The 140,691-nt window shown below is 47.9% G+C and overlaps 1 protein-coding gene across 2 annotated transcripts; it reads left to right on the top strand.

The window, feature by feature from the left end:
- The first annotated feature begins 19,666 nt into the window (after positions 1–19,666).
- Positions 19,667–132,923, top strand: KCNB1 (potassium voltage-gated channel subfamily B member 1). 2 transcript variants are annotated; one of them, XM_045363099.3, is made up of 3 exons: positions 19,667–20,000; positions 21,276–22,008; positions 129,079–132,923. In XM_045363099.3, exons 2-3 carry the CDS (start codon positions 21,442–21,444, stop codon positions 131,086–131,088), a joined length of 2,577 nt encoding a protein of 858 aa, XP_045219034.1. In that variant the 5' UTR covers positions 19,667–20,000; positions 21,276–21,441; the 3' UTR covers positions 131,089–132,923. The 2 variants fall into 2 exon arrangements, with proteins under 2 accessions (XP_045219034.1, XP_045219035.1); XM_045363100.3 differs by lacking the exon at positions 19,667–20,000 and adding an exon at positions 20,498–20,662.
- Positions 132,924–140,691: the final 7,768 nt, after the last annotated feature.

The following is a 140,691-nucleotide window of genomic DNA, read 5'->3' as shown; positions in this document are numbered from 1 at the left end:
TGTTCTCCATCCTTCCCCAGAATGCATGCATTCATTTTAATATAAAAAGAAGGGGTGACATGGATTAAATAAGCCTTGGGATAAATAAAAAGAGAAATTTGTTTTTTTCTCTCAAATCTTTGTATAGAAATAATATCCCAGGGCAGATGTGCCTCATGTCAGTTTCCTCATCTGTGAGGAGGTCATGGAGGCGCATCAGGTGGGATGGGATTTGGCAGTGAGTGACAGACTTCTCAAAGTAACATAGCAACATGTTATACATTAACATGCTTTCATTCAAGACCGCAGGCTTTTTTTTTTTTTTTTTTGAGATGGAGTCTTGCTCTGTCTCCCAGGCTGGAGTGCAGTGGTGTGATCGCAGCTCACTGCAACCTCTGCCTCCCAGGTTCAAGCGATTCTGCTACCTCAGCCTCCTGAGTAGCTGGGATTATGGGCATGTGCCATCACACCCAGCTAATTTTTGTATTTTTAGTAGACACGGGGTTTCACCATGTTGGCCAGGTTGGTCTCAAATTCCTGACCTCAGGTGATCTGCCCACCTCAGCCTCCCAAAGTGCTGGGATTACAGGCATGAGCCACCATGCCCAGCTACATTTTTTTTTTTTCTCTCAAGCAGACACAGGAGGCTAGAGGTGGTGTGGCATCTCCATAATCATGAGGTCCCTCCTTTCTGGACCCTCTAGCATCTGTAACCAGTGGTTTCCACCTCAGGGGCTGATATGGCTGCTTGAGCTCCAGCCATTTTGTCCACATTCCACCCAGCAGGAAGGAGGGTGAAGCAAAGAAGAGAAAAATCTCCTGCATTCATCCCATTGGTCAGAACTCAATCACATGACCACATCTTGCTGGACAGACAGGAGGCTGGGAAATGTAGTCTTTCTCTTCAGGACATCAGTATGTGCCCTCAGCGGGATACCATACCCCATTTTGAGATGTGCTGCATTATGCTCTCTTGTTTACCAGTCATGGTCTGAGTCATGGCAGGGCCAGAGGGACAGGGCTTGGCTTCCCTGAGCCACTAACCCAGCCTTTGTTATAGCCTGAGTCCTAGTGATCTGCAGCTCCAAGACTTTGGCCTTTTGTGCCCTTGTACCATTAAAGTCAACAGAGAGACCCAGGGTTTTATTTTGCCAGGTAAGGGCATTAAGAAATACATTTACTCCTACTGTCAGCTTACAAAAGGGTATTTTAATACCCCTAAAGCAGAAAGGTAGGTTTCATATTGGAAGTAACACAACCACTCACTCAAAAGTCTATATTGAATAGTGCAAAAGGTGGAAACAACCCAGATGTCCACCAACTGATAAATGGATACACAAAATGTGATGTATCCCCCATTCCAGTGGAATAATATTTGTCAATAAAAAGGAATCCAGTACTGACATATGCTACAACACAAATGAGCCTTGAAAACATTATGCTAAGTGAAAGAAGCCAGTCATGAAAGGCCACTTATTATAGGACTGAATGTATACGAAATGTCCAGAATAGGCAAATCCATAGAGACATGAAGCGGGCTAGTGGTTTCTAGGGATGGGGAAATAGGGAGAAATAGGGAGTAACCACTAATGAAACCTCCTAAAATGGATCACCGTGATGGTTGTGAAACTCTGTGAATGTACTAATAAATGGGCATTTTTTTTTTTTTTTGAGACAGGGGTCACACTCTGCCACCCAGGCTGGAGTGCAGTGGTGTGATTTCAGCTCACTGCAATCTCTGCCTCCCAGGCTCCAGCTATCCTCCCATCTCAGCCTCCTGAGTAGCTGGGACTACAGGCGGGACTACAGGCCTGAGCCACCACACGTGCCTGGCTAATTTTTGTTTTTGTTTTGTATATTTTTGTAGAGAGGGTGTTTTGCCATGTTGCCCAGGCTGATCTCAAACTCCTGGGCTCAAGTGATCCTCCCTCCTTTGCCTCACAAAGTGCTGGGATTATAGGTGTGAGCCACCATCCCTGGCCATGGGGACAAATTTTATGATATCTGAATTATACCTCAAGAAAGCTGTTATACACTTGTCAAGTAAATATTTTGAGCACCTCTTGTTGTACCAGGCACTGTTCTAGACAACAAGACCTGGCAGTAAGTAACACAGACCAAAAAAATGATACATCTCTGTCTTCATGGTGCTGACATTCTCATGGGAGAAACCATAAGAAATGAGGCAAATAAGTAAAATATAAAGCAGTTCAAATGGAGACAAGTGCTTTGGAGAAGAATAAAGGAGTCAGTAGATGGGAAGTGAAATTTTAAAGAGAGTGGGCAGGAATGGCCTCCCTGGGGGAGCTTTGAACAGAAACTCAATGGAAATGAGAGGAGCAAACCATTGGGGCATCTGAGGAAAGAATGTTCTGGAGAGATGCAATGGCAAATGTGAAGATGGGAAGCTCTGGGGTGGGTTCTAGGAGCAGGAGGGAGGCAGCGTGGCCAGCAACCATGCAAGGGTCTGGGTAGAGAAGGGCCATGATTTAACTTATATTCTAGCAGGATCCATCTCACCGTCCATGCCAAGGGCTGGGAAGCTGGAGACCAGGGAGGAAGGGACTGCGCTAGTCTGGGCAAGGTCTCCGCCTTAATAGATTTCACATGTGGGCAGCAGAGACCATCCAGTGAAGAAACAAATCAGCATAAATACAGTGTCAGGTGCTGAGGAGGACTCCGAAGACAAGCAAACAGCAGGAGGTGATGGATGCTGACATAGAGGTGGATGTGCCCATGGCCTTGGAGGCAGTCAGGAAAAGTCTCCAGGCAGGTGGCGAGATGAGTTGAGGTCAAGATGAGAGATAGCAACTTTGTAAAGAACTAGGGGAAGAACATTCCAGGAGAAAGAGACTACAAATCCAAAGAACCCTAGAGAGGCAAGGGGTTCAGTGTGCTGGAGAAAGAGAGCATCCCAGGGAGGCTGAGGCTGAGTGAGGCGGTGGCAGGAGCTGCTCTGGGAGCAGACCTTGTCAGGAAGAGGAGGCTGGGCTTTATGCTAAATGCCCTGGGAAGCCAAGAGAGAGTTTAAGTAGGAAAGTAAACCACCGTCATCCTTTAAATGGAATCAATTTAGCTTTATACAAATCTCATCCCATTGTCCCTATTTTTCTCATTCATTCCATGATGGACCAGTGAAAATGCAACCACATTATTGGTCTGGCATTTGGGAGTCATGGCCGTTTGAGACATGGTTCAGAGGTGTGTGTCTGCAAGGACGGGAGGGCGATGAGTTGGGGAAGAACTGGCAGTGTGCTATCTTATTGCCCCAGGACCTTCCATGGAGCTTCACAGTGGCCTGGGAGAGACAAGGCAGGTGCACCCATGCTATAGTTAGGATGTTTGACCTTTGCAAACCTCATGTTGAAATTTGATTCCCAATGTTGGAGGTGTGGTCTAATGGAGGGGTTTGGTTCATGGGAGTTGATCCCTCATGAAAGGCCTGGTGCCCTCCCCATGGTAATAAGTGAGTTCTCACTCTAGTAGTTCCTGCAAGAGCTGATTGTTGAAAAGAGCCGGTGCCTCCCTTGTCTCTTTTTTGCTTCCTCTCTTGCCATGAGATCTCTGCACACATGGGCTGCCCTTCCCCTTTCGCCATGAGTGGAAGCAGCCTGAGGCCCCCACCAGAAGCAGATGCCAGTGCCACATCTTGTACAGCCTGCAGAACATGGAGCCAAATAAGCCTCTTTTCTTTATAAATTACGCAGCCTTAGGTATTCCTTTATAGCAACACAAATGGACTAAGACAACTGACATTATGCAAACCTGGGAGAGTGACCTTTGGGGCATCTAGATCCTTGGAATGAACAGAGTCTGTACATGACTTTATTTCGGGTGTTCTGAGAGCTGACCACTGCAGAAGAGACACTAATTGATTGGCCAACTTCCTCACTAGAAGAAACCCTGGCTTTCTTCAGATATTAGGCAGCCTTGTGCTCAAAGAAAATGGGCCCAACCTCCAAATCAAGACAGGGCCAAGCCAAACATGGATATCAGGTTCCCCTTGCCAGTAACTGGGCTAGTAGTGGTCATGTAATCCAGTACTGACCAATGAGATGGCTGGGAAAATCACTGGGGAGCTTCAGAAATATGGGAGATGTTCCTTCTTCCTCCCTCTCTGGGAGTTGTCATGTGAGAGGCTGAGCATGGCAGCCATTTTGTGATTATGTGGACAAGAGAACCTCACAAAAATCAAACAAGGGCCCTGAGACAGCTAGGCTGCTGCTGGGACAGGTCCTGGCATCACACCTCCTTCTGGATTTTGTGTTAAATTAGACCAATAAATGTCATACCTTTTTTATACTTTACTTAGAAGCCACAGTGGACAAGAACTTGGGCTCGGTGTGGGCTTAAATCTCTGCTGAACCACTTAATACCAGGGTGATTTGGCGGCATTTCTCTGTGCCCCAGCTTCTTCACCTGTAAAATAGGATAATGGATAATAATATCATCTCCCTCATAGGGTTCTTGTGAGCATTACATGAGTAAATATTGTCATTCATAGTCAGTGGAGGAGACGGAAAAATGAGTATTGTAGGTTAGTCTCAATGTTTCCCAGAGGAAAGAGATGTTAACTCAGCCTATGGGAGGCAGGGACAGTGATGCTGAATATGGGCTCTGAAAGGTGAATAGGAGTTCACCATGTGGGGTAAAGAAGATGGCTGGGGTTGGAGAAACATTCTAAGCTGTGGAAATAGCAGGAGCAAGGCCCCTGTATCAGATATCTGGTGCTGTGTAACAAACAACTCCAAGATGTAGTGACTTAACACAAAACTATTTTATTATTTCTCATGGCTTTGTGGATTGGCGCTTTTGGTTTGCTTGTTTTTTGAGATGGAGTCTCACTCTGTTGCCCAGGCTGGAGTGCAGCAGTATGATCTTGGCTCACTGCAACCTCTGCCTCCTGGGTTCAAGCAATTCTCCTGCCTCAGCCTCCTGAGTAGCTGGGATTACAGGTGCCCGCCACCATGCTCGGTTAATTGTTGTAATTTTTTTAGTAGAGACAGGGTTTCACCACGTTGGTCAAGCTGGTCTCAAACTCCTGACCTCAGGTGATCAACCCATCTTAGCCTCCAAAAGTGCTGGGATTACAGGCGTAAGCCACAGCGCCCAGCCAAGTTGGCGCTTTCATTAGTTCTCATAAGAACTAATAGAACAAACAGAAAGAGAATGGGGCTTATAGCTGGATGGTTCTGCTGCTGCTCTCACTTGGGGGTCTCTCCTGCAACTGCAGTCAGATGTTGGGTGAGGCTGGGACGTCCAGATGACTTCATTCATATGTCTGGTGCCTTGGTTGGGATGGCTGGAAGGCTTCATTCAGCTGTAACATTGGGAGGGCTGAGCCTCTGTCTCTTTCCATGTAATTGCAGGGCTTCTCACTTTCCATGTGGTTTTTCCACACAGTCCCTTCCAGCAGGGTAGCCTGGCTGCCTACACAGTGGTTCAGAGCTCCCAAGAGCACAAAAGCAGAAGCTTCCCAAGCCTTTCAAGGCTTAGGCGTGGAACTGGCATTACTGCCACCACATTCCACTGGTAAATGCAAGTCACAAGGCCAAGCCCAGAGTCCATGTGGAAGTGAGCTGAGCAAAGCATGGATACTAAGGGCAGGTTCCCTGGGGACTGGCTCTCACTAAGCCAGAGGTTGGAAAGTTTTTGCTGAAATGCAGGAATGTGGAAAGGAGTGGTGGGTAAGGAAACTGGAGAAACAGGGCAAGGGTCAGAAACTCATTTCTGTGCCCTACCATCCCCAAGCTTGTGAGAGAGGAGAAGCACCGAGGAAATCTGTGTTAAATGAATGAACGGCTTTTGCCTTACCTTGGGAGTTTGCCCTTTGTCTCGGGCAATGAATCGTAAAGGCTTATAAATAGGGAGTGACATGGTCAGACTTGTGCCTTTAAAAGTCTACACTAGTAGCTGGGGGAGGTTGAATTGGAGGAGGGATAAGACTTGGGGAAAGATCAGAGCGGAAGCAGATGAGATGAGGAATGGGTGGAAAAGGGCAATGGAGAGGCGGTAGGGGAGATATCAGTCCCCACAGGGCAGAAGAACTGGATTTTAATGAAACATTATCTTAGGAGGATCAGTTAATTAGCTCTTGATCTCTGTGGCTTTGATTTCCTCATTTTGCTGACTCGCCTCCTTTCCATCGCATCTTGGAGTTCCCAGTCTCCTCTGTGGGAAAGAGATATTAGTTTCCCTCTAATTGCTCTGCTGGAAGCATGTGCCTCCATCCATCTCCACCCTATGGTGGAGTGACTTGGTAGGGATGGCTGGAAGGCTGCATTCAGCTGTAACATTGGGAAGGCTGAGCCTCTGTCTCTTTCCATATAATTGCAGGGCTTCTCACTTTCCATGTGCATTTCATCATTGTTTGGCCACAGACCCTGGAAGTCAGTGGCTTTGAAGGTCCAGGCCACACAGAGGCTCACTGGACTCCACGCAGGCTTATCTGTCTTCCTCTGTGGGGACCCTCTGATAGCAGCCACCTTTCCTCCCAGGAAGGGAGCCCAAAACAGCAAGCTAGGGATTAGCACAGAGCATTACTGCAAATGTTAGGTGGTAGATGGGTGGAGATGGCTGGGTGGGCAGGTAGATACATGGATAGATTAGAAGGATGGATGGATGGATGAGTGGGGAGTGAGTAGTGGATAGACGCATGACTATTTGGGGTGGATGAGGGAGTAGATGTGTGGTTGGGTGAATGGGCAGATAGATGAATGGGTGGAAAGACAGATGTGTATGGATGGGTGGATAGATGAATAAATGGATAGGTAGGTGGATGAGGAGGTAGAAAGATGGATAGTGGATAGAATATATGAATGAATTGAAAGAAAGATGGATGAGTAAATGGGTGAATGAGTGAACAGATGAGTGATGGGTAGATGGATGGGTGGGTATGTAGCTGAATAATTTGGTTGCTGAGTATATGGATGGATGAGAGGATGATTAGGTTGATGGATAGGTGATAGGCAAAAGAAAGCAAGGAGAGATGGGTAAGTGTTTGGGTTGGTCAGAAAACTAGGCTCAGTCAGGCACACTGGGTACATGCCTATAATTACAGATACTTGAGAGGCAGAGGTGGGAGGATCATTTGAACCCAAGAGTGCAAGGCCAGCCTGGGCAACATAGACTCCATCTCTAGAACAAATTTTATTTAATTTAGAAAATGAAAATGAAGAAAGAAAAGAAAACCAAGTTCATCCACTTACCAGGAACTTGGGCCAGGAAACCCAGGGCTTAATAAAGACAATCAGGCTAGTGGAAAATAGAACAGGCACTAGAATCAGACATCTGTTCACTCAAGTATCATCTAACACCTAATAGGTCTCGTTTATATCAGAATATTCAGCCTGAGAGTGAAAGAGCTAGAAAGAATCTTAAATGAGATCAGACACATGCAAAGCATTTAGAACAGGGCCTGGTATACGGGAAGCACTCAATCAATGTTAGCTGATATTGTCGTTGTTAGCATTGCTACTACTCTTCCCTTAATGAGTACTTACTACTTTTAGGCAAGGTGCGAAACTCTTTACATGCATTATCTTTTTACTTCTTTCAGCAACCCTGAGAGGAAGATTCCATCATTATCCCGTTTTACTCGTGATTATGATTATTATTTTGGGGTGTGACAAAAGAGAGGTGGGTGAGAAGACTGGAGTCCAAGCTGATGGAAAAATCCCTCAGGCTGCTGGTGCTTTGTCTGGCAGGGCCACGGCAAAGACCGGTTGTCCTGAGTGACATCCACTCAGAGATGTAATGATTTTCCTTGAGGTTTCGGGTACCCCTATAACCACCCTCATAAAGCAATTATTCTTACCCAGGAATTCATGGGGGAAGGGGGATTAATTACCCTTGCTTAGTGCCCAGATGTGCCAAAAAACCTGAGTAGGATACTCAGTGGGATTATAAATAAATGATGACAGGTATTATGGAGTCCAAGAGAAAAAAACTTGACTTCAAGTGAACACGTCTCTTGCCAGCACCTTTTAAAGGTGATATTGCTTGTATTTACCTGGACGAATTGGGTTGACTTGACCTCACTCAGCCTCTAAGAAAAATCTCAACACTTCTCAGCAGAGGATGCCTGCAGAGAGGATTGAGCAGAAAACATTTTGAGAGGGCATTGGCCTGGGAGTCAGGTGCTCGGGTTTTGGTACTTGCCTGCCCACTCACTGGCTGACCACTGGGATCCTGTTCTCCTAAATCAGCTTTTTATTTCCCTATCTTTAAATGAGATGGCTGTACTTGAGATATTTTATTTTATTCTTATTTTTTTGAGATAGAGTCTTGTTCTGTTGCCCAGGCAGGGCTACAGTGGTGCAATCTCCACTCACTACAATCTCAGCCTCCTAGGCTCAAGCAATCCTCCCACCTCAGCCTTCCAAGTAGCTGGGACTACAGGCACATACCACCACACCTGACTAATTTCTGATTTTTTGTAGAGATGGTGTTTCACCATATTGCCCAGGGCTTCATAAAAAGTGGGCTCAGCCATCTGCCCACTTTGGCCTCCCGAAGTGTTGGGATTACAGATGTGTGCCACCACAACCGGCCTGTACTTGAGATATCACTGGGATGGGGTGTCCCTTCTCTATAGAATATTCTGCTTTTTATTACTCTTTTTGCCTCGTTTCCTATAAATAAATAAATAAATGTGTGTGTGTGTGTGTGTGTGTGTGTGTGTGTGTGTGTGTGTGTGTGTGTACATATATACAGATTAGATTACAACTGGATGAGTGCAGTGGCTCATGCCTGCAATCCCAGCACTTTGGGAGGCTGAGGTGAGCAGATTTCTTGAGCCCAGGAGTTTAAGACCAGCCTGGGCAATATGGTGAAACTGTATCTCTATTATTATAAAAATACAAAAATTTTCCAGGCATGGTGGTGTATGCCTGTGATCCCAGCTACTCAGGAGGCTGAGATGGCAGGATTGCTTGAGCCCAGGAGGTCAAGGCTGCAGTGAGCCATGATGGTGTCACTGTACTCCAGCCTGGGTGACAGAGTGAAACCCTATATCAGGGAAAAAAAAAAAAGTAGATTATAACCTTCTGGTAAGTGGAAAGAGGATTATATCAGTTGGGATCTTGTGGATATAGATGACACAATGACAACTCAACTCTGCTTAGGTAAAAAGAATTTACGAGCTCACATAACTGGAAAATCCAGGGGTGCCCAACTTTCCCCTATAATGGCTTTATTTCTAGGTAGTCTCTCCTCTTATGATGGCAGAAAATTGTTAGAAATGAAGGCTATGTGCCTTCAAATAACTTACAGTCTTTTCGTTCAGAAAATGGAAATTCTAAATCAGGCACTGTGCAGCATCTGGGGAAACAGAGAGAGGTGAGACTACCTCTTTGGAGTCCCTTGGCCTTTGCATGCAAGAAGCACGGACTCAAATTTACACCAGGACCAGGCAGGTAACATAAATAAGAAGAGTGAGGCCGGGTGCAGTGGCTCATGCCTGTAATCCCAGCACTTTGGGAGAACAAGGAGGGTGGATCAATTGAGGTCAGGAGTTCGAGAACAGCCTGGCCAACATGGTAAAACCCTGTCTCTACTAAAAATACAAAAGTAGCCAGGCTTGGGGGCATGTGCCTGTAATCCCAGATACTTGGGAGGATAAGACAGGAGAAGCACTTGAGCCCGGGAGGTGGAGGTTGCAGTGAACTGAGATCACACCACTGCACTCCAGCCTGGGTGACAGAATAAGACTCCATCTCAAAAAAAAAAAAAAAAAAAAATGGAAAAAAGAAAAAAAAATAGAAAAAAAAGAAAAGTGACTTGAGTGAGGGGCTTTAGGGAGAGGTGGAGACTGTAGCAAACAGGAGAGCATGTCTTGCTTTAAAGGAGCAGCTGTGACTCAAGGGCAGCCACTACTCTGTGCCAGCATAATTGCCATGCTATGCAAGAATGTGGTTCCAGTGTTAATCAGATCCTTTAATTTTTCAAGTGACATTGTATATCCATATTTTATGTAAACTCTTTTTTTTTTTTTTTTTTGAGATGGAGTTTCGTTCTTTTTTTTTTTTTTTTTTTTTTTTTTGAGACAGAGTCTCGCTCTGTGGCCCAGGCTGGAGTGCAGTGGCCGGATCTCAGCTCACTGCAAGCTCTGCCTCCCGGGTTTACGCCATTCTCCTGCCTCAGCCTCCCGAGTAGCTGGGACTACAGGCGCCCGCCACCTCGCCCAGCTAGTTTTTTGTACTTTTTAGTAGAGACGGGGTTTCACTGTGTTAGCCAGGATGGTCTCGATCTCCTGACCTCGTGATCCGCCCGTCTCGGCCTCCCAAAGTGCTGGGATTACAGGCTTGAGCCACCGCGCCCGGCCGAGTTTCGCTCTTTTTGCCCAGGCTGCAGTGCAATGGTGCGATCTCGGCTCACCACAACCTCCGCCTCCCGGGTTCAAGCGATTCTTCTGCCTCAGCCTCCCGACTAGCTGGGATTACAGGCAGGCGCCACCATGCCTGGCTAATTTTGTATTTTTAGTAGAGATGGGGTTTCTCCATGTTGGTCAGGCTGGTCTTGAACTCCCGACCTCAGGAGATCCACCCACCTCGGCCTCCTAAAGTGCTGGGATTACAGGTGTGAGCCACCGCGCCCAGCATATTTTATGTAAATTCTTCTGATGTTTCACTGTAGATTACAATTTTAAAAAATACTCTCATAGCCAAACAACACAAGTCCACAGTCCACCAGCTCATGCCCTCTGCTATTTGGAATAGGGATTGCCTAGAGGGCTGGAACACTGCTTACGTACCAGCCATTTCTGTTTTTTGTGTTTGTTTTTTCCCCAGTAACTTTTGGAGAATAGCCATTCTTTTTTTCTTTTTTTTAAAGATATATACAAATGTCAGTTGAGATACTGAGATTTTAAATTATCTCAGGGGGTCTCCTCATCAAAGCCTTAGAGATGGGGAGGGGCCAATAAGAGAAATCATTGTCAAATTTATTTCTGTATACCTTACCCCAACTAATAGAATTGGATACCCTTGAGGTTAGAGATGTGTCTTACTCATAAGCTTCTTTATTTATTTTATTTTTAATTTTTGTGGGTACATAGTAGGTGTATATATTTATGTAGTACATGAGACGTCTTGATAGAGGCATGCAAAGTTAAATGAGCACATTATGGAGGATAGGGTACCCATCCCCTCAAGCATTTAGCTTTTGAGTTACAAACAATCCAACTACACTGTTTATTTTAAAATGTTCACTTAAGTTATTATTGACTATAGTCACCCTCTTGTGCTATCAAATAGTAGGTCTTATTCATTCTTTCTATATTTTTATCCATTAACCATCCCCACCTCCCCCTCCCCAAGCCCTCACTACCCTTCCCAGCCTCTGGCAACCATCCTTCTACTCTCCGTCCATGAGTTCAATTGTTTTGATGTTTAAATCCCACCAATAAGTGAGAGCATGTGATGTTTGCCTTTCTGTACCTGGCTTATTTCACTTGACATAATGCTTTCCAGTTCCACCCATGTCGTTGCAAATGACAGGATATCATTCTTTTTTTATGGCTGAATAGTACTCCATTGTATATATGTACCACATTGTCTTTATTCATTCATCTGTTGATGGACGCTTAGGTTACTTCCAAATCTTAGCTATTTTAAACAGTGCTGCAATAAATATGAGTGTGTATTTCTTTAATATACTAATTTCCCTTTTTGGGAAGTATATACCTAGCAATGATATTGCTAGATCATATGGTAGCTCAACTTTTAGTTATTTTGAGAAACCTCCAAATTGTTCCATAAGCTTCTTACATGCCCTTAAATAAGAGGGTTTATTTATTCGTTCAAAAATATTTGTTAAACAGTTACTTTGTAATAGGGATTACAAAGTAATCCTGGGCACAATGGCGGTGAACAGTATGGCAGACACTGTTGGCTGTCCACCCAATTTCTGTCTTTACTTCTTCCTTATTAAAGGAACTTGAGTTGTGTTAATACAGGAATAATCTCACCCTATGGGGTGAATCCTGTTCCCTTTGCTAGTGATCATCCTAGGGGTGGCTATAGGACCCAGTTCCGGCCAATGAGATGGTAGGGAAGTTGGCAGTGGGTGGCAGGATTACAACAAGAGAGAGAGAGTGAGAGAAGTGAGAGTTATTTTGGTCATCCTTGTCACCTCCTCCTTCCTGCCTTTGAAAATGATTTGATGAAGATTGATGCCTGACATGATAGCAGCCATTCTGTAGCGATGAGGCAACAAGCCTGGGCATGAAAAGCCCACATATATAGGGTGGTAGAACAAAAGGGTGGAAGAAACCTGGGTCCTTAATAACATAGTTGAGCTGCTGAATCAACTTTCATGCCACCCTCCTCTTAACTTTTTGTGTGAGATAAGTAAATATCTGTATTCTTTAAGTCTCTATTAGTTAAGCATTCTGTTACGTGAGATGTGCAACACAGACCAGCTCCTGCCCTTAGGTAACCTACAGTTACCAGACAATGAGAGCTAGTGATGATTAAGTGCTTTCTACAAATTCCTCATAATAACCCTATAAAGCAAGTGCTCTTTTTATTACCGCCCTATATTTCAGATGAGAAAATTGAGGCTCGGAGAGGTTAGGGCACTTGTCCAAGGTCACTCTGCAAGTAAGTAATAGCACCATTCTGACTCCAGAATCCTCCTCTGAGCCACAGGTCGCACTGCCATCTGAGTCATTTTGCCCTGAATCCCTGTTGAGTGAATGAATGGACAAGTAGTCACAACAGGGCTGTTAGCTGAAAAGTGACAGAGCCATTTCCACTGCCTGCACTTGCAAGCTCCAGGCGTACCCAGATGTTCTTTATCTGAATCTGGAGCCACACTTTGTAAATATCGGGCTACTGGTGGGGAAGAATCTGAGAGATGTGGAACATGTAGCACTCGCTTTGGGCTTGGGGACCTTTGTCTTCCATTTAATTAACCTAAGGTTTCTCAATCTTGCCACTATTGACATTTGGGCTGGATTTTTTATTATTATTTATTTATTTATTTGACAGAGTCTTGCTCTGTCGCCCAGGCTGGAGTGCAGTGGCACAATCTTGGCTCACTATAGCTTCCGCTTCCCAGGTTCAAACAATTCTCCTGCCTCAGCCTCCTGAATATCTGGGACTACAGGCATGCACCACCACACCTGGCTATTTGTATTTTTAGTAGAGATGGGGTTTCACCATGTTGGCCAGGTTAGTCTCCAACTCCTGACCTCGGATGATTTGCCTGCCTCAGCCTCCCAAAGCACTGGGATTACAGGCATGAGCCACCACGCCTGGCCGAAAATTCTTTATAGTGGGGGGCTGTGCTGAGCATTGCATGGTATTTAGCAGCATCCCTGGCCCCCACCCACTAGATACCAGTCTCCCATCAGAGACTTGTGGTTGTGAAATTGTCCAGCCATCGTTACCACTATCATCATAGTCCAAATATCATTACCTTTGCCCTGGACAATTGGAGAAATCTTATCATGGGTTTTCCTGCCACCGTCTTTTATCCTCAAATACTTCATAGTGCACACCAGCAGCTGGAGCCATCGCCTCAAAACGTATCAGTGCATGGAACTTCTTTGCTTAAAACACTACCGTGGCTTCCCATCACAATTAGAAAAAACTCAAACTCCTCCCTTAACCTTGAGAATAAAATCTCAACCAGGCATTGCATGGCTTGGTCCCAGCATTCATCTGTTCTTAGAACACACCAAGCTCATTCCCACCTTAGGGCCCTTGCTTGTGCTGTTCCCTTGCCTGTACCTCCTTCCTCAGAAGTTCACATGGGTGGCTTTTCCTACCTACAGGTTCTCAGCTCAGACATATTGCCTCCTCCAGGAAGCCTTCCCTGACCACTCTATCTAAAGTTGCTGATGTCTCTCTCAGGCTCTATCACTTCCTCCTGTTTACTTTTTTTCACTGCATTTATCACAAGCAGAATGACTTATTTACTTGATTATTAACTGTATCTCCCACCAGAATATAAGTCCATGAGCGCAGGACTGTCTATTTTATTTACACTGTAGCTCCAGTGTCAAGAGTAATGCTTGGCACATAGTAGGTGCTCATTAATGATTGAAGAACGTTGAAGAACGGCATTTCCAGACTGGGAAACACCTTTGCCTTCCATCTAACTCATGTAGGGTTTCACAATCTTGCCACTATTGAGATTTTGGGCAGGAGAATTCTTTATAGTTGGGGCTGTCCTGGGCCATGCATGGTGCTTAGCACTATCCCTGGCCTTTACCCACTAGATCCCAGGACAACCACTCTTCCTCTCCCTTGCAGTTATGACAATCAAAAATATCTCCAGACATGGTAACGTATCCCGTTTGTTTAACAAACAAACAAACAAACATAATAACATCAAAATATCTGTCTCACTCGTTTTTGTGGGGAAATTGCTTTCCTCGGCTTTCCAGCTGATTGGAAGATTGGCCCCAGGTTTCTTTCCAGGGACCTGGACCTGTCTGTCCACATTTGTATTAGTCAGGGTTCCACAGAGGGACAAAACTAATAGGATACATGTATATATGAAGGGGAGTTTATTAAGGAGAATTGACTCACACAATCACAAGGTGAAGTCCTGCAACAGGCTGTCTGCAAGTTGAGGAGCAAGGAAGCCAGTAGTGGCTCAGTCCAAGTCCCCAAACCTCAAAAGTAGGGTAGCTTACAGTGCAGCCTTCAGTCAGTGGCCAAAGACCTGAGAGCCACTGGTGTAAGTCCAAGAGTCCAAAAGCCAAAGAACTTGGAGTCTGATGTTCGAGGGCAGGAAGCATCCAGCATGGAAGAAAGATGGAGGCCAGAAGACTTAGCAAGTCAGCTTCTCCCACCTTCTTCTGCCTGCTCTTCTCTAACCATGCCGGTGGTTGATCGGATGGTGCCCACCCATACTGAGGGTGGGTCTTCTTCTCCCAGTCCACTGACTCAACTGTTAACCTCCTTTGGCAAGACCCTCACAGACACACCCTGGAGCAATACTTTGCATCCTTCAGTCCAATCAAGTTGACACTTAGTATTAACCATGGCAACATTCCTTAGGGGTTTCAGTGGGCAGAGGAGCTGTGGGTAGGCTTCAGTGGCAGGTTGGTGATCAGGATTAGGAAATGAGTGCAAGGGAAGAGAAACTGTCCCATAATAAACTCACTAAAAAGTTTGTAGAGAGGATTAAAGGTTCACAAATAGCCAAGTCTGCCCTAAAAAAGAACAAAGAAGAGACAAGGGCTACAGGCACTAAAGCACACTATAAAACCATACTAATAAAAACAGGACCACAGTGACATAAGCACAAGTAGCCCAGTGGAGCAGAGTCGGGAGTGCAGGAGGCTTCATATGACAAAGGTGGCCCACAGATCGGCTGGGGAAAGGACAAGTTATTTCACAGGTTCACAGGGGGTTTTCAGAAAACCAGTCAACTATAGGGAATGAATGAAGTTGGCTGCCTACTAAATAACACACACAGACACACACACAATTGATTAAAGACCTAAAGTAAAAAATAAAAATATAAAATGAATAAACACAACTGTTTGCAACTTAGGGGTGGGGCAGGACTCAAATAAAAACTTTAAAAGCACAAACTATACAGCCAAAAATAGATGATCTTGATCACATTAAAAAGATTTCTGTTTAATAAAGGACACTGTGGACAAAGTTAACAGGTAGGTGACAAAGCAGAAGAAGATATTTGCAATGTCTAAAATCCACAAGGGACTTAAAATCTGCATTATACAAAAAAATCCTGCAAATCATCAAGAATAAAACAGGAATCCTGATAGCAAAATGGGCCGCTATGTGCACAGGTGATTTATACTAGAGAACAACAAGCATACGAAGAGAGTCTCAGACTCATTAGTAATCAGAGAAATGCAAATTTAAATATACTGAGATGTTACTTTGTACGTGTTAGACTGTCAAAACCTAGATATCTGGATAATACCAAATGCTGGCTGGGGTGTGGAGCTGTAGGAGCTCCCAAGCACTGCTGGTGAGATGCAGCCTGGAACAGACATCTGCAGGGAGACTTGGTATGCTTAGTTAAATGAAGTGCATATGTACTCCGTGATGTGTCAAATCCAAACCTGCAGGAAATGTTTTTTTAAAAAATCATCATACTGGCTCATAAGCAGACATGTGGGAGGATGCTCGTGGATGCATTCATTGTGGTGGTGGGAGTTGGAGGTCATCTGGGTGACCACATAGCGGGTGGACAGTGGAGAGGGGACATGTGTCATCAGGAACAACTATGCAGCTATTATGAGCTGCAGGCTGGGTGTACCCACAGCAACATGGATAGATCTTAGAGAAAAATAAATAGAATGTGATGTATAACACAAACCATATATGTAAGTTTTAAAGTGCACACAAAACATCAAACAGTTTTCAAGAACTCATACAGACGAAGCAATATACAGGCTGGGCGCAGTGGCTCACACCTGTAATCCCAACACTTTGGGAGGCCGAGGCAGGAAGTTCACTTGAGCCCAGGAGTTTTAGGTTGCAGTGAGCCATGATCATGCCACTGCACTCCAACCTGGATGACAGAGTGAGTCCCTATCTCTAAAAGCAAAAACAAAAACAAACCCAAACAAAACAATATACGGTTGACACATGACAACCATTTCCTATGGGTTAGAAGGGGTAGTGGGAGGGGAATGCAGATAAAAGGGAATTAAGAAATGAATAAAACAATAAAGAAGAAAAATAAGTATCGGGTTTTCTGTCTGTTCCTGGCCTTGGCAAGAGAGGTGTGTAGCTCCACGAGGACAGGGACCATGTAAGTGATTCGCCCTCAATTCCCAGCACCAACACCCATGCTGAGGCACATAGTAGATGCTCAGTAAACATCTGGAATGATTCCATTAATCAACAAATGAATTGATAGAGAAAGGACTTTGCAGAGAGGCTGCTCTGGTATTTGGATAGCCTGTTGATTCTGGAGTCAAACAAGAGATTCCCATATCTGGTTGTGCCAGCCGCCAGCAAGATATTGGGCAAGACACCTTCTCTCGGAGCTTCAGCTTCCACAGCTATAAAAAACCTCATCTCTTTTTCCAGATGTGGAAGCTGATGGATGTTATACCTTCAGAGGACTATTCGTAGTAGGTGCCTAACAAACATTCATCCCCACTCCTTGGTTACATGGAGTGGAGAAGAACCGCACTTTCTAGGCGTTATTTTAGCTGTACCTGGAAGGCACAGTCATGCCTGCAGTAATGCCTGGAAATTTCACCATTATAGAGTCATTTTTTCCCTCTCATCAGGAAGGATTTATTGTTTTCTGCAGCCTCCTGTGGGAATGCCCAGATCTCTGGGGAAAAGTTGCCTTCAACAGATTAGGCTTACAGAGGGGCCAGCTGAGAACCTTTCTGACCCTAGGAACACCAGCTTGAAGCAGGATGATGGTTCACTGTCTCTCACACCCCACATCAAACCATCAGAAAATCCTTACAGCATTACCCTTGATATAGATCCTGCGTGACCACTTCTTTCCACTACCACCATCCTGGACCAAGCCACCATCATCTCTCGCCTGGACAACTACAACAGCCTCCTTGCTGGTCTCCCCACTCCTACCCCTGCTCCCCACTGTCTGTTCTTCAGAGTCCTGAGTCTAACCTAAGTCACTCTGCTCAAAACTTCCAGTAACTTCCCCATATTTCACTAGGAATAAAAGCCAAAGCTCTTGCCATGGCCCATATGAGCCTGCATGGTCCCTGCCCCCCGATCATGGTCCCTCCTGCCTCCTCTGCTCCGATCTCTCTGGTTGTCTTGCTGTCCCTTAAACATAGTTCATTTCCCCTTTCCAGCCCAGGGCATTAGCACTTGCTATTTCCTCCACCTGGAATGCCCTTCCCTCATTCTCCCCATGGCTAGTCCCTTCATTATCTTTCAAGTCTCTATTCATCTCCTCTGAGACACGCTTCCTGACCACCCTGTCTAAAGCTAGCAGCTTGGTCTCTTTCCACCCCATCATGATGTTTCATTTCCTTTATAACACTCACCGTAGCCTGAAACTCTCTCTTTAAAAATTCACTTTTTTAGTTACCTGTCTTCCTCCACTGGTCTACAAGCTCAGAGAGGGAGGCAGGGCTGAATTACGGCAATAGGTCAGAAGTTTAGGTTTTAGTCTAAAGCAAGGGAAAGTCTTGGGAAGGTTTTAAGCAGATGAGAAACATAGTCCAATTTATGAAATGTAGCAGTTGTTTTGGTGGCCATGGGGAGAATGAACTGTAGGAGGCCACGGTGGGAGCCAGGGATGCCAAGTTGCAGGGAGGTTGCACGGAGACAAGACAATGGTACACTGGACAAGAGTCATGATGATGGAGACGATAAGTGGACAGGTAAAAAATATATAATAATACTATGTGCAACTCTATGGAAAGGAACCCCTTAATTTTAGAAATGAAGAAAAGGGCCAGAGAGGAACCCGTGTTGGAACCCTGCGTCTTGTTCAGTTTTCATTCTCCAGGGCAGGGGCGCTCACTGCTATACCCGTCCCTGGCACTTTTTTTTTTTCAACAGGGTCTCACTCTGTTATCCAGGCTGAAATGCAGAGGTGCAGTCACAGCTTATTGCAGTTTTGACCTCCTGGGCTCCAGTGATCCTCCTGCCTCAGCCTCCTGAGCAGCTGAGACCACAGGTACGCACCACCATAGCCAGCTAATTTTTTTATTTTTTTGGCAGAGACGGAGTCTCACTATGTTGCCCAGGCTGGTCTCCAACTCCTGGGCTCAAGCCATTCTCCTGCCTCAGTCTCCCAAAGTGCTGAGATTACAGGCATGAGCCACTGTGCCGGCCCCCAGCACCTATTTACTTATCATGCAGTAAATTTGAAAGAATAAACGAGTAAACACAAGGCCCATCTGTGGCATCCTTAGAGAACCCTTGCCTGCCTCTCCAGGTACCTCCTCCAGTTTTCATTTCTGGGATTATCTGATGGGTTTTGCCTGGATGGGGAGCTCCAGGAGGAAGACTTTTCCTTCACGGAGCCTGGCATTCTGCTTGCACATAGGAAGCTGTCAATAACCAGATGTCCAACTTAACATGAATAAATGAATGAATGAATGAATCACCAGACTATATAAACCAGCTCACTCCTCACCCTCTCTTCCCCCCACCTCGCTTTATTTTTCTTCTTGGCGGTTATCACCACCTGCCACATTGCATATGTACTGATGTTTTCATTGTCCGCCTCCACACTCCCCCCGACCCCCCGCTAAAATCTAGAATGGAAACTCATGAAAGCAAGGGCTATTTACAGTTCCGATCTGCCCCCTCCCACCCTCTGACCCTCCCTGCTGCTTCATTATTTCCCCCAGCGCTTGTCACCGCCTCATATATCCTTTCTCTTTTTTGTTTATGATCTGTTTCCAACCAGCTCCACGAGGGCCGGATGTTTGTGTTTGATTCACAGCTGTATCTCAGACGCCTATCACCCTGCCCTGCACCGCGGCTCGCGCACAGGAGGCGTTCAACCCACGTTGTTGACGGGACGAAGGAAGGCGGGATCGCGAGGCCGGCTGTGCAGGTGGCCCGAGTGGAGAGGGATGAACCGCCACGCGCGTCTCCTTGGCCCAAACCCGGAGCCCGCCCCCGGCCTCCCCGGCAGGCTGGGCCGGGCAGGCAGGAGTTAAGCCGCGCGCGCGCTTCCGACCCGCAGGTGGCGCCGTCCCGCCTCGTTACCCGGCTCTGGGCGCTCCGAAGTGCGGGACAGAATAGCAGCGAGCGCGGAGCCGAAGCTCAGCCCCGACTTGTTGATCTCGCCCAGGCAGCCGCCGCTGCCGCCGCGGGAGCAGAAGGAGGAGGAGGTGGAGGAGGCTCCGCGCGGCCGCGGTCCTGCCCCCGCGCCCCCGGCGCCCGCCCGCGTCCCCAGCTTCGGAGAGCGCGCCCCGGCCCCGCGGCGCCTGCAGCCCGGGCGCGTTGCCTGCCCGGCCGGGGTAGGCCCGGCCCAGCCCGGCCCCGGGACCGCCGCTGCCCACGGGCGGGGGCGCCCGGGCGGCCGGGACGATGCGCGGTCCCTGGCCCCAGGAGGCGGCCGCCCTGGGGGTGAGTGTTGGGGAGTACGGCCTTCCTTGGGGGTGCATGGGGACACGGGCAGGGGGCTTGCCTGCCGCAGCTCGGCCTGTTGGTCTGCTCGGGCTCCGCAGCTCCAGGCTGGAGGGGAGCGGGGTGGGAGGCAGGCAAGGGCTGGGGCCTGGGGGGGCGCGCGATCCCCTTTCTGGGGCTAAGGCGTGAGCCCTACATGCAGGGGGTGCTCACGGAAACCCCCCGAAATCACCAGTGCGCGGTAGGAGGATGGCACGTTTTGAAAAGGCCAGAAAATTTAGCTCATTTCCCCGCCTCCCACCTCCCCCACCCCTTCCCTTCCAAACCCGGGGAAAGGCGCAGAACCCGGAGTTATAAAAAGCCATCGCAGGAGAGGAACGAGGAGGAGGAGGAGGAGGAGGAGGAGGAGGAGGAGGAGGAGGAGGAGAAGGGGGCGGGGAAGGAGCGAGGGGCGGACGGAGCAGGCGGATCCTGAGGACTCTGCCCGCCCCTCCTGCGGTAGGGTTGGGGGCGCAGAGGGAGAGGCGAGAGTGGGCTTTTCCTCCTCGCGGCTCACCTCGTCGCTGGAGCGACCTCAGGAGATGCTCCGATGTTTGGGAAGAGGGGTCGCTCCAGGACAGAGGGGCTGTTGTGCACACTCCGTCTGTTGTGACCTCGGACAGGTGGGCACCTGGAACCCCCGGAATTCCCCCAAATCTTTTAAGATTTAGAAAAAAGCCCGCTGCCATTCCCCACCCCCAAAATCTTGATTATCTCGAGCAGGGGAAGGAAAAGAAGAGAACTCGTTAAAAAAAAAAAAAAAAAAAAAAAAAAAAAAAAAAAGAAAGAAAAAAGAAAGAAAGAAGAAGAAAGAAAGAAAGAAAGAAAGTTTTCATGCAGCTCCCCCTCTCTCCCCATGGTGGGGCCAGGTTCGGGACTCGATCGGGAGACCCATAAAGAATCGAGTTTCAGCACTCTAAGGGGCGGACAGCGCCCCGGGCGGCTGGGTCGCGCCTGGGCCGCAGAAGCCCGGGGTGGGGCCTCCCGGGCTCCAGGGGCATCTCTTGGGGCTCTCTCCCCGCCCCGAGGGGCAGCCCCTCCCTCCGTCCATGGGGTGGGGCGGACTTCAGCACCGGCTGGAGGGACAGCGCCCATCCGTCCTACCCCACTGAGCTGCTTAAGCGCGGGGAAGGTCAAGGCCGGCTGGGAGCCTAGTGGAGAGGTGGGGGGCGGGGGGACAGCATGCCTAGCTCCCCGTTTGCTGACCCGCGTCCGCTTTCGCTTTCTGCCTCGCAGCCGTCGGGATGGAGGTGAGAAGACGGCCGTGACGCGCGCCCGCGCGGCCCCCTGCACCCCCAGCAGCCCACAGCGCTCCCTGCCCCCCTCCCCCGCAGCAGCGGGCCTTGCCGTCGACTGACAGCGGCCTGGGGGGGCAGGGGGGGCGGGGGCGGCCGGATCAGCGATGCCGGCGGGCATGACGAAGCATGGCTCCCGCTCCACCAGCTCGCTGCCGCCCGAGCCCATGGAGATCGTGCGCAGCAAGGCGTGCTCTCGGCGGGTCCGCCTCAACGTCGGGGGGCTGGCGCACGAGGTGCTCTGGCGTACCCTGGACCGCCTGCCTCGCACGCGGCTGGGCAAGCTCCGCGACTGCAACACGCACGACTCGCTGCTCGAGGTGTGCGACGACTACAGCCTCGACGACAACGAGTACTTCTTTGACCGCCACCCGGGCGCCTTCACCTCCATCCTCAACTTCTACCGCACTGGGCGACTGCACATGATGGAGGAGATGTGCGCGCTCAGCTTCAGCCAAGAGCTCGACTACTGGGGCATCGACGAGATCTACCTGGAGTCCTGCTGCCAGGCCCGCTACCACCAGAAGAAAGAGCAGATGAACGAGGAGCTCAAGCGTGAGGCCGAGACCCTACGGGAGCGGGAAGGCGAGGAGTTCGATAACACGTGCTGTGCAGAGAAGAGGAAAAAACTCTGGGATCTACTGGAGAAGCCGAATTCCTCCGTGGCTGCCAAGGTGAGTCAGGGATCTGGGGGCTGCTGGGCTGGGGGGGATCTGCCTGCATCCCCATATTGAGGACCACTGCTGAAGGACTCTGGCTTCGTTCCCAAAGATGAATATTAGTGATGGGGAGGGGCTAGGATGAGTCCCCAGAGATGAGGACCAACCCCCTCAGACTTTTCCCATGTGGCACTGGTCACTCCATCTTTTTATTATCCAAGACGTTATACCCCTACTTTGTTGGAGAGAAGGTTTTACAGGGACCCATAAAAAGCCACAGCAAGAAGATGGACACTAATGAATAAGAGAGAGAGCACAGAGAGACAACACAGGCTTGCTGGGGTGGAGTAGGGTTTGGTTCCCTGTGAAGTCCCAGACCTAGGCTGGATTGGGTCACCCTGTGATTTTAATATCTCCATATTTATAACCTCACTCTGTGCCAGGAAGGGAATAAAAGCAGCTTACAGACATGCTTACAGGACATTGAGATACTGTCAGGTAGTTTAAACATAAGAAGGGACCCAGAGGGGTGGGTGTGAACCCACATGAGACATGCAGTTGGTTGTGGATGCTTGTGGGTGAGGGGTCACCCCCTGGTTATTTATTTGGTGAGTTTATTTCAAGAATGGTTGGTGCAGCTTGTAAAGATGCTTCGGCTCTTGGAACAAGATGTAAATTTCAAAATAGGAGAGAAAAATGAGGCAATGTGAAAAATAAAGGAGGAGGAGGAGGAGGCAGGAATGAGTTTGAACACAAAGAGTGGGCCAGAGAGTCTTTGGTGCTGCTGGGTAATGGCAGGGGCTGGAGGGGACTGAGGAAGGCTTGGGGTGGGAGCCAAGGCAGGGCTGGAGGGCATTGGTTGATTAGCAACTTCTCCATGTCAGGCTGGGATTCCAGGTTGCCTGGGAGAGATGGGGCCTGTCTTCATGTGCCCGAAGTGCTGGGTGTTGGGAACAAATGATGCAACAGTGTGTCCAAGCCTGTAAAAGAGGTTGTGTGAGGTTCATGGAGAACCCAGAAAAGATAGATGATGTTGAAATCCAGCAAGACCAAGTTGGGAAACATGGAGAGAATGTAACTGAGTGTGGGGCCTAAAAAAGGGGCTCAGGTGTATAGATTTGTGGCAAAAGAAAGAGGAGAGGAGGAAGCCTAAACATCCAGCCATATCTTACTAGCTAGGGCTGGCTCCTGTCCAGCCCAGCCTTTCATTGTGGGGTGTCTGGCTCAGTTCTCACTGAAGGCCCACCTGCAGGTCCCAGTCTGAAGGGAGACTCCGTGGGGTCCTTCCTCCAGATCTGGCCACCCAAGGAGAGACCCCTGAGAGTGGATGGAGAAGGGGTTGCTGGTAAGAGGGTAGAGGGAGCCCCCACATGTTTTTTTCATTTCCCTGTTGGCCCTAACAAGGATGTAGAGGTTCCTGGGCCTGGATTCCTCCTCTGAGGCTGTGGGCTGTCTCTCTCCATAATCCCACCCCCGATTTTGTGTCCAAAATGCCTCCTCCTAAGACAGAGTCACTCACCCTTAATCAGCTTAGGATCAACAGACTTATTTTGCTATTTCCAGGCATGACACAGGTTCTCCCACTCCACATCCCATTTAGGCCCAAACATGACTCTCCCTCCCTGTCCTGTCCCTAAGACATGAGAACAAGGTACAGGGAACTGGATGATTTGCCCTCCCAGAGAAGAAGCAGGCACAGGGCCATGTTTTGGTCTGGCAGCAAGACCCAAGCACTGAGGCATGCAAGAGGTGCTGTTTGGGAATAAAGAACCTCTCCTCTCCCTTGGGTTAATCTGCTAGCAGGGACAGCCTCGTGACCTCTCCATGATCCCAGTCTGGGGCTGCCGGCTCACATTCCTGGCAGATGGACCATCTAGGATTTTCTGCAGCCAGAGCTGAAATCGGGAGGCAGGCAGGCTCACTGGCCCTCAGAATAGAAATCCTGGCTGCCAATGATCAAACACCTACTGTGTATGGAGTGTAACAACACAGCTCTGTTATTATCCCACCTTTCACAAACAGTGAGGCTGAAAGAGGTTAAGTAACTTGCCTAAGGTCACATCACAGGCAGACAGGAGTAGCCAGAAATCCAAACCGAGTGTTCTTTCCATAATGATCAAGTGCCGCAGCCTCCTCCCCAGTCTCCCGGCTTCCACTTTTGCCCCTGCAATCCATTCCCCACATAGCAGCCAAAGTGAGCTTTTCAAAATGTAAATTGGATCACATTATTCATCTGCTTAAAATCCTCCAGAAGTTTCCCATCGCACTCAAAATAAAATCCAGACTTTTCATCCTGGCATATAAGGCCTGGGCAGAATCTGCCCCCCATGACCTCTCTGAGCTCATCTCTTTTGATCTCCTCTGGTTCACTCGGCTCCAGCCCCACTGGCCTTGCTGTGTCATAAACAGTCCAGGGTTTATCTGACCTCAGGACCATTGCACTTGCTGTTTCGGCTGCCTGGAATGCTCTTCCCCAGATTCCCCCTCAGCCAGCCCCTTCTCCCCCTTCCTCATTTGAGCAGGTCTCTGCTCACATTTCCCTCCTTAGATAGACCTTCCTTGACCGCTGTTATAAACAGTTTCCCTCCCCTCACTCTCTGTTGCATCATACAACGTCTTTCCTGCAGAGGCCTTAAACGCCATCTGAAATTATGTTTGCTTCTCTGTGTTTCTCTGTTTCACACCCACAAGAATGGGAGTATCATGAATTGATTCACTGCTTGATTCCCAGCACCGATGATGGTGCCTGGCACTGAGAAGCATGTGGAATGAATGAATGAATGAATGAATGAATGAATGAATGAATCAAACAAGCAAGCAAGCAGTCAGTCACTGTGTCTCAGGGTTTAGGAACCTGTCACCTCTTCTCACTGCCCACCTGCAACCCAGGTCCCTGCACCTCTGGCCTCCTTTCAGTCACCTGCACCTTGCCCACTCATCCCCACCCATTCCCCCCAGCTTGGATGCCTTGCTTGTCAAAACAAGCAAAGCCTGTGGAAATTTCTTAGAACTCACAGAGTGACAGGACCAAATGGAGGATCATTTCTAGGTGATTTTAAGATACAAAAGTGGCCGTATCTCATATGCTGAAGAGCAAGGATGTATCTGGTTCTGTGCTGCCCCCACTTCCATAGTTTTTAGCTTTAGGTAATTTCTCCAACTTTCCAAGTCCCAACCTTCCACCTATAAAATGGAGATAAAAGGCTTACCTTACAGGGTCTTCATTAAATCACATTTGTCAAAATTTTGCTCATAGCCTAGCACATAGTAGGTGGGGATTGTTGTTATAAATGATAAGGAAAAGAGTCTTTTTTCTAGGGCTGGGTGGGCCGAGTTGCTGCAAACCCTTTCCTTCTGATAGCAGCAGTGCCAGGGAGACTGAGCTGACGCTGTTAATAATTGATGGGATGTTCTGGCAACTCGGAGACAAACCAAAGCACAGGCCCTAGGCTTTGCCATCATGGGAGTGAAAATCAAAACCCATTAGGCAAAAGGCAGTGTGATTGATTCTTGTTTAGAAGATGGAGTCAGCACCATTGGTGTGACAGGGTTGCGGTGCTGGGGCTACCACGGGGCTTTGGCTTTCTCGGAAAACTTGACAGGCTTTTCTCAGCAGGACAGACAGGGAACCGATTTGCCATCTCAGGCATGTCTGTGATCCCTGGGATAGTCTCAGTGTTAAAGCCCTGAGATAACTTCCTAATTTCCAAAGTAGCTGATGTTTGTTGTGCCCAGCACTGATTAGTGGTGCTCTATATCTGCTATCTCATTGAAATTCCTCCAACAATACAACCAGTAGTATGCCAGTTAGGGATGCTTTGGGCTGCAAGTAGCAGAATAGAAAACTCAAAGCAGCTTCAATAAGGAGGAAGATGTATCATTGAATACAATATGAAGTTCCAAGGCATTTGGTTTTAGGTTGAGTAAATGGCTCAATGATGCCACCAGCATTCTAGATTCTTTTCATCTCTCTGCTCCTCTGCTCCCCAACCCCTTCAAGTGGATTGGTCCTCATGTTTGATGCTTCATATCACAAGATGGCTGCCCAGTTCCAACCCTCAGACATAGATTCAGTGATGTTTAACCCATGAAGACAGACATTTTCTCCTATGCTCCACTTTCTTTCTTTCTTTTTTTTTTTGAAATGGAGTCTTGCTCTGTCGCCCAGGCTGGAGTGCAGTGGTGTGATCGTGGCTCACTGCAACCTCCGCCTCCTGGGTTCAAGCAATTCATCTGCCTCAGCCTCCTGCCAAGTAACTGGGATTACAGGCATGTACCACCATGCCCAGCTAATTTTTCGATTTTTAGTAGAGACAGAGTTTCACCATGTTGGCCAGGCTGGTCTCAAATGTCTGACCTCAGGTGATCTGCCCGCCTCGGCCTCCCATAGAGCTGGGATTACAGGTGTCAGCCACAGCGCCTGGCTCATTTTCTTTTTTTTTCTGAGAGAAAACCCTTTCCCAGGAGCACCCTAGCAGACTTCTTTTAAAATCCCGTTGGCCAGGACAGGTCACATGCTCATGCTTTAGCTATGGGGGGACCTGAGAAAGCAAGTGTCTGGTATTTTCAGATGAGAGAGGGAATGGATTTGATGAGTGGTATGAAGACTTTTACAGAAGAGGAAATGGAGACTCTGAGAGGTGAAGTTACTTGCCTGAGCCCACACAGCTACGTTCTCAGTAAATATTTGTCAAAGGAATGAAAATGGCAGAGTCAAGGTTTGAACCCAAGTTCATCTGGTTCCCAAGCCTGTGTTTCTAAATCCTGGGACCTTGGGTGGATCATTTTAGCTCTCTGAGGTTCAGTGAATTCATCTGCCCCATGGTGATAATAGTCATAGCTCCTTTTCAGGGCTCTTTTGATGATTCAATGAGATTTCAGATGTGAATGTAATTTGTAAATGGAAAGTACTTTATAAGCGTGAAGTATTATTGTATTCAAAAGTGGGAGTGGCCTTTATTTATTTATTTTTAATTTTTAAACTTTTTTCAGAGACAGGCTCTCACTCTGTCACCCAGGCTGGAGTGCAGTGGTGCAGTCAGAGCTCACTGTAACCTCAAACTCCTGGGCTCAAGTGATCCTCCTGCCTTAGCCTCCTGAGTAGCTGGGACTACAGGTGCACACCATCACTCCTGGCTACATTAAAATTTTTTGTGTGTGGAGACAGGGTTTTGCCACATTGTCCTGGCTGGTCTCAAACTCCTGGGCTCAAGCGATCCTCCCATCTAAGCCTCCCAAAGCACTGGGATTAAAGGTGAGAGCTATCATGCCCAGTTTAGAGTGGCCTTTATTTAGGAACAGTGGTCAATATTTTTCCCATCACAGACTTGATTAAGAATCAGCTCTGAAGTCCAACAGATAAGGTTGATTTCTTGTTTCCTTTGCTTACCATGAATATGACCTTAGGCAAGCCCCTTTCCTGCTCTGAGTGTCATTTTACTTACCTAGGAAATGAGAATTATAACAGAGGCAACCATGAAGGGCTGTTAGGAGATGCCCCTAATGCAAAGAGCCCAGCCCAACACCCGACTCATGGGAAGCATTCAGTAAGTGGCAGCAACGATGATTAGTGTTATCACGGAATTCCTCTGCTCCAGCTACATGTCTCTAGTGTAATGAGGTTCCAGCTTCCTTGACCTGAGCCACAAGGATCTGTGTATTATCATCAAAAGCAATGCGGGAACCAACTCAGAATCCATGGGGCCCCTTCAGTGTGATGAGTCATCGGCTTAGGCTCCCGCTGGCCCCAGCTTGGTCAACCCAGATGCCTGTTTTTATCCTGGCAGATAATATGCCAGCAATTCTGAATCCCGATTGTGGGATTGTGGCTTTGAATCCCAGCCCAGCCTTGTCCTAGCTGTGGACTTTGGCCAATTGCTTCACCTCTCATCACTTCCATTCCCTAATCTGTAAGTGAGGGTGATAATAAAACCTACCCCACAGGGTTGCCTGAAGGATGAAGGATGATAGTGCATGATTAGTGTTGAAGCTGTGCCTGAGAAATCCCACATCCCCACAGGATAAAGAAACCCAGAGACCCAGGATGCTCCAGTGACCTGCTGAGGATCACACAGCCCATCATAGCCTTTCAAACCCCCTGAGAGACCAGCTGCTAAGAGATGATCCTGGTCAAACATCCTGGAGTAACAGAAAGATCCCTGAGCCTCAGTGGGTACTGGTGGCAGGGCCAGAAAGGCCTGGGCATGGCCCCTGATCTTTCACCGACTTGCTGTGTGAATGTGAAATGCTAGAAATAAAAAGGCCTGGTCAGATGAGCAGGTTGGCCAAAGCTTAACTAACTGCAAGAGAAGAAGCATGCATTAGGCACCAACTCCACACCCAGGACTTTGTGTACTTCCCGTACTTGATAACATCATCAGGATGGGAAGCGCTTGACCTTAGCGCTGGATTGCCCCAGTTCAGAGTTTGGCTCCTCTACTCACTAACCATGTGATTTGGGGTCAACTATTGCAGCCCTCTGTGCCCTAGTTCCTTCAGCCAACCGCAATTTTGGGGCAATCACTGTACCTGCCTCATTGGATTGAGTTACATGTGTTAATGTATGCAAAGCACTTAGACTAGGGCCTGGTATGTAGAAAGCCCTCAATAACTGTTGGGATTTTTTTTTTTTTAACTGTCCTCTCATGTAATCCTCCTGACAATCCTGCAAGATGAATAAGCTCCTTTTCAAAAAATTGCTCTTATAAAATGATACCTGCTCATTGTAAAGTTAGAGGCTTTCTCTGGCCACTGGAGTCCAGGAAAGGCAGGGCACTAACACCCCAGCAGGAACTAGTGGGATACTCACCTGCCGGCTGATGGGGAAGGTGTGTATGTGCTTCTCCCCTGGCTGGGGGTAGAACTCAGAGGTGTGTGTTCTACACCGGTCCCCAGAGCGGCTCCAGTTGCTCACAGCAATTACTTGCTTGATAACAGACCCTATTTGACCTCTTTCCTGTCCCTGTCTCAGGTTCCCTCTCCCTTTCCAGAGTTTTCTGGGATCACTTATCACATAAGCCACTTGTATTCAGAATCTTGTCTTAGGATCTGGTTCTGTGGAAACCAACCAAAGCTCTGTGGGACACATTATTTATTCAGAATGACCTGGTGCTGTATTATAGACAACCCACCCCCGATAGAGACAGCCTCCTTTGGGGGTTGTCGTAAAAGAAGAAATTCAAGGTCTGGCAGAGCACAGTCAGCCTCATCTCCGTCACTTAGATAAAATGAAAACCACAGCAGTGGCAGCAACAGCTAACACTGAGTGCTTACAATGTGCTTCCCTGGCACGGTGCAAAGGGCATTAAATGCCCCATCACATCTGATTTTCACAGCCCCCCCGTAAGGGAGAGATAGCTATCCTCATCTTACAGCCGTGGAAACTGAGGCTCAGAGAGGGGAAGTATCTGGCCCACGGTCACACAGTGAATGGAAGGTTGGGACAGATCCCACCCAGGACTCTCTGACTGCCCAGCCCACGACTTTGATCTCTGTGTTGTATGACTGACCTTCAGAAAGTGAGAAGCAAGATCCCAGCGTTCCCTTCTCACACTGGGGCAGTGTTGAGAGGTGAGAGATTTGTCCAGAATTGCCCTATGACTTGAGAGTGTTCCTAGCTCTGGATCTAGGATGACTTTACCCCCAAAGGCTCCTGGATGGAACTACGGGAAACACAGATTTAGCATTAAGCATTATTTTAATAGATAAACTAAATGCATAAGGTCCTCCTACTTTCTCCCAGAGGTGAAATCATCTTGATTTTGGTGTCTCCTGCAGGAGTGAGCATGACTAGCTGGGGCCAGAGACAGGAGGAATCTCTCAGCCCCAGTATTGGGAGTGGGCGGGGTAGCAGCTAGAATTCTTATGTTAATATCCAGGGCGCCAATGCTCCTTAAATGTTTTCTCTGATGACATAAATAACAAATAAGACATAATGTTGCCATGTGAGACACACTTCTGTGGACCCGGGTACAGGCCTGGGTTCAAATTCCACCTCCTTTGCTACCTGGCTGTATGAGCCCCCAAAGCGCCCTCTCTGATACTGGGAGGTGGGGATAATACCTGGGGCACACCTCACAGAGTAGCGCTTCTCCACGCTGGCTGCACATGAGGATCACCTGGGCTTTGCAAAATACTCATGCCTAGGCCCCACAATTGAAACTCACCCCCAAATGGTTTCATTTTAGTTCTGGTAAAATACACGTAATATGAAATTTGCCATCTTAACCATTTTTAAATGTATAGTTCAGAAAATATATTCACATTGTTGTCCGAACAATCTCCAGAACTTTTTCATTTTGCAAAACTGAAACTCTGTGCCCATTAAATGCTGTCTCCTGGGCCCACCTCCTAGGCCCTGGCAACCCCCCTTCTGCTTTCTGTCCCTTTGAACTCAGCTGTTCTAGGTACCTCATATAAGTGGAATCATACAGTATTTGTCCTTTTGTGACGGGCTTATTTCACTTATCATAATGTTGTCCAGCTTCGTCCATGTTGTAATTTGTCAGAATTTCCTTCCTTTTAAAGACTGAATCATTTTCCATTTATGTATACACTAGATATTGTTTCTCCGTTCATCCATCGACAGACACGTGGTTGTTGCTTCAACCTCTTGGTTATTGTGAATAAAGCTGCTATTCACATGGGGTACAGGTATCTCTTAGAGTTCATACTTTCAATTCTTCTGGGTATGGATAAGCAGAGACTGACTAGAATTTTTAAAACTTCTTTTGGGTATATACCCAGAAGTGAAATTGCTGAATCATATGGTAATTCTATTTTGAAGTTTTTGAAGAACTGCTGCACTGTTTTTCATAGTGGCTGTACCATTTTACATTCCCACCAATGGTGTACAAGGGTTCCAATTTCTTCCTGTCCGTATTAGTCCATTTTGCATTGCTATAGAGAAAAACCTGAAGCTGGGTAATTTATAAAGAAGAGAGTTTTATTTTGTCTCACAGTTCTGCAGACTGTACCAGAAGCATAGTGCTGGCATCTGCTTCTGATGGGGCCTCAAGAAGCTTACAGTCATGCAGAAGGCAAATGCGGAGCCCGCGTGTCACACGAAGAGAGAGGGAGCAAGAGAGAAGCCAGGCCTTTTTAAACAAGCGGATCTCACATGAACTCATTACCGCAGGGAGGGCATTAAGCCATCCGTGAGGGATCCGCCCCCATGACCCAAAGGCCTCCCACTAGGCAGGCCCTTCTTCCAACATTGGGGATCACATTTCAGTATGAGATTTGGAGGGGACAAATAGCCACTATATCAACATCCTTGTCAATGCTTGCTTTTTTGTTGTTTACTTTTTTTTTAAGTAGCTATCCAAATGGGCATGAGGTGGTATCTCACTGCAGTCTTGGTTTGCATTTCCCTGATGATTAGTGATGCTGAGCATCTTTTCATGTGTTTTTTGGCCATTTGTATACACTAGCACCCCCTTATCAGGATGTCTAAACCTCAGATAGTACCAAACCCTATATATTCTCTGTTTTTTCCTACACATACATACCTATGGAAAAGTTTAGTTTATAAATTAGGCACGGCAAGAGATCAACAAGAAAAACTAATAATAAAATAGAATAATTACAACAAAATACTATAATAAAAGTTATGTGAAAGTGGTCTCTCTTTCTCAAAATATCTTATTGTATGTAATATTTTTGGACCACAGCTGACTGCAGGTAACTGAAACCTTGGAAAGTGATATTGCTGATAAGGGGGATTACTGTATTTCCTTTGGAGAAATGTCTACTCAAGCACTTTGCCTCTTTTAAAATTGGGTTTTGTTGTTGTTGTTATTGAGTTGTAAGGATTCTTTGTATATTCTGGATATTAATCCCTAAAAAGATACACAATTTGCATATATTTTCTCCCACTCCATAGGTTGTCTTTGCACCCTATTGATTGTGTGCTTCAATACACAGACGTTTTTTTGTTTTGTTGAAGACCGAGTTGTCTGGTTTTTTTTCATTGCCTGTGTTTTGGTATTATATTCAAGGAATCTTTGGCAATAGGGGGAAATCATAAAGCTTTTCCCCTAAGTTCTTCTGAGAGTTTGATAGTTGCAGGTCTTACTTTTAGGTCTTTGCATGTGATGTGTAAGATAAGGAACCAACTTCATTCAATTGCCTGGGACATCCCCAACTTCCCCACACCGTTTGTTGCCCTGGGTGATTCTGCACATGGCCAGGAAGCCCAGCCACAAAAGACAACATGGGATGGCAGGGATCAGAGGTGCTACGCTGTGGAGCACCATGTGCAGTGCTGGGAACAGAGGGAGTCGCCATCTGGGGCAGCTGCTGTTATCATTGTTGCTGGGATAAGGGGCAATCTGTGACACAGGCAGCATGGCTCATCCCTTCCTCTTCCACTCAGGACAGCTTGGCAGAATGCAAGTGAGAGAGTGAGATCCAAGTGTGAGTGACATGTGTCCAGGTTGTGGTCACTTCTTGCCACTCCACTGCTGCCTTCCTGATCCTATCCTCTCCCTCCTGGACCACTGCAGGAACCTCCAGTCCCATCTGCTGCCTCCAGCCTCCCATCCCCAGTCTCGTTTCCACACACAGCAATGCACGCCCCTGCTCAAAACCCTTCTATGGCTCCTGCCTCACTCAGAGAAAAAGCCCAACTCCTCAGTCCCACTTACAAGGCCCATGATCTGGAACCTTTCCCCTTTTCCCAGCACCCTTACAGCCTCCTTCCCTACCACTCTCCCTCTCCATCACTCTGTTGCACCCAAAGTGGCCTCCTTGCTGTTCTAGGCACCCTCCCACCTCAGGGCCTTTGCACTTACTGTCCATCCCTTCTGCCTGGTACGGTCTTCCTGCCAATGCCACAAGACTCACCCCTCACATTGTTCAAGTCTCAGCTGAAATGTCATCTCAGCAAGGCCATCCTTGACCACCACATATAAAATAGCACTGTTCATTCCCCATGGCTGCTTTATTTGTCTCAACCTGACATGTAATTACCTAATTACATGATTCCTTTCTCTCTCTCCCACTTTGATATAAGCTTCAAAGGGCAGGGATTTTGTGTGCTTTGTCCAGTGTTGTGTCTTCAGTGCCTGCCATAGATCAGGCATGAAATACATGCGTTGAATAAATGAATGAATGATGTTATCCCAGAGATAACTGAAAATAATAATTGGTGAAAAAGGAATTTGTTTACAAACTTTGGGACTTTCACTCTTATTACTAACACATCACTAGAAGTCTGACTCTCAGCTGCTTCTGCCAGGCTCTGGATGAAGAATGTGTCTGGTTTTTCAACCACAGCCCAGTTTCTCAACCTTAGTGTCTCATCCCCTTTGGGGATGGAGAATTCTTTGCTGTAGGGCTGTCTTGTGCATTGGAGGATGTTTAGCAGTGGAGAATGGGCATTAGAAAAGAAGGGATGAGCCGCTGTCAGGAGGATATTGCATTATTCCAGGCAAGAGAAGAAAGATGACAGCCCAGAAGAGGGTGGTGGCTGGAAAGTTCGGTGAAAAGTGGCTGGACTCTGGATATAAGACGTGGAGACAGCTCCTGGGAAGCCACAATGCCCCTGCCTCCACCAGTGGTCACAGACCCTCAGGCTGTGCAATGGGTCTTAAGCCCTAGCCTTTTTTTTAGCTGTGAGTCCTTGGGTCACGTGGCTGTTTCCTCATCTGTAAAATGGACCTAATCACAGCACGTACCTCATAAGGAGATTGTAAGGATTCGATAATTATGGCAAATAACAATAACAGATACATAATGCCCAACAGGTCAATAACAAGCTTTTATTATCATGATTGGTTGTGTATATTCATTCAGTGGAATTTATTGAGCATCTACTATGTGCCAAACACTGTGCTGGGTGCTGGGAAACACAGTAGAGATCAAAACAAAGATCCCAGCTCTCGTGACACTGATATTCCAGTAGGAGAAGGAGCAAGACCATTAAAAAATAAACATAGATACTCATTGGACCAAAACAATCATGAAAAAGAAATCATGAGACTGTAAGACCATCAGGGAAAGAAAGATGAACGCTAACTGAATATTTGATGTTACTGAGGAATGAATGCTGTGTTTTGAGATGTGATAAAGCTATTAGGGCTATGTTTTAAAATCTTTATCTTTTAGATACACATACTGAAGTGTTTATGGATGAAATGACAAGATCAAATAATTATGTAATTTTTATTTTATTTTATTTATTTTTTTTTTGAGACAGAGTCTTGCTCTGTCACCCAGGCTGGAGTGCAGTGGCTCAATCTCGGCTCACTGCAACCTCTGCCTCCCAGGTTCAAGCAATTCCCCTGCATCAGCCTCCCAGGTAGCTGGGAGTACAGTCACCTGCCACCACACCCAGCTAATTTTTTGTATTTTTAATAGAAATGGGGTTTCACCATGTTGGCCAGGCTGGTCTCAAACTCCTGACCTCAAGTGATCCACCCACCTCGGCCTCCCAAAATGCTGGGATTACAGGCGTGAGCCACCGTGCCCGGCCTGATATAATATTTTGGATGGCACTGTGGAGAAGGTTCTGCAGGGAAGGAGGGGAGTACTGGGGCTTAACCAGGCTGGTCAGGAAAGGAGAAGGTGCCAAGTAAGCAAAGACCTGCAGAAACGGAGGGAGACAAGCATGTGGGCATGTGGGGGAAGAGTGCTCTGGGTGGAGAGAAAAGCAGTGCTAAGGCCCTGGGACAGGCACATGCCTGGGGCACTCAAGGAACATTCAGGTGTCAATGTGGTTGGAGCAGAGTGTGCCGCACGCAGGAAAGTAGAAGGAGGTGAGATCAGACGTGCGACCTTGTGGGTCACTGCTGAACTCTGACCCTTCCTGGGAGCCTCTAAGTCCCGAAATGGGCTCTCTGCTTCCAGCCTTTCCCATCCAGTTCAACCTCTGCAGAGCAGCCAGAGCCATCTTTCTCAAATGCAGTCTGCTCAACTTCATCATCCCCTTCCCAAAACTTCCATAGTTCCCACTGCCCCAGGATAGTCCACGCTCCTTAGCCTGGCTTTCAGCATCCCAGCCCAACTCTCCACCTTCATCTCCTCCCTGTCCCTTCTTCAGACACCCTCTGTGTTCACCACACTAACCTTTCTGCATTCCCCAAATACTCCAGTCTTCCTCAGTGCTGGTCACCCTCTTGCCCAAGCTGTTCCTCTGCTTGCACCCATTTCTTCCACTTCTCTGCCTGCAGCCTCTTTCTTTCCACCTTCAAGGCCCAGCTTCCCCACCACCTCCTCTGTGAAGCCTTCTTTAACCATCCCCCGCCCCCCTACCACCACCTACACTTCCCTTCAGGCAGCACTGACTGCTCCCTCCTCTGTGCACCGGAAACCTGACGTTCATACCTTCCTCGCACAAAACATTGTGAAGATTCACTTGTGGGTTGTTCTGTGGATGCCAGGCCTGGCCCACAGAGAGACAGGGAAGCTTAAGCGTGCAGCCTATGCAGGCTGACTGCCTGGGTTCAAATCCCAGCTCAGCCACTTTTGAGCTGCGTGCCCTTTGGGAAATTATATAACTTCTCTAGGTTTCAATGTCCTGATCCGTAATTTGGAAAGCCTCATAACAACCAGGGTTGTTGGGCAAATTCTGTATGAAACACTTGAGCCATGCCTGGCACTCAGCAGATGTTCGGTATATTTCACTATTACTATTGTTATCGCGGGTAGGTGTTAGTAAACGTTTGTTTACTAACAAATGTGCATGATCTTGTGAAGACTGATCAGAGGGGTCTTCCTTAAAAGGTAAGGGTCTCCCAGGTACACCCCGCTCCTTCCACCTTTCTTGTCTCTACCTGCCTGCAGAAAAAAGTGGCCTTTTGCCTTCCATTTACAGAGAGGAGACACACAATTAAGTTAGACACTTGAGGTGTTCCCTCAAGTTCCCTGGCTGTTTTTGAGACAAGGTCTCGCTCTATTGCCCAGGCTGGAATGCAGTGGCACGATCATGGCTCACTGTAACCTTGGCCTCCTGGCCTCAAATGATTCTCCCACCTCAGCCCCTTGAGTAGCTGGGACTACAAGTGTGCACCACCACCACACCCAGCTAATTTTTGTACTTTTTTTTGTGGAGACAGGGTCTTCCTATGTTACCCAGGCCATTCTCAAACTCTTGGCTCAAGCGATCCTCCCACCTTGGCCTCCCAAAGTGTTGGGATTACAGGTATGAGCCACTGCACCTGGCAGCTCCTCCATTTTTGCTCTGAAATGAGACTGGTTTCTACCACAGCTGCCCACCACGGGCTGGCAGGCAGACACTGTCTTTGAGAGAATAATGTTGCATTTGCCAATTCCACACCATCACTTACATCCACCAGGTAATGGGCCTAGAACCAAACAGTTTCTAAAAACAGATCATCAATTGTCACTAATCACTCCTTACAGGCCATCCCTGAGTCTTTCTAAGGCTTTGTGTGATCCTTGGAGCCTGTGAGCTTGGCCAGCCCCACCTCTAGAGTCTTTGTAGACTCAGTTGTACCAAAGAGGCATTCGATGATTGCCCTGTCAGGGGCATATGTGAGGTAAAAGGAAAGATGGAGACAAGATAAGGTTGAACCAGACTTTCATTTGCGTATCACTTGTCTGGAATTCCCACTGTATCTGTGAATGGATAGAGTTTCTTTTATCTCTTTTCAGTGAATACATTTGCACATCCTTTATTGTTCCTTGAAATAGTGACTGTAATTTGACTCAGCCATTCCTCCTGTTTCTAGATCTTTCTTTCGGTTTCAAGGTGGCTTCCTTTCTAGGCTTCTCTGGTTCTTTTAAGTTTAGGTGGCAGTATGTGCATGCTTTGAGGACCTGTTTCAATCCTACCCGTGGTTTGTCTGATAAACATTTAGTGCATGTTACTGTGGGCCAGGCAACCTGCTGGGTGCTTGAGAAGCACGTGTGTATCTATTTGTTAAGATTCTTCTAGTTGCAGGTGACAGGCAGCTCCAATGGACTTAAGCAAAATGTTTAAAAAAAAAAAAAAGTCTTGGGTTGGGTGAGGTTTCTAGCAAGGTTGGATCCATGGGCTTAAATATGTCATCAGGACTTGGTATCCTACATCTCTAAGCTCTATTCTTCTTTGTCATGGCTTCTCAGCAGGCTGCACCAACAGGGCTGGAAAGATGGCTCCCTCAAATCCAGGCTTTCTTCCTGGGGCAAAGCAAGTCTCTTTTCCAATAGGCCCAGCAAAATCCCAGGGCTGATTTTCATTGGCCCAGCCCTGAGCCAATCACATAGCTGTGTCTGGGTCACATGTCAATGGCTGGAGCTGGGATGGGATTGAGAATGGGAAAGAGGTGATTTCCCAAAAAGAAATTGAAGTCCTCTTACCATGAGTGGGGAGAATAAATATAAACCGGCAGAAACAGTCCATGGCCATCATAGAGTTTATAACCTACTAGAGGGAGATACGCATTAAACAAATTAAAAATTAAATGAAAGAATAATCACACTAAGTGTAATATGTATGTTGGAAGGAGAGAAACAAGGTGTTTTAACAGAGACTAACGGGGCAAGGTCAAAAAGGACTTTTCAGTGTATGTGAATTTTTCTGGGAGGCTGAACTTGATGTCTGTCTTGCTGAGCTACAGGAGTGATCCTTCTTCTATAAGATCTTCATTCCGCCTATCTTGCACTGTTCAGTATGCGCTGTCTCTCGTATTCTATTTTCTTCTTAACTTGTTTCATCTCTCCAGGTAAAACAGGATGTTCTCAAAGTCTAAGACTGTATCTCATTCACTTCTGTGTTCTAAAGCAGGGTGGGTGGGCTGCCTGTTTTGTAAATAAAGTTTTAATGGAACACAGACAAGCCCATTCATTCACCTGTCATGTACAGCTGCTTTTGGATGTATGGCCATAAAACCTAAAATGCACTTATTATCTAAACCTTTATAGAAAAAGTTTGCTGACCTGTGTTCTGAAGTTGCATCAGGGCCTGGTGCAGAGGAGGGGCTTATTGGGTGTTTGTGGGTGGGTGGGTGGGAAGATGCAAGCTAGCTGTGTGACCTTGAGTGAATCACTTAACTTCTCTGGGCCTCTGGCTTCATATCTTGCAGTGCCAGCCAGCCTCTTCTTCTTCAGATCTCAGCTCGTAGGTCACCTCTTCAGAGAGGCCCTCCCTGACCTTGAATGGCCAGTTTGGACTTGGTCATGTTTACAGTCTTCCCATCGTAACATGTTTCTCTGGTTTATTTTGAGATTATGCCCACTTGGAGCAGGCATCTTTCCCTTTCTCTGCACCAATGTTTTTCCTCCTCTCATGTGCCATCTCCCTGGTAGGGTAGGTGGAAAGAGCTCTGGTTTGGAACTCTGGAAGTCTGGGTTCACAGTCCCCACATATGAGCAATGAATCCCTGGGCAGGCCCTTTTTCTCTCTGAGTTTCCGTTTCCTTGGCTGGAAAATGGGCGTGGTGACTTTACCAAGCAAGGCTACTGGAAAGACAGGTGTACTCATCTGTGCCAGAGAGCCCAGCATGGTGCTGTACTGAGCACAGGTACTTCATTCATGTCAAGTTGTTTTTCCTTCTCTCCTTCCTCTCCTCAAGAGAGTCAACCCCTAACCTCGCTTTAGTCCAGCCCCTGATGATACCCTTGCCTGCTCAAACCCTTCATGCAATGACTGTGCCAAGGAATGGTTGGGGAGGAAGTGTTAGATTCTTCCTCCACCTCCCCACCCGCAGGCCCCATCACACTCCCCCATTCTTTGATGGAACGTCCTCCATGTTACATAAAGCTCTATGCAAATGCAACCCAAGGAAAGTCCCCTTGTTCCCCTCCCCATCCCAGGTTACTGTCCCCAAGCACCTCTTGTATAAAAATTTGGGACCCTTGCTGGCCTCATGCCTGGGAGAATTGACCAATCCAAAGAGGTGGTTTTCCAGATAGATGAGAGCAGTCCTTGGGGGGCAGGGTGTATGGGGGACTGGGTGTCCCTAATTACCAAGTGACCTACCGGCAGGGCTAGCTACAGAATTCGTGGGGTGCAGTACAATATAAAAATGCAGTCCCCTTGTTCAAAAGTAAGAAAGAATTTTGAGATGGTGGTAGCAGAGTAGCAAACCAAGCATGGAGCCCTTGTGAGCACAGGGCCCTGTGCAACTGTGCAGGTTGCACATCCATGAAGCCGGCCCTGCCCGTGGGGCAGAATGACTCAGAGGTCTTTATGGGTTGGGAGGAGAAGGCCTTAACCTCCCTGCAGAGGCAAGAGCTGGGGCCTCAGACTCTGATGGTTACCGGAACTAGGTAGCCCTTGTCACCCAGTGAAGCAGTTTCTGGAAGAACTGCAGGAGGGCAAGTTCAATGAGGACACCGGTCAGCACCCAGCCTAATGTGCCTATTCCATGGCCAGCCGCTTCTCAGGCAGGGAGTGGAGGGGGCTAGTGGTGAACTGGAGCAGAAGCCTGCCTGAGAAGGCAGCAGCCATTCAGCTCCAGGCTGGGTCTGGGCTTAGCCAGAAATTTTAATTTTCATGGGAAGTATCCCAGTTTTTCAATGTTGGCAAATCATTTTTAAAAATTAAAAACATGCCTAAGAGCAGTGTCTTACACCTGTAATCCCAGCACTTGCGGAAGCCAACGTGGGAGGATCCCTTGAGCCCAGTTTGAGACCAGCCTGGGCAACTTAGTGAGACACCCCATCTCTACAAAAAGTAGCCAGGTGTGGTGGCATGTGCCTGTGGTCCCAGCTACTCAGGAGACTGAGGTGGGGGTATTGCTTGAGCCCAAGGGGTCAAGGCTGCAGTGAGCCATGATTATACCATGGCAATCCAGCCTGGGTGACAGAGCAAGACCCTCTCTCAAAACAACAACAAAATCTCCAATACTGTGGTGACTGTCTTTGCACTTAACATCTTTGTGTGTGTGTGTGTGTGTGTGTGTGTGTGTGTGTGTGTCTGTGAGTATATCTGTGGGAGAAATCTCTGGAAGTCAGATTTTATAACAGATTTGTGCATTTTACATTTTGATCCATGTGACCAAACTGTACTTTGTAGAGGTTGTATCAATTTATTCTCCCACCACCACCGTGTGAGGGTGACTGTTTCCCTGCAACTTCATCAGCACCATGTGTTGTGAATTTTCTGATTTTTTTTTTGTCACTCTAATAGATAGAAGCAGGTATCTTGGTATGGTCTCAATTTCTATTTTAAAATGAAGAGTGAAGCAGAGTACCTTTTGCTTGTTGAGTGAAGCATAGCATCATTGTCACATGTCAGGAAGCTCCATTGTTTTCTTGTCTCAAAAAAAAAACTAAAAACACTTTGAGTGGGCCAAACAGAATATGTTTGGAGCCATATGCAGCCCTTAGGGCTCTAATTTTTGACCTCTGGAACATACAGCCTTCATGTGGCTAGAAATGTTGGGGAGGGGGCATTTCTTGCCTCTGAGGCCCCCACCTGGAAGGGAGGAAAAGAACAGAGCTTGGATGACAGAAGCAATAGGTCCCCCGTATTAATTAAGGTTCTCCAGAGAAAGAGAATCACTAAGAGATTTGTTTATTCATTTATTTGAGAGACAGGGTCTCGCTCTGTCATCCAGGCTGGAATGCTGTGGCACAATTATAGCTCACTGCAGCCTCGAACTCCTGACCTCAAGCAATCCTTCCGTCTTGACCTCCAGAATAGCTGGGTTACAGGCGTGAGCCCCCATGCTCAGCTCCCCAGTAAGACATTTATTCTGAGGAGTCGGCTCACACGAGTAAGGAGGCTGAGAAGTTCCACAATCTGAACATTCAGGAGAAAGCTGATGATGTAATTTGGTCTGAGTCCCACTGCCTGAGAACCAGAGAAGCCGATGGTATAAATCCCAGTGGAAGGGCAGGAGAAGACCCATGTCCCAGCTCAGAAGGCAGGCAGGAAGCAAAAGGGGCAAATTCCTCTGCCTCTGCCTCCTTTTGTTCTATTCAGGCCCTCAGAGGCTTGGATGATGCCCATTCACATTGGGGAGGGCCACATACTTTTCTCAGTCCACCGACTGAAATGCTAATCTCATCCAGAAACATCTGCACAGACACACAAATGAATGTTTCATCTGGCCACCCCATGACGCAGTCAGATTCACACATAAAATTAACCATCATATCCCCCCTTCCTTCTTTTTATTTCTGGCATCAAGCACAACCTAGGGTGGCACATCTTTGTTGAATGAATGACTATCCCCCCACGGCGGGACTTGGCTCCAAAAATCAAGGCAGTTCATGCTTGATCGATGCCAACACAAGTCAGGGAAATTCTCGGGCAAATCGTAAATTGATTAGCTAATGAGTTACAACTTCCCACACCCAATCTCCAACCAGGGCAGGGAGAAAACGCTACTGCAGAGGCTAGAAAAAGCTCTCGATATCAAGTCAGCAAACTGAACTGGCTCTAGGCCTCAGGTTCCCAATCTGTAAAATGGGAATAATAAGATCCCTAGGGTGACCCAGAGGATGGATAAGATGAAACATGTAAAGTGCACAGCAAAGTGCCTGATGTGTAACAGATGCAAGCCAGTATTATTTGTGTTGTTATTTTCATCATCATCATCATCATCATCATCATCATCATCATCATCATCAACATCATCCTCGAAGCATTTGGCTTATTTCTAGGGGCTGTGGGCCTATGGGAAAGCTTATTGTGTAGAATTAAACTCTGTATCCTGTGGAGTAATGTCAGCTCTACTATTTTACGCTGGAAAGCTTGGGCATTGAGAGATTCAGTAGAGATTAGGGGGCCCAGGATTGGGGTTCTGGTGCTCAAGATTGCTGCTGTTGTGTCCAGTATTGTAGCAACATCATTCAAGGTCACAACTGTGAAGTTCAAGGTCAGACGACTGCCATCCGAGGTCAGAATCCTCTAATCCATCATTGGAGCCAAGGAGTCCATGGCCAGAGAGTTGCTCTTCATGATGAAAACTCTAGCGGGCAAGGTCAGAATGCTGATGTCCCAGGTTGGAACTCATGTACGGAGTTGGAATTCTGAGGTTCAAGGTCAGAACACTTCAGCAGCGTTCATGATCAGAATTCTGGCAGGCACGTTCCGAAGACTGGTGTTTGGAGTCTGATGTTTGGAGTCGGAAGTCTTATTCCCTGCTTGTTATATTGGGAGTCTCATCCCTTCTGTGTGTCCTTAACCCTTCATCATCCATCTTCCTGGCAGCAGTTATTGAAGAAATGCAAACCTCAGAAGATCCCCAACCCCCCATTTATCCAGTGGGGTCCTGATACTTAGGCCTCTCTCTCTTACTGTGTCTGATGCCCATCCACTCAGGTCGTGCTGATAAAGGTGACAGGATCCTCAGGAAGGCGACCAAAGTGTGGCCCCCCTGCCCCACTCCTGCCAAAGACCCTGGAACCTGTCGTCAACCCTGTTTAAATCCACCCTTAAATCCATCTTGTTGGCTGACCTGGAGCAGATCCAAGGAAGCAGCTCTGCCAAGCCCCTGGGGGGCACCTGGATGATCTCACTGCTCCATCATCCAAAGAAAGGCAAACACTGTCAGGCAAGGGGCAGAACAAAGTGCCAAGGGCTTGTGGCTTTCCAGCCCGGGAGATGGGCTGGCAACAGAACGTGGGGAAGTGGAACAGTTTGTTGGTCACTGTGGTCACCACAAATGTACTGTTGGTGCCAACTGGAGAGGGAGCTTTATTGCTTATGGGGTGTGTTGAGGATGGTGCGAGTAATGAGTGATCAGTGGAACAAGGGTGGGCAGGAAGGATTGGCTGGGTCATGTCCCCAAGGAAACGGTTGTAACACATCTCCCCTCCCTACCTTTATGCTCCATTTCTTGGCCTTCCTTTATTTTTTTATAGCCCTTTTGCCACGTGTTATGTTATAGGTTTATCTGGCTCTTATCTGTCTCATTTCACGACAGTATCAGCTCCATTAGAAAGGAACTTGGTCAAATTTTACTGCTGACTCCCGAGTGCCTAAAACTGTGCCTCACATAGAGCAAGTAATAAATATTTGTTGAGTGGATGAGTGAATGAATGGATGGATGATTATTACCCCTTCAAAGACAGTATTAGAGAGTTTTCTGAGCTCCCAAATCATTCCATGCGTAGCCCACCTCCAAGCCAGTTCACTCTGTCTCCAGATTTTGTGGATGGGGGTGAGGGGAAACGGCAGGAGAGAGAGGGATTGGTCACTCCACGGCTTCTTGTTGCTCTCGGGATAACTTCCAAACTCTTTTTCTGACCACCAAGGCCCTGGAAGGTCTACCACCCTACCTTCATTTCACATGCCTGTTATCTTCCCCCTTTTTTCTCCCAGCTGAACTGGAGAGCTTTCTCAGAGCCTCGGCATGTGGTGCTGGGTCACACCTCAGGGCCTTTGCACATGCTGCCATCTGACTAGGACGATCTTATGGCCCCTACCCTGGCTCCCTTGGCCTCCCTTACTCATGCTTCAGGGCTCTGCCTAAACATCCGACCCCTAACTTCCTGAACGTGATGTCATTCCCTCCATGATAGGCCCTGGTATTTCTTGCAAGAGTTTATCTGTAGACCCCTTTGGTCACTGCTTTTGGCTTCCAGTGTTCATCACTGTGGGGATAAATCTTCCCTAAACTGGAGGTTCTTTATGAGGGAGGTAGCCAGAGCCCTTTCCCTGTCACTAAGAAAAATGCAGAAACTCGCTCCTCCTCCCAGAAATGAGGCATTCTCGCTCTAGCGGGGAGGAGTTTTGGTCTCCCAGGAAGATTTCTTAGCTGCCTCTCCAGAGCCTATCCCATACTAACCCCATCACAATGGGGTTTGCTGTTTCCGCTCACCCTCCAGCTGTCCAGGCTAAGTCTAGGGCTTCCCCGAAGACACCGCAGGAGTTAGAGGGTGCAACGAAGCCTCTGAAGACAACGGCAAAATAGCTAACACTCATATACCACGTTTTACACACATCGCCTCATTTAGCCCTCACGACATCCTATAAGGAAGGTGTTATTATTATCCCTATTTTACAGATGTGGAAACTGAGTCCCAGAGAGGTTAAGTAACACATGCAAGGATGCAGCTAAGAGGTGGCAGGGTAGCATTTGAACCCCAGCGGTTACCCCCAGAGCCTGGGCCCTGAACCACTACACCCCCTCCCCTGTCCACCCCTTTTCCTCCCCACAGCCTTCTCCTCACTTGCTTCTTCCTTTTACTCTTAGTCTTCTTGCCTTTCTCTTTGCTCTTCTTCCTTTTCTCCTTAAGTAACTCAAACTCCCCAAGTTATAAGCAACCCCAATTGTATGGATGCGTTGTTCTATTTTTCAAATTGCAAAAATCATAAGAGCAGTGGAATTTTTTCACATCTTTATGCTATAAGCGAGGGTGGATGGAAAGGTGGGAGTTTTCTGTTTGATTTGCTGCAGAACGGGTTGGGAGGAGAGGGTAAATTTCCTCACACAGGCCTATAAGACTCCATGAGGCCAGAGTCATTTAACACTCTCTGACTTCATCTTCCACTATCATCTCCTGCCTCCCTGTGTCCAGCCACGCTGATCTCATACTTACTATTATAAATTCCTTCCTGCCTTGAGTCTTTGCACGTGCTGTTCCCTCTGCTTCGAATGCTGTTCCTCTCTTCTTCACCCAGTTATTTGCCTCCTCACCCTAAAGCTCCCAGATAGAATGCCACCTCCTCCTGCAAGCCTTTCCTGATCTCTCAATAGGTCAGATTCCCCAGATATGGATTTTCAAAGTTCTCTGTGCCTCTCTTGGGTGGCCTCCATTCCAGTTGTAATTTCACATAGGTTTAAGCAACGATCTGATTAGCACCTGCCTCTCCATCTGGGCTGTGATCTCCCCAATAGTAGGACCTTGTCTGCTGTAGGCATGTCCCTCCTGCATCTAGCACTCTGCCTACCTCCATGCAAATCTTCCATGAAATTTTGCTGGATGAATGGATGGATGAATTCAGAGGTTAGTCAAAGTTGGCAGAAACCACAGTTCACCTTCCTTTGGTTGAGGAGTGTGAGATGGTCTGAAATGTTCAGCTCGAACTCCAGCCAGAAGTTTCTTATCATCCACTGAAAGCACAGGGCACCAAATTCTTTACAAGTGGCCAAATACCTTCTCTGGTGCCCAGAATGTGTTGAATGATCATTACAGTGTCTTCCATCAGCTTTTCAAAGGTACCTATTTGGGTTATATTTTACGGGGTGCCATTACATTTACTTAAGTAAACCCTACATATGAAGACTCAAAACCCAGGAAATAGAAGTTCTGAGGGAGATTTTAAAATGAAGAATCTGGCCGGGCGCGGTGGCTCGTGCCTATAATCCCAGCACTTTGGGAGGCCGAGACGGGCGGATCACGAGGTCAGGAGATCGAGACCATCCCGGCTAACATGGTGAAACCCCATCTCTACTAAAAACACAAAAAATTATCTGGGCGTGCTGGCGGACGCCTGTAATCCCAGCTACTTGGGAGGCTGAGGCAGGAGAAGGTGTGAACCCAGGAGGCGGAGCTTGCAGTGAGCTGAGATTGGGCCACTGTACTCTAGCTTGGGTGACACAGAGAGACTCCATCTTAAAATAATAATAATAATAATAAATAAATAAAATGAAGAATCCCAAGAAATTCAACAGAAATGTGGTTTAGCAGGAAGTTGTACTACCTTTGTGGGCAGGTGGGCCTGGTTCAAATTCCTACTCCACCACTAATGCCAGTGGCCTTAGCAGGTTATTCCCCATCTCTCAGCTGACATTGCCTCCAGATTTCATCCTCCCAGCATGAAGGCCAGCAGAGAAAATGGCCATTTTTTCCTGACTCTTCCCATGAAAGTCCCAAGACTGCCACTGACTGGACAGACTTGAGCCACATGATCATCTCTGAGCCAATCCCTGTGGCTGGAAGGGATCATGAGTGAGGGGACCAGCTTGGGTCAGAGACCACCATTAGGTCCAGGGGAAATACCTGGAATAGAATTTTCTTAATAGTCTTCTTTAGATTAAGTCATTAATTTTACTAAATCAAGTTGTTTTAACAGGAAATTTGATATCATGAAGAACTGGTGCCATTTGCCATAAATCATGTCATAAAATTCCAGCCAGATGCTGAAGCCTGACACCAACTCTCTGGGTTAAAAGGGAAGATGTCTGTTAGAGAGGTGTTAAAATGTCACTGGCTTCATACTGGGACTTTCCCCTTCAGGGTGTCTGGGAGTCTGAAGACAATTGGAAAGGGTAGCTCCTTCTCACTCTGTGAATCGGTGTGATTCTGATGGCTTACCCCTGGGCAGCTAAACCAGTCTTGGCTGCGCATGAGAATCAGCTGAGGATCTTTGAAAAATCCCAATGCCAGACCACCCACCAGACCTGTTAAATCGGGATCTCTGGGGATGGGACCCAGGGATTGGTATTTTTCAAAGCTTGCAAGGTGATTCCACTGTGCAGCCAAGGTTGAGAAATCCAGATTTCAGTGTATCTAATACTGGTGGTGTGTGCCCCACATTGCTACCCACAAGGGGTCAGCACGTCCATTGGGCCGCAGGAAGGGGCTTATTGCAGACTGGGGTGGCCTGGCTGGCCAAAGAGTGTCACAGAGAATGGGCTCCTGTTTCTCCCAAGCATTAGCTGAACAGGAGTCTGGGAGAGTCATTTAACACTCTCAAATGGGAAGAAAACACATGTCTATCTCCCAAGTCCAGAAGGATTTGATTCCCAAAATGAAATTCAACTCTGACCTGAATCCTACCCCCACTGTCTGGATCCAACTGCTTGTTACCTTTCCATCTATCCATCAACCATCCCAGACCCAGCTCTGCTGCCTCCCAGCTGTGTGGCCTCAGGCAAGGCACTCAGCTTCTCTGGTCTTCAGGTTTCTCATTTGCACAATGGGGGCAGGCTGCTGGTTCTCTGTGATCTTTAAAGGTATTTCCACTTGGGAACCTGCAAGTCTTGAGAGGCAGCCACAGGCTCCTTAACTGGACACCCAAGCCCTAGGTCAGGAGTTCTCAAACCCCAGGCAGTTCAGATTCCCGGTCCATCACCCAGAACACAGAATCAAAGCCTCTAGAGGCAGCCCAGGATCTGCATCCCCAAGGATCTCAATTGATTCTGATGCAGGTGATCCTCAAAACACTTTAAAAGCATATGGCCTATGCCTCGGTGTTCACCATAAAAGCCCCTTATCCAGAGATCCAGCCCACATGAAACATGCCCTCCTTTTTGCAGGTGAGGAATCTGAGGCTCAGAGTGTCTAGTCCTTCTTCACCCAAGGTTCTGCAGTGAGTCCACGGCAGAGCTGGGATTCAAACACTGACCCTGCCTAACTCCAAAGCTGGTGTCCTTCCCCTGTCTATGCGACATTCCTGAAACTTAACATCTCCAAAACTAAGCCCCACGTCCTCCCACTGCGAACTCGCTTCTGCCGATTTCCCCCCATCTATCTCTTCCAGTCACAGATGCCAAAAACCTGGGAGCTACTCATGACTCCTCCTTTGTTCACACTCCATGTGGGACCTCTGCATAAATCCCAGGGCCCTGCTTTCAAAGTGTATCAGGCTCCAACCCCTTTTCATCACCCCCATGAACACTCCTGACCAGGAGTCAGCATACTTTTCTTGAAAGGGCCAAATAGTAAATATTTCAGGTTTGCAGGCCAAGAGGCTAAATTGAGGATATTCTGTAGGTACTTACATAATCACTTAAAACGGAACCTTTTAAAAATGTGAAATCTGCTCTCAGCTTGCAGGTTGTACAAGCAGGTGGCAGGCTGCATCTGACCTGTGAGCCATAGTTGGCTGACTCCTGCTCCAGACCAGAAGTTCTCAGCTGGGGGTGCTTTTTGCCTCTCAGAGGACATTTGGCATTGTCTGGAGACATTTTTGGTTATCGTACCAGGTGGGATGGTACTATTGGCACCTAGTGGGTAGATGCCAGGGATGCTGCTAAACATCCTACAGTGCACAGGACAACCCCACAGCAAAGATTTATTCAGCCCAGATGATGACAGCGCTGAAGCTGGGAAACTCTCCTTTAGGACCAGGCACGGTGGCTTGTGCCTGTAATCCCAGTACTTTGGGAAGCTGAGGCAGGAGGATCACTTGAGCCCAGGGGTTCAAGACCAGCCTGGGTAACATAGTGAGACCCCATCTCCACAAAAAAAAAAAAAAAAATTCAAAAAATTAACTGGGCATGGTGGCACATGCCTGTGGTCCCAGCTACTTGAGAGGCTAAAATGGGAGGATCACTTGGGCCCAGGAGGTTGAGGCTGCAGTAATCCATGATTGCACCACTGCACTCCAGCCTGGGTGAAAGAGTAAGACCTTGTCTCAAAAAAAAAAAATTCTACTTTAGAGCAAGCCACTGTCATTTCTCACCTGGACTATTACAGTCACTTTCTCACTGGTCACCTGCATCCACACTCACCCCCGCTGTCCCTTTTCCCTGCAAGCCAGAGGGATCCTGCGAGAACCCAAGTCAGGTCACCTCACCTCTCACTCAAAGCCTTCCAGTGGCTCCCACATCACTCAGTGTAACAGCAGAGTCCTCACAGCCCTGCAGGACCTGCCCCCCATGACGGCTCTGACCTCATCTCTCCGCCTCCCATCACAAATCTACCTGGGGGAGCTTAGCATTGGCTGTTCCCACTGTTCCCTGCACAACTTCTCTCACCTCCACGTTCTTATTCAAACATCATCTTTTTAGGAAGTGACACCTTCCCTGACCCTCTATTTTCAAATGGCAGTTTCCACCCCCACCTTCCTTTTTTTGTTTGTTTGGTTTTTTTTTGAAACAGAGTCTCACTTTGTTGCCCAGGCTGGAGTGCAGTGGCACCATCTCGGCTCACTGCAACCTCTGCCTCCCAGGTTCAAGCGATTTTCTCGTGCCTCAGCCTCCCAAGTAGCTGGGATTACAGGCATGTGCCACCATGCCCTGACTAATTTTTTTGTACTTTTAGTAGAGATGGGGTTTCGCCATGTTGGCCAGGCTGGTCTTGAACTCCTGGCCTCAAGTGATCTGCCTGCCTTGGCCTCCCAAAGTGTTGGAATCACAGGCGTGAGCCACTACGCCCGGTCCTCTTGCCTTCTTATCTCCCTTCCCTGCTTCATTCTTTATTTCCACAGCAATTACTACCTCCTTCCCCTCCCCCCTCCTCACCCACCTGAATATGTGCTCCATGTGGGCAGGGGTTTCTCTGTTGTCTACTGAAGTATCGCAGGACCTGAATTAGTGCCTGGCACAGAGTAGGTGCTTCATCAGCATTTGCTAATGAATGAAGTTAGTGCACTTCTCCAGGCCTCAGTTTCCCCCTGCGACAAATTTAGCCCCCAACTCACCCACTTCCAGATGCTGAGCTAGTAGACTGCTCACTGTGCAGTGCTGTGCCCAGGTGAGGGGGGTTCAGTTTGGCATGGGTGGTGTTGAAGTGTGGCCCTGCTCAGAGCCAAAGCATCCAGGTCCTTTTGCAGCTGGGGTCAGGGCTGCAGCCAGGTCCTCACCTACCCCAAGGTCTCTCCACTGGTACCTAATCTACACCTTCTCACAATCTCAGATCTTGCCATCCTCTCCACCGCCTGTCATGGGGCCTCCCGTGAGACCTGGTCAAGCGGCCTTGTCTTTCCTCACCTTGTAACTTCATCTGCCCAGCCTGGTCCTCGAGCCAGGCCCCATTCTGTCTTTCCCTGGGGAAGCCCCCTTTGTGGGTACATTAGCTCAGAGAGCCTGAAAGCTACAATTCTGAAGTTCTGCCCTCAGTGTCTTGAAGGTTCTAGAGTCCTACAACTGGAATAGGCACAGCTTGCATGCTGTGAGCCTAGATGTGTGAGCAGGGCCATTGTTTTGTTCGTACACTGGATTCAATGGCCTGTGATGGAGGGTGGTGGAAACTGAATCTTGGTTCAGTTCAGTCTCCCTTTTCTTCTAAGGGTTGACCCTAAGTTTGGGAGGTTTAGGTAGTGATGAATTAATACAATAAGAGGACATCCAACATTTAAAATAACTAAAAGAGTGTAATTGGATTGTTTATAACACAAAGGGTAAATGTTTGAGGGGATGAGTACCCCATTCTCCATGATGCGATTATGATGCATTGCATGCGTGTATCAAGACATTTCATGTACCCCATAGATACCCTTACTAAGTACCCACACAAATAAAAAATACACAGATTTTAAATTTAAAAGGAAAGAGGACAGCCAGTGTGGTGGACACCGTGAGTTCCACACCTGCACTCCATTTACAAGCTGGTGCACCCACACCCCGACTGCTGGCGGTGCCTGCTGCTAACAGCTCGCCACTACCCCCTTCTCACGACTCCCACCTCTCACAATTGCCCTTGGCCTATGGGAGTCACCTGCCAGGGGATTTTAACCCGTGGCAGCTCTCCCCTCCTCCCACCAGGCAGCCTGTGGACTCAATGAGTCAGGGGTACAAAAGCTCAGCCCTCTTTCTGCAAGGTGGGATCAACACCTGGTGCAATTCAGGCTGAAGCTAGACCTCAGCTGAGGCTACATCCTGGCTGAGCTCCTCCCCTGTCCTTCCTGCTTCTCTCTCTCCCATCACGTCTCCTAAAGGAGACGTGGGGAGAGAATGAATCACGTGCCTAAGAATCCCTGTCTCAGGCTCTGCTTTTAGGGATGCCCTGACGTGAAGGGAGGTGATCAGTGTTATTTAAAACTTACTCCATGCCCAGGGACTGGGGACTGGCAACTAAGAGTGACCCTCAGGATGGGATGGTCTCCCCTTACCTAGCTTCACCATCTTCCTGCCTTTTCCCTTCCATCTTCAGGGTGGGCTCTCACTGGCACTGTCCCCACACCCACAGACACCGGTCCATTTTCCATTGTCCCTGCTGGGCTGAAGAACTTGGCTGTTTCTGCTGACTTGGAGGGGACAATGACCAGAGTGGGCTGCAGTCCAAGCATTTGTTCATGAAGGGCTTTGAAAGGCTGGCCTGGTCCTCCCTCCCCACCTTCTTTGCCAGGAATGGTCCCCATCCCAGCGCAAAAGCTCTGGCAAGCCTTGTTTCCTTTCAGCCGGCGTTTTCTGAGGTTTAGCTTGGCAGGCTTCCGTGCCGACCTTGGATGGCTTAATGAAGTTGGGAGTGGCTCCATGCCAGCTCCCCATTAACGTGGCCTTTGAGAGAGCCTCAGGGGCTCCCAAATCTTTTGGCTCGTTCAGCTCCGAGGGTAGAGGAGGTGAGCCAGGCAAGGGAGAAAACAATAGCTTCGATGGCACCAAGATGCTGGGTGACCTTGGACAAGTCACACCCTCTCTCTAGGTCCTGGGTCCCCCAACTGTAACGGGAGGGCATTGGGCTGGGTGATTCCTCCTGACTCCCTGCTGTACTCATTCATTGGAAAAAACATGTATTGAGTGTCAAGTATGTGCCAGGCACTCTTGTAGATGCTGAGGACATAGCAGCAAACAAAACAAAGCATCTGCCTTGTGGAATAGAATATCCCAGGCTGAGGGAATAGAAAGAATGTGGGATTTAGAATCAGAAGACCAGAATCTTTTGCCACTGACTTCTGAACCTCAGTTTCCTCATCTGTTAAATGGGGCTGTTCTGAGGCATCAGTGAGATAGTGGATGTAAATGTTCTTGGTAGTAACCATATGCAATACTTATTGAGCACCTACTGGGTTCCAAGGCATGGACATAATCAATAATTCTCATAATCCCCTCATAAAGAGGGATAATGGTTGCAGGTGAAGGCTATGGAGCTGCACCAGGTCCAAATCCCAGCTCTGCCTCTTCCTGTGTGACCTCGGACAAGCTGCTGGGCCTCTCTGTGCCTCAGGTTCCTTTCCCATAAGACAGATAATGATGATACCTGGATTATAGGGTTGCTGGGAGGACAGAGTGGACTCGAACTTGCGCAGTCCTTAGAACAGTGCCTACTGCATAATAAGTGCTCAATACAGGGGAGTTATGAGCTGTATGTTATTATTATTCATTTCATTTCACAAGAGAAAACAGATTTTCAGTTCTTGTCTGAGGTCACTCAGCAAGAGAAGCTGAAGGAGATGGGGAAGGAGCCCCCCACGGCAGCTGGACACAGCGTCAGGGGCTCTCCCCACCTCCTTTAGCCCCCTGGACCCAGAGAGGCTTAGCTGAGCTGCAAGCAGCCGAGGCCAAGGGATTTACAGCTCAGAAATCCCCATTTCTGAATGAGTCTGACTGAGTATCCATGCACATGTGTGTAAGTGTGCGTGGCTGTGCGCACATCTGAGCATCCATAATAGGCATTGCCAAGAAGGACACGCCATATGATTCCATTTATATGAGGCTCAAGAACAAGCAAAACTCAACCATAGTGAGAGAAATCAGAACAGTGATTGCTTTTGGAGGTATTGACTGGAAGGGAACCCAAGAGAACTTTCTGGATGATGGAAATGTTCTGGACCTTAACTAAGGTGGTGGGTAGAGAAATGTATCTATTTATCAAAAAGGCATTGCACCAAACACTTAAAACGTGTGCATTTTATTATGTGTAAGTTATACCTCAATAAATAAAAGCACTGGGAAAAAATAAGAAGAGATCTAATTTACTGAGGAGTAATTAACCACGTGCTGGGCACTGTTCAAGATGCCTTACAGGTGTTCTGTAATCCTAACACAACCCCATGTAGCACTGCTTGTTATGTACATGCATGTACTCCATCCTGTGCGTATGTGTCTGAGGCTGCTTCTTAGCCAGCGTATGAGTAGTTCACAGAATGCATGTGCACACGTGACACTGACTCATTCCTATACTTGGGGGCTAAGTGGGCACGTATGAGGGTGCACGTGTCCACAGATTTGTCCATGGGAATAGATTTCTGCCAGCACCTGTTTGCTCCCCTCAAGAGCATTAATGAACCGTGCTTCATGCGCCGTGCTGGCTGGTAGTTAGATGCTAACAGCATGCATGCAGGGGCCCTGGTCTGTGTAGACGAATCAAGCACTGTTATCAGACAATAATGGCAGGGGATCGACAGCCAGCTGCCTGTGCCAGGGAGGAGTGGGGACGCATGGGCACTGGCAATTAGCATCTCTAAAGGGTGTCTCTGCTGAATGGTAGCTAATTTGCTGACACGGCCCCATCAGTCAAACTCAGCAGTCACTGAGTGGGGAATGCCGGGCCTCTCCAAAGATTTGTGAGTTGCTGCTGTTGGTGCCAGCTTTTGCACGGGGAGCAACTCACACCTTAAGAGGAGATAAGGGTGAACAGAGCCTGTCTGCCCACAACAGCCCCACCTCTGACCTCTCCGCCCCCTCTGAGGATGGCTGACCTTGTGAGCTTGGGAGGATGTGGAGGCTCAGAGAAGGTGAGCAACCTGTTTCGAGTCAAACAGCCAGTGGGCCACCAACCCAGGAACTGAGCTTGGGTTTCCAGACTTGCAGGCATTGTACATTTCTCAACACCATCACTCACTCACATGACACAGCGTTCACAATATTTTTGCCATTTCTTTTCACCAAAGGTACCATTAGTTTCTTGGTATTTTCCCTCAAGTGGCCCCCTTTTTAAATTTTTAAAATTATTTTGTTTTATTTTTATTATTATTATTTTGACATGGAGTCTTGCTCTGTTGCCCAGGCTGGACTGCAGTGGCACAATCTCGGTTCATGGCAACCTCCACCTCCCAGGTTCAAGCGATTCTCCTACCTCAGCTTCCCGAATAGCTGGGATTACAGGCGCGCACCACCACGCCCGGCTAATTTTTGTAGTTTTAGTAGAGATGGGGTTTCGCCATGTTGGCCAGGCTGGTCTTAAACTCCTGGCCTCAAGTGATCTGCCCGCCTCGGCCTCCCAAAGTGCTGGGATTACAGGTGTGAGTCACAGCGTCCGGCCCCTTTTTAAATTTAAATGTTTATTTTAAAAGGAAGCTGCCATCAGTGGAAAACCAGTATCTGATACCCGTAAGTTGAAGCAGGGGTGACCAACCACCCCTGCCTCCATTCACCTGCGAACTTTCAGTTTTAAAACCTGGATGGTTCCGGCAAACCGTATGAAGTTAGCCACCTTAAATTGAACACAGGTTTTAAAATGAATACCATGAAAATAAACTCGGTTATTAAATTCTAACTGGCAGCTCTGGGCCTGGAGCCTGTCCTTACCTGTGATGAAGGCGGAGCTCCATTAGAATCCTGGAGCATCTCTTTCCGGGTAGTCCCAGGACAAGTGCCAGGGTTCACTCTGATTGACTTGATTGGGGTCACATGCCCAGACTCGGCCAATCGTTGTTGCCAGGGGAATGCACAGTTCTGATTGGCCAGACCTGGAGCCAGAGGTGACGCCAGGCTCCAAGCCACGTGGCCTGAGAGCAGGCAAGGGATAGTTCCCCAAAACGTGAGACGGTTTGTTACCAAAAAGAAGCCCCCTCTCCCCCCAGGTATGAGCAGCAGGTGACTCCTCTGCCCTTGCAAGAATAATCTCCTCTTGCTGTCCCAGGCTCTGGCTCTCAGTCTGCCTCCTGCTCCCTGTGTGTCTTCCCGCCTCTGGTCCTCAGTTTCCCGTTTGTGAAGTGGAGAGTTGCGCTGAATGGTCTCTAAGCGTCTTCCAGGCTTTGATGTTATGTGATTAGTCTTCCCCGGGATGATTATTACTGGAGTTTGGTGGTGGCTGTTACTGTTTTACTCCCTCCCACTTGCCCAGAGATAGATGAGAAGGGAGAAGGTCTTATAGCATGGTGAGAAGAGCATAAGGCATTTCCAAGTTCAAATCCCAGCACTGACAGTTTCTGGCTGTGTGATTTCAGACAAGTCACTTCACTCTCTGAGCCTCGGTTTCCTCATCTCTAAAACGGGAAGAACAATAGTATCTATGTAGAAGAGTCATATTGAGGATTAAAACTGGCAAGAAGTCTAGACCGTTGGGGTGTATTTGTGTCTTTTGGGGTGTATTTGGGTGCAAGAAACTGAAAGTCAAATGAAACTGGCATGGACAATAAAGGGCATTTATTGGATAGTGGAACTGAAAAGCCCAGGCAGTGTGTAGCAGGGGCAGGGAAGGGATCATGATGTCATCATTGTGTCAAGGATTTACTCTGCTTTGAGCTCCTCTGTGAGCCAGTTTTTCTCTTGGGTTGACTCCCCTCATGGGAGTCCCAAAGGCTGCAGCATTTCTAGACGTCACACATGCACACTACGTTATCCAGAAGAGAAGGGAACTCCCAGCATTCCTGGCCAAAGCTCAGAAGTCAATAAATTGGCCTAGCTTGAATCACATGCCCCACTCAGCAAGCTCTCTAGCTGGGGGATGCCATGTGCTGACTGGCTTATCCCTGGGGCAGGGGACAGGGTCAGCTTCCTCAGAACCACAGGGATCCCCAGGGAGTAGTTGGGGAGGGCACTTGCATGCTGGGAATGATGCAATCAAGTGTTGAAGATCACCAGGGACTCTAGACCTGAGGCTCTGAAAGGGCTGTCTGAACATCTCCTGTCCAGAGCTATTGTTTTACACAAGGGGGACACTGAGGCTCAGAGAGAGAGGGGCTGATTTCAGGACGGTATCCCTTGGAAAATGACGATCAAGATCTGCCTTTGGTTGATTGCTGTAATACCCCAGTGAGATGAAAATAATGCTTTGAGAAAGAAGGAAAGAAAGGAGGAAGGACTCAAATAGATCGCAGACCTACTAGGTGGTAGATTTTCTGTACCTGTCATGTCATTTAATCCTTGTAGCCACCCTGGGAAGCGGGTTTTGCTGTTACTCCCAATTTACGGAGGGGAAATGTGAGGCTGAGAGAGCTGAGGTGACTTGCCCAGGGTCACACCCTAAGAAGCAGTGCCAAAGGGCTGCGAAGTTGGCTCTGTATGATTCTGATCCAAGGACACTTGCATTTAGTGTGTGCCTACTGTGTGCTAGGTGCTTCCCAGGCCACTATCTCTTATGTGAGTGCTCAGTGGGTCTGCCTGTAGCGGGGGATGTGTTCTCAGGAGATAGCAGGGATCCCTTCTTGGCCACCAGAAATGGTCCATTTTTCAAGTTGTCTTTGCCAGCAGAGACTCTGTGACTTCTTTCTTGTTCTTTCTGTAACCTGGTTCCCTCCCCGCCCTGAACATTTTCTGGCCTGGCAGCTCCACTAAGAGTCTCAAATCTTCCAGGTACCTGTACCTAGCCCTGGGACTGGATGAGAAGGTTCTTCTGGAGACTCCCAGGCCTTTGTCTCCCTGGGCCCCAGGGCTCCGTCCCACCCCTGGCTGCCCCTTCCTGGGCCCCTCCCCAGCACTGGTTTTGTGCCAATGTTTGGGCTGCTACAGCCCTGGCCAAGCTCGAAAAAGGAATTATTTCTGTCTCTTGCATAGTTCTCAGCCCAATTCCCAAAATGGGAAGTGGCCTGGGAGGGCCGCCCAACCCCACTCCGGTGGAGGAGGGAGGCGAGGAGAACTTGGCAGAGCTGAGACACACACACACACACACACACACACACGGCTCCTTCTCTAGGCCTGTGGCCTGTAGAGGGAGGCCAGGCGCTTCAGAGGGAGATGGGGGATGCTCTTGGGGTGGGGTGCCTCTTCCCTCGTCTTCCAGAATGCTTTCCCTGATTGTCCAGGGGCTGTATCACACTCTTGAGAGGGGTGTTGTTACCCCCAGGGTTATTCTGTGAGCTCAGGACCCCCGGTCCCATTTCTTAACATCTCTCATAGCATCCAGTGTTTGTCTCTGCCCAGCCTGGACGTCTGTCATAATGGCCGGCTGCATCACTGGCCAGAAGCCAGGTTGGTTCCGACGGACACTGTCTGACTGACTTGTCCACCGCAAGGCTGAGAGCCTGATGGACAGGATGGCTGACTGACTGGATGAAAGGCTGTGCCTGTCCGCCTGCCTGCCTGTCTCCATGTCTGACTGAATGTCCCTCTCTGAGACAGAGAGACTGTCTCTCTGTCTACCTGGCTGCAGCTCTTGCACCTGACTAATTAGATACAAAACAAATTGCCTTTCTCTGCATCTCCTCATTCAAATGCCTTTTGGAGTGTCTGTCTGTCTGTCTGTCTTCCTGGGTATTTGGCTGACTGTAATTAGTTGAGTAACTAAGCCTAGCTGTCCATCTCCTGTCTGACTGACTGACAAGATGGCTGACGGACAGCCTGTCTGTCTGTCTGTCTATGTCTGTCTGCCTGTCTGTCTGCTGGGTATCTACTGTATCTGACTAATAGATGAAGAAGCCTGTCTGTTCATCTCCTCCTCTGACTGACTGACCGTCGGTCTGTCAGCCTGCTTCTCTGACTGCAGGCCTGATCAAATGGCTAAGTGATGGCCTGCCCATCTGCCTGTCTCTACGTCTGGCTGACTACCTGTTTCCCACCTCGGTATCCAAATAACCAGCTCGCTGGATACTTGACTGTCAACTTTCCTAACTAGACACAATTCCCAGGCTGTCCTAGATGGTCGGAAGGGCATGGGTGACACCCATCTGGAAGCCGCCACCCAGCCTCGGCAACCACGCCTCTCCCCTCCCTCCAGGGCTCCCTGGTCCAGAGGAGCGAAAGTCGTTTACCTGCCAGAGCAGGGAAGGGGAACTGAGTGGAAACCTCAATGCCTGCCCATGCGTTCTTGTTTCACATGTTTGCACTGCCTGGAGGTGGGGATGGCGGGTGAGCCCTGTGTTCCTCATTCATCCCATACCCCTGTTTTCGGGGGTCTTAAGCGGGAAACAGCCTTCCCCCAAGAGGACATAAGGACTCTCCCAATATGTGAGGCTCTCCCCGGGCCCTGCAATCCTGGAAAGCACCTTGGGGAACCATTTCAAACTCTTCACCCCTGTGTTGCTCAGACACTGGGGCAGATTCCCAGGACAGGGGCCAGGTCTGGGGCAGCCAGCCACCGGCGGGAGGGAGCACGGGCTCCCTGGTCAGCATCAGCAGGCGTCCACCACCTCCACCTGTCAGGAGCTCCACGGCCCTTCAGAAGGAAACCAAGCTGGGGAGAGTGAGTAACACTTTGCCAGGAGGGAGGGCGCAGTCCTTCCTGCTGGCTGTCTTTCCTCCTGATAATAGAATTCTGCCCGGCTGCTGGGCCGGCTGCTGTCTGACCTCCCTTCTTTAAAGGCAGAATTTTCTGGTGAATTTTGTTTCAGGAGAAATATGTGTCGAATGGGGAAAGAGACAGGACAGAGAGAAATAGGAAGAGTTTGGGAGCCTCTAGATGGAAAACAGCCTCTCGAGAATTTAGCTTTGTCTAAATCACGCCTTGCCTGTCTTTTTTAGAGCCCTCTAGGTCCCCCAGATGAGGCCTGGGGATGACAGGCTGGGTGACCTCTGCACAGGCCAGTGGAATTACTTTAAGCTCTGGGGTAAGGTGGGAAGAAGGCATTCTGGGAGTCTCTGGATTCCTGGGCAGTAGACAGCAGCAGTTGGAGATGGCTGGGCATCTAAGGCCGGGGCTGAACTCAATGTATAACTAAGGTTAGAGACTAATATGTGACGTAGGTCATGGTTCACCCTAGGACCAGATTATGGTTGACTCTATGGCCAGGATCAGGGATCAGTCAGTGATGAGGGCCAGGGTTCAGTGTGTCTCCAGGATCAAGGCTCAGTCTGTGTCCTGGGTCAGAGCTCAACCAGTGAACAGGGTCAGGACTTAGTATGTGATGAGGGTTGGGGCTTATTCTTGACAAATATCAGGGTTCAGTGTGACACTGAGGTCAGTACGTGACCTGGGTCATAGATCACACTAGGAGTTAGTCTGTGATCAGAGTCAGGGATCAGTATGTAACTAGGGTCAGGGATCAATGTGCGACCAGGGTCAAGGCTTAGCCGAGGACTAGGGTTATGAAGGAATGTGCAGCCAGGGTCAAGATTCAGCGTGACCCGGGTTAGGACTCAGTTTGTGACTCATTCAGGTGCTGGAGTTAGATTCAGTTTGGACATTTGGGCTCTAGGAACAACCCAGATTCTTATGCCTGAAGGACAGGCAGACGGGGGACCAGCGTGTACCTGGCTGGCTCCTGCTCCCCCTCGTCCCCTCTTCCACTTGGGCTCTGAGGGAAAAACCAGGACACCTTAGGAGCCCCTGGGACAGGGGAGGATTGGAGAGTGTCCTCCAATCCTTGCGTGTTCTGCTGCAGCTGGGGCCAGAGGGTCATCCTCATGTCTGGGGAGGACAGGGAGGCAGAGGACTCTCTCTGATAAGCAGGGAAGGGGAGGAGAAGAAAGTCATGAAATGAAGTTGTTACAAGTATGGCATCTGTAGCAGAATACCTGGGTTTGAATTCTGGTTCCGCCACTTACTAGCTGTGTGGCCTTCAGCAAGTTACTCAATCTCTCTGTGCCTTGACTTTCTCATCTCTAGAATGGGCATAGAAATAGTATTCATAGGGTTGTAGTAAGGATTCTAAGTAAGTTAGTACATGTAAAGTACTTACAGTGTGCCTGTTGGCTGTATGTGTTCCATCAGTCTGTGTCCTGCATCAGAGCTCAACCAGTGAGCAGGGTCAGGACTCAGTGTGTGATAAGGGTCAGGGCTTATTCTTGACAAGGATCAGGGTTCAGTGTGACACTGAGGTCAGTACATGACCTGGGTCATAGATCACACTAGGAGTTAGTCTGTGATCAGAGTCAGGGATCAGTATGTAACTAGGGTCAAGGATCATACTGGGTCAGTATCATACTGGGTCATACTGGATCATACAGGGTCAGTGTTGCATCAATTTTAACTGTTTTTATTTGCTCTGAAGTCATGGAGGGGTCCAACCTCGTGAACTGCCCAGGCTTGAGGAGAGAGGGCTGGAGCCCAGGCTCCAACCCCCGGCCATCTCCCTAGACCTGCAAGCCTCCCCTCTATTAGGTTCCGATGCCACCATAATCCCCGACTGTTGTAACACTAATGACATTTGCAGTTACTTCTCTGATTCCTGTGTCCCCCCAGCTAAAGCACCTGCTCCCTGAGGACCAGTTTTTTATCTTTCTTGCTCACTACATATCTTCAGCACCTAGCAGAGTACCTGGCACACAGTAGGTGCTCAAAAGACAGTTAATAAATGTTTTATTATGATGATAATAATAAAAGCAACTATTTGCATTGAGCCAAACAGAGCTCTTTGCCTTCTCTCTCATTTTTTTTTAATCCAGTCTTTTAAAAACTGATCATTAAAATAAATGCATTCAGCTGGCTGCGGTGGCTCACACCTGTAGTCCCAGCACTTTGGGAAGCTGAGGTGGGTGAATCATTTGAGGTCAGAAGTTCGAGACCAGCCTGGCCAACATGATGAAACCCTGTCTTTACTAAAAATAAAAAAAAAAATTAGCTGGTTGGCACATACCTGTAATCCCAGCTACTCGGGAGGCTGGAAGAATAGCTTGAACCCGGGAGGCAGAGGTTGCAGTGAGCTGAGATTGTGCCACTGTATTCCAGCCTGGGCAACAGAGCAAGACTCCATCTAAATAAATAAATAAATAAATGCATTCACACAGTAAGACTAATTCAAATACCAGAGGGCATACAATGGAAAGACAGAAATCTCACTCCCACATCTCCAGGCTCAGAAGAAGCCATTTTATTGCACGTCTTTATATTAGGTTGATTTCATTTGCTTTTGCACCAACCCATAGAACCTCCACATATTTGTATATTCGTCTTCATATTCCACCAGCTCCATGGAAATAGGAGTTTTGTTTTATCCACACTGTATTTCCCCTGCTTACTCCAGTGCCTGGCAAGCAGTAGGTGCTCAATGAGGCTATGTAGAAAGATTATTTTTATTTCTAATACCAATGGGATTATGTCACATATACTGTTGGGTACTTTACTTTTTAACTATTAGTAAATGAATAAGCCATGGGGCACAGTGGCTCACACCTGTAATCTCAGCACTTTGGGAGGCCAAGGCGGGCGGATCGTGAGGTCAGGAGATCGAAACCATCCTGGCCAACATGGTGAAATCCGTCTCTACTAAAAATACAAAAATTAGCCAGGCATGGTGGCGTGCACCTGTAGTCCCAGCTACTCAGGAGGCTGAGGCAGTAGAATCGCTTGAACCCGGGAGGCAGGGCTTGCAGTGAGTAGAGACTATGCCATTGCACTCCAGCCTAGGCAACAGAGTGAGACTCTGTCTCAAAAAACATAAATAAATAAATAAACCTTAGAGATCTTTCCATATCAGCAAAAACCAGATTTACCTCACTCATTGTAATGGCTGCATAATCTTTCATGGCTTAGATGTACCATACATTATTTAACTAGACTCTTCATGGATACAGTTTTCAGTTTTGTTTTTCTTCCCCCATCATGACAATACTTTATTTAAGCTTCACACCTCAACTCTACAAGGCTTAACTCTGATTTTGGCTGAGAAGACTGCATCTGAGAGAATGTAAGGCACTTGCCTAAAGTCAGAGAGTCTCAGCACTTGCCTAAGGTCACTCAGCCAACCTCCAAGCCCATTCCACCACCCAAGCTTTTTCTTTGCTGCCCACCAATGCCCCTCGCTCAGTTGTCCCACCGCCAGCCTCAGAGAAGGCTGCCCTGTGATGCTTCTATCACCTGCACAGGGCATGGCCCTCTGGCAAGGTTCTTCTCTAGGCCTTTGTCGGTGTCTGTCCAGAGCCTGAACCAGGCTCAGAAGGGTCAAGAGTTAGCTGGGTGCGGTAGCTCACGTCTGTAAGCCCAGCATTTGGGAGGCCAAGGTGGGTAGATTGCTTGAACCCAGGAGTTCAAAACCAGCCTGGCCAACATGGTAAAATCCTGTCTCCACAAAAAATTTTAAAAAATTAGCCAGGCGTAGTGGTGCATGCCAGTAATCTCAGCTACTCAGGAGGCTGAGACACAAGAATTGTTTGAACCCGGGAGGTGGAGGTTGCAGTGAGCTGAGATCGCACCACTGCACTCCAGCCTGGGCAGCAGAGCAAGACTCTGTCTCAAAAAAAAAAAAAAACCAAGAGTCCCCAGGTGGGCCTAGATTCCACATCTCCAGAGCTGTGTTAAGACAGTAGTTCTCAGCTAGAGGTGATTGTGACCTCCAGGGGACACTTGACAATGTCTGGGTCATTTTGGTTGTCATACCCAGGGGGCATCTGGTGGGTGGAGGCCAGAGATGCTGCTGAACATCCCAGGATGCACAGGGCAGCCTCCCACCTGAGTGAGCTGACCCAAAATGCCAATAGGTCGAGGTTGAGAAATGCTGGGTGAAGGGCACAGATTCTGGCACCAGACTTCCTGGGGCCAAATCCCGGCTGCCACTTCCTGGCCGCATGACCTCAGGCAAGTTGATCAATCTCTCTGTGCCCCTGTGTCCTCGTCTGTACAATGGGGATAAGAATAGTCCCTCTCTTCCAGATGAGGTATGTAAATCACTTTGGAAAACACTCAGTATATGAAACCATAACTGGAATATTTGTCCTCAGAATCTGGCCGTCGGAGCTGGGAGAAGATGTGCCCTACAGAGAAAACAGGGCAGTGGACTGTTGCCCCACCACGGCCCAGCCTCCCCCGGGGAATGTGACCTCAGTCCACAGATAGAAATAGATGCCCCTGACGCTGCTGACCTCTGCTCGGTCAGGAATAGAGGAAAAATCGTTGTTTCCATTTTGAGGTCTGAAAAGCAGCTCCCAAAAGACCCTCAGACTTGGGGATTTTCAAGACACCTAACATTAAAGGATTTTAGGAACCAGCAACTCCAAGCCATCCATTTGACAGGTGGAGAGACTGAGGCCCAGAGAGAGGGTAGGGGGCCGGACTTGCTCACACAGCAAAGCCGTGACAGATCTGAGCTGGGATGATGCAGCCCAAGACAATCACGAGCCTCCCCACTGCTCAGCCCAAAGGCTTTTCTCAGGTACAGACCAGCACCTGGGTCAGATTCGTTCTTCCCTCTTTTCTGAAAGTCTCTGGAATCCAGCCTGCCTGAAAAGCAATGTCACGTGTTTACAAGCACAGTTTTGACATCAGACAGACCCTGGTGCAAATCCCCATCTCACCAGTTGCCCGTGATGACTTCGGGCAGGCCATGTACAATTCTCTGAGCCTCAGCAAAATGGACACCATCATAGTTTGTTGTTGAAAGGATTAGAGACAACGTGTGGGTACACTCCCACGTTGCTGGTGGAATGCACGTCAGCTAGACCTCTTTGCAGGGAAATTTGACAAAATCTAAGAACACTGAAAAAGCATCTGCCCTTGCATTCAGCAATTCTTCTGAAGACAAACCCTCACATGTGGGATATGAACAGTGTCCCTGTTTTGTCTCTGCAGTATTATCTGTGACAGCAAAAAGTTGAGAACAACCCACACCAAGAGGAACCTAGTTGAAGGCTCTAGGGAGCATCTGTACAAGGTCGTAAGCACATTCGTTTAAAAGTTCAGGGCAGCTCTGTGTGTACCTATTTGTAACAACCTCCAAGATATATTGTTAAGTGAAGACATAAGTTCCTGAAAGGTAGGTGGAGTATATGCTACCATTTTAGTGAGGAAGAAAGAACATAGATAAATGCAAATACTTATTTAGGCACAGTTTCAGTTAAGAAGGCATGTAGCTGCAAGGATGAGAAAAATCCAACAAACGATGGCTTGAACAAACATAGTAAGTCCAGAGCTGGGCAGCCCAGCACTGGTGCAGCTGCTGAAGGACTCAAGTATCTTTCTTTCCTTTCCCCCATTCTGAGTATGTGTCTCTGATCATTACAGTCTCAAGGTGGTTGCTCCTCCACCTCCAAGCATCAAGTCCACATTCCAGGCAGGAATTTTTTTTGTTTTTAAATTAAGACAGAGTTTCACCCAGGCAGGAAATTTTTTTTTTAAGGGCAAAGGGCAAAAGTAAAACAAAAACACAGAAGTTGTCTTTTCCAGGCGCTTTGCCTTTTGAGGGAGTGAAAAGAAATGCCCCTGCCAGGGACTTCCACCTACATCTGCTTGTACAGACCAGGTCACATGGCTGCTGCTAACTGCAAGGGAGTTGAGAATGTGAGTGTTTTCATCTGGGCGGATGGCCACCTGTGAGCAAAACTGGGGTTCTGTTAGCAAGGAGGAGGTGGAGGATGGATATTGGGTGGGCAACTAGTAGATTCTGCCATTCCTAATCCATCACTGGAGAGATCCCTGAGAAACAGAATAGTAGTCACTTCTGAGGCAGAGAGCTGGTTGACAGGGGACAGGGGCAGGAGGGAGATCCCCCTTGTTAACTGTGTACCCTTTTGTACCTTTTTGATTTTCAAACTGTATGCAGGTGCTGCCCTTCAAAATTAATATAATTTATATAAAAAGTGAAATTTTAAAAAACGCACTACAGGCTGAGCACAGTGGCCCATGCCTGTAATCCCAGCACTTTGGGATGCCAAGGTAGGCTGATCATCTAAGGTTGGGAGTTCAAGACCAGCCTGGCCAGCATGGTGAAACCCCCGTCTCTACTAAAAATACAAAAATTAGCTGGATGTGGTGGCACATGCCTGTAATCCCAGCTACTTGTGAGGCTGAGGCACGAGAATCACTTGAACCTGGGAGTTGGAGGTTGCAGTGAGCCAAGATCGCACCACTGAACTCCAGCCTGGGTGACAGAGTGAGACTCTGCTTCAAAAAATAAATTAAATTAATTAATTAAATAAATAAATAAATAAAAACACAGTGCATATAAAGATGCCTGGAATATAACATGCACTCAATAAAACTGGCTTTCCTTCTTTTGTCACCTGGCTTAGCGTCAAATGCACATTGAATTCTCAGCTCTGCTACCCCTAAGTTTTGTGACCTTGGGCCTAGTTCTCCAACTTTCCATGCTTCCATTTCCTCCTGGATGTGTTATGAGATGTAGGTTAAGCATACTGTTTTAGTGGCTGTCAGGAGAATTCCTCCTAGGGTCCCACTTTTGTTGAGAAGATGGCTTCTTAAGACCTGTTGAAATGGGAGAGCCCCTTTGGATGTGGGTGGGTGGGGCCAATGTTTCCCAGAAAGGAAGCTACCTACCCATTATCCCTTACACTAGCCACATGATAATAATAGGAGCCAGGACGGGACACGGTGGCTCTCACCTGGAAGCCCAGCTCCTTGGGAGACTGAGGCGGGAGGATTACTTGAAGCCAGGAGTTCAAGACCAGCCTAGGCAATATCACAAGACTCTGTCTCTAAAAAAAAAAAAAAAATTAGCTGGGCATAGTGGTGCGTTCCCGTAGTCCCAGCTACTCAGGGGGCTGAGGCGGGACGATGGATTGAGCTTAGGAGTTCAAGGCTGCCTTGAGCTATGATTGCACCACTGCACTCCAGCCTGGGTGACAGAGCGAGATCCTGTCTCTAAAAGAATAACAATCTGCAGCCATAAAAAAGAATGAGATTACATCCTTTGCAGCAACATGGATGCAGCTGGAGGCCATTATCCCAAGCGTATTAATGCAGAAACAGAAACCCAAATACCACATGTTCTCACTTATAAGTGAGAGCTGAACATTGGGTACATACGGACACAAAGATGGGAATGATAAACACTGGGAAGTCCAGAAAAGGGGAGAGAGGGGAGGGAGAGGGGGGCCAAGGATTGAAAAATTACCTATTGGGTACCATGTTCGCTACTTGGGCAATGGCATCGTTAGAGGCCCAGCCTCCACATCACAAAGTATACCCGTGCAACAAACCTGCACATGTACCCCCTGAATCTAATATAAAAATAAATAAATACATAAATAATAGGAGTGAGCCTTCATTGAGTGCCAACCATGTGCCAGGCACTGTTCTAAGTGCTTTTACATACATTAACTCATCTAACCTGGAGAAGAATCTTACAAGATGTTTACTGCTATTGACTCTTCAGTTAAGTCTGCCAGAATGATAACATGTTTGATGGGTTGAGTTTCTCATGGAAATTGGTGGCAGACGCTGAGATGGCACCCAGATGGGTTCAGGACATTTGAACCCAAGGGACAGAAGCAGCAAGGACCCCGGCGTTTATAGAATTCTGGGGAGGGGCTGTGAATCAGGGATTGACCTTGGCGATTGGGAGAGATTCAAAGACTATTCATCAGGTAGGAAGCTTTTGATCTCAGCTGACATCTGGGTCAAGTTAAATGGCAATAAAAATCCCTGCAAATGGAGGTTCCATGGATAGAATTGCTAGTCCACAACTAGCATCTGACCACTTCACACCTCCGCCTCCACCCCCTGGGCCCCCTTCGTCTCTCGCCTGGTCTATTTCAGTAGCCTAGGAAGCTGGTCTCCCAGCTTCCATCCTGCCTACATCCACCCCACAGTCCATTCTCCACTCACAGCCAGAGAGATTTGGTGCGAACCTAAGTCAGAGCACGTCCCTCTTCTGCTCAAATCCTTCCATGGCTCCCACTTCACTCAGAACCAAGCCACAGGTCTCAGCAGGAGCTCCCTGGCCCTCCAGGATCCAGCCCCCATCAGTTCTCCCTCCTTACTTCTTAGCTTCCTGTGGCTCCTTAGTGCTGCTACCCCAGGGCCTTTGCACTTACTATTTCTCCTGTTGCAAATGCTCTTCCACCCAATTTCTGTGCCCTCCCACCACCCCCCCCACCGGCCCAATCTCTTCATTAAAGTCTCTGTTCAAAAGCTACCTCCTCAGAGTGGCTTCCTTGAACCACAGTGCCTCTCCTCCATCTAATGCAACTCCAGTCCTGGCCAATCCTAACCCAGCCTGCTTTATTTTTCTTAAAGTCAAATTGTACTTTTCATATTTCGAGTCAAATTGCACTTTTATCTGTTCCTCTGTTTCTTCATGGTTAGCTTCCTGAGCAAGCAGGGATTTTGTGCTGTTCACTTGGCTCATATTAGATGCCCTATAAATATATTTTATTCAAATTCATACACACATACACATATAACAGCTTTATTGAGATATTATTGAGATGTTCTATTTACCTATTAAATTAAAGCCACAATTTACCCCCATTAAAGTGTACAATTCAATGGTTTTTAGTACATACACGGAGTGGTACAACCATCACCATAATCAATTTTGGAACCTTTTTATCATCCCAAGAAGAAACCTCTATCCCTTAGCAGTCACTCCCCATCCCTCCCCACCTGCATCCCAGCCCTGGGCAGCCACTAACCTAATTGTTACCTCTCTACATTACCCTATTCTGGACATTTCATGTAAATGAAATCATACAATAAGTGACCTTTTGTGTCTGGCTTCTTTTCCTCAGCATAATGTTTTCAAGATTTTAGATCCATGTTGCAGCATGTGTCAGTACTTCATTCCTTTTTATGGCTAAATAATATTCCGTTATGTGGATATACCACATTTTGTTTATCCATTCATCAGTTGATGGACATTTGAGTTGTTTCCACTTTGGGCTATCATGAATAATGCTGCTATGAACATTTGTGTACAAATTTTTATGTAGACATATGTTTTTCTTTCTCTCAGTGTATACCTAGAAGTGGAATTGCTGGATCATATGGTAATTCTATGTTTAACCTTTAGAGGAACTCCCAGCCTGTTTTCCAAAGTGCTTTTGCCATTTTACATTTCCTCCAGCTATATATGAGGGTTCCAGTCCCTCTACATCCTTGCCAGCACTTGTTCTGTCTTTTTTATTCTAGCCGTCCTAGTGGGTGTGAAGTGGTATTTCACTGTGATGTTGGCTTGCATTTCCCTGATGGTTATCATAGTATTTCTTGAAAGAGTGGATTGAATGACATGCTGTCAGGTGAGAGTCCACACAGGAGTCTGAATGGCTGAGCCCCTTCCACTGCCCTCCAGGCCAGGACCGGGCTGAGGTCTGGAGCCCAGGTGGTCCCTAGGAAGGATGCTCTCTGAGGCTGGGCAGCCTCCCAGGTCAGACCCTCTATGCCATCTGGTGGCTCGTAGCCAGCTGGGTGTGAAAATCCGAAGTGGGCACCAAGTTATGGCACCCTTAGCCGAGCCTGGTCTGTTGACTGGCAGCTGTGGCCAGATTTGCAGGCCGGGCTCTAGGAGCTGTGATATCGCTTCACTCCCTCACCAGCTCACAGTGCCTTTGCAGGGTGTGGTCTCCTTTCATCTGCTCCTCAGCCTTTGCAAGAGCTGCTATTACCTCTTTTTTACAGGTGAGGAAAGGGAGACTCAGAGAGGTGGCTTCCTGGCCCCAGGACACACAGCATCACTGCCCCTCTTTCCAAGATTTGTATGTACATTCTGCAAATATCTATTGAGTGTCTTTGATGTGCCGAACCCTGTGCTAACTCTGGGGTTCCAGAGTGACTAAAACGAAGTCCCTGTCCTCGTGGAGTCCACCCTTCAGTCTGGGAGACAGACAGCACACAAGCAGACAGATATACACTATAATATCAGGAGGGGACAAAGGCAGAGAAGAAAAGTAAAGAAGAAAAGGGACGAGCTGAGTGACGGGGGGGCGGAGTTTGCAAATTTACATAGTAAAAATAATAATAATACTCAATACTTCTGCTGTGTTTAGTGTTTAGTTTGGAGGCTATGCTGGCCATAAGCACCTCCACTTCTGCCAATCAAAAACCACAGGCCAGGAGCAAAATAAAGGATCACTCTTTCTGGGGGAAGGTGGAGAGGGAAGAGAGAGGATCCAGGGCACAGCCCCCTGGGGAGGGATCGTTACCAGGTGCCAAGCCGGGGCCAGTGGTCCAACTTCCACCCTGGTGGGGACAGGCCTCATCTGCCATGGTGGGCCCCATGCTAGGGAAATGAGAGAATGAACTAGTACTTCTTGAGCACCTACAACATGCCAGGCACTGTACTAGGCAAAGGTGGAATTGGGGAAAATCAAACATCATCATCATCATTGCTGTCCCCTCCCCAGCCACTGCCACACCCGTCCTCCCAGCTGCAAACTACCAACAGGCTTTGGCACGGATGTGCAACCAGTGCGGTAGCACCAGCCGCCACTCTCAGAAGGGCCCCACACTTTGTTTGAGGCTGTGCTGTCACTGTCATGAAATTCATAATTTTTGAACAAGGGGCCCCGCATTTTCATTTGCACTGGGTATTGCAAAACCCAGTGTGTCCAGTCCCCGCAGTAAAGGAACAAGGAGGCTCCCAGCTCCCTACCCTTGCTGGAGCCCGTCATAACGGCTGCTTTCTTTCCATTGGAATTTAGAGGCATTATTTCATCCATCTAATATAATCAAGTGCCTTGTGAGTTTTCTCAGAGGGTCAAGAAAAGCATTTGCTCTTTAGAGAAACCAGGGAGCCCAGGAAGATGGGACAGAGAAGGGCCTGACGGATGGTGCATTTAGCTTGGGGAGCCCATAGGGAGCATTACCAGGGACTCTATCTGCTGAGATTTTCAAATACATCACTCGCCTGACTCCCGGCATCCCAGAGCCTTCTGAAAAGGAGGCAAACACCACTTTGTGGCCAAAGCTTTTTCCAATATTATTTTACTTCATCCTGCTTGGGAAGGCATCACCATTACCAGCCCATTTGCAAAGGATGAAACCGAGACTCCGTAAGGCAATGCTAATTGCTTAGGGTCCCATGGTTAGTGGGACGAGGGGGCAGGGAGCAGAAAGTAGGGCCATGTGATTAATTCTGTGGGCCCTCAGCACTTATGCCTCTCTCCACGAAAAAATAATCAAACATTCTATATTATGTCTGCATTTGTATAAAGATGAATATCACATATTAATATCACATACAGTATCACAACATTTTCTTCCGGCTGAAAGTTCTTTTTTTCTTCTAATTATAAAAGAAATTAAAACTTTGGAGAAGGGGCCCTAGAGGTAGTGTGAGCCCCAGGCTGTGTCTATTGGGCCTAATGGAGAAGTCAGCCCTGGCAGGAGAAGAGGAGAAGAAGAGAAGGAAGATGGGGAGGAGGAAAAGGAGGTAGAGGAAGAAGAGAAGGGCTGTGTCGCTTAGCAAAGTTGCCAAGGTCTGAAGTGAAATGCCACAGGCAGCAGATCAAAGCATGGCCCTCTGCTCTTAACCCAAGTGTCTGAAGTCTTGGTGCCACCTCCCCCTGAGACGCCCTCTCCCTACCCACCCAGCCCCATCTCTTCACTCCTACCTACACCTAGTGCCCTGGGAGCTCCATCTGCCCCAGACATCGCTTGTCTAAAGCGGGTCCCTGTTAGATCAGATTGGCCCAAAGGCCTTGCATGGGATGTGGGACTGCGGCCACACTCTGCCCCGTCACTCCACCTGCCCTCACGCCACTGCCTGTCTTCACAGATTGGACCTGTCCTTCCTGATTTATACTGTCATCCTGGCAGGCATCACCTGGCACGCAGCCAGGGACGCTGTTACCTTTTGCTGCCATTAACGTGGCTATTTACTCCACAGAAAATGACCTTAATTTACAAGGCATTATAACTAATACTGGATGATTACGGTTATTAATATTTATGGATTGACACTCCCAGGAGGGGACCTGGGTGCTAATTGGCACTCCTCTCTGTGCTTCTTTTCTGAATGAGATTTCTTCTGATTTCCGCTGCTGTTTCAGCTCTCAGCCTCTTAGTTTCAAAGGAAAATACCGCACGGTGTCCTGCCTTATTTCTGGCTGATTCTCTTATTTCAGTCCCTTACTTCCTTCAGGTTCTGTAGGCAGCCTAGAAACAGGCCTGCTTCCCTGGGGTCTCCTGGCTCCTGGGTATCGGGAAAGGTCTGGGGTCCTGGCTGAGGGGAATTTGGCTGTGAGGAGTGGTAAGGGGAGGGAGTCTATACTTCTGCTTAGAGGACGTGGAGAGAAGAGAGGCATCAGGGAATGTGTACATTTGCCCAGAAACAAAGCACTGTCTCAGACTCCCACACCTTCCTCCATCTCTAATCAAAAATGTTCTGGTCTTTTTATATAAGATGGAATCTAAATCAACCCCTCCCAACGCCTCATCTCTGGGTTGGTTGAACAAATGGGGGTGTTTGGGGCATCTGCATTTGGGGCCCAGATTGGAGAAGACAGATCACACTCCCCCTTCTCGCTCTTAGGTTTTGGGGGGTGCCAGGAGCTGATGTTGCCTGGGCTGAGAAGAGAGATGTACTTGTCATCTCCTCTCCTTTTCAGGTGGAAGATGTGTTACAAACAGCAGCATGTTGCCACGGTAACCAAGGTGCTTCCTTCCCAGAGAGGGAGAGTGTCCTGCTTGTGGTCCCTGCATGGCCTCACCCACTCATACCTGTGTCCCATCAGCTGGGGCTGGGCTGCAATCTGAGACTGTTTCTCGGGGGCCAGGCAGCCCCATATGAAAGTGATGTAGCCAGGAGGGCACTGGGATGAAATGGGGCACTTGTATTCTGACAAAAGGGGCAGCCACTGCCCAGCTCCTGTAAATAGCTGTCATGCAGAAAAATGGACACAGTGCTGTCAAACCTTCTGATTACCAAAGAGAAGAGGGAAATTTGGATTAAGGCACACTGTACTGGTTATTTTTATTGTTGGCAAAGAATGCAAATAATAATTTTTTTTTAAGAATTAAGCAAACATGGGCCAAACAAAACGTGTCCATGAACCGGCCATTTGGGTTGGGCAGTTTGGTAACCATTTTGCCATCTAAGCAGGGTACACACTCACAGAAGGTGGCCTCACTCAGCATCCTTCTGGGGTCCCAAGGTAAGCGAATCCAGGAAGAAAGCTTTCTAAAAAGATAAGAGGTGGGAAACGCCCAAATTCCCAAATTCAGGAACTCGGAACTGTGCTCAGCTGGATCGTGAGTCTCTAAACAATTGTTCAGGATCCGATCCACCAGTTGATGTTGATCATGGGTTAAAAAATGGGCACATGGGTTCTGGCTGCATCTGCCACCAGCTTTCTGAGTGACCTTGAACCATTTTCTCCCCTTCTGTGTGCCTTAGTCTCCCCATCTGTACAATGATAGGATTGAACCAAATGTTTTCTTGGAGTTTCCTCATGTTGACTGATATCCTCCTATACTTATCCCAGAGTCATTGCCCCCAACATTCACTCTGTGTGACTGCCAGGAATTTTCAGAGTTGGGGCTTCAGTCTCCAGAGAGGGTTTCTCCCCATTTTAGTCCCTTGTTATTTGACAACAATGTGTTGAGCAACTGTGGTAATGGGCATCAAATGAGAATGGGGATAGAGAAGTGAATGGCACCGGGTAGGTCCCTGACCGTATGGGGCTCACATCCACTAGAAGAGGCAGAAAAGAGGGAAGGGCTGTATTTTTGCTCATCCATGTGACCAGCTGGTTAGATTGACTTACTACCTGGATTGATTTGGCCAGTGTCCATCTTCCAAGACTAAGTTGAGCTATTACATCATCCAGGAAAGCTTTCTTAAGCAATTCCCCTACCCTTTTCTACTGTGTGCCCCCATGACTCAGGATTTTGTTCTAACTGGTCTAAAGCAGGCACTATTGACATCTGAATAATTATCTGTTGTGGGGTCTGTACTGTAGGATGTTTAGCAACATCCCTGGCCTCTACCCACAAGATGCCAGTAGAAGTCCCCCCAACACACACACGTAATTATGCCACTGAAAATGTCTCTAAATGTCCCCTGGAGGGCAAAATCATGCCCCGTTGCAAACAGCTGGTCTGAGACAATCACAGTGGCCCCATTCCTTTTGCTCATGATGGTCTGAGTATGAATGTGGGCATGTCTTCACCTGATGACCAGAGCAAAGGCAGCTATCTTGTGTCCATGAAGTAAGCCAGCCTGGGAATGAAGCCAGTCCTCTGAGGGTGGTAGAGTAGATGGTAGAGAGTCTGGATACTTGACACTGATACCACCTCGGTGATGGGGTACCCCTATTTCAGGACTTTTGGTTATGTGGGATCATAAACAACCTTAACTGCTGGAGCCTCTTTTGGTTAGCATTTTCTGCTTCTTGAACCAAGAGCATTCCTAACTGATAAATCATAAATCATACTTCAGATCTCATCTTAAATGTCAACTTTCTCAGAGAAGCCTCCCCCATCTCCCAGTGGAAATTAGGCACCTTTATTATTCTGAACTTTTTTTGGTAGCTTTCATCCTGATTTATGCTTACATTTTGTGTGTCTATTGAGGCCCATCTTCCTTCAGTGGACTGTGAGCTCCATGAGGAGAAGGACTTCATTTTGTCTTTTCTTCCACTGTATCCATTGGCCAACACAGTGCCTGGCATTTAGTAGGCTTTTGGTAAATATCTATTGAATTAATGAATGAATAAAACAGATGGGAAAATAAATGAATGGGTGGATAGATGAGTAGATGAATATATGATTTAATGGGTGTATGAGTGGATGGATGAATGAGTAGATGAATGGATGGATTAGTAGATGGATGGATGGGTGGATGGATGGGTAATTGGGTGTGTAGATGAGTGGATAGATGGATGGATGGATAAATGGATGGGTGAATGAGTGGATGGATGGATGGATGGATGGATGAGTAAATGGATGGATGGGTGAATGAATGGAAGGATGGATGGAGATATAAAAGGGTGTGTGTTTGCATCTCTGCCTGTACGCTTTGATGGAAAATTCTCTACAAGTCTACAAACTCCAAAGTTGAACCTAAAGCTTCAGAAGTGAAGGAAGGGCCCCACAAAAGCACCTTATTTAGTGCTGAAGAAGAAAGCCTGTGAAATCACATCATCTGCCTTGAACCCAATGGCAGGCAACATCAGGGTTTTTTGAGAAGCGATGCAGCATGCCAAGCACTGGAAGGACAGAGTGAAGAAAAACAGCATAGATGTGGACTAGGATCCCTGGGCAGGTGGGGCACTGAGAAAAGATGTTTGGCTTTGTTCAAATGAAATCTGATGAAATGTGAAGCACCATTATTTCAGAGGCAGGTGATGATGCTCTGGCTGAAGCTCCCACCCGGGCAATGGAGTAAGCTGGGATTTCATGGGACAGATGGGGAAACCAAGGCCCACAGTGGTCAAGGAACTTGCTTGGGTTCCCTCGGAAAGTGGCCTCAGACCTTACTCTGGGTGTGTCCCATGTACTATGATGTAGTTGAGAGAGCCGAGAGCTGTGTGACCCTGGACCAGTCATTTTATCCTCTCTGAGCTTCCACTTCTTCACCTGGATAATAAGGGTGATGGTACTACCTCACATTCAGTAAGGTTGTTGCATGGCTTCAGTGAGATATCACAAGCAGAGAACCAGGGCACTGAGTAGTTCCCAGTTATCATAATGAGTTCATTTTCTTGTCTCTGGTTGGGATATCTGGGAGACCTACCTGGAGGAGGTGTCCTACAGACTCTGAACTCCATAGGAACAAGCCCTCAAAATACTTTCTTGAAATTCTTCCTGGGACATCCAAGAAGACAGCATGGAGCTGTCCATGTTGGGGACCCTTCCTCATTTGTGTGTTCCCCCTTCTAAAGCTCCCTGGCCGTGGAAATGCTCTTCTTGGTCTTTTTTTTTTTTAAAGGGTTTGATTGGGGTATAATTCAAATGCCGTAAAATTCACCCATTTAAAATGTACAATTCAATAGTTTTTACCATATTCAAAAAGTTGTGAAGCCATCATCCCATCTAATTTTAGAACATTCTAATCACCCCCAAAAAAACCTGTACCCATTAACAGTCACCCCCCATTCCTTCCTCCCCTCATACCCTGGCAACCACTATTCTATACTTTCTGTCTTGTTAGAGCTACCTATTCTGGACATTTCTCATAAATGGAATCATACAATATGTGGCCTTTTGTGACTAACTTCTTTCACTTGGCAAAATGTTTTCAAGGCTCGCCCACAGTGCAGCCTGTATCCGTTTTTGTTCCTTTTTGTGGAGGAATACTACTTTATTGTATGGATAGGCCACATTTTATTTATCTTTCATCAGTTGATGAACATGGGGGGGTTTCTACTTTTTGGTTATTATGAATAAAGCTGCTATGAACATTCATGTATAATTTTTTGCATGGACATAAGTTTTCAATTCTCTTGGATATATACCTAGAAGTGGACTTGCTAGGTCATATGGTAACTCTTTTGAACGTTTTTGAGGACCTGCTCTCTTGGTCCCCTCACTCCAAATGTTATAGTATAATTAAGGTCAGAGTTGTCCTTGTAGATCAAGGCTTTTACCTCCCGGCTGGACATTTCCAAGGTGTCTTTCTCTACCAAAGTTTAAGGGATGCCCCAGCCTGCATCAAGATGACATGGATTCAAATTCAGTCTCTACTTAGGCTGTGTGATCTTGGATAGGCAACTAAACCTCTCTGAACTTCCATTTCCTCACCTGCAAAATAAGGACAAAAGCAATTTTTGGCTACAAAGACAATCATGCCAGTGGAAATGAGGGAATGTGTGTGAGAATTCTTTGTGAAAGCTGAAAACAGCGGTAGAGATGTTGTTCATTCATCCAACGTATATCAAGGGCCTATTATTTGCCATGTACTATGTTCTGTGATGGGACACGATGTTGACCAAGCCAGATAAGGTACATGCCCTCTGACATTTTATGTTCTGGTCTTTTTCGTCATAGTTTGCCACCAAATGTTCTATAATCCTGAGCAAACTATGCTTCCTCTTCAGGCCTCAGTTTTATCATCTGTAAAATGGGTGGGCTGGATCCACCCATTTGCAGTAGAATTTCTACTTCTGCTTTCAGCCCAACAGTAAAATGAGCGCAAGTGTCTCATACAATGCAGATTTCTAAATTCTATCGCTCAGGGGATAGCGAGCAAGGGTGGGCTCTTCCTAGCTGCTCAGGATAGTCGAAGAGGACAAATCAAAAAAGGCAGTCTGTCTGGGATGGGCATGTGGACGGGGATGAGCTACTTTCCCCCTCACCTCCACATCTTCTGGAACTTAATGATAACATCATCCCCACGCAGCTCCTGGCCTAATTGGCATGATTCCATTACATCTGCTGGTTCTTTCCCATAACGGAACCCAGCCTGGTGGTCCAGACCCGACTGCCAGGCCGCAGCTGAGGAAAGGACCCCCCAGGAGTGCGTGTTCCTCACGAAGAACAAAGATGTAGGCAGCAGCCTAAAATAGACACGGAAAAACACTGCTTTTTGTTTTCTCCCTGGAAGGGTGGCTGAGTGATTCGCGGCAGGGAACCCAGAAGGTCTGCATTGAAAACACTGTTATTATAAGACAGTCAGGAGGGACTTGGCGCTGTGGGTGCTGGTGGAAGACACCCTGTCTCACCACTGCATGCACCCCAGGCTGGAGTTGGATCCCAGGAGAACCCTGAACAAGACTTAATATCCAGAATAATCTTTACTCCCACTGCCCCACACCATTGCCAACTCTGGCAGGTCCTTTCCCTTCCTCTGAATCTTCTATGGCTCCCCGTTACCCTTAGGATAAAGTCAAAGTGACGTAGCAAGGCATTCTAAGCTCCCCAGGTTCTGGCTTTAAGTGACTTTACTGGCCTCTTCCCACTCCAGGCTGTTCATTGGAAATCCCAGAACTCGTTCTGCATTTTCATGCTTCTGGGCCTTTGCTTACCCAACGCCTTCACCTAGCATGCCTGGATGAGTCCAGAACCTTAATTCTAACTGATCGTAGCAAAAAAGAAGGAAGGCAGAAGGGGTTGATTGGCTTATGTAACTGAAAAGCCCAGGGGTACACGGCTTCAGGCTCAACTGAATCAAGGTGCTTAAATTATGTTCTAAGGTTTCTGTTTTCCTGCATCACCTGGACCTTTTTTCCTTTGTGTTGGCATCCTCTCAGGCAGCTCCCCCAAGTCATAGCAAAAATGGCTCTCAGCAGCCCCAGGCTTGTATCCAACCAACCCAGCAGCTCCATTGGGTACCAGTAGTTCCTAGGAGCCCTGTGGTTGACATGCATTGGCCTGGATTGCATCATATGGCCATCTCTGAGCCAACCACTGTGGTCACGAACCACATGCCCACACCTGGAGCCATTTCCTGGGGATCAGAGGAGGGATGGTGCCAGGGAAAAATCAGGGAGTTATTACAGATAAAGGGCAAGTAGATACTGAGCAGTTAAAAGCAGTTGCCCACAACAATGCCCATAACTCTGGCCCACACTCAGCCAATTCCAGCTTTAAGCAAATTTCACCAGGAAACAAATACCCGGGGGAGGAGTGCTTAGAAACTCTTCTGGGCAAGACTCATCCTCTGGTCTTGGTTTACTCACCCGAGAACAAAAAAGGTTAGACTTGAAGCTTGTCCAAGGTCTTTCCTGTTTTGACATTAAGTGAATTGCAGCAAAACAGCCTTTCCTTGTCTCCCCAGTTTCTGATCGAAGAGACCTGGTGAGTCAGGTCAAGGAATGGACTGTCATTAAAGACCAGAAAAAGCTTTTTATAAGTTTCCACTTATTGTATTCTATTTTCTAGGCTCTTTGTTAAGCATTTTTCCAGGTACATTGTTTTGTTCAGTTTGCACATTAACTCTCTGAGATTCCATACTACGTGTGAGGAAACTGAAGCTGTGATCACTGGAATGAGTGAGGATTCCAGCCCCACCTGCCTGACTCTTAACCACTATGTTGCACTCTTTCCATCCCAAACCAAAGACCCTTAAAGACCTCAGATTAGAGACTTGGGCTGCAAGCCCAAAGACTCCCATAGGTAGAAGATGGCCACATAAATGAATGAAGAGGGCCACATAGGGCCTTTGGCGCTGGAATGCTCATGCCCCGGCCAGTTGCTGTTACAGATGCAGAATGTGCAGCTTAATCTTTTTCTTTCTTTTCTTTTCTTTCTTTTTTTTTTTTTTTTTTTTTTTTGAGACAGGGTCTTACTCCGTCTCCCAGGATGGAGTGACAGTAGCATGATCATGGCTCACTGCAGCCTCAACCTCCCAGCCTCAAGTGTTGTCCACCAGCTACTTGGAAGGCTGAGGTGGGTGTGGTTGATTCGCCCTAGGTTCTGAAGTCTTGAGAATTATCCTGGAAGATGATCTTGGTTACATTCCTAAGTTGCTGTCAGTCTTCAGAGGTTGTGACACTTGAGTAGAAGCCTCAAATGGGGCAGGGCCTCTGGGAGAGCGACTATGAGAGAGACAGACAAACCAAGAGGAACCAAGGCGGGAAGAGATGGTGCTCACCAAAATACCCATCACGCCAAGTGTGCTCATTCCCACCAGCCAGGGACCCCAGGCTTCCACAGAGTACTGTGACCTGAACAGTGAGCCCATGAATCTCCCTTGTCACCAAGTCCTCACGTCCCTCCCATCAATCCCTGGCAAACCCTTCGGGGATGCCATGCAGGGGGCCTGCTCCTGTCCTCGGCCGCACTCAGCCTGTGAGACTATTTTGTGCCTTGGTTCAGGCACTGGCATCCCAGCTGCTGGCAAGCGACTCAGATGGGGTTGCCATGGCGACCCTCGGGCACGGATTTCCAGAGATGCTCCCTGCATCCTCCCGAGCCTGCCACTGCTGATTGCTGGGGGAGAGCGTGACTCACCGTTAAATATATCACGGTCGTCCCAAATTGGCTGCTCAGCCCTAGCAGCCGGATGTAGGGACAGGCAGCATCTGGGGGTGTGTGGGTTTGGGAAGCTGAGAGGCACGACCTTCTGTGTACCTTTGGGGCCTTCAGCTCCTGTCATTTCCAGTGGTTCTCTTCTCCAATCTCCTACTCATCTCTCCTGCCTTTCCCAATCGGTCTGGGTATCAATCCTAGCTTTGTTACTTGTTAGCTATGTGATCTTGAAAAAGAAGCTTCAATTCTCTGGGCCTCAGAGTCCTCATGTGTAAAACAGGGGTGGTGTGAGTATGACTGAAGAACTATGATGGGTCCGAGATTGTGCACTGCTCACAAGCTAATGAGTTAGCCTGCTGCAATTCCATACATGACCACAGAAGACACGAGATCCCAGGTCAGAGACAAAGGACTTTATTAGTCACAGTATAGCAGGCAGCACAAGCTTCATATTTGTGTCAATTCTAATTGTCTCCCAAGTTCCATGAGAGCAATGCAAAACAACCCAAATGGATTCTGCACACACAGCAGCAGATATGGGTCACAATGGAGGTTCCCAGAGCTTAGGAAACCTGCAATCTTATAAGGGGTCTATTGCCAAACCTGTCTAGCCTTTGCCTCAGACGGAGACATTATTGTACTGCTTGGGAAACAACTCTATCCTCTTCCTTCTGCTCCAGAGAGAGGTATTGTCTCTGTCCTCCAAGTGTGTTTGCTATACAGATGTCCTTGAGATGATAGTCTAGAACAAAGGTCTCAGTGTCTTTTGATCTGAAGACATGTAGACCTTGGAGAGACCCATGGAGAATTGTCTCCCAATACCACTTCAAAGGGCTCCTTGGAGGAGCAGATGGGTTCATACCTGTAACATGCTCTGCATAGTTGCCTGGCGTGTGCCTGGCACTTAATCAGTGTTAGCAGTTGTCATTATTACTCTCAGCTTTTATCACTTTTCAGCTAGTAGGAACTCAGAGGCCTCCTGCTCCGGGATTTCCCCAGTTAGGTGACTAAGAAAATCACAGCTTCTATCCTTTCCAGCCAGTACATATTCATTTATCTCCTATACCCCATGAAGCTCTACCAACCCCACCCTCCACCCCTTGTCTCCTTCCTCTGACTCCCCTCTGTTCTTTTTTTTTTTTGTTTTTTAAACAGCTTCATACCATAAATTTTTTTAAACAGCCTTATGGAGTTTTATACCATAACATTCATTCATTTTAAGTGTGCAATTCAATAATTTTTAGTAAATTTACAGCATTGTGCAGCCATCACTACAATCCAATTTCAGAACATTTCCAAAAGAAACCCCATGCCAATTTGCATTCGCTCTCTACACCCTTTTCATCCAGGCCCAGGCAACCACCAAGCTGCTTTCTTTCTCTATGGATTTGTCTCTTTGGGACATTTCACATAAATGGGATCACACAGTGTGTGCCCTTTTGCATCTGGCTATCTTCACTCAGTGTCATGGTTTTGAGGTTTATCCATGGTGTGGCATGCATCAGTAGCTCATTCCATTTTATTGCTGAGTAGTATTCCTTTGTATAGGCATACCATAGTTTTTGTCCAGTCACCTTCACTGGATTCCCAAAAGGATTTTCCAAGATCATGATGATAAAAGCTCTTGTGCACCATCAAGTGCAGAGCAGACATTGACTGTTATTGCCCACATCACCACTAGGAGCTTGTCCTGCCATCCTGGCCCCTTGGGGAGTTCTAGCTAACATAAAATAAGACAGAGGGATAGTTTGGCAGGCAGAGTTTTAGAGACTTTTAAAAATCACATGACAAACCCACTTCTATGAAAAGCAAGCCAAGAATCAGTCCAAACCCTACTGCAACAAAAAGAGGCATTCACAATTTTTTTTTTAAGAGAGGAGGTCTCAGGCCAGGCGCGGTGGCTCACACCTGTAATCCCGATACTTTGGGAGGCCAAGATGGGCAGATCATTTGAGGTCAAGCGTTTGAGACCAGCCTGACGAACATGGTAAAACCCCATCTCTACTGAAAATACAAAAATTAGCCAGGCATGGTGGCATACACCTGTAATCCAGCTACTCAGGAAGCTGAGGCAGGAGAATCACTTGAACCTGGGAGGCAGAGGTTGCAGTAAGCCGAGATCATGCCACTGCACTCCAGCCTGAGCAACAGAGCAAGACTCCATCTCAAAAAAAAAAAAAAAAAAAAAAAAAGAGATAGGGTCTCATTCTGTTACCCAGGCTGGAGTGCAGTGGTGCAACCAGAACTCACAGGAGCCTTGATCTCCTGGGCTCAAGCACCCCTCCCACCTCAGCCTCCCAAACAGCTGGGGCTACAGGCATGCACCACTGCACTCAGCTTCACAAAGATTTTGTAGGCTGAATTTTCTCTGTCTCTTCCCAGCTCCATCTCCATGGCAGCCCCACACAATAAATAAAACAGGAAAGGAACAGAAGGAGAGGTTTCTGATGCTTGCCTATAGAGCGGCCTTATTTTCTTTGATATTCCAAGTAGGACGATAGCCACCAGGTAATTCCACGTTCTGTGAAAAATATGTAAGATCCTGAATTAAGGGAAAACATTTGTTCTCCACTTTTGCCACCTCCACCCTGGCCATAGAGGATCCCAAGGTGTGTTTGATTAGCAGAAGATTCTATCTCAAATAGGGAAGACTCCTAGACTGTTCTCAGCTATTCTCATTGACAAGGCTAGGGAGTGCCAGAGGGAAGTCAGCAGATGATGTTTTCTGACCTGATTTGTGGTCTTCCTTAAAATAACCCCCAGGCCTCTCTGTTATTATTAAAATCCTACATCTGGATTGGGTTCCTGCAGGGTCCAGGAAATTCCTTCCCAGTAGGGAAGATGTTCTATTTCTCTACAGCCACGTAACACTCCACCCTCCGAAACTTAGTGACTTAAAACAAAACATTTATTTGCTCATGAATCTGCAGTGTGGGCTGGGATGGGCAGGGCTGGTTCATTTCTGCTCTGCACACAGCCTCCCCTGGAGCGGCTCAGCTGGGGCTCACTTGCTCGCAGAGCTGGAAAGATGTTGCTTTCTGACAGTTCCTCTCCATGAGGTGGCTTGAGTTTCCTCACAGGAGGCATCTGGTTCCAAGAGTGATCATACCAAGAAACAGGAAATGAAAGATGCTAGTTTCTCAAGGTCTGGGTCCTGAAACTGGCACTGGGTCATTTCTGCCATATTCTACTGAACAAGCAATTGCAGAGCCCAAACTCAAGGGGAAGAGACAAAAGCCTAGTCTCTTGATGGAGGAGTGTCAGAGAATGTGGGGATTATATTTTGAGACTCACATGGTTGGCAAGTCCATGGCATGTCAGTAGGCCAGAAGGTTTTGGAAGAAAATGCTCTGTGGGACTGTTACACCATAAGTGCTCATCCCAGAAGAAGGTATTTCTTAGAACTTCACATTGGCCAAAGTTGGTTTGGGCCAAATGTCATGTTGCCTAGCAGACCAAATGTGAAGTGGTTCCCCAGCTTGTCTGTTCTCTGTCCTCAGGCCAGTGTCCCTACCCCCCACCTCCTTGAGGGCCTGTGCAGGAAATCCAGACCTTCTTGCCCAGCTTTGGCCACATGTTTTCTCCAAACTAGGGAGACCCACAAGTGAGTCAGCAGGACATCATGCACATGGCAGCCTGGGTCCTGAGAACACCTGCTTTAATGGAGTTCAGAGAATGTTTCCAAACACGTATTCCCTTGCCTCTCACCAAAGCTTTTAGGAGAAAATGGCCAGAGCTCTCTGGATGTCTTCCAGGAACACATTGACAATGAGTTGTAACCTCAACCTGAACTCATGGTGCTGCATGACTGGTCACCTTTGTCCTTTGGAAGACCTAGAATCCTTGTTTTGTTCAGGCCCTGGCCAGCAGGCCTGTGCTTATCTGCATGGTTGTCTTAACAACAAATTGCCAGTGCCAGTGTCCTTTGAGGATCTTTTCTTGGATTCAGGGTGAGAAGACCAGAGTTTGAGGGCTGACTTTTCCTTTTAGTGGTGTGAGACATTAGGCAAGGTATTTCACCTCTCTTAGCCTTGGTTTCCTTTTCTGGTAGGAAAGTTTGGAGCTCACAGTTTCCTTCGAGCTCCACATAGTTCTCATGGTGTTTGTTTGACTACCTTGAGGAAACAGAGTGTACCTTGCCTTCAACCACAAAAATACACTGACTAATGGGTATTGTTGCTACAGCCACCTGGACATGTGGCCATAAACTGCCCAACCCATGGTGTAATGCTGGGTTTGCCTTTCATGGAGAAAGAGATTCATGAGACATTTCAGCGGACTCTCTGTTGGCCCAGAGTCCTGAGGAGTCTGCCTGGAATCCTGGAACTCATTTGTTTGTTTGTTCTTTAGTTTGTGTCTACTGTATGCCAGCCCCTTGCTAGGCATGAAGGACACAGCAATCAAGAAAAAGAACAAAGGCCTGTGGCTCTTAAAGCTTGCATTCTAGAAGCAAAAGAAGAACACTAAAGAAATAAGAAGACAATTAAATATATAATATATATGCATATATGTAAAATATCAGGAGTAAGGACACTGCTATTGATGGGGTGTGGGTGCCATTTGAAATAGAGTGGTCAGGGAGAGCCATTCTAGGGATGTGAGATTTCAGCAGAGACCTGAAAGACACAAAGAAAGGAAACAGCCCTATATATGGGGCTGGAGTGTTCTAGGCAGAGGGCACAGCAAGTGCAAAGGCCCTGAGGCCAGACCATGCCTGTTGTGCTCCAGGAGCAGAGGGGAGGCCAGCATGGCTGGAGGGGAGTGAGCAAGGGGAGGAGTAAAGGGGATCAGGCCAGAGAGATACGGAGGGTCCAGGCCCTGCAGAGCTTTTTGGGCTGTTCTAAGGACTTTGGCTGTTGTCCTGAGTATGCTGGGAGATAGGGAGGCGTTTTGAGCAAAGAAAAGTGCCCTGATCTGGCTTAGGTTCTAACAGGATCTGTATGGATGAATCTGGGGAATGGGCTGTGTTTTATTGTAGGGGCCAGGATGGAAGCAGGAAGACAGTGAGGAGGCAACTGCAATCATTCAGGTAGAAGAGGATGTGGCCTGGCCCAGGGCAGATCTCTGGGGGTGGTGAGAGGTGGGCATGTTCCAGGTGCCTTCTGCAGGCAGATCTGGCAGGTCTTGCTGATGTGGTAGATATTCTGAGACTCCCTGTAGCTGGTGGCTCAGTGAGCCTCCCCCTCCACCAGCCTCAGCAGGACAGTCTAGACTAGAATCATCCACTTCTGTCCTGTACTCTGCCTGCCTGGTGATGAAGGGCCTCTCCCATCCATGTCCTGGGCACTGAGGCACCGAGCTAGGCACCCCCCGGGCTTCCCCAGGGGGTGAATCAGAGGGAGCTATGGATAGGAGATTTTACTCTATGCATGACACTCCTTAGCTCTGTGACCTTAGACAAGTTCCTTCCCCACTTGGAACCTCAGCTTTCTTGTCTGTAAAATGGGAATTATGAAACCAATACTGCTACCTCCTAGGGTGGCTGGGAGAATCAAGTGAGATACAAGCTGGACATAGGGTTTGAAGACAGCGCAGGGGATGCTCATGAATGGGTTAAGTGTGTGTACATTATTAATAGTATCATTTCGTCCTTTCTACCATCTCATGGGCTGTTGGGAAACTTTAACATTGATTCAGATCAGGCCATGGCCACACTAAGTCAACATCTCTTTGATTTAGTGGCTAAAAAGCCTGGGCTCTGGAGTTGTTCAGAACTGGGTAGCCCTCCTAGCTCGGCACTGTGAGATGCTATTTCCAGAGGAGGCAGCTTAAAAACCACAGACATTCCCCTCCAGTCCACAGCAAGACCAGCTTCACAGGCTGGGAATTTTCTCTTGCCCACGTTCAGCAGAGCTACATCCCCAGGGGCAGGCCTGGCCCTGCCTCTGTGCCCTGGTGAACATGTCCCCATCCCCTGGGAGCACCTAAATTGGGACTGTGGGCTGCTGTTCCTCCTGAGAACTTGGGTTTACTGTCCCTGTTCTCGGGCCTCCGTTGTCTCTCTCGCTCCCTAAGGAGAATCGGGACAGAGTCCCTCCGGCGGAGAGAAGCCTAGAAGACTTCTATTTTTTGAGACTCCTGGAATATTAATTTATAAAGAAAACAACAACAAAATGAAGACATCTCTAAAGCTGTGGTCCATTTAAGATGTAACATTGAGCAAATCGTGACAACCTGCATAAAATTACAATGTAATATAAACGTGAGACTCACAAGATAACCCCAGGATTTATTCGATTTATTTATATATTCATATTTTAAACCCATGGTGTCCTCTAGGAGTGATTCAGTAAGGGATGCAGGAGTAGTGCTGTTTGAGGAATGCGGTTTTTTTTCATTGTTATCATTCTGTCCCTGTTTGTGTACATAACCCATTTGGAGATAAGGTCAAAATTCTAAAAATACTGGAATGTCAGTTTTCTGAATAGGTACTATATTTCCCTAGTATGAAAGTCAAAGTGTTCAAAAGGTCACACAGTGAAAAGTTCTCTCCCTCCCTGTCCCCCAGCCACCCCATCCCCCTACCCAGGGGCAGCCACTGTTACCAATTTCCTGTGGTCCTTTCCACAAATAACATATCCATATGTAAGTGAATGCATGTATGTACGTATTCTTTTCTCCTTGTTTTATCGAAATGGGAGTTTGTTATACATTCTGTTCTCGCGGTGCTTTGCTTGCTAACAGCATCCCTCAGAGACTGTTCCCTATTTATGCATATTGAGCCATCTCTGTTCTTTTTTACAGCTGCATAGTGTTCATATTTACAGCTGCATATAAATGACCCTCTGTTGAGTTAACTTTTCCCTGTTGATGGACATGAGGTTGTTTCCAAACTTTTTGATCGAACAAACAATGCTTCAGTGAATAATCTTAGACCTACATCATGAAAATTCTTGTTTGAGATCCTTAGAAGCCAGGCACATGGGTCCTGCCCATAGTCCCTGTACTCGGGAGGCTGAGGCAGGAGGTTCCCTTGAGCCCAGCAGTTCGAGGCTGCAGTGAGCTATGATTGTGCTACTGCACTCCAGCCTGGGTGATGGAGTGAGATCCTGCCTCTAAAAATAACAAAAATAAAACAAAATAAAGATCCTTAGGGGTTGTGAGGTCCGCAAGGAATGGCACTCCCTTTTGCCCAGCACAGCCCCTTCCTGGGAGCGGAGGCTTGAATGAGGAGGGCAGTCCCAGAGTGGGGGAAAAGCATTCCAGGCAGAGGAAGCTATAGTGCAAAGGCCTGGGGTAGAAATGAGCTCAATATATGGGAGAACAGCAAGAAGGCCATTGTGGCTGCATGGGACCATGTAAGAGAAGGGTAGTAGGAGATGAGGTTAGAGAGGACTTTGGGGGACAGGTGAGCTTTGGTGAGATGGGAGGGAATGAATGAATGAAAAGTGAGTGGGAGGAAATGAATGAATGGAAAGGGAATGAATGAATGATAAGTAAAAAGACATGATATTCCAAGAAAGAGGCGTGGTCCTCCCCTGACTTTTGGTTGCTGGGAAGACTGGCAGTCCCTCCCCAGCTGGATCCCCTAGGCCTTTTCCCAGCATCACCCATAGAGAGGAAAGAGCTGTGTGCCCTGTCACAAGGCTGGGGCTCACAGCCTCACAGCCCCCACCCCCTGCACCCCCCATAGCTTCCTTCAGTGGACTTGGCTCTGGCCTCTCCCAATACCCATGCTGGCCTGGGCCAATCACATTTTAGGTGGATGGGAACTCGTGGGACCACCAGTTCAGCCACCTTGGCCTCCTTACTGTATTTACATTCTCAAGGCATCTGCTGCTTCCTTATTCCTCCCTCTGTCCTTCCATGGCCAGAACCCCTGTCTCAGCTCACAAGTCACCTTCTCAGGCCACTGAATATCAAGTTGCTTCCCCACCTTCTTTTTCCAGCCTGTCCCATCCCCTTGATGTTTGGAGCCACCATGAAGCGCGATAGTTAACAGCTTGAGTTCCAAAGCCAGGCTGCTCGAGCGAAACCCGGGAGAAGCTGTGAGCAACCTGCGTTCCAGCTCATTCCCTCATGGGGTGGAGGTGATAGAGCTTCCACCTCTCTGGCCAGAGCAAGATTCAACAGGTAAATGCACACAAGCCAGGCAGATGGTCCTCAAAAAGCTTGGTCATTTGCCTTTCCACCTGGTGCTGATCCCTGTCTTAAATGATCTGTCTTAATTTTTAGTAGGGACAGGTTCTCACTGTGTTGCCCAGGCTGGAGTGTAGTGACACAATCATAGCTCACTGCAACCTCAAACTTCTGGGTCCAAGTGATCCTCCTGTCTCAGCCTGCCAAGTAGCTAGGACTACGGGCGTGTGCCACCACACCTGGCTAAGCTTTTTGTGTTAGTTTTGTTTTGTTTTTAGAAATGGGGTCTCACTATGTTCCCCAGGCTGGTCTCGAACTTATGGCCTCAAACAATCCTCCTGCCTTGGCCTCCCAATGTGCTTGGATTACAGGTGCCCGGCTGATCTATCCTTTTATGCATTTATGCATGTGTTGTCTGTCTCCCCTCTGAACCATGAGCACAGGAAGCGTGTATTATCATTTGAGTTTAGTTCTATGCCCCAAGTGATATTTAAACAGGCCTTCAAGGAAGAGCTAGAGTTAGCCCAGGCAAGAGGAGTAGGGAGAGAACACAGCCCACGTGAGACCCCTGGGGTCCGACTGGTGTGGGGAACAGGGAGTCGCATGGCAATAGGGATGCCGTTAGTAGGACTCAGATCCCGTAGGGCCTTCAAACCTCAGTGAGAAGTGTGGATTTATTCTGAAGGCACTGGGGAGCCATAGAAGTCTCTAAAGCAGAGGAGTGACAAGATTAGATCTTATAGAAAGATCCTTGGGATTCTCTGGAAAGAGGAGTCAGAGGAGACAAGAGTTAGAGCAAAACCAAATCGAAACATTCTTGCCTTGCTAGAGTCAGACAGACTCTCTCCCTCTGCTGGCGCTCTCCCTCCGCCCCTCTCCATGAACAAAACGGTAACTCATTTTCTCCCTCTGGCTGGCCCTGGCGCCCTTCCTCTAGTACCACTCATTATTTTAATTAAACTCTGGGATCTGTTTTACTAACCTGACATCTTGCTTAGGAAAACCAAAAGAGGAGTTGCCCGGAGCCAAGGAAGGGAAGTTGCCAGAGGATCGAGGAAAGGTTTCCATCTGCCCTGTGGCAGGAGGGGGCCCCTCTTACCCAGGTCCAGCACTTAAAGGGGCAGCCGTGCGCCATGCTTAAGGATACGAGCACTGTGGTGGCCTCTGAGCTCCATCACTTACTGGGGAGAGTGACGCAACCTCTGAAGCCGCTTCCTCATCTATAAAATGGGGATATTAATAGTTCTTCTCTTATAGGGTTTTGTGAGGTTTAAATGAGTTAACACAGTGCTTTTCAAACTGATGGTCATAAAATCAATCTAAGGGATCACAACCACCATTGAAAAACCAAGAACAGAAAGCATCAGAGTGCATTATCATCATGAGGATACGTCTTGTGGGTGGAGCGTTTATTTCAGGGTATGTGTACTCGCTGGGTTTTTTTTTAGAACTATATTTATTACTCTGGTCCCCAGTCCAGAAGGCTTGAAAGCTACAATTAAAGTCCTTAGGAAAGTGCATGCAGCAGGTGCTCAAACTGTGGTTGCTGATATTTCTTGTGGTAGCAAAAGATTTTCTTTTTTATTTCCCTGCAATGTTATTGGGTTTTGCTCCATCTTACTCGTGGGGAGACTGAGGCTCACAGAGAGAAGAAGACACCCCAAAGCTACATGACCACACTGAGCTGTGAACTGTGCCTGACCCTGCCTGAATGTGGCCTGAACTCCCACCCAGAATCTTCGTGAGGTTGAAGGAGAGTCACGTGGCTGCCAATGGCATAATGAGAGCTCCGGGCAGCCAGGGTCTGGCAGGACGCAGGATAGAGGCTGGTAGGGGCCTCTGGGGCTGGGCTACCCTTGGCTGTGGCCCTGGAGGCAGCACAAACCCCTACCCTGGATATCTCACCTCTCCACACCCCCACCTGCCCACAGCCCACAGTTACCAAGAGAAACAGGCACCGGAGGGGAAAGGCTGCATTTCCCTGCTTCCTCGTGGGCCTTCCAGAAACCAACCCATCTAGAAGAGCTCTCCACGTGGGGCAGGGGAAGATGAGCAGCTGAAGTAGGGCAGATCTGCAAACTTCGGGGACTTTCCGGAAGATTCCATGAGGCAAGGACTGGGATCCAGTGCCCCGCTGAGAGGCTGAGGGGTGGGAGGTCTGGGTCCCAGCCTTGGTTCTGCTCTGGCAGGGCTGTGCGCCTGGGGCCCGGTTCCTTCCCTTTCCTTCTGGGCCTCAGCTTCCACATCTGTACAGTGGGTGTGGCAGCTCCCATGATCTTTAGGGGCCACACCACTCAGATGTCTCGAAAATGCTCCCGTTGAGTGTGTTTCTGGTTCTGAGAGGTCACGTCAACATCCCCACTAGGGAAGGCATGGTGTATTCATTCATCCGGCAAACATTTATTGAGTACCTACTGTGTAACAGGCAGCTAGGTTTGCATAGGAATCAAGACAGACATAGTTCCTGTCCTCTCAGGGAAACTTCATTCTAGTGAATGAGACAATTACCAAGTCAAGAAGGAAATGGCAAGTGCTTCCAAAACCCTGAAAGAGGGTCATGGGATAATAGATGAGGGTACCAGGGTGGCCAGGAAGGCCCTTCTAGGGATGACACATGAGCTGAACGCTGAAAGATAAGAAAGACCTGAAGAGATCTAGGAGAGGAGCATTCCTGGCAGCAACTGCAAGTGCAAAGGCCCTGAGGCTGGACCCAGTCTGGGATATTGGAGGAGCAGCAGGGCCAGTGACTGCAGCAGGGTGAGCCCAGCTGGTGGAGGTGAGCGGGGAGAGGTAGCTGGGGCCAGATCAGACAGGGTCTTGAAGGATGTGTGAGGCCGCTGGCTTTCATTCCAGGTGCACTGGGACTCCACTGGGGGCTTCTGAGGAGGGCAGTGGCAGGATCTATGCATGCTTCAAAAAGAGCATTCTGATTGGAAAACAGACTGCGAGGGTGAGGGAGGACATAGGGACAGCACAGGGACAGCAGTGAGGAGATCACAGTCCTGGTGGGATGCATCAGGGGCCTGGCCCAGGGTGATGATCAGGGAGATGGAGAAGCGCTCAGACTATTTTGAAGGTAGAGCCCATGGGATTTGTGGATGAAGGGAGAGGAGTCGAGGAGGGCTCTTGGATCGTGGCCTGAAGATCTGGGAGGATGGAGGATGGAGGCGCCATTTGCCAAAAACAGGCAAAACATAGTACAGAGCAGGTAGTGGGGGATCAAGAGCTCCATTTGGCCTCGTTAAGTTTGAGAAGTCTGAGAGACATCCAAGTGTCAAAACAATCCTCTTCCCACACAGCAAGGCCCGAGAGCCCAGAAAGAGGGTGGAGGGGAGCCTGCCTGGTGGTGGAGATTAATGCACATGACCCAGTTCTGTCTGCCTGTGGCTATTTGGGTCACCTGGACTGCAGGTCCTCACCCCTCTGAGCATGTCAGTCACCCCCACCCCACCCCATGCTGTCCCTGTCCTTTTCAGTCTCTGGAACCTGCTGCCAGGAGAATGCTCAGGAAGGGAAATCAGAGCACTCCTCTCCCACTGGCTCCTGGATGAACTCTAAATTTCCCTGCCCCTTTGCCTTTGCTCTTACTGTACCCTCTGCCCAGAATTCCCTTTCTCCTCTTCCAATCTCACACATCCAAATTCTTTTCATCCTTTTGTGTCAAGGCCAGAAGCCTCCAAGAAACTTCTTTGGTTCCCACATAGACTAATAAGAACCGTATTTTGAATGCCTACTGTGTGCCAGGCTCTCTAAAAAGTGCTCTACTTTTTGATCTCATCGAATCTTCAGAGGCAGAGATTATCATCTCCATTGTACTCATGGGAAAGTTAAGGTTCAAAGGAGTAAAAAGTCACTATCTTGAGGTCACATGAGCGAAGTGGCAGAGTGGAATTTGAACTCTATGATTTCTGTTATGTTTCATAAAGCAACTTAGGTGCTTACCCTGCTGTAGGGGCTCTGGGCTTCTTGAGGGGATAGATCGAGTTTACTTCGTTTTTGCATCCCCAGAATCTGCCACAGGCTCTCCATAAATGCTTGCCGAATGGATGGATGGATGGATAGATGGATGGATGGATGGATGGATGGATGGATGGATGGATGGATGGATGGATAACAGATGAACAAATGGACAGATTACTGAACATATATATGTTGCATAAGTAGACAGATAGATGGATGGAGTAGGAAAAGAGAGATGAGAAAGAGAATTTCTTGCTGGTGGAAGAGGGAAAGAGCTAGTGTCAGGCACAACCTTCTAAGCCTGTGGACACGTAAAACCCCAGCCATCTGCTCTCTTCTACCATATCCATTGGCCATGCCTAGCTGTAAGGGAGGCTGGAAAACAGTCTTTATTCTGGGCAGTATGTTTCCCAATACACATCAGTGGATCTATAACACTAAGAAAAGGAGAGGATAGATAACAGGGACATATTCTGCCCCACTTAATATCCCATCTCAGTATTTTTTTCTCCTTCATAGCACTTATCACAATCTGCTATTATCTTGTTTATTTGTCTATTGTCTGTCTCCCCTATTAGAAAGTAAGCTTCATTGTGGTAAGGGATCTGGACTGTCATGTTCACCACTGTATTGCCAACAGTACAAATGAACGAAAATTAATTAATTAACTAATTAATTAAGGCAGCTTGAGCTTTTTCCTTCCACACTAAATTTTTTCAGATTTTTCTTTTGTCAACATGTAATTGCACCCTGGGGGAGATGTCAGACATGTGGCTGTCATCATGAATGCAGCAGTGCCGAGAGGGTGGCAAGTCCCTGTTCTACAAAAATACAGTTTAGCTGAATGTCACTTAGGGAATGTCATGTCAAAATAATGTAATAAAAATACCAAACATGAATAAGACGGAGGAGAACATTGGGAGGTTGAAGGTCCTCAGCGGGCCTGCAGCAGTCAGACCTAATTACTCAGGCAGGCTTACCCCTACCAGATAGGGTCAGCACAGGAAAGGGGACTGCAAAGGCTGCCCGGGGCTGCAGCTCAGGTGGCTAATGGCCCTAGAAGCCCCCTTCACCCTCTAAGCTCAAAAGACTGTCTTCCTGCCTGACCAGCCTGGCCTTTCCCACCTGGGCTAATAGGAAGGCAAAAGAGATTCTGGTTTTAAGAGATGAGGTCACTGGTTCTGAAATGTGGTGTATCTGTGGCCTGTGTGGCTTCCACGAGACAGTATACTCTGGTTAGTAACAGTGGTTATTAACAGTGGTTAATAACAGTGGCTCTGAACCCAGCACTGCCTGAGTTCAAATCTCACAGTTGTCTCTTGCAACAGAGACCAAATGCTGCACAAAGCCTAAAATATCTACTATTTCTGCTGTGGAACCTTGCCCGAGGATTCCAGTCTCTCTCAGACTCCGTTTCTTCATCGGAACGTAGGGCTGCCTATCTCATCAGGGTCCTGTGAGCTAATACATGCAAAGCCCCTGGAGCAGGGGCCAGCAATCTAGAGCCTGTGGGCCACATCTAGCCCACCCCGTTTTGGTACAGCCCTCAAGCTAAGAACAGTTTTTACATTTTCAAGAGGCTGAAAAACATCCAAAGAAAAATATTATTTCGTGACATGTGAAAACCATATAAGATTTAAATTCAGGACCATCAGGGTTTTTTTGGAACAGAGCCATAACTCACAAACTCATTTCTGTTTATCTGTGGCTGCGTCTGTGCTGCCCTGCAGAGTTGACAGGTTGTGACAGAGACTGTGTGTCCCCAAAGCCCAAAATATTTACTGTCTGACCCTTTTACAGAAAAAGTTTGCTGAGCCCTGGTTTGGAGAGCATTGCCTTATCCAGGCCCTTAGGGAAGCAAGTGTGGAGCGAGCCTCAGGTTGCATTTATTAAGCACCAACTGTGGGCAACCCCTTGGGTCAGGCACATTATATTTGTCATCCCTTTCACAATACTCTGAGGTCAGTGTGACTATTCCCACCTCATAGATGAAGAAACTGAGACTCAGCCAGGCGCGGTGGCTCACGCCTATAATCCCAGCACTTTGGCAGGCCAAGGCAGGTGGATCACCTGAGGTCAGGAGTTCGAGACCAGCCTGGCCAACATGGTGAAACCCCATCTCTACTAAAAATACAAAAATTAGCCAGGCATGGTGGCAGGCACTTGTAATCCCAGCTATTCAGGAGGCTGAGGCAGGAGAATGGCGTGAACCTGGTAGGTGGAGGTTGCAGTGAGCCAAGATCACGCCACTGCACTCCAGCTTGGGTGACAGAGCAAGACTCTGTCTCCAAAACAAAAAAAAGAAAGAAAGAAACTGAGACTCTAAGAGGTAGTGGAAGCTCCTCACCCGGGTCTTCAAAGCTCCGCCTGATTTGCCCACAATCACCCATCTGCGTAAGTGTCAGAGCTGAGATTTGAACCCAGGGCCTTCTGATTCCACTGAGCCCCCTTCTTCTCCCCCTCACACATACTGCATGCCCTGCTGCCTAAAGTAGCTCTGGGAACGTGCCAGCAGCTGTGTCTCTCCAATGCTGGCCAGAGGAATCACGTGAAAGAGTCTGTAAAGATATGGACTCCTGGGTCCTAGCACAGACCACCTGAATCATTATCTCTGTGGAAGGCCCTGGGATCTTCATTGCTAGCAAACTTCCCCAGTGGATTTCAACGCCAGGAGGGTGGTTGGGAGGAGGAGGGTCCCATAGGCTCTAGCTGCCAGGGAAGGCTTCCTGAGGCACAGTGGGCAAATCAGGGAGAGGAGAGGCTACTCCAGGCAGGGGACCCTGCCCGAGCAAAGGTAGGGAGGCAGGAATGAGGCTGCTGTGTGCAGCGAGGTGTTGCTCGGCCCCTCCTGATGTGGGGACAGGCTGCATACAAGCCAGCCAGGTTTTGGGGGCTGGGTGACGGTCAGATTCTCCCATGAGCCCTGGTGCTCCCAAGAACTAATGCAGCTCATCCACTCAGGGCCCAGAGCCTCCTCTTCCTCTAGGTCCTTAAAATAAAATGCAAGCTCCTCACCCTGGCCTTCAAAACTCTGCCTGATCTGCCACCCGCCTGCTTCTCCATTATCATCTCTGACCACTCTTTCCTTTGCTTTTTCCACATCAGCTGCACTGGCCTCCTTTCTGGTGCCCAAACGTGATCGTTCCTATCTCAGGGCCTTTGCACGCACTGTGTCCTCTGCCCCACGGTGCTTGGTCTCAGACCTCTGCTTCAAGGCATCCTCAGAGGGGCTTTCTTAACCCTCTGCCTCCCTCCCACTGGCACTCTCTCTATGGCCCACTAACTCCCTCCCTGCTATTTCATCTGTTTGTTGGCTCCTCTGCTGTCTTGGGGACAGCGACTCGCAGAGCCCAGCACAGTGTCTGGCACACAGAAAGCACTCAGGACATGCAACTGAATGGACATGCAACGTGGAGCGTGTCCAAGCCAGAGAAGGGCTGAACGGAGGCTCGGGGCTCCCCTCTTGGTTACGTACTCAGCCCCCAGGGGACTGCTGGTTAAAGGGCTGGGATGATAACTGTGGCATGAAAGTGGACAGAGGGGCACTGGGGAGAATTCTCCAAAGATAAAGCAAGGCAGTCAGAGAGGCGCTTGCCTTCGTCCACCCTCCAGAGAGGAGAGCACACTGTCACCTTCTGGAATCCACCAGAGCATCCCCTGCCTCCACAGACCCAGGAGCTAATGGCCACCCCAGGTCCCCTCATTGAACAAGCCCTGGGCCAGCCCCCCACATCCATGTTCCCATTAAATATTCACAGTTCCATGATTAAGGAGGTCTCACTGTCCCCCACTGCAGATGGGGAACGTGAGGCTTGGAGCGGTGAGGGAATTTGTCCTGGGTCTAGCGTGAAGCTCCAATGCTGGAACCCAGTGCAGAGCCTGTTTCTCCCACCACTGTGTTGTGGCTGTCACCTCAGTGCCCACCATTCTTCTGTCCTCCCTAGTGTGACCTTGTCAGAAAGTCCTTCTGAGACCGCAGCACATGATGCTGGGAGACGATCTCAAAGGCAACTTCCGTTTCTGTTTCCAACGTAACTTTGTGGCTCGGTTCAAGCCAGGAAGGCATCGAATGTTGAGAAGAGGAGGCATAGAAAACCCAGACCCAGAGGAAGTCAATTCTCAGAGACAAAACTGCAGGGAGGCCGGGCGCGGTGGCTCACGCCTGTAATCCCAGCACTTTGGGAGGCCAAGGAGGGCGGATCACAAGGTCAGGAGATCGAAACCATCCTGGCTAACATGGTGAAACCCCGTCTCTACTAAAAAATACAAAAAATTGGGGGAAGTGGTGGCGGACGCCTGTAATCCCAGCTACTCTGAAGGCTGAGGCAGGAGAATGGCGTGAACCCGGGAGGCGGAGCTTGCAGTCAGCTGAGATCGCACCACTGCACTCCAGCCTGGGTGAAAGAGCGAGACTCCGTCTCAAAAAAACAAACAAACAAACAAACAAAAACTGCAGTAAATGGGGCAGGGGGGTCAGGGTACCTGGGTTCAAATCTCAGCCCCAGCACTCCCTTTGCTGTGTGACTTTGGTCAAGCTAGTGACACTCTCTGTGCATCTGTCTGCAATTGTGGAAAACAGGGGTCTTAACAGGCAGGCACCTATGTCCAGGGTGCTGTGAGGTTTGACCCAGAAAAGTCAATGTGTGAGCTGGAGAGGCAGGCCCTGCCCTGGGAAGCCGAGGCTAGAGGGAGCCTGGGCCTAGTGGGCAGAAAGCCTGGTGACGGTGCAGTCAGAGGACAGCTCCAGACAGCGGCAGGAAGGCTGGAGATCAGTCACCAAGTACAAAGACCACAGGGGCCTGGGGCCTTCCCAGGAGCCAGAGTGGCCCAGAAGGACTTGACTTTTAGGCGGGGCTTCTCAACCTCGGCACTAGTGACATTTGGGGCTGAAGAGTTCTCTGCTGTGAGACTGTCCTGTGATTGCTTAGCAGCATCCTTGGCCTATACTCATTAGAGGCCACTAGCAACCCCACACACAACCCCCACCCAGTGTGACAACCAAAAATGTCTCCAGATATTGCCAAATGTCCCCTGGAGGGTGAAACCACCCCGATCGAGAATCACTGCTTTTAGGTGGCATCTGAAATACCGGCATCTAATTTACAGAGTCGGTGACCTTCACACAGGCCTCAGACATAGATGAGCAGCTCAAACACCTCCTGGCCTCTGGCAGGTAACAGCCAGGAGCAGGAGAATTCAGCCCAGGGGCTGCCAGTTTGCAACTTCTGTCCCAGAAGGTGAGGCTGACCCTAGAGGTCATCTCATTGTACAGATGGAAGACCGACGGAGAAAGACTTGGCCAAGGTCACACAGCGGGACGGTGGCAGAGCCAGGCCTAGAACCATTCTCAGTTTCCCCACCAGTCTCAGTTTCCCCATCTGTAAAATAATGGGTTGGACCGTGTGGTCGGTGGCTGCTTGGAAAACTCTTCTCCCCACAAGACTCACGTGGCATTTCCTGTAGGAAATCTTCCCTCACCTGCCCCCAGCTAAGGTAGACGTGTTTCTCCCAAGCAGTGGCAGGGTCCCTGTCTCCCTTGCCTCAGCTTTGCATCTGTCTCTCCGCTGCTAGGTGGAGGAAGACTAGGTCTTACTTGCTTTCGCAGACCCTCTCTGTGCTGACCCAGGGCTGATCATCTTTTAGCCTTGCCATAAATTTAAAATTCATTCATTTTTATTTGCCTATGATATATATCTGAAATATACAGCCCTTCACTCATTCAGTCAGTGACTAAAACACACCAGGCACCGTGCTAGGCACTGCAGATATAGCAATAAATGCAGCAAACACAATCCCTGAACTGGAGTGCCCAGCTTGGTTGGGGAGATGGGCATTACAGCTAATTCTACAAATAGCCAAAGCTAGTTCGCAGGACCCAGAAGAGGGTGGAAGAGTGAAGTGCCCAGGATGCAAAATTAAAGTAGGAGCTCGCTCTCAGGGGGTGCATGTGCACTTTGGTTCTGATAAGTGCCGCAAAGAAAAACAGTGCAGACACTCTGAAAATATAAGCAGAGAGTTGTAGCCTAATCAGGGAGGTAGAAGACAGTCAAGGAAGGCCACCTTGCGTGGGTGAGACATATAAACACGTGCACCTTTCAGAGTCACAGTTTTCCACTCCCAAAGCCCAAGTCCCTTTTATATATGATAAATATTTTGTTAACTTCTCCCACCACTTCATACTCTAAAATGAAATTCACAGATAATATACTATACATGTAACTTCAAAAAAATCAATATAATTCCCTAACTTTAGAACGAATAATTACAAGGACATTTGTACTTGTATGTGTTTCAGTATGCAAATATGCCTGGTCACGACAATGACACCAGAAAACACCATGAGGTTGTCAGATGCTTCCACTATACATAGAAGCACTGTGAGTGTGACCGTGACAAAAACAGAGGTACAGGTGTGCCAGCAGCTCTGCTATCACAAGCGGCACTGACATCAGCTGCGTGACTTTTCCAATACGACGAATAACTCCCGGTAAAGTTCTGAACAGAAGAAAGTCCAGTTCTTCCCTTGCTTTACCAAGTGTTGCCATTTCTGGAAAATTCAGGGTAGATTAAAACATTGGCAAAACATATTTGGCGGGTTTATATATAAAAGGGAGTTCAAGTCTAAAATGAATTTAAACAAGTTGTTGTTCACCTACCTTAGTATCCCCTGGGACATTCCAACATTGAGCAGGACAAGAGAAGGTTATCCATAAGCAGGGCTGTCTCGTGCGTTACAGGTCGCCTGGTGTCCTCAGCCTCTGTTCACTTCATGCCTGTGGTATCCTCTCCCATCCTTGTGACACCCTCACACATTTCCGGAGCATGCCCTTATGGGCAGTGCCATCCTGCTGAGAATCACTGGATCCAACTTCCAGCTAACAGTGGCCCCTGCTCAGAAGATCCTGTTTTTTTGTTTGTTTGCTTGTTTGTTTGTTTGTTTGTTTGTTTGTGACGGAGTCTCGCTCTGTCGCTCAGGCTGGAGTACAGTGGTACGATCTCGGCTCACTGCAACCTCCACCTCCCTGGTTCAAGCAATTCCCCTGCCTCAGCCTCCCAAGTAACTGGGATTACAGGCACCCACCACCACACCCAGCTGATTTCTGTATTTTTAGTAGAGACAGGGTTTCACCCTGTTGGCCACACTGGTCTCGAACTCCTGACTTCAGGCAATCCACCCACCTCAGGCTCTCAAAGTGCTGGGATTACCGGCTGTGAGTCACTGCACCTGCCCGTGCGTCTTGTTTGTTATCTGTTGATCTTTGCATTCCTAATGGTTTGTTTACTTCCACTGTCTCGGGGTCCTTTGCACACTACCAGTGGCTTGTCTTTGCCTCCAATTTGTACACACCCCTGGTAATCATCCTTGGAAGTAGAGGAGGCAACACAAGCACAGATAAAGATTCCCAGGGCAGCAGCCCCTGGCTGAATCCACGGTGATTGTCTCGGCCACTCCAGCCTGACTCCGTGGACATTAGCCAGCTCCCACGTGTGATTACAGCCAGAAACAGGCAATCTGTGCAGTCTGGAACCCCTGCCGATTGTTCTTTGAAAAACCTGAACCAGAATGAGCTCTTCTACATGCCAGAGAAGTTTAGCTAGAACAGAGTTTCGCACCTGAGCATCTAATCTATGAGACTTGAGAAGGAAGAGAGACAAAGAAAAATTCTTTTATTTTCTCCTTCACCTGTTGGCCTTTCCCTAACCGTCCCCTACCCTACCGTCCGCATTAGCTGGTTACCTTCCTGCCTCAAACAGAGAGGCCACATCTGGGATAAAATGCATCATTTCCTGGCTTCTGAGCTTCTAGTTTTCAGGTCCTCACAATATAAAGGTAGGGATTTTCAAAAGCAGGTGATAGATATTCATTTTACTGGTTATCATTGGAACCAAGCCCATGAGGATATGACTCTACTGTCTGTTAATCCTAATCTTCCCCGTCGCCTGCAAGGTCGGTGTTCTCATTCCCATTACAGACGAGAAAGCAGAGGCTCAGAGGGCTGTGACTTGCTCAGCCCCACACTGCCAGAGAGTGGCAGGGGGGGGGTTTGTCCCAGATCTGCTGCCCCCAGAGCACACCCTTGTCATAGCCACCCCACTGTAAAGCCATTTTCCTTCTCTTAGGGTAGAAATAGCTGTTTACCCTATTTTCTATGAACAGATTTCCAAAGATGCCTCCAGGATGTGTGTGATCAAGCCAGTGAATTCAAAAATACAGTGCTTATTACAGAACTTAGTATTATGGAACTTAGTATTAGCTGGCCACCCACCCGCCTGGCTCTAATTAAAGGCCTGTCTGTCTTCTGCTTTACAAATCATGGCTTTCCCGAGCCTGTAATTTCACCGTTCGTGCTGAAGTCCTGGGGCACTGGGAGTGGAAGAATGGACTCCCCACATCTTACTGAAGCTGGTGAGATAGAGACAGATCCCATTAGCATGGCCTGCCACTCAGGAACAGGACTAAAGTGAGTCGAGGGAAGCACTCACCTTGGGCACAAAAATCCAAGATCAGGCGAGGCACAGTGGCTCACGCCTGTAATCCCAGCACTCTGGGAGGCCGAGACGGGCGGATCACCTGAGGTTAGGAGTTCGAGGTCTGCCTGGCCAACATGGTGAAACCCTGTCTCTACTAAAAATACAAAACAAAAAAAATTTGCTAGACATAGTGGCACATGCCTATGATCCCAGCTACTTGGGAGGCTGAGGCAGGAGAATCGCTTCAACCCAGGAGGCAGAGGTTGCCTGCCGTGAGCCAAGCTAGCACCACTGCACTCCAGCCTGGGCGACAAAGCAAGACTCTGTCTCAAAAAAAACAAAACAAAACAAGATCAGTATTAATTTTTCCTTTTCCCTTACACTCCCATATGGCTTAGCGCACCACTGTTACTGATCCTGTCTTTATTGAAAATGTAGATATTTTGTTTATCATGGGGATTTTTACATTAAGTTTGATTTTTTTAAACGTTACATTAAAGTATTATTTATCTTGATTACTGAGTTATTTGGCAATGCCTTAAATTTCACACCCGTAATTTTTTTCACCCTGGACTGAGCCCTGCTGCCATTTCCCAGTTCATGTGACCTTTGTTAAGTCACCTCCCCTCTTCAAACTGCAGTTTTTCTGTCTGTAAAATGGAGATACTAATAGTACCTACCTTACTGGACTGCTGGATCTAAAGTCCCTGGCATACACCAGGCACTCAATAATGGCTGCCATTGTGGGAGAAGAGGGAAAACCACGGTACTATTAGCATTGGGAGCAAGACAAGACTTCACGACACAGGACAGTGCATTGCAAGACGCCTCTTGTCCCTCGGTCCCACTCACTGAATGCCAGTACCAGCATGACAACCAGAAACACCTGTCCTCCCTAACATTTCCAAAATGCCTGCTAGGGCAAAATGCCACCACCACTGGGCTAGATCACTGTCTTCGGAGTCACACAGCCCTAGGCTCAAATTCAGTGTGTCTCTTAGCTGTGTGACCTTGGGCAAGTTCCTTAACTTCTCTGAGCCTTTTGTTTTCTTCATTTGTAAAACAACGATAACAACAGAGGTGACTTGAGTACTTGGATGTTCAGTTTTGGATAGCTGCTATTATTAGTAGTATTTTGTTCGTATTCAAAGCAATAAGCTCTTCTTGGAGTTGAGTTCTCTTGTGGCAATTTGGGGGGTGGAGAGGGAAAGAGGGGGCCAGTGACCAGAGGGGTTGTAAAGAGAAGAGAGGCAGCTCTAGCCTGTAAGCGTGTATTGTTTGAACTGAACTGCATTTACATATTTTAATGAGTTATCCACATTAACAAATCAGGAAGAGTTCACCAAAAGAACCCCTAGACATTCACTCATTTATTTCTACTGAGAAATTGGAAAATTAGACCACTCTGGGCCATATCTAGTGCCTCTTGGAGCCGGTAGTGGCCGCCCGCCTGAGAGGTGGCCCATGCACTCCTTCCTGGGGTTTGAGATCCAGTCCGCTTTGGTCATTTGCATTTCCTGCCTAGCCCCATTAGCTGGTTAGGTTTTCTTTTCTTTTTGTTTGAGATAGGCCCTCGCTCTGTCACCGAGGCTGGAATGCAGTGATGCAATCATAGCTCACTGCAGCCTCAATTTCCTGGGTTCAAGCAATCCTCCCACCTCAGCCTCCTGAGTAGTGTTAGAAATAAGTTTTCGGTGCCGCAAAAGAAATAGCACTCAAACATAAATTTAATTTTCTCAGCAAAGCAATTTTACTTCTATAGAAGGGTGCATCTTGCAGATGGAGCGATGGGGAGGGCACACCAGACAAGAGAGGGGAAGGGGTTCTTATCCTAACGCAGCTAGTTCCTGCTGCTGCGTCTTTCCCCTATTGGCTAGAGTTGGACTGCACAGTCTAAGCTAATTCCGATTGGCTATTTTAAAGAGAGCAGAGGTACCACCTGGAGTGGCGGGGTGAGTAGTTTGGTGGGAAGGATGGTTACAGAACAGGTGACTCGAGATGATTAAGAACAGAGCAGGTGACCCGGGATGACTAAGAACAGAACAGGTGACCAAAGATGACTAAGGTCAGAGCAGGTGATAGAGGCTAGGAGGAGGCTGTTTACTGAAACTAGGGACAAGGAGACGTAAAGAACGAGGAAGTTAAACTTTAAAATGAAGAACAAAGTACAGGGGAGCTGAACATACTGATACATTGGTTCTTTGGAGAGGATCTCAGAGCTCATCGTACTTAACAATTTACAGGCTAGGCCGGGCGCGGTGGCTCAAGCCTGTGATCCCAGCACTTTGGGAGGCCGAGACGGGCGGATCACGAGGTCAGGAGATCGAAACCATCCTGGCTAACACGGTGAAACCCCGTCTCTATTAAGAAATACAAAAAACTAGCCGGGCGAGGTGGCGGGCGCCTGTAGTCCGGCTGAGGCCGGAGAATGGCGTGAACCCGGGAGGCGGAGCTTGCAGTGAGCTGAGATCCGGCCACTGCACTCCAGCCTGGGCGACAGAGCGAGACTCCGTCTCAAAAAAAAAAAAAAAAAAAAAAAACAATTTACAGGCTAAAATCTTTGAAGAGGAATTTATTATATCCTACAGTAGCTGGGACTACAGGTGTGTGCCACCAGACCCGGCTACATGTTTAATTTTTAGTAGTGACGGGATCTCACTATGTTCCCCAGGCTGGTCTCAAACTCCTGGTCTCAAGCAACCCTCCAGCCTTGGCCTCCCAAAATGCTAGGATTACAGGAATGAGTCACCGCTCTGGCCTGGTTGAGTTTTCAATCCCAAACTGGCAGTAGAGGGGAGGAGAGAGAGCACATTATTCAGAAAACCAGAAGAAAGAGTTTTAAAAGTAAGCGTAGGATTGGGACTGGGTTGTCAGGAAAGATAAGAAATCTAGTAGGAATTCAGAGTGCCTCAAAAAGTGGATGAAGGCCGGGTGCGGTGGCTCATGCCTGTAATCTCAGCAATCAGGGAGGCCGAGGTAGGAGAATCACTTGAGGTCAGCAGTTTGAGACCAGCCTGGTCAACATGGCGAAACCCCATCTGTATGACAAATAAAAGAAATAACTGGGCGTGGTGGCTCATGCCTGTAGTCCCAACTACCTGGGAGGCTGAGACAGGAGAATTGCTTGAGCCCAGGAGGTAGAGGTTGCAGTAAGCCAAGATCACGCTACTGCACTCCAACCTGGGTGACAGAGCAAGACTCTGTCTCAAAAAAAAAAAAAAAAAAGTGGTTGACAGAATCAGGGTTTTTGTTTGTTTGTTCAATCTCCCAAGCTCTTTGCAAATTGCTAAGAGCCAGGAAAATGTTAACATCCTGGGGAAGGAGCCTTCGGAGCAGCCACAGCAGGAGCAAAAACCTGGAGGCTGGACTAATTCTTCATTGCCCAAGGAGAACAGGGAAGGGATGGGGAGAGAAGGAAGGAGGGAGGAAGCAAGGTAGGAAAATGCTTGGATGGACAGATGGACAGGTGGATGGGTGGGTAGATGGGTGGATGGATGAATAGAAGAAGGAAGGAAATTGATAGATGCTAGACAAATGGAAGGATGGGTGGATGGAAGGAGGCCTAGTTCTGCCTCTGAGCAGCAACCCATTAATAAGCATTTACAGAGTGCCTACTCTGTGCCCAGCCCTGTGCTAGGCACTGTGGCAGAAACAGAAAAGTAAAGTCAGGACCCTCCTTGCCAAGGAATTCACTGTCTGGTTGGAAGCCTCAAAGGCTCAGTCTGTTGCCCAAGGCAGCTCAGGTAAGAAGTAAAATCCACAGCAGTGCTTCAATTCTGCTCACAAACTGGGCTCCTCCACTCTGGTCTCAGAACCCTGAGGAGAACAGAACGATCTTGGCCTGGTTTCCTGTGGGGCCTGTGAGGGAGGCTCTTGGAATGTTCTGGAGCCCACCCAAAGGGCAACTCAGAGAGGGCAGGAGCCATGTCGGTGTTGTTCACTGCTGCATCCCAGCATCTAGCAGAATCCGTCCCCATACCGAAGGCGTTCAGTGCCACCTCGTCAATAAACGAATGAGTAGGTGGGTTTGAGTCCCATTGGCTGTGGCTGCAAGCAGTTCCCGTCACTTCTGCAACCTCGGTTCCCCTGCCCCTACAATGGAACTAACAGTAGCGACCGTGCCCCACTCATGGGGGGTGTGGTGAGATTTAGAAGAGTAGGAGGCAGGATTTTGAAAGTGCTTTGTAAACTCAGGAGAGGTTTACAAATGGGAAGTACGACACTAATAGAAAGAGTAGTAGAAACAGCATCAGTGTAGCAATAACGGCCCCTGTGGTCACTGCGTTAAAAGTAGGATGATGCTATCATGATCATTCCTGGCAGTGGCAATAGAAGTATTCATGAGAATAGTCACCGTACTGGTGATGGCAGTGATGGTCATATTAATGGTGGTCATAAGAATAACATTATTGGGGCCAGGCGTGGTGGCTCATACCTGTAATCCCAGCACTTTGGGAGGCCGAGGCGGGCAGATCATCTGAGGTCAGGAGTTCGAGACCAGCCTGGCCAACATGGTGAAACCCCGTCTCTACTAAAAATACAAAAATTATTCTCCGGTTTCTCTTCAGATCGTATAAATCTTTCGCCTTTTACTAAAAATACAAAAATTAGCCTGGCATGGTGGTGCACTCCTGTAATCCCAGCTACTTGGGAGGCTGAGGCAGGAGAATTGCTTGAACCTGGGAGGCAGAGGTTGCAGTGAGCCAAGATCGCACCACTGCACTCCAGCCTGGGCGACAGAACAAGACTCCGTCTAAAAAATAAATAAATAAATAAAAATAAGAGTAACATTAATTGGTAGCAGGAGAGAAAAGAAGGAAGAACATTCCAGGAGGAAAACAGGTTCTGATTGCAGTTACAAGAGACAGAAATCCAATTCAAATTAGCTTAAGCTTGAAAAAAATGGGAGGGGTGATGCAACTGCAAAGTTCAGAAGTGGTTCTGGCTCTGGCCCAGATACATAGGCCCTCGAACAATACCATCAGTGCTTGTCATTGCAACTCAGTCTCTCTCCATCTTTTGTCTCTGCCCTCCCCTATGAAGGCTTCACTCTCAAGCAAGCTCTTGGGGCTCCCAGGCTTCCTATCTCCCAGCTAGACAGTCTGCCTCAAAAGAGAACTCCTGGCCGGGCACAGTGGCTCACACCTGTAATCCCAACACTTTGGGAGGCCAAGGCCGGTGGATCACCTGAGGTCAGGAGATCGAGACCATCCTGGCTAACACGGTGAAACCCGGTCTCTACTAAAAATACAAAAAATTAGCTGGGCATGGTGGCGCATGCCTGTAGTTCCAGTTACTCGGGAGGCTGAGTCAGGAGAATCGCTTGAACCCAGGAGGCGGAGGTTGCAGTGAGCTGAGATCGTGCCATTGCACTCCAGTCTGAGCGACAGAGTGAGACTCCATCTCAAAAAAACAAACAACCAAAAGACAAAAAAACAAAGAGAACTCTTCCCCCATGGTTGCAAAGTTCCAAGATCCACTCTCATGAAGCCATCTTGTGTCACAAGCCCATCCCTTAGTCAGTCATGAAGGCTGGGAGGGTTGGTCTATGCTGATTGGACCAGGCTGAGTCACATGGCCACTCCTGGAGCTGGAGGTGGCCTCAGAGTAGAGACATCAGAAGAGGGTGAGAGAGAGGTGCAGGGCAGAGGACCAGCGGGTGGCCTTCAGAGGCAGGACCAGGTAAAGATGCCATGGGTCCCAGGACCTGGTGCTTGGTAATGCTCAACAATTAATGTTTGTAATTGTAAAACATTAATGTGCTGTAAGGATAGGGAACAACCCATAGGTTGTGAGGTAGAGCAGCCCTGGGTTCAAATTCCAGCTCTGCTACTTGTTAGCTGTGTGGCCTTGGGCATGGCACTTGACCTCTCTGTGGCTTGATTTCTTCATCTGTAAAATGGGATGATAATGATGGATTGTTTTGAGTATTAAATGAGTTATTGCATTCAAAGCGCTTAGAAGAGGGCCTGACACATTATAAGTACTCAGTAAATGTTAGTTATTATGTTCATTATCTATTCAGTGGACTTAATGGTGCCAACTTAAATGACTCACTAGGATTAAAATCTCTTCCCTCCACCTGGATGCTCCTTTCCCAGATCTTCGTACAACTCGATCCTCCATCTTTGGGTCTCAGCTCAGATGTCACCTCCTCAGAGAAGCCCTCCCTGACTACCATAGTGGATGATGTCCCTACACCCAATCACTCTCTATCCCATTAGCCTACTTTCTTGCACCTTGAAGAGATCCTTGTTAATTTACCTATTTCCTCATTTCATGTCTGCTTCCCCCACCCAAATGTCAGTTCCCTGAAGACAGAGTCTGTTGTGATCACTGCTGTGTCCTCAGGATCTGGAAAAGTGTTTGGCACATAGCTTGGCTCCATAAATGTTTGATGAATGAATGCCCCTTTTCTTCGCCAATAGTGTTTCTGTGCTGCATCACGCATCAGGGAGGACACTGGAGCAAAGATGTAGCAATGGGGGAGGGGTGCAGAGATGCATACCCCAAATAACTGGAGTGCAGCTTCGGGGGGAGACCTAGGTGAGCCTGCCACCCTCTGTCCCCCAAGAAGGGCTCTCTTAGGTCCCTGTCCCCGGTTGTGTAGAGGGTCTTAGCTCTGGGTGGCCTAAGAGGACAGGAGTGTTCTTCTTGACTTGGGTCATCCTAGCCAAGGTCAGGCTAAAGCCAGCAGGCCTGGGATTACACACCTTTGCACATCCAGCTGCTTAGCCGGATTAGTGCAGATGCCACGCCCACAGGCGCAGGCCCAAGACAGGGGCTCCAGGAGGGTGAGTCACAGGCCACCTCTCCCTCCTACTCCTCTGGCCCTTCCTACCCTGGAGAAGCCTCAAGACCTACCAGAGACCTGACAGAGTGGCTGTATTTTCTGTGTATATTTTCATTACTGTTTATTGAACATCTACTGTGTACCAGGCCCTGAACGGGACACTTTACAGGCTCTCAGTCAGTCCTTCAGTCTGGGAGACTATAGCTCATTTATTTATTTTTAAAATTCAGTTCCTCAATAGTTATTAAGCACCTACTATGTACCAGACACAGGTCTAGGCATGAGAGATGCTGAAGTTACAAAGATGGTCCCTGCTTTCATGGAGCTTTTAGAGGAAAAGACAGGCAGGGAGTAAATATTTTCATTTTTTAATTTTTTATTTTTTTTTTAGAGATGGGGTCTCGCTCTGTCACTCAGACTGGAGTGCAGTGGTACGACATGGTTCACTGCAACCTCGACCTCCTGGGCTCAAGCGATTCTGCCACCTCAGCCCGCCAGGTAGCTGGGACTACAAGTGCACGCCACCTCACCCGGCTAATTTTTGTATTTTTTGTAGAGACGGGGTTTTGCCATGTTGCCCAGGCTGGTCTCAAACTCCTGAACTCAGGCAATCTGCCTATCTCGGCCTCTCAAAGTGCTGGGATTACAGGCATGAGCCACTGCGCCCGGCCATGAATATTTTTTAAATGCCCTTCAGCTCCTCAAGCCAGAGGTGAAGAAGGCGGGAAGGGAAAATGTGGATGGGCAGGTAGAACTTTCTCATGTACTCTATAGGCCTAGGAAGGATGTTTGTGGCCCATAACCCACGGCTGGTTGTGGGGAGCTTTGCCGTCTGTGAGAGAGTAGAATATGAGCAAGCTTTTACCACAAATGTTTGTTGAATGACTGAATGAATATTCTGCTGTTGCTCAGAAGCCTTCCCAAGCTCCCCATTGTCTGCGGGGTCTGATCCAGACCCCTCAGCCGATGTTCACAGCGCCCCCATGATCTGGCCCCAGGTGCTCTTCCAATTCCTCTCCATCTCAGGAAACACCACCAGTATCCTCCCAGTTGCTCAGGACAAAACCCTGGGATTCCATCTTGACTCTTCTTTCCTTTGCCCCACACATCTGAGCCATCAGCAGTTTGGTTGATTTCACCTCCAAAATATAACTTGAATTTGTCTTCTCTATTGTGAACAGCCACTGTCTCTTGCCTGGACACCTACTACAGCCTCCTCACTTTCATTCCTGCTTCTATTCCAGTCCCCCTACACGCTGTTCCTAGGTGCAACTGGGGGATCTTTTATTTTATTTTATTTTATTTTATTTTATTTTATTTTATTTTGAATTGCAATTTCACTCTCGTTGCCCAGGCTGGAGTGCAATGGCGCAATCTCGTCTCACTCTATCCTCTGCCTCCCAGGTTCAAGCAATCCTCCTGTCTCATCCTCCCAAGTAGCTGGGATTACAGGCGCCTATCCCCGTGCCCGGCTAATTTTTGTGTTTTTAGTAGAGACGGAGTTTCACCATGTTGGCCAGGCTGGTCTCGAATTCCTGACCTCAGGTAATCTGCCCGCCTCAGCCTCCCAAAATGCTGGGATTACAGGCGTGAGCCACCACACCTGCTAGAGCTAGGGGATCTTTAAACCTACATTAGGCCATGGCCCTGTGGCTCCCAGGATTCTCAGGTTAAAAACATCCTATCAGGCCTTCAAGGCCTGCCTCCCTTCTCTCTTCGACCTCATCTGTCACGCCCTTTGTCTTCCTCCCTAGCACCAGGGACACTGGTCTCCTTTCTCCTCCTCTTCTTGCCAAACTCTTCCCTGCCCCGGAACCCTTGCATTTGCTGTGACTGCTGCCCGGACTGGCCTTTCCCCAGATCTTTGCGAGCTGGCTCCTTTGCATTCCTCAGATCCCCACTCACGCATCACCTCCTCAGGGAGGCCCTCCAAAGCCACTTGAGCTAAAGCAGTCCCCTATCTCCTGCCTGTCTTTTTTTATCCTATAATTCTGCTTTACTGAGGCGTGGCAGGATGAGTGGTAGGGACTAGGAGGCGCTTCAGAGCAGTCTAGAAGCAGGAGAGACGAGGGGAAAATGCAGCCAGGGGCTCTAAGGAAGCAGCGACACGGCTTCTCTGCAGACATACGGATGGATGAGGGGCTGGCCCAGGCAGGGATTCCATCCCCATATTCCTGATCCAGGGCGTCTCGTGGACCCAGCTCTTGGCTCAGCATTCCCCAAGGAACCCATGACTGCTTCTCTGGCACTGTTTAATCTTTTCCCTCATCGCTGGCTACACTTCTAATGATTTATTCCTGGGCTCCCAAACCCAGATTCCTGCAGAAGCCAAGCAAGCCTCATAAACAACACGCACAGGGTGCATGTGAGATTTTAGAGTGCAGGCCTGGACTTAACACCGCGCAGCAGCAGCCCGGGCTTGCCACAGAGCAGCGTGGACCAAGAATACCCAGAGCTTCAGATTTTTCTTGAGAAGCTCGAATGTGAATTCATAGGGAAAATCAATGTTGGCAACAAATTCACTGTGTGAGCCAAAACTCCCTGCCGGTGGATGAGGGGCCCTCCTGTTGGCAGGGTGGCCTCGGTTCACATGCATACCCTGGGGTACACATTTGCCATGCACGATTTCATTGCTGCCTGACAACCACCTGTGCAGGGGGTATTATTCTGAGCCCCATTTTACAGATGAGGAAGCTGAGGCTCAGGGAGATAATGGGATCATCCATGCCAGAGTTCCACCTATATCTAGAACTCATCTGCTTGCCCAAAAGCTGAAGAGGTTCCAAACTCTGTACTAAGAGTGTCTACCTGTTTTGTCTGACTTCAACTTCCAATTCTGCCTGTTTCACGCGGGAGACTCAGAGAGGTTAAGTAATGTACTGAAAGTCACCCAGCTGGCACGGACCAGGATTGGAACTCAACTTTGTCCAAAGTCAAAGTTTGTAGGCTAACCCCTTACTCTCTGTCCAGTTCCAATGTGAAGGAGCTTTGAGAAGTTCAAGTGACAGAATCCTTTTGGTACTGAAACAATATTCTGTGCAAGATCCTACTAAGCGTAAGCTCCTGAGAAGTGCTAGGACTTCTGGCCCTTCTGTGGAAACCCTGTGTTGCAGCCAGGACTCTTGGATGACACTTTTTTGGAGAGAGTGGGATCCTCAGGAATTTTGTTCAAATGCTGACATCTGACTGCTGGTTCACTTTGTATGTCAACTCCTGGGCTTTGGTTCCTGCTCCTGCCAGACCCCAGTGCAGGCTGGGAAAGTTTGGAGGATTCCAGATGCAATCTAAAATCTGCCCAGAAGCTTGGAGCTCATGGGGGAGCTTCCACCAGTGGGTATACCTCCTCCCGTCCTTCTCTCCACCACTCCTTGGTCTATGGAAGAAGGGAACTGGCATTTCTTGAGGACCTGGTAGGCTCCATGCACTTTCTTTGTGATATCTCAGTGTGATTCAGCCCCTTCCTTCCTATGGATCCTAAAAGCAAGTCATTTTGCCTCTATGAATCTTAGCTCTCTCACCTGTAAAATTAAGATAACAATTTTGTTAAGTCAGGTCACTTTATTTGCAAGGGTCAGAAATCCAGCCCAACTGGCCTAATCCAAAAAGAGCATTCATCAGTTCATATTGTTGAAAAATCCAAAGGGATGGCTTCAGGGATGGCTGGATCCAGGTGCTCAAATAATGTCATTAGAAACCTGTCTTTGTGTCTTGGCACAGAGTCCCTCTGCTTTGGCTACATTCTTGGGCAGATTTTTTTTTTCCCCAGAGAGCCAGAGTTGACTCTCCAGCCCCTTCTGGTTGGTATCCTGTCAACTCAACAGCCCCTGCTGAAAGAAACCACCTCTTTCCCAATAATTCGAGAAAAAGTTCCAAGATGAACCCTGATTAACCAATTTGTGTCATGCCCACACTACTAAAGTAATCTCTGTGGCCAGGGAGATGAATGATCCTAACTGGTAAGCTTGGATCTCACTGTTACCCCCTGAAACTGAGAAACAGGGTCAACTTCACTTAATACGTGATTGTGGAGGAGGAACGATTCCCAAAAAACAATGCTAAACTATCCAAAAACATATCTACCATGCTAATACCTACCTCCTAGGTACTTGTGAGGATTAAATGAGATAATATGCTGTGCCTGGCTCCTGGTACATGCTCAGTAACTCCATAGCTAGCCTTGTCAACTCCCTCCTGAACCCCTGACTATCCATCTCTGACCCAGCCTCAGAGTGAGACAGGCATGAATTCAAGTCCTAATCCTGCTGTGTGGCTCTGGGCATGTTATTTAGTGGCTCCAAGCCTCAGATCCATCCTCTGAAAAATGAAGGTGAAAAGAGGAGCTACTTCCTGGGGTGATGGTGAATAAACGCTTTGGTACCTTACACGTCGCAGGTGTGCAGTAAATGGTGGCTTCCCCTCTTGCCAGTTTTCTCTCTCTGTGCACACCTGCCCCAGTCAAACTGAATTAACTATTGTTCCCCACCTCCAACCTTTTGAATATGCAGTTACCTCTGCCTAGAACACCCCCTACTCCCATCTCTGCCTGCTGGAATCCATCTCTAGCCCTCACACCCCAGCCCAGATGTTTCCTCCTCCAGTGGAACCTCACCTTTTTGAGGCTTGGTTTTCATAATTGCAAAGCAGGAACACCTCCTGGGGTTGAGATAAGGAGTAAATGAGATTGGTCATGCAATGCGGTTGGCGCAGTGCCTGATTTGGTGAGAAATCAATAAATATCAGCTGTTATTATATCATTAGTATCAGGCATTCAGCTGCTAATTCAAGCTTGCATTTCCCAATAATGCCTTGCATAGGAGGGGTGCTCAGTAAACATACCGCATTTGGGTGGTCCAGTTGGGGTCATGGCTTCTAAACCCATTCATCCATCCATCCCTCCATCCAGCTGACCAACCGACAAACCATTCGCCTATTCATTCATTCAGGCAGTCATTTAGTGCACCAGTATTTGTTGAGTGCCAACCCCATCTCTGGCTCTGTGCTGGGCAGTGGGGATCCAGCCTTGTGAAACAGACACAGTCCCTGCCCTCGATGTGCTAACCTGGGTTGGTGGAGAAGCAGAAAATAAATGAGTAAACAAACAAATAAACAAAACGACTTGGTCGGGCATGGTGGCTCACACCTATAATCCCATCCCTTATCCCTTTGGGAGGCTGAGATGGAAGGATTCCTTGAGCCCAAGAGTTTGAGACCAGCCTGGGTAACATAGTGAGACCTCATCTCTACAAAAAGAAAAAGGAAAAAAGAAAAAGGAAAATAGCTAGGCATTGTGGCGCACATCTGTGGTCCCAGCTACTCAGGAGGCTGAGGTGGGAGGATTGCCGGAGCCTGGGAGGTCAAGGATGCAGTGAACCATGATCACACAACTGTACCCTTTTGAGACCCTGTCTAAAAAAAAAAAAAGTGACTGCAGATTGTGACAAATCACCAAGGAGGTAAAACAGTGCAGCAAGAGTGAATGACTGAGGAAGAGGTTTTTTCCTTTGTTTTTTTGTTTTTTGGTTTTTGTACTTTTTTTTTTTTTTTTTTTTTTTTTGACATGGAGTCTCGCTGTGTCTCCCAGACTGGAGTTCAGTGGCACGATCTCGGCTCACTGCAAGCTCCGCCTCCTGGGTTCACACCATTCTCCTGCCTCAGCCTCCCGAGTAGCTGGGACTACAAGCGTCCGCAACCATACCTGGCTAATTTTTTGAATTTTTAGTAGAGACGGGGTTTCACCATGTTAGCCAGGATGGTCTCGATCTCCTCACCTCATGATCCACCCACCTTGGCCTCCCAAAGTGCTGGGATTACAGGCGTGAGCCACCACGCCCAGCCGGAAGAGGTTATTTTTAATCAGGCAGTGAGGGACAGCCTCTCTAAGGAGAGAATGTGAGGGATAAGAAGGAGCCAGTCACAGACAATCTGGGATGAGGACGTTCAAGACAGAGAAACAGCAAGTGCAAAGGTCCTGAGGCAGGAGTGGGCTTGGCATGTGGAAGAGCAAACAGGTGGCCAGTGTGGCTGGAAGGGAGTGACCGTGTGGGAGAGCACAGAGGAAAAGAGATCAGAGAGGGCAACATGGGCCAAGTCAGGCAGGGCTCTGCAGCCTCCATAAGAGTTTGGACCTTGTTTCGAGTGCAGCAGGACACCACTGGAGGACTTTAAGAAGGACAGTGATGAAACCTGATTTCAAAGACTGCTGTGACAGGGCAATCAAAGGCCTGACTCAACTTAATTCAGTCTAGGAAAAGCTGGTGACATTGCTACTGAGTCCTGAAAGAAGGAAGAAAGCAAATTGGTGAAGGGGCAGGGGAGGTGACGGGAAAACGTTTCTCCAGGCCAGGCCCAGGGAACAGCAAACGAGAAGGTGCGGAGGTCTCTGTTGATCTCTTAGAACAGGAAAATGAGAGTCTCCTGAGAGTCCGGAAAGGGAAGGAAGGAAGGGTGTGGAGTGGAGCTGGTTAAGGACACAGGGAACTACTCAAGCTCCATGGAGTGGAGTTGTGTTCATAGCAACTTGTTCCCAGTCCATTGCTATGTTTATTCTGGGCAACCGGTGTCTTTTTGCCTGTGTTACTATCAGATGGGTTGGCAGTCCATGTGTAAGTTGTACTCTGTATTCTCCACATACTGCAGAATTACTGGGCTAACCTTTGTGGTGCTGATTAGAATCTAGGCCTGGCTGCTATAACAAAGAGAGACAGGGAGAGAAGTATATTTCTCTCATCAGTCCACATGAAAATAGTCCAGAACTAGTACCATGGCTCTATAAAGTTATCATGGCCCCGGCCTCATTCCACCATTCTGCTCTGCTTTTCCCAGAGCGGGGTTTTCAGTCTCATGACTCTCAGTGGCTGCTAGAGTTCCAGCAATCATGTAATCATCCCTGGCAGCAGGATAGAGGAAGATCTAAAAAGAGGAGGCAGCCTTCCCTGCTTTAAAAAGATTCTGGGGCTTGGTGCCGTGGCTCATGGTGAAACCCCGTCTCTACTAAAATACAAAAAAATTAGCCAGGCATGGTGGTGCGCACCTGTAATCCCAGCTACTCAAGAGTGCGCACCTGTAATCCCAGCTACTGATTACATCCATGGTGCTGTGCACCTGTAATCCCAGCTACTGATTACATCCATGGTGTTGCGCACCTGTAATCCCAGCTACTGAGGCAGAGAATCGCTTGAGCCTGGGAGGCAGAGTTTGTAGTGAGCCAAGATTGTGCCACTGCACTCCAGCTTGGGCGAGAGAGTGAGACTCCATCTCAAAATAATAATAATAATAATAATAATAATAATACAAAAAACAACAAAAAAAGAGATTCTGGAAGTCCCACACAACACTCCCACTCCCATCTTATTGACCAGATCCAAGCATGTGACCTCCATCTAGCTGCAGGGGAGGCTGAGGCTTGGCGGTGTGATCTTTAAGCAAAGTAGTCATAGAAGCCAGTTGAAAATCAGGATTCGGTGAAAGAGTAGAATATGGAGACTTGTCCTTGCACACATGGCTGTCCTCAAAGTGGCCCGAGGCCCCTAGAGATCTCACCCCTTAGCCTCAAGAATTGAGAGAATGTGAGGTGGCAGGGCGAGGCCCCCAAAGGTTGAAGCCAAAGCTCAAAATTGCATGACCAGAGTCACCTCCTTGTCACTTTCCTGGACAATTAATGCAATTATTCCTTACATTCTAATGAGTCAACCTCCCCTTCAACAACCAGACCAAGGACTTGGAGTGTTGCTGCCCTGAATGTTTTCATGTGGAACAGCTGAATAACTGAAGGAATCTTCCAGGAGAACCACAAGAATGGATGTCCTTATTTTCCAAAGGAGATCCTTAGTGGGGGACGAAAAAGGGAGTCAGAGGAAGACTGCTGCTAACGATACTAATAAAAATAGCATGTTCTGCACCCATTGTGTGTGGCCTAGAGGCACCCTAAGGTCTGTCCCCCTTACCACATTCCTTACTCTCCCCTCCACTTACCCTACTTCAACCACACCTGCCAAACACATTCTTACCTCAGGGCCTTTGCACTTACTGTTCCCTCTGCCTGGAATGCTTTTCCCACTGATGGTCATGTGGCCCACTCCTCCTTATCATTCAGGTCTCAGCTCAAATGTCACCTCCACAAGGAGGTCCTCCTTGATTACCCCAGCTAAAGTAAACCGTCTCATAGTCATTCTCTTTCCCCTGACCAGCTTCATTTTTTCATAGCAATTATCATAGCCTGAAATGATCCTGTTGACTTATTACTGTGCACTCTGTGCCCCTTCCCTCTATAAAACCCTCAGCTCCGTGCAAACTGGGATTTTTGCCTGAATTGTTTACTGCAGTATCACCAGGGCCTAAAGGATTACCTGGCACATCCCCACATGAATGAATGAATGAATGAATGAATGAATGAATGAATGAGACAAATCCTTATAAGAATCTGACCATGGGCCGGGCGCGGTGGCTCAAGCCTGTAATCCCAGCACTTTGGGAGGCCGAGATGGGCGGATCACGAGGTCAGGAGATCGAGACCATCCTGGCTAATATGGTGAAACCCCGTCTCTACTAAAAAATACAAAAAACTAGCCGGGCGAGATGGCGGGCGCCTGTAGTCCCAGCTACTCGGGAGGCTGAGGCAGGAGAATGGCGTAAACCCGGGAGGCGGAGCTTGCAGTGAGCTGAGATCCGGCCACTGCACTCCAGCCTGGGCGACAAAGCGAGACTCCGTCTCAAAAAAAAAAAAAAAAAAGAATCTGACCATGTAGGTATTAATAGTCCCTTTTTATAGATGGGGAAACTGAAGCTCAGGGAGATGAAGTTCCTTGTGTAAATTCAAACAGCCAGTAAATGTCAGGGGCAAGATTTGATCCCAGGTCTTGCTGATTCCACCCTTCTCTTTGGCCTCCCTCCATTGAATAACAACAATAGCTCATTGTAACAGCTCCCGCCATTAGAACAGTCTTCCTGATATCAAGGCGAAGTACTCCTCACGGCTTGGAAACAAACGAACATCTGACATTCATCGAGGCCTTATTGCATGCCAGGTACCACATGCATTCTCTCATTGAATTCCCATATGACAACCCAGTGAGGGAGGAACCCTGGTGGTCCCCGTTGCACAGATGAAGAAATGGAGGCTCAGGAAGGTTGAGAAACTTATCCAAGGCCTCACAGCTGGAAAATTAGGAAACAGATGAAAATGTAAGTCCCGGTTCTTAACCAACGCATTCTAGTGCCTCCCTCCCCCTGGATCCAGCTCGTTCATTCCTTATCAAATTTCATTTATCCTGCCTTCTTTCTTTGATGAATGAATGAAAATAGGGCTCACTGTAAAAGACAGTAGATGAAAATTCACATACAAAGAGTCTTCCTGATCATTTCAACCCTTTTCTGGCCAACCTCTTGTCAGATCTGATGAGATCATCATTATTTTTAACTTCGTGCTGTCACTGCCAAAGGGGTCGGACCACCGGGTGGGGGAAGCTTCAGTTCAGCCACTATCTTGATGTTCTCCTGTGTTGCCATTACTAATACTACCCCCAAACCCTTGTGGCTTTACCAGGATCTTTATGTTTTATTTTTATTTCTTTAGAGACTGGGGGGGAGGGAAGGTCTCACTATGTTCCCCACGCTGGTCTCGAACTCCTGGCCTTAAGTGATCCTCCCATCTCAGCCTCCCAAAGTGCTGGGATCGTAGGTGTGAGCCACCATGCCCGTTTTCCAGGATCTTTGTAAGCCATTCATCTTTGTCTGAGAGGACTAGTTAGCTTAAAATCAGAGAATAGAATCTGTAATCTGACTCGACCAGATGAATTAGTCAGAAGATGCTAGATTGTGCTACAATAATGAACAAATCCACAATCTCTTGACTTTACCCATCAAAGTTTGTGTGTGAAGAACTCACACCCACTCTTAAATGCCTCTGCCAGTATCCACACAGAGCCCAGGCAGAACCAGATATCTCCGCCCCACTGCCTCTAGGAAATAGACATTATGCCCAGGAAGAAGACTGGAACCAGACACCCATGAGTGCTAGAAGTCTGTCCACCCCAGACACACATACGTGGCATTGTGGCCATCAGACAAAAATGTGACGGCTTCCTTGCCGACCCCGCTAAGCTGAAGCACCCCTACTCTTCCCCCAGGGCACTTCTCCTTTCTCCAAGGCTGCCTGACATACGGCGTGAACAAAGATCCCGACGTTAATTCGTGGACTTAACATCAGGAAAACTTGATTTCTTGTTTTGTTTGTTTGGTTTACAGTAAAGGGTAGAAATGCCAGTCATTTGTTTCTGCACTCCAGTGTATCATATTTTGCACACACCCATACTGGGGACCATCTCCTTAGCCTGTTATAAAGCATTTTGTAAGTTTCAAAGCACTTACTGTGTCCCCCGGAGGACACAGTAAGAGACCAGAGGCCTCACTATTGAGGGAGGGAATTATGTGTATCACTTTTGGGTGCAGGCATTTAAGAGCAAGTGTGACTTGTCCACACTGTCCCTTCCTCTGCCTTGGCAAGACTGGAGGCCACCTATTGAGATGGTAGAGCCACTAGATCCTTGCCACCTAGAAAGGAACTGTACTGGAGACCCATTAGACTCTCAGTGGATCCTGCATGAGAAAGATCAGAGATGTGATGACACTTGCCTAAGGATGCCCAGCCAGAATTAAAAGTAGGTCTCCAGACTACCCACGTGTCCATTTCACCTCTGTATGAATCTCTAGTGAGACTAAACTGCTATAATTTCATAATAGATGAGAAAGATCTATTGTTAAGCCGCCCAAATGTCTCTTTCAAAAAGTAGATTGGACATTAACCAGAAAATCTGGCTATTATCAAAAAAAGACCACTCACAGAGCCATTATTCTGACATTAGCCAGAGTAGCACCTAACCCCAGCATCTCTCCAGACTCACGTAATTAGCTTCCATTAGCAACCCCAGCCACCTTGGTCAAGCTCTCAGAGACTACCCTCCCCAATTCCCCTCCTGCCAGACTCAGAGGACAAGGGAACTGGTTTGTGGCCGGCAGAACCTGGGGACATTGTCCTTGCCTAACACTTCCTGCACTCCTCATTTTTCATTCAATACATTGCTCTCAACAACAGGAATGGACCCATGCCATTCATCACAGTTAACACTGACAGTTCCTCCCTCAACTGCTCATGTCCTCGGCAAATATAGGGAATTGGCAATCACCCAGGCAGGGAGCACACTGTCCCGCATTTCTCCCCTCCAGAGACAAGCCTCCTCATCCTCTCTTCCCTCTGCAGGGATCAGTTTTGAGTCCCTCCTCCTCCTCCACCAGAGACCATTGTCCTCAGGTGGGCACGAGATGGTGACATCACCACCTCCCAGAATTCCTGCCTTTGGAGAGGCTTGTGGGAACCTGGCTGGCCTGTTAGGAAGACATTGCCCAACCCAGGGCTTGTTAAGAAGAGTGCAGTTACCTCAGGGAGACGGTTCAAGTGAAGGCATAAGTTAAAAACCAGACCCCAGGATATTAGGATAAGAAAGGTCCCAAGTATATATATTTTTTAAAATAAAGAAGGGCATCAAAGTCTAGTAAACATCAATTTAAACTCTTTCTCTACTAGTTTCTTCTTCTTCTTCTTCTTTTTTTTTTTTTTGACAGAATTTTGTTCTGTTGCCCAGGCTGGAGTGCAGTGTCACTACTCTGCCTCCCAGGCTCAAGCGATTCTCTTGCCTCAGCCCCCCGAGTAGTTGGGATTACAGTCATATGCCACCACACCTGACTAATTTTTGTATTTTTGGTAAAGACAAGGTTTCACCTTGTTGGCCAGGCTGGTCTCAAACTCCTGCCCTCAAGTGATCTGCCCACCTTGGCCTCCCAAAGTGCTGGGATTACAGGCCTGCACCACCATGCCTGGCCATCTATTATTTTCTTAAGTGTTCCTCTGGATATTTCTCCTCTAAGCCTGAGTTTCCCCAATTATGAAACAGGTGGAGGCACAGCACAGCCTGTAGGACTGTTATCAGGATGAAATGAGATCCTTTGTTGCATAGATATGTATTGAAAACCAACTATGTGCTCTAAGGATTCAAGATAGAGAAAAATCAGATATAACCCCTGCCCTCACACTGCTTACAGTCTGCAGAGGTGGACATTACTGCAAAATTGCAACTTGAACAGTGTTATGAAGAAAAGGATAATAGTGCTATGAGAGTCTGTGATTGGGATTTGACTTGGTTAGGAAGGTCAAGGATGGCTTCCTCGAACAGGTGCTCTTGAGCTAAAAAGGATGAGTAGGAAGTAACCAGGCAGAGTGAAGGGAAAAGCATTCCAGGCAGAGGGAACAGTGTGGGAAAGGCCCCGTGGCAAGAAGATAGTGGAGACTATGAACGACCAAAGGAAGGTTACTGATTAATGTACCTGAGAGGAGAGGGCAGAGAGGATCATGGAACAAGAGAAGGCTGGAGAGTTAGGCAGAGAGAGACTAAACAGCTGTAACAAAGACCCCAAAATACAGTGAGTGACTTAAACAAGATGGATGTTATGAGATAGACCAGGAGCTGGCAAACTTTTTCCGTAAAGGGCCAGTCTAGCGCTGGGATTCGTTTCCATCTCAGATCCAAGACAGTTGCTCCAGCTCTGCCCAGCACATCTGCCTCCCAGCCAGCAAGAAGGAGGAAAAGGAGACAGGGCTTGTATTATTTCTGCTCACCTTCCATTGGCCAATGTTAATCACATGGCCACATCTAACTGCAAGGGAAGCTGGGAAATGTAGTCTTTATTCTGGTTAGCCCTGGGTCCAGCTAAAACTCTATGACAATGGAAGAGGGGAAGAACAGATATTGGTGACAGCTAGTGGTCTTTGCAATAGTGGGCCAGAGAGTGGTTTTGGGGAGGCCAGAAAGAAGTATTGATGCGGGAGGGTGGGGGCTGTGCAGGTGGAGAGAATGGAACGGATGCACAGATGTTGGTGAACTTGAATTGATCAGACTTAGCAACCACTATATTCTTGCCATGGGGCCTTTCCCACACTGTTCCCTCCGCCTGGAATGCTTTTCTCTTCACTCTGCCTGGTTACTTCCTACTCATCCTTCTTAGCTCTTAGCCTGCCCCCTGCAGGCTCCTGACTCCTGACTCCTGGGTATGGGGAAACAGAATAGGGCAGTGTATAGCACGTGTGACCCCCATATTCCTGGTTTGTGGAGTCCGATGCAGATCTTGTCCGGAAAGTTCTTCACACCCTATGGCAGGTGTTGTCTTCATTATCGCCTCAGGTGGGTCAGTGACTGCAAACCCAGCTGCCTCAGAAACGGATCACAAAACAGGTGAAGGGCCTGTGGCACACTGGGCAGCCGGTTCCCTGTCCCAAGGGGTTGCTATTCCTTAGCTCCAGCCAGTGGTTGCCACTGGGAATGCAGGTTGACTGAAGACAGAGCATCTAATTTTCCAAAAGAATCTGAAAATCTGGATTTTTACGTAAAATCTCCCAATTTTGAAACTCGGTCAACCAAGTAAAAATAAACTTCCCAGCAGCAAAGCCTCTGGGTTATAAGGGCTAGGGCGCCCTCCACATTGGCCCTGCATCCTCTTTCCATCTTTGAGACTGTTTTCTTCTCATGGCAAAGCCCTCTGCCTTCATCCTTTGTTGTACAAGCACGGGATTCCTGTCCCTTTGAGCCCACGAGCGCCCCCTGCAGGCTCCTGACTCCAATGTCTCACCAATCCTCTGCCAGGAGCCACTGCCTATAGGGGATGCGGGCAACCCCATCAGACTGCTCCCAATCCCCTTAATCGGATCTGCACCAGTGACCCTTCTAATTAAAACTCCCCAGCTATAATCCCCACTTAAAGCTGGGGGAAGCGGAAGCACCATAAAAGGACCGAAGGTTTGATGGGCCAGCAGTCGCCTCCTCCTATGCCCTTGAAAATGTCTTGGGGAGACCCACAGACCTGAGTTCAAGTCTGCGGGTCTGGAACTACCGCTCACAAGTTGCGAGACTCTGGAAAAGTCGCTTCATTCTCTGAGCCTCGGTTTTCTTTATCCGTTTGTTCATTCATTTGTCAGCTATGTAGGACGCTCCCATCTGTACCAAGCACTGTTTCAGGAGCTGGGGACACGGCAGTGGACAAGACCGACCCAGTCCAGGCCCTCATGGAGCTGACACTTTAGTGTGGGACAGAAAGGAGAAAACAATTTCAGCTCAGCAGCACCAGGGCTGTGATCAGAGATGTGCAGGAGCTGTGGGAGCTCAAAGAAATGATATACCCAATGCAGACCGGGGGTCCAGAGAGGACTCGCTGGGGCAAGTGGCCCCAAAGCCGAGGCCTGAATAGGCAGCCAGAAGAAGTGGGTTTGGAGTAGGAGGAAGGGTACTCCAGGCAGAGGGAACAGCAAAGATCTAGAGCTGCAAGCACCCGTGGTGGTGTAGTTTGGCAACTGTAAGTGGTTTCTCCGGGATTCAGTGTGGAACACAGTGGGAATAGGGGAAATAGTCAGGGGAGAGAAGAAAGGTGATCTTAATATAAAGCCCAAATCTCTTCCTCAGATCTCATCAGGCTCACCCCGCTCTCCCGCTCTCACTCATGCAGCCCCAGCCACACTGAGTTTCTTTGGGTTGCTTGATATACCAGGCTTATTCCCACCCAAGGCTTTCATACGTGCTGTGCCTTCTGCCTAGACTGTTCGCATCTTTGAATGACACACACTGCTTATTTTTAAGTCTCAGCAACCAGACACCTCCTAAGAGAGGCCTGCCTTGACCACTCGGCCTCCTGTGGACACCCCTAGTGCTTCTCCATCGATCCCCCTGGTTTGCTTTTCTCAGTAACTCACAGCACCTAACACTATCTGACATCACCTTGCCTCTTTCCTGGTTTACATTTTTGGGTTTTTTTGGTCTGCCTCTCCCTACCAGTTCCATGAGGCTGGGAAATTTTCTTTCTTATTCATGCAGCACCCTCAGCAACTAGCATAGCACTTAGTAGTGCTCAATAAGCACATGCCAACTAAATGCACAGGAACTGGAACTTAACTGAGAGAATGAGGAGTCGCTGCAGGGCTTACAGCAGCTCTGTGGCTTGCTCAGCTTCTTATTCTCTCCTTTGAACTAGCCATATGTTGTGGGGATGGAAAGCAATGGGCCAGCATGGGCAACGTGCAAAACCCCATCTCTACAAAAAATACGAAAAGGGAGGTTGAGGCTGCAGTGAGCCAAGATCACACCCCTGCACTCCAGCCTGGGCAACAGAGTGAGATCCTGTCTCAAAAAAAAAAAAAAGAAAAAAGGCCCGGTGCAGTGGCTCACGCCTGTAATCCCAACACTTTGAGAGGCCAAGGCGGGTGGATCACCTGAGGTCAGGAGTTTAAGACAAGCCTGGCTAACATGGTGAAACCCTATCTCTGTTAAAAATGCAAAAATTAGCTGGACGTAGTGACCTGTAATCCCAGTCACTCAGGAGGCTGAGGCACAAGAATCGCTTGAACCCAGGAGGCGGAGGTTGCAGTGAGTCGAGATCGCAACATTGCACTCCAGCCTGGGTGACAGAGCAAGACTCTGTCTCAAAAAGAAAGAAAAGAAAAGCAATGGGCTTCTGTTTATGGAAAGCAACTTTTTATATAAGTTTATTGAGGCTTTACTTTACATATCATACAATGCGCACCCATTTCCAGCATACGATTCGATAATTTTTATTAAATTTTACCAAGTTGTGCAGCCTTTGCCCTAAATCAGTTTTTAGAACATTTTCATCCTAATGAGATCCTTTATGCTCATTAACTGTTAATCCCTATCTCCCACCCTGGCAACCACTGACCTACTTTCTGTCTCTATAGATTTGCTTTATCTGGACATTTCATATAAGTGGAATCATATAAGTGGCTTTTTGTGTCTAACTTCTCTCACTTATCATAATGTTTTCACGGTTCATCTGTGTCGTAGCAAATATCAGCACTTCATTCCTTTTTATGGATGAGAATATTCCATTGTATGGATAGCTGCATTTTGTTTATCCACTCATCAGTTGATGGACATTTGGGTTGTTTCCACTGTGGGGCTATTATGAATACCGCAGCTATAAACCTGCATGTTTATGAAGAGCAATTTGCAAGCCCTAAACACTAGGTGCAGCTTCCAGCTTGCCAAAGCTTCTAGTGTTACTGAACAGTATTGACCGCAATGGGCTGTGTGACTGTGGGCAAGTCTCTTCCATTCTCTGCTTGAGTTTCCTCATCTTCCCAGCGGGGAGCTTGAGCCCTTTTCTGTGCCCCAGTCTGTGCCTCATCCACCTTCCTGGAACAGCAGAGAAGTGTGCAGAGGCCACGATAAACAGACCTTAGGCCTCTCTGTGATCAACCACCAGAGTCAACAATTAGGATGAGGAGGGCCTGGTTCCAGCACTCCTGGATTCCACCCTGGGGATCCCCACCTGCCAATCTTTTCCCCCAGAGGACCAAAGCCCCCTCTCCCATTTGGTGCAGACAGGTAGGCTCCAGGATCCAGAACCTCTTCACAGGGAATTTGAGGACAGCCTCCCAGTCTCTGGTACTGGCTCCTGCCTCTGCTCCCCGGGTTCCTGGAGTTCTGCCAAGCCCAACTGGGCTCAGATCCCAGAAAAGCAGAGGCCTGTCCAGGCCTGAGCTGGGGCCGGGAGGACTCCCAGGTGGTGGCCAGTTCCCCACTCCTGGGGCTTATCCCAGAAACCAAATCAACACAGTCCATCTGGGTCCACAAGCTATTTAGAGGATGCATGCTGCCTTAGGCAGTCACTGGGGTCTATACACCTACTCCTGGTTCCAAAAGCAACCAGCACAGAGGTTAGGGGTGGGGCTGACCATAAATTATCTGAATAATAATTTATTTATTTGAGACGGAGTTTCCCTCTTGTCACCCAGGCTGGAGTGCAGTGGCTCGATCTCAGCTCACTGCAGTCTCCGCTTCCTGGGTTCAAGTGATTCTCCTGCCTCAGCCTCCCAGGTAGCTGGGATTAAAGGCGCCCCCACACCTGGCTAATTTTTGCATAGTTAGTAGAGATGGGTTTCACCATATTGGCCAGGCTGGTCTTGAACTCCTGACCTCAGGTGATCCGCCCACCTCGGCCTCCCAAAGTGCTAGGATTACAGGGGTGAGCCACCACGCCTGGCCCTGAATAATAGTTTAATAACATTATATATTAGGTAGCTTTTAGGTGTCAAGTGCTCAGTTACCTTCATCTTCATTTTAGAGAAAAGGAAACAGAGGCTCAGAGAGGGGGAGTGACTTGTCCAAAGCCACACAGCTGGGGATTAATAGCCCTGGGACTCAAACTCAAGTCCAAAATCAGCTTATAAATAAATGTAAAGAAATGTGGAGAAATAAATACTATTAAAGTTTAAAGTAACTGTGCCACTAGCTAAGGGCATTTTGAATTCATTGAATTCTCACTGCAGTCTTGCAATGATCCCCGTCTTACAGATGGGGAAACTGAGGCACAGAGGGCTTAACTCACGTTGGGAAGTTCCCCAGGCAGGAAGTGTGGCCCTAACTCTAAGGGCCTCATTGAGTCTGGAAAAGAAAAAGGTCTTGCAGGTGGGGCCAGGAGGAGTGGGTCAGGGGAGACCCCCACACTGCATTACCGCACATGCTGTGTGATGCACATTCACACAGACAGACGCCAGGTGTGCTTCGAACCTCCCAACCCAACCCTGAGCAGCAGGCACTCCCCCCTACCCCCACACCTTGGGGTCCAGTAGGGCCCCTGCCCCTGCTTTGCTCGTTTCCTAGGCCTCCTTGGGCTGAGGGATGGGGAGAGGGAAGGCAGTCTCAGTACAAAGTGGGTGCCTGCCTTAGGTCTGGACAATAGCTGGGTGCATAATTCATGCATCTGTCATCAGAACATCAATTATGTGGGCCTTCCCTGGAGTTGTCTGGGGGTTAGAAACCAAAGCAGGCTTCTCCTGCTAGCCTCTGGGGGAAAATAGGACCTCCCAGCTCTTAAAGGAACAGACTCCCCGGGAATCCATTCCTCCCTGTGCAGGCGCCCTCCTGCCAGAAGTCGCCAGACAAGAGCGGCTTCCTGTAGGGCTCAGCCCAAAGCCCACTGACTGACCTCTCTGACCCAGTCCGTGTCCCCAACTCCGCAATTGTGAGGGGCTGACTATTGGCATGTCCCAGAGTTTCTCAACCTCAGTACTAATGGCATTTCGGGCTGGATCATTCTTTGCCATGGGGGCTGTCCTGTGCATTGTAGGGCATTTAGTGACATCCCAGACCTCCACCCCCAAGATGTCGGGAGCACCCCCCCACCAGTTGTAATGACCAAAAATTTCTGCCAAAATTGCCAAGTGTCCCCTAGGAGTAAAAATCATCCCCTTAAAAACCACTAGTATGTCCTCATTTTACAAATAAGGAAACTGTGGCAGTGAACATTTGGATGCCCAAGGCCATCCCACCAATGAATGGCAAGAGCTAGAATTTCAACTCCAGGACCCACACTCCTCACCTCAACACAGGAGTGCTAAAAAGTGTGCTGCCAAGATGTTATTCCAACAATCACATATTTATTTTGGTGAATATTTAATACATATAGCCCTGGCATGAAAAATCAGCAATTTTGCATATTATTTCTTAGAATAAAGCTAAAATGAAACAAAGAAGGTGAGTAGGCTTTTTTGATTTTTTGTTTTTACCATTAAGGAAAGAGTGATACAAGTAGCAAAATACATACAGTATAGCGTCAAAACTGAGGGAAGTCCAGGAGCAGTGGCTCACACTTATAATCCTAGCACTTTGTGGGCCCTGGTGGGAGGATTGCTTGAGGCCAGGAGTTCAAGACCAGCCTGGGCAACATAGTAAGACCCCATCTCTACACAGGATAGCCAGGCATGGTAGCATGTGCCTGTAGTCCAAGTTTCCTGGGAGGCTAAGGCAGGAGGATCGTTTGAGCCTAGGCATTTGAGCTGTGATTGCACCACTGCACTCTAGCCTGGGCCACAGAGGGAGACTCTCTCTCTTAAAAAAAAAAAAAAAAAAAATAGCGCAACAAAATGACAATTTAGGGACCCATACATTCTTATTGAAAATCATACAGAGAAACCAAGGGATGAAAAACTGCACACAGAGGTTGTCTCTGGAGTGGGAAGGACACAAAGGAAGTGTCAGTGTTACTGCTGCCCATTCTGTCTCTCCATTTGGGTGGTGGGTTCTAGGTGTTCGTTTGATTATGGTTCATAAATTATATATAAATTAGGCCGGGCGCAGTGGCTCAAGCCTGTAATCCCAGCACTTTGGGAGGCCGAGACGGGCGGATCACGAGGTCAGGAGATCGAGACCATCCTGGCTAACACAATGAAACCCCGTCTCTACTAAAAAATACAAAAAACTAGCCGGGCGAGGTGGCGGGCGCCTGTAGTCCCAGCTACTCGGGAGGCTGAGGCAGGAGAATGGCGTAAACCTGGGAGGCGGAGCTTGCAGTGAGCTGAGATCCGGCCACTGGACCCCAGCCTGGGCGGCAGAGCAAGACTCCGTCTCAAAAAAAAAAAAAAAAAAAAAAAAAAAAATATATATATATATATATATATATATATATATAAATATAAATTAGGTCTACTTTTGTATATATCAAACGTTTTATTTTATTCATTTTTGAGCCAGAGTTTCGCTCTTGTTGCCCAGGCTGAAGTGCAATGGCATGATCTCGGCTCACCGCCACCCCCACCTCCCAGGTTCAAGCGATTTTCCTGCCTCAGCCTCCCGAGTAGCTGGGATTACAGCCGCCTGCCACCATGGTTGGCTAATTTTTTGTATTTTTAGTAGAGACGGGGTTTCACCACGTTGGCCAGGCTGGTCTTGAACTCCTGACCTCAGGTGATCCACCTGTCTCGGCCTCCCAAAGTGCTGGGATTACAGGTATGAGCCACCGCACCCGGCCTCAAACATTTCATTTTATAAAATATTACAGAATATTTCTTTTTCAATGGGTGCAAATCAAGAAACTCAAAACCTATTTTTTTAAACATAGGATGTGTCAGACTTAACTACAGAAAAAAAATCAGAAGTTATAGAACCCCTGAGGCTGGGGAGGCACCACACCTCAGAACATTCCCTTTCATCTTCAGAGCTGGCCCATCAGGGCACTGGCACTCTCTTGCCCCCTGTGGCATCCCAAGTGTCTAGCCTAGTGCCTCACGCAGAGTAGATGACCAAGAAATATTTCCCAGGCCAGTGCAGTGGCTCACACCTGTAATCTCAGTGCTTTGGGAGGCCAAGGCAGGAGGATAGCTTGAGCCCAGGAGTTCCAGACCAGTCTGGGCAACAAAGTGAGACCCCATCGTTACAAAAAAAGTTAAAAATTAGTTGGGCTTGATTGTACTCTCCTGCAGTCCTAGCTACTTGGGAGGCTGAGGTGGGAGAATTGCTTGAGCATGGGAGTTTGAGGCTGCAGTAAGCTATGATTAAACCATTGCACTCTAGCTTGCGCAACAGAGAAAGACACTGTCTCTTAAAACAACAACAACAACTGAATTCTGGTCCTGACCCTTCTACTTCTAGCTCCATGAACTTGAGCAACAGCCAACAAATACGTGGGGAGCGCCTGTTAGGTGTCCCACCCTGGGTCAGGTGCTGGGGGCCCACAGATAAACCTCAGAACCCATCCCCATCCTCCCAGTGCTGACTGATTCTGAGCAGCAATAAGCACACTCACTCACGTGCATGCACACACACGCACGCACATGCACGCACACACGCGCACGCACGCGCACGCACGCGCACGCACGCACACGCACGCATACACACACATGCACACACACACGCACATCTGTGATGGGATATGAGTGGTAAGTATCCCCAAGGTATGGTAAAATGGTAAGGAAACCCAAGGATGGAGCAGTCAACCCTGCCTGGGGAAAGCAGGGAGAACTCCAGAGGGAAGGAGTCGCGTGGGCTGGATTTGAAAAGATGGATTGGAATTCACCAGACAGTGAGCAAGAAGCTTGGACATACAGAATTGACCAATGATAGTGTGTGACTAGAGGAGCGTGAATTTTGAGAACCCGTGGCAGGAGTGGCCAGAGAGAGGGGTCAGAGTCAAAATGAGAAGGACTTGACAACCATGTGTCCTTCCTGGGGATTCATTGCAGGGCCAGAAACCTCTCACACTCACCCATGCAGCATTGGGTTGACTTACAGGATACAGCAGACAGTCTCAGAACAAGGACAGAAGGCAAAGACCGAGACTGGGCCACCCCAAGGCTGGGTGATCTGAGTGGATGGGGTGATGTGGGCTGAGATTTCCCCTGTGATGACAGCTGGCATCTATTAGACACTCACCACGTGCTGCTAGAAGCTGTCCTAGCATTTTGCCTGTGCTAACACATTTCATCTTCACAGCAGTTCTCTGAGGTAGATACTGTTATCAGCCCATTTTCTAGATGAGGAAACTGGGGCTTAGAGAGGTTAAATAACTTGCTCAATGTAAGGAAATGGCAGAGAGCTGAGGCTTGAACCTCAAACAGGCTGACACCAGTGCCTCAGCTCTTAACTGCTGCCCTCTGCACCTTGCTATGGCCCTCCTGTGGTCCCCACTCCTCCTTCATCTGCACCTTCCCTTCATTCTCTGCCTTTTCTTGAAGGTTCAGCTTTCTTTGTCTTTTTCTTTTGTTTCGTTTGTTTGTTTGTTTTTTGAGATGGAGTCTCACTCTGTCGCCCAGGCTGGAGTGCAGTGGTGCGATCTCGGCTCACTGCAACCTCTGCCTCCCGGGCTCAAGCGATTCTCCTGCCTCACCTCCCAAGTAGCTGGGAATACAGGTGCAGCTGCTATGCCCGGCTAATTTCGTTTCTTTCTTTTTTTTTCCTTTTTCTTTTGTTTTCTTTTGAGACAGGGTTTCTCTCTCTGTCACCCAGGCTGGAGTGCAGTGGTGTGGTCATGGCTCACCGCAGCCTCAACCTCCTTGGGCTCAAGAGATTCTCCCGCCTCAGCCTTCCAAGTAGCTGGGACTATAGACATGTGCCAACACATCCAGCAGATTTTTTATTTTTTGTAGAGACAGGGTCTCACTGTGTTGACCAGGCTGGTCTCAAACTCCTGGGCTCAAGCAATTCCCCCACCTTAGCCTCCCAAAGTGTTGGGATTACAAATGTAAGCCACCATGCCTAGGCTAAGGTTCAGCTTTCTCTGATGTTTTTATGGCATCTCTGTCCCCTACATTTGGGAGACAGTTGCTTGAGGATTGGGCTTATCATGAAGCTGATTCAAGCCTAGATTCTACTTAACATTTAATTCAGGGACTCACCCTCCTGTAACCCACTCACTGCCTGGGTTCCTGAGCTCAAATTTCTCAAAGGTAGGTTGGCTAAGCCCCAGTATACAGATTGGCTCCGCCTAGATTTTTTATCCAAACTTCGTGCTCTAATCAGTGGCAGCCAGGATCAAATAATACAACCACGGTGACCAGGCCCCCCTTTCCCACTTAGCAGGGTCAGAGGAAGAGAAAGGGAAAAATCTACAAAAGACAGGTATAGGGGACCCAATAGACAGGTTTAGGGGGTTGGATTTTTTCATGAGGAGCCCTGGAGATTTATTAAGCAAAGGAGTAGTGTGATTGGATTTGTATTTTTGGGAAAAAAAAAAAAAAAAAAAGACCCTCAGAGCAATTGATTACATCTGTTTGCTTTCCTGCACAGTCTGTAGACTGGCCTAGATTCCATTAATTTCAACATATATCCATTGAGCCCTTTCTCTGGGCCAAGCCCTCTTCTTGATCCAGGGCACTCGAAGGTAGCTAAGCTAAGGTCTTTAGCCCTCAAAGGCACATAGTTCCAGTCAAGAGTTAACATGGGCCCAGAATGTCTGTGCCTCCCTAGGAATTACCTGCAAAATCTTGAAAGTCTAGGCATTTTTCCAGCAAAAGGTTAGCTTTCATCTGATTTTTTTTTTCCTTTTGTTCTTTTATAGAGACAGGGTCTCACTATGTTGCCCAGGCTAGACTCGAACTCATGGCCTCAAACGATTCTCCTGCCTAGGCCTCCCAAAGTGCCAGGATTACAGACATGAGGCACCATACTCAGCCACATCCGATTTTTAACACAGCCTTAAGAGCTCATGTTCTTGGGTCACCCAGACCTGGGTTAAAATGCTGGCCTTTCCACTTACTAGCTGTGGAAACCCAAGTGTCCGCATCTGTTCAATGGAGCTAATAGCACTGAACAGGGTTATTATAAGAATGAAACGAGCTATTTCATGGAAAGTGCCTAGCACACAATGAACACTCAATCAAGGATAGCTATTACCATTAGTATCATCTCCATGAAGGTAGTTCCCCACCCAGTGTGAGCCACTGGTCTAGATCAGAAGTCAGCAAATCATGGTTCACAGGCCAAATTCGGTCTACTGTCTGTTTTTGTAAATAAAGTCTTATTGAAACACAGCTATGCCCATTCATTTATGTATTATCCAAGGTTGCTTTTATGCTACAGCTACAGAGTCGAGTTGTTGCAACAGAGAATGCAGTGTTTCAGGGCCTATAAAATGGTTACTATCTGAAAAAGTATGTTTGAACCCTGGGCTTGCTGATAGCTTTAAAACATTTCATTTCTCTGGGCCTTGGTTTCCACATCTGGACAATAAATGGATTACAACAAATTCTCTTTTTGGCTCATTAAATGACTAGTGAGATGTGAAAATGCTCTTGAACATTGAGGAGTGCCCTGTAGATCCAGGGTGTTATGATGATCATCCCATGAGGTGGTTGATAACTAAATCCCACTCTCTTCTCCTCACAGATCCTTGCCATAATTTCCATCATGTTCATCGTCCTCTCCACCATTGCCCTGTCCCTCAACACGCTGCCTGAGCTACAGAGCCTCGATGAGTTCGGCCAGTCCACAGACAACCCCCAGCTGGCCCACGTGGAGGCTGTGTGCATCGCATGGTTCACCATGGAGTACCTGCTGCGGTTCCTCTCCTCGCCCAAGAAGTGGAAGTTCTTCAAGGGCCCACTCAATGCCATTGACTTGTTGGCCATTCTGCCATACTATGTCACCATTTTCCTCACCGAATCCAACAAGAGCGTGCTGCAATTCCAGAATGTCCGCCGCGTGGTCCAGATCTTCCGCATCATGCGAATTCTCCGCATCCTTAAGCTTGCACGCCACTCCACTGGCCTCCAGTCCCTGGGCTTCACTTTGCGGAGGAGCTACAATGAATTGGGCTTGCTCATCCTCTTCCTCGCCATGGGCATTATGATCTTCTCCAGCCTTGTCTTCTTTGCTGAGAAGGATGAGGACGACACCAAGTTCAAAAGCATCCCAGCCTCTTTCTGGTGGGCCACCATCACCATGACTACTGTTGGGTATGGAGACATCTACCCCAAGACTCTCCTAGGGAAAATTGTTGGGGGACTCTGCTGCATCGCGGGAGTCCTGGTGATTGCTCTTCCCATCCCCATCATCGTCAATAACTTCTCTGAGTTCTATAAGGAGCAGAAGAGACAGGAGAAAGCAATCAAACGGCGAGAGGCTCTAGAGAGAGCCAAGAGGAATGGCAGCATCGTATCCATGAACATGAAGGATGCTTTTGCCCGGAGCATTGAGATGATGGACATTGTGGTTGAGAAAAATGGGGAGAATATGGGTAAGAAAGACAAAGTACAAGATAACCACTTGTCTCCTAACAAATGGAAATGGACAAAGAGAACACTGTCTGAAACCAGCTCAAGTAAGTCCTTTGAAACTAAGGAGCAGGGATCCCCTGAAAAAGCCAGATCATCTTCTAGTCCTCAGCACCTGAACGTTCAGCAGTTGGAAGACATGTACAATAAGATGGCCAAGACCCAATCCCAACCCATCCTCAATACCAAGGAGTCAGCAGCACAGAGCAAACCAAAGGAAGAACTTGAAATGGAGAGTGTCCCTAGCCCCGTAGCCCCTCTGCCCACTCGCACAGAAGGGGTCATCGACATGCGAAGTATGTCGAGTATTGATAGCTTCATTAGCTGTGCCACAGACTTCCCTGAGGCCACCAGATTCTCCCACAGCCCTTTGACATCACTCCCCAGCAAGACTGGGGGCAGCACAGCCCCAGAAGTGGGCTGGCGAGGAGCTCTGGGTGCCAGTGGTGGTAGGTTCGTGGAGGCCAACCCCAGCCCTGATGCCAGCCAGCACTCTAGTTTCTTCATTGAGAGCCCCAAGAGTTCCATGAAAAATAACAACCCTTTGAAGCTCCGAGCACTTAAAGTCAACTTCATGGAGGGTGACCCCAGTCCACTCCTCCCCGTTCTAGGGATGTACCATGACCCTCTTAGGAACCGGGGGAGTGCTGCAGCTGCTGTCGCTGGACTGGAGTGTGCCACACTTTTGGACAAGGCTGTGCTGAGCCCAGAGTCCTCCATCTACACCACAGCAAGTGCTAAGACACCCCCCCGGTCTCCTGAGAAACACACAGCAATAGCGTTCAACTTTGAGGCGGGTGTCCACCAGTACATTGACGCAGACACAGATGATGAGGGGCAGCTGCTCTACAGTGTGGACTCTAGCCCCCCCAAAAGCCTCCCTGGGAGCACCAGTCCGAAGTTCAGCACAGGGACAAGATCGGAGAAAAACCACTTTGAAAGCTCCCCTTTACCCACCTCCCCTAAGTTCTTAAGGCAGAACTGTATTTACTCCACAGAAGCATTGACTGGAAAAGGCCCCAGTGGTCAGGAAAAGTGCAAACTTGAAAACCATATCTCCCCTGACGTCCGTGTGTTGCCAGGGGGAGGAGCCCATGGAAGCACACGAGACCAGAGCATCTGAACTGCCCCACCTTGGAGGAGAGACTTTTGGGTGAGGTCCAAAGAGGAGAGCTGTCCAGCTTACCTGCCACAGAGCTTTTCTGCATGAACTCTGGAACAGAAAGGCCCTGTAAAGCCCTCAGAGAGAAGAGAGACTCCAGAGAAGGCTCCCTAAGACCTTGAGAGCCATGACAGGTCCATCAGCATGAAGTTGGCCAAGCCATAGGGCACAGCACCTCCTTGTAACAACTCTATTGCCCTTTTTGGGAGATGACATGAGTGTAACTCACAGCCACCACTACCACCACTTTAGACAGGACTGAGGCCACATACTCCCCATTCTTCTCTCATGGCTTTCCATCTCAGCCTTGGAGGGCAACATTTCCAATCCTCCTGGCTTCAGCTGGAGAAGGATGCTGGAACAAGCGGCTGGTGTTGAAAGAGTGGGTTGACCAATTTGGTATTGAATGTTGCCCGGCCACCCCTAGGAACACCTGTCCATCACCTCCTGGATGGATTCCACTGTTAGACAGCTACAGGGAATGACTGGTAACGGGGAAGTCTCTGCGCCATAAGCCACGATCCCAGCTCAAAACCCTTACTCAAATGTCTTCATTGACTTCAGTATTCCGTAGTACCTGAGATTTTATTTTGAGATACCATCAGGGTGAGTTGCACCACTTGTACTCAATTCTAATTGCCCCCTGGCAATCTGGGAAGGGTTCAGAAGGTGGGAACCCAGCCAACAGCATGAACTCAGAGCATTGCTTTAGGGTTGGAGGAGGAACACGCTTTCTTTACATCACTAGTGTAGACTCAAAAGATATGCAAGTGTCAAATATGCAAAAGAAATAGTTTATTCAAAGAGACTGTGTGTTACTGAAGAACAGTATAAAAATATGATTTTTTTTTACTTGCAAAAATGAAAGGAAAAAAATACCCCGCATTGAAATGCCCAGTTCAGACTGAATAATTCCTGCTGCAGCAAGGAAAGTACCTACTATAATAGAAATTCTGTTTTGTTTTCTGTGGTTTTCAAGTTAAAAAAAAGTTAAAATAAAAAGCACTTTATGTTTTTCAAAAATAGGTTCTGCCAGGGACAGTGTCAACATCTTGCACTTTAAAACAAGCACTATTTCCCGTGAGCCAATTGTTGGGACTGTAGTTGGATTGTTGCTACCTGCCTGTTTCTGGCCACCGTGGGTAATATTGTGCTGGTATTACTGTCTGCCATATCAAAGTCTGTGGGCTCCTTCCCCGCCCCTCTGAAGCCTTCCCTTAACCCTCATGGGTCAGGAGGGGTTCTTGCCCCTTGGGTGGGGCCTCTCATGAAGTCGAGTATACAGGAGACATGCACATCTCAAAGGACACAGTGACAGTTGGACATTGGGTGTTTTACTTTGTTCTTTTTCTTGTCAACCAGCTATTGGTTTTTCAGTGTCACTGTCTGTACTCAAAGCTCAACTCTCCTTCCTGCAGCCATCGATGCAGCCAGTACAGACAAAAGCAATAAGTATTCGTGTGCATCCTGAGTGGTTCTGGTGTATTTCTTGGTGTTGGTTTTCCTGTCCTAGTTTGATGACCTGACATTGTCCTGCCTGCTTTTAGTCCAACAGCATGGTGTTGTTGGCCATTCCTCAGTACAGTGGCATTGGGTTGAACCACTGATGAATACAATGCTATAGTGTTGGCTCACCTGTCAGTAAAGATGACATGTTATTGGTCTGCCTGTCTGTAGTACAATGGAACAATGTTGTTCTCTTAATGTAATATTGATGGATGATGTCCCAAGTACAATAGTGTAGTTCTGCTTATCCTCAATACAGTAACAGGCATATGTCTTCCCAATGGAAGAAAGATATAGTATTGGTTCACCTAGTCTTAAGTCTCAATATCATCTGTTGCTGGTCTGCCTGTTAGTACAATGGCATGATTCACCTCTCAGTACACAAATATCATGGAGCTGTTCTGCCTGCCCTTCATACATAAGGCATAAGGTTGAGCCACCTGCCACACGTATGATGAGATGGGATCATTCCACCACTTTTAAAAATACGTCTTCTCTGCTGTATACAAACCCAATTCATAACACTTCTCAGCATCTCCAGAGACTGTGGATCCCCCCAAGAGGGAGCAGCCCTGTTCTTTGCTGCATTAACAAAGAAAACGAGAACGTCACTCTTCCTAGGTATCTTCAGAGTATTCACGCAGCAACTACAAAGGGACTTAGGGGCAGGGAGAGTGTGAGGGCGTCCTGTGCCAGGCAGAGGAAGCAGCACTCCCAAAACACTTTGCTGAACATGCAGTCTGAGCTGGGGGCCTCTTGAGGAACAACTGTGGGACAGTTCTCCGACCATCTCACATGTCTCTTCTTTGTTTTCATCACCATTAATGTCCACCATCAGCACAAATGTGAAAATTCAGGGAAAAAAACAAATGCTTTTTGATAAAAGTAAATAGTTGTGATTTCCAATTCAGATATTTTTAGAGCTGATGCTATCTGTAAAAATTAATAATAATGATAATATAGTCTATTTTACATATCAGGAAAGTGAACATGTTTCAATATAGCCATATATATTGAGAAGGAACTTACCACCCCTTCTTCCAGTCGAGGCATTTCATTTGTTGGTTGAAGCAGATGAGAAGTGTACAGATTGAACATGATTTCTTTGTTTGTTTTTTTTTAAAAAAAATGGAAACCAATTGGTGCAACTCTCCTTGTAACCAAAGGCCCTTTCTGCCTTCTGTGGTCATGTAGGACCTGGCCCTTCCTTCCTTGTGCATTTTGTCCGACCTTAAAGTAGCATTTTATTGAGTCACTTTTGAAAGACGAATTCAGAAGTATCATTAAGAACCTACCTTTTCAGGCTTCATAGCCAGAGTCCTACAGAGTTCTTATAGAAACAGAATAATTGAAATTCAGCATATACTATGCCTTAGAAAGTATTCCGTTTGGGTTCGACTGGGTTTTTTTTTTTTTCTTTTACTTGCGTGTGTATGTATTGGGGGAGTATAGCTTTTATTCTGTGCTCAATTCGAAATAGAGTATTATAAGTTTTCCCAGCCCATCCACCCGCTAAAAAAGAACATATCCAAATTTTAATATGCATCCACCCCACCTGTACCTACATGTGTGAATACACACACACTGGGGAATCTACCTAAGAGTCTTCACTGAGAAGTTCACTTGATAGAAAGGTCTTGATAGAGAAGAGGAAAGCAATGGTCTGAAGGCAAATCCTGCTTTAACTTGCTGGTCCATTTCCCATTCATTCCTGAACCAATGAGAGCAGAAAGAAACAAGTCAACCCAAACAAGCAAACTAGGGGCTGGACGCGGCGAATGGATGCTGGTCAGTTTGGCGAATTCACTGAAACTCATCAAGAACCCAGCTGAACTTGCGTTCCAACTTACACCATTATCAGAAAGGGCTAGGGACCAGGTAGCTATGTGTCCCAATCACACGGGGGAGAGTCTGCCACCAGCGGTGAGAGAGGTGGGGAAGCTTTGGAGGAGACAGTATATTCACCTTTTTATCTTTGGGTAAAAGAAACCAACAGGACTTTGGTGCAGTAGATTTCTCAGTGCCTTCTTTAGGAATTCTATCTTAAGCACACTTCAAGGGGAAAGATAAAAGGAGGAGAGAACATTTGTTCCCGTGAAGTCCCTTTCTCCAAAGGACTGGGGATCAAGAAGGAAGAAGAGTAAGAAGGAAAAACGACAAAATCCTGAGGAGGCCATTTCTTTTAACCCACCCAGCTTGCCCCTGAAAACTGCTGGTGACACAAACTTTTTCAAACTGACTCCCAGCTTCTCCATGTGTCTTGGTAACTGTAGCCTCGTCTCTGCCCTTTCTCCTAATAAGATCCATGTTTCTAAGGAGAAAAACAAAACAGTATTCTCTTCTGTAAAACTGTAATGTATTGTTGATATTTGTAACTATTGTATATTTCTGTCTTGCTCCAGTCCCAGCTGGAGTGTCTAGTTCCATGGACAAGGGGATATTTAAAATTCACCACGGACAAGGGCCACTAAAGCCAGGTCTCTATTGCTAATCTCTCTCCTGTTATTTCTCTACCAACTAATCTCAAGTAACAATACCCCAGGCTTTTTTCAGCCTCAATTCAAGTAACTTTGAATCAAAAGAGAGCAAGGCAAAAAGCCTCCGGACGTGCTTCTTTGGGAAAGGACTTTTTTTGTAGCTGCAGAGTGGGAAGGAGGGAGAAGGGGCTCCCCTGAGACCCCGGCAGGACAATGGAAAGCTTCCAGTCCTGAGCTGATGTTTCCTCACCTATCACTGCTTATAGGACAGCATCCAAATGCTTTCATGTCGCTCAGCCCAGGCAACCCAAACCAGTCCTGGCTACACCCAGAAATAAGAGTTACCTCTGCATTTTCTGTTGCCATTTTTCTGGCTCTAGAAGTATCTGATGCGCGACTATGTCATAGAATGTCCACGCATCTCAGAGTAGTCTATTTTTCTGTTCAGATAAAATATATATATATATGTATTTTTAGCAAATTTATAATAGGGCAATTGAGTCTGATTTCTTCTTTTGTAATACAGAACAATATCTTAGGAGTTTCATTGTTGGTCATTATCGTAGCTGATGTTTTCTGGTCTTTTGCAGTTCCTACCATTGTCCCTTGGGCTGTTTGGGTCTTCTTCCTTTTGATTCTGATTTCTTGAGGGTGGGGAAAGACTTTGGGGTCTGACTTCCTTGTGTAGGCATTTCTTGACACTAGGCCTGGAGTCTGTCAATGCTGTGAGTTTCCTCATTCAACTCTGTGTGTTTCTCCTATTCGTTGTTCTTAAGAATCCAGGGCATGAATGCAGGAATGAGACCCAGGGAAGCGGAGCTACAGATGGCCCTCAAAATCAGGATGGGATGTGGGCTGGTTTCGCTTATATCCCACACCCCTTTAGGGATCTGAAGGGACTGAGTTTTCTCATCCTCTCTGGGGAACCAAAAATCTCATGCAAGCAAACTCATCACTGACATTTCTGAGATCCAGAACACATGTGAGTCCCTCCTGGCTGGGCTGCTCCCATGTCCAGCACCCTGTCAGCCTGTAACATCAATCAGATCTGAAGGTCAGAGCTTTTTCAGGTTCTCGTGAACCTCACAAGAACATGCTGGGCCTCAGATCTCACCGACTTGTTTATCAGTTCCTTGTTTCAATCTGTTTATTTTTTATTTTTATTATTATTATTATTATTATTATTATTATTTTGAGACAAAGTCTTGCTTTGTTGCCCAGGCTGCAGTGCAATGGCACGATCTCGGCTCACTACAACCTCCTCCACCCAGGTTCAAGTGATTCTCATGTCTCAGCCTCCTGAGTAGCTGGGATTACAGAAGTGCACCACCACACCCGGCTAATTTTTGTATTTTCAGTAGAGACAGAGTTTCTCCGTGTTGGCCAGGCTGGTCTTGAACTCCTGACCTCAGGTGATCCGCCTGCCTCGGCCTCCCAAAATGCTGGGATTACAGTTGTGAGTCACCACCGCACCCAGCCCATTTCAATCCATTTCTAACAGCTTCACCAAAAAACAGTGGCCAGACCCCCTTGCAGCCAAACCCTGAGAAGAGATGTCCCCAAATCTGTTAGCTCATCTCCCCTTCCCTTGCCAGCTGCTTGGCTCCATAGAGCAAGAGGTGTGTGGCAAGGACAGGGGCAGTTTTCCAGCTTCCACCTATCCACGCCTGGGGGAGTTTTGGACGGTCCTGATAATTAATCCACGAGGCAGTTTTCAGCCCTGGGTAGGCGGAGGACATCTCACTAGGCAGGATCTTCAGCAGAAAGTGATTCTCCATCCGTCAACTCACGCAGGAAGATGAAGAAAGCCCAAATAATCTCCAACTGGCATTCGCTTAGGTTTTGGTATCCCACCCACCCCACTGTCAGCTGCAGGGCCCAGGGCTCTGCCTAGAATCAGAAATTTGAGCCAAACTGGGACCCTCAGATGGCAGTGAGCCATCCCATCGGATAACTGCCAAGAGGAAGCCAACTCAAATATGAATTGTATTATTCTGGACTGTGACCCTGATCAGAGTTCTCCCACCCCAAAAACCTCTGATAGTCTGGTTTGAACCAGAGTCAAATGAAACAGACAAGATTTTTTTTTCCTTTGCACAAGAGCAACAAAAACAACAACAAAAAAAATGTCTGCCAGTAGTTTCCTGGGTTTGATGCCCAGATGAGCAAACACTGTTGCCTATGGCTGTTGCTGTTTTCATCAAGAAAGAGGTTATATAGTTTGCATTTCCATCCACTCTCTCCGATTTTATCTTAACCTAGAATTTCTCCTGAACTTTCCCAAATGCCAGCTTGAATTTGGGTGGGGCTCCATTAATCGAAGGAACCCTCATCTTCACTTATAAACCTAATTCTCTGTTCCTCCCTCCAAAGATCCTGAAAAGATCTCCTAAAGGCTGGCCAGGATGGGGTGGAGTGGGGCAGTGCATCTGAAGAAAAAAACCACTTAGCTGCCAGCTGGCTGTATGCAAGTTCTCCGAAAATTTCTATTGTGTGAAAGGGATGGGGTCAATTTCAGCTCAAATTAAGGAAGCACTCCTAATAGGCTGGGTTGTCTGACCATGGAACTCAATGCCATGGTGGACAGTGAGCTCCCTTATATCACAGATGTTTAAAGAGAGGCTGGCTAGATGGTGTACAAAATGGGCATTGCAGAGGGGCCCTAGCATTGCATGGAAACTGGGCTGAACAACCACAGAAATTCATCTTTGTTTCTTGGGGGTGTGTGTGTGTGTGTGTGTGTGTGTGTGTGTGTGTGTGTGTAGGTGGTTTGAACACTCTGGACACAAGCTCAAGCCACTGAGGCAAAGGCATGCAGCACAATTAGCAGGAATACAACTTCTGGGCTTTGGAGCTGTCAGAGGGTGTGCCCAAAACACAAGTCTGCTTCCTTCCGGCTCCCTGTCTTAGAATATTTTAATGACTGTCAGTCACCAATCCAACCCATCCCCAGTGGCCTACCAGGTACCACATTGGGATAAGACTCATGCTACTTCCCCAGGCCAGCCAAGGAGCAATCCACGCTGTTCCCCATCCCTGGCTGGCTGTTTTATGGTGCTTCAGCCCCTCCACCCAGCTCCTGTGCCCTCATGAGCCTGGGGCTTTCTGTACAAAAGATGCAATGATATCTGTTCCCCACTAGCCATCCCCACAGTGAACAACTTCCCAGGCAACAGCAAATTGCCTGGGAACAAACCCATTTCAAAACAAATCCATTCCAAAAGGGCTTGTTTTTCTGGTAAATCAAATAAGAAATCCCACTCAAGACCTTTGAAAGTCCTCATCGATGAAAAAAATCCAGAGGGGTCAAAAGTGAAAGGCAGCTTTTAATCCAGTTTCACAGCAAAACCAGGCTCTTGGCTGCCTCCAGGCAGAATGCCTGCTCTCCTGCAGCTGTGGCCTCCATCCCAAATCAGCCTGTATACTGCATTCTCCAAGGAAAGCATTTGACAAGAGAGGGTTTATGCATGGTGGGTTGGGAGGAAGTGACACTTCAACCTCAGGGTGAACCCAAGACCGGTTGATCTTTAGTTGTTTTACTATGAGGTTAGGCAGGATGATATGTTTGGATGGGTAGAATGAGCAGCCGCCTTCCTCTGAAACCAAAATAAAATAAAAACCAGTTTTCAAGATTCCTCCCAATTCTTCACTGGAGGCTCTGCCCTGCAGAATCACTCAAGTTGCAGCAACCCAAGGAGGCAACAATAAGATAATTCATGAAAATGTAGGAAACTCCCAATTCCGTCCCATTAGGATGCCCTCAAGGGCCATTCAGGGGGATCTTCCTGTACTTCCTGCTTCCCTGAGCTGAACGAAGATTGGAAAGAGGCAGACAGCAGAGAAGATGCCCAAGAAACTCTGACATCTCCACAGCTTGGCTCCATCCCTTGGACTTCACTGGGGTTTGGGCCTCCCTCTTGGTTGAGCTGAGTGTGCCTGAGTGGGTGGGAACAGGGAGGATTCTCCAGGCCTATCTTGATTTCAGTCCAAGGTCAAAAATTGAGAATCTTATTTTCTGCACCAGGAACTCAGGGTTATCCCCAACCTATGCCCTTGGCACATGATGGTCATCCAACCTGTGTTTTTATGAGTGAGTGAATGTGTGACTGGTTGGCCTCTGAGTGGACGACTGGATGCGTGAATGTATGGGTGAATGGGGGAATTAACGAATCCCTACCTAACGGCGAAGAGAAGAAAAATGAGGAGCCCCTCTCCCACTGAAACCCATAACTGCCCCATCAATGTCATCTGTTCTTTGACTCAAGATGACATCTCAATTTGATGCTTGTAGGCCCCAAGCTGATAAGGACCACAGCCCTCTCAGAGCCACACTTCCTGGGGGCCCACAGGGCAGCTCTGGCCTCCTTCCTCTTCCCCTACCCTGCATTTCTCAGCCTCATGTTCTATTTTAGCTCACGCATGACCCATGGGGGTGACCACCAAGTGGTTTTCCAATGGACTAAGCCAAGGGTTCGAAGTTGGGACTTCCCTTGGTCTGGGACTTGCTGGGGCAGAAACACAGGAGCTGACATCTGGAAACTGGATCGCATTCCCTGAGCCATGGGAGTCCAGCTGGATATTAACGCCAGCCTGCCCTCCAGCTTTTAGAGCCGAAGATCTTTTTTCTGAGCCCCAAAGCCGTCATGATAGTATGCCCCCAGATTCCATCAGCTAAGACCCTGTCTCTCCCAGGAAGTCGTGGTGTGAGGTTGGGGATTTTCTGCCAGTAAAGCCATTCTGATCACCCCACCCTTGACAGGGGCCAAGCCAATCACATTAGCCATAAATGACCAATGTCCTCAGCCACTCTTTTCTCGGGGGTGCATTTGTGGGTCCTATTCATCTCTCGTCAGTTAACGTCTCTAGTCCTTCCCGTAAAGGTGAAAACGAGCGTTGCACATGTGCGCAACACACACACACACACACACACACACACAAATCCCAGTGTCTTTTTATGCATGTGGTGAGATGAAATTGTGATCTTTGTGTGACCTCCAGCTGCTGTCTTGTCTTGTAAAATATGTCCAAATGTTTAAGAATTTCTAAGCAAATGGTCCTTTAATGAAGTCTGCAGAGTTCAATAAAAGGTATGGAAAAAACAAGCCTGGTGGAATTTATTTTTTGGAGGGCACAGGGAGGTGAGATGGGAAGCGCTGTAAGGGGACTTGAATCGGGGATCCTGTCTCTAGGCGGCATCAGCTTTTTCTGGAAGAGGGAGGACATGAAAATATAACTGGTTTGTCACCCCTGCTGTGTAAGCCAGTGGTAGCCCACCCTATATGACATTCATGAATCAAAGTTCCAACTCTGGTCATTTAGTTCTCATGTCAACTATGTCTGGGCATCTCATTAAAAACTATCCCACAATAGAAGGTATAAGCTCAAATGAATACTAGGGCAGAGCAGGTAACATAAATGAGTAAAGCAACCTAACTAAGAGACATAAGGGGGTGATGGTGAGTGTGGTAAAAAAGAGAACACACACCCTGTCTAAAGGGGTGAACACTATTCATCTCCAACTGGTTGTTACCCCATAGGGATGTGGGCCCAGCAATGCTAGATCTTTCTAAGAGAAGTCAGA

This window comes from Macaca fascicularis, chromosome 10 (assembly GCF_037993035.2).
Source record: "Macaca fascicularis isolate 582-1 chromosome 10, T2T-MFA8v1.1".
Classification (NCBI taxonomy): Eukaryota; Metazoa; Chordata; class Mammalia; order Primates; family Cercopithecidae; genus Macaca; species Macaca fascicularis.
This window is presented reverse-complemented; position numbering and strand designations above follow the sequence as displayed.

What these genes read in the sequence shown, in the direction of transcription:
- KCNB1 (XM_045363099.3), top strand. Translation starts at nt 21,442, where the DNA reads ATGCCGGCGGGCATGACGAAGCATGGCTCCCGCTCCACCAGCTCGCTG. An exon ending in ATTCCTCCGTGGCTGCCAAG is followed by an intron (nt 22,009 to 129,078) that starts GTGAGTCAGGGA and finishes TTCTCCTCACAG; the next exon opens with ATCCTTGCCATAATTTCCAT.